Below are 144,179 nucleotides of genomic sequence, written 5' to 3' on the forward strand. Positions count from 1 at the left end.
CAAAATCTATTAGCATTGCCAACTTGTCTAAGTGTGGACACTTACTGTTTCCACACTTGAGTGTGAAACATGGATGAGGTGCTTCTTTGTGTGATTCCTTTACAAGGCTAACGTTTTGAATAACATTTACCACTAAGCGCAAACGTTGCAGCATAGTAATGAAAAGGTTAAGGCTGACAAGGTTGTTATGACTCTAAGAATTTAACGCATCGCTTGTAAGAGCATTGTGTTGAATTAGACTCTTTAGCCTAATTCGCGCTTAAGTTACTTCAGGAGCTATCATAGTTGATAGCTTATTCTCTCCTTCTTGTGGATAGTAGAATTAATTGCAAGTAACTATGAAGCGAGAAATAGAGATGGCAACAGGAGTATCGTCATCTTTCAACTAGATGTATTAAAGTGTATGGAGAATAAAATTGACTTGAAGGTGCAGGGGATTAGCACTTACTAGTTAAATTTGCGACTTAGGCGCAGTTGATATCTCCATGACATCCTTTTTATGATCTAGTGAATATGACTTAGTCGTGAGTCATTACCTAGTTGGGCCTAAACCTTTAAAACTTGTCTTCGAGAACTCACACATTAAGATGATTGGAATTAGTTTATGACATTGGTCATGAACCAGTGGCTTATTATACTTAATCACATTAATGAGATGATGACATGATGGTTTGAGTAGGCCTTCTCGGGCCCACTCGCTTATGACATCCTGCTCTCATGTGAATGTGTAACTTTGTTCGCAATGGGTGCGCACAAGTAAGTAGGAAAGCCGCAGAAGGTCATTTGTTTTGGCGCATTTAGTCCACTATGATATTTTGTGACTAGATATGTGTGAGGGTACAATAGCTAAGCCTCAATCTCAACACATTTATAGATTACGATACGCATCTGAGTCAAGACTATTTGATCTCCCATAAGTCAAAAGTTTTGAGATGATTTTTGACATTGCACATATGAGGTCGAGATCAATTAGATAAGAGTTTTTTGTGCTTTTAGTTTTGACCAAGGTGGCGAGTATCTATTTGAGTTATTTTTTCAGAAAAACTCTGTGAAGAGAGATGGATGCTTAGAACATTGATTATTCCTAGTACTCAACAACACACTGGTGTAGTAGAGATAAGGAATTAAATATTGTTAATGTTAGGTAGATAATGGCGCAAAATGTTTCCCAATTGGGAATTGCACTAGTTTGTTGCCTATATCCCTAACTAAGTGCCCTCCATATCAGTTTTTACACTCCATTTTGAGTAATGGGTTAGCAGAGAGCCATCTATGGGCGATCTGTAACCATTAAGCAGCTTATCTTTATTCTACTTCTCATAAGATTGCGAAGTTAAGACCTAGGGTTCTATAGCGCATTATTGTATGCTGTCTTGTAAACACAAAGGGTCGTGTGGCGCATTATTGTATGCGGTCATGCAAACCCTCCGGGTCATGTGCATATAGGTAAGCAGCTTTGTGGTAGTGTAACTAAGTCACATAAAGTTTTATTAGTAAAGGTGACGTGAATAGAGTTTTCGGAACTCTATAAGATGGAGAATTCCAAGCATAGCGCTCTATGTAGCCTAGTTGAGAATGGAAAGAAATTTCCAATATCCTAGGGACAGTGGGAGCGATGTGTCTACTAATGGATTACTCCATTAGAGCAGAATACTCTACATTTTTAGTTGCGTGGTAGCAAATGTGAAAATTTTCCACGTCATCACTGGGTGATTGAGAGGGAAACATTCATGATTGCTCCGCAAGATGATAAAGAGCCTAGGATAATGCCTAAGGCTCTAGTCCCCTATTTTTTGAAAGTGGATCAATGCTGCGCAGTTTAAGACAAAGTCTTTGAGGATTAACCTTTTTTTATAATTTGGTTGACTTTCCATTATGACGCAAAACTGTTATAAAGTTATGCGTAATTTGGATAGTCATTTTTGAGGCATAAGGCTCGCTAGATACCGAATGGTCGCACCATTGAGGAAAGTGTAGACCATGAGAAGACTTCCTCCTGGGGAGTGAGGTTATTTTGACTTAGGCTATAATTGACATAAGTTCGGAACATTGATTTGTGGACATTGTGACCCGATTTCTCATTAGAGAATTGGATAAGTAGATCCGTAGGGATTTACCTTCTGCTTTTATGGTAAAAAGTTAGGAGCGCAAAAAGGTTGCTAGTTCCAATAAATCTTTTACAGCCTAAAGCAGTTATCCAAACAGTGGTTCTTAGATTTCGTCAAGCCATGATAGGGCAACGATGATCGATGAAGACCACTGAGGCATGATCAATGGTCCAAAAGAAGTTTTTCCTTACTTAGTCATTATGAGCCAGGAATTTATAAGGTTGTCGCCACCTAGGGTGGGCAGTCCTCCATTTTAGATATGATGGACATGGGTGATGTAATTCATATGCTCGGATGTACGATCCTTAGGGATTGTTTTAAGAAAATTCTCGGTCTGTCTTCGATGACTTACATAGAGAATATCTTAGAATGATTCTAGATGCAAAATTGCAAATCCATTGACTTACCTATCGGTAAAAGCCAGAGCCTTAGCTATTGAGTGAATCCTCAGATTATCTTTGGGAGAAACAGATGACCTATATTCCTTGATTTTTTCTTTGTTGTGGGAGCCTAAAGTACGCTATGTGGGCGTATTCGGCATGATAAGTTTTATCTTTGATAAATGGTTAACTGAGTTGTTTAGACATTGACCTTGCTCATTAGACTGTGGATAAAATGCTTTATTAGAAGCATATTAATTTGCTCCTTGTAAAATTCAATGCGCTAGTTGGGCGCATCTGCGCTAGTTGGGCGCATTAAGAATGAACGCAAATTGGTCACCAAAAATATCTTTAGAGAGGTTATTGCGCAAGAGGTAGTGATCTTAAATCATTTCATGTGAGGCACATGGTGGATTCCGTTGTATATACTTATCGCAAGAGGTGCTGATAAGGCTTATGTTTGGAATCTATAATTGCGCAAGCTGTGGTCAATTTTTTTTTAAATCGATCACTTATTTTGAGATGATGGGATGTTGACACTATTATGGTTTGTGTCATAATGATTAGCAAATGATGATGTCAGCAGGCAAGATTGGCTCACTCACACGAGCAATCGCCCTTGGCGCTTGGGAGCGAGCAAGGATGAGACTGGTGGTTTATTTTTATTCGGAGCCAAGAGAGGCTTAAATCATCCACTATGTATGTCGCCTTGGTTATAACCAAGATGAGGTCGTGTTAAGGACCAAACATGGATGTTAGTACCCACTTTCCATGTTGTGCCTGTTATGATTAGCCAGATTCGAGATCTCATTTGACGCCTAGAAGGCGAGCAAATAGAGAATTCGGGTTAGGCGCTAGAAAGCGACTAGACTAATATCTGTACGGTGTATCGAGTATGACGTCACTCTTTATGGAAGAGTTACTCCACCGTAACATATATTCATACTATATGTGCTTAGCGACCGAGTAATGAGGTGAGAGAATGGATCCCTGCTTCCTCACTGTGTGAGTCTTACGAGTCATTATTGATATGACTTTCATTTATGTACCCTTTTGTGACTTTTGACTATGTCATAAGGTAAGGGGTTGATGTTCTGCTACTTTGGTATGTTGCCTGCGGTCATGCATGATTCGGCCTTAAGGGACATCACTGGGAAAGCGGTCAATCCGAAACTAAATGGCATGAGTGCAAAGGGAAGATCATCTAGTATTACACCACTGTTGTATATTCACTGCCGGCAACTCACATCGCTCTGTATGAGAGGCGAATTGAGTGTGAATATATTGCAAGAATTGAGAGGGTCAAACATGCTCTTTTTGAGGGATTAGAGATGTTTTTTGGACCGGTGTAATTAGATGGGTCTGGGGTATATGAGACACTATTTCTTTTCTTTTTGGGTTGATGTCTCTATGCTGGCTCATTTTGAGTTTCTAGTATAGAGCTCCCACATGCAGGTGTTCTCAGCAGTCGCACGGTGCAGTGGCTAGTATGAGATTGTTCGTTTTTGGGGAGATTGAGATAGAGATGTGGCAGTGTCATGCCAACTCATGTGCGAGTGGGAGATGTTAGTAATGGGCGCCCATGTGGCATGACCATTAAAATTTGATTTTGAATCCTTATCCAAATAGGTTTTGATTTTGAAATCAAACCTATTTAGGATAACCACTCTTGAAACAGACGTTATCAGTTTGAACTGATATAGATAGATATAATATATTAGATATTATCTGTATCTTAACTGATATGGATAGATATTATAATATATTAAATATTTGTTATATGGTTATGGGTAATCCAAGAGAAACAACGTTGAGTCTGTTTCAACCCATATTCTGACTCTCTCCCAAGAAACAACGATCAAAGTCATTTTGCACTGTGGTTTGTGTGGGTGATATTCACCATTGTAATATCACCCCACTGCTGGGATTGATTGATCTGATTCTGGAAGCACGTGATTTATCCACGAGGTTCAATCATCAAAAGGTATGATCTGATGATTTTATTCCGCTGCATGTTTTGTGTTTTGATTTACAATTCTATTTCCACACACGTTTTGCTCTCTATGTACACATTTAATGAGATAAATTTTTATTATAATTTTATCATAAAACAAAATGGCTATAATGGACATCAATACACACTAAATATTAAAAACTAGTTCTCTCTATACACATCTTTTAGGAACAATAATTCTCAATGCATATTTTTTGGAAAAACGAAAAAACTAAAACCCTCTATCTTTTTCTCACTTCCTCCATTGCTATATTCTATTGTCCTTCATTATTTGCCATAAAATCCTTTGATATTTTTCTCCATTTTTCACTCCCTAAGCTTGTTTAAGTTCATAGTTCATTACTTCTATCATTTTTCCATTCAAACCCACCATCATTCTTGATTTTTGTGGTTTCCTCCATCAGTTGGAACCATAGAAGGTCAAAGAACCCATCTTCACCAAGAATTCTTGTGAAGTTTTATGCTTCTGAAAATTCTTCGATTCAGGGTGTCACGACCCTAACCCGCCTCTAGAGGTTAGAGAGATGACTGACCAATAATCATAAATTATCGAAGGCCTATCCCGACAATCACAAAATATTTAATATAACGGGGCTTGAAGTGGAAGCATTCTAGCAATAATAAATAGCTGGAGTGCTCGCGGTTCAGTTGTAGCCAGGGAACCTTCAATGTACCATCCGTCCGCCGAATTGGCAGATTAAAAAAAATCAATCCGCATTTGTCTGTCGGATTACAGATTGACAGATAGATGCGAATCGGTTTGACGGTTTAAACTTTTACAAATTTTGAACATAATACAACAACTTGTCATATTTTTTTTTTGGATAACAATCTAACTCAACATAATCAAAAGATTATTAAGTAAAATTGTCAAATACCAATAATAAATACATATAAGAAAACCATGCATTATTAAAACTATTTCTTTTTTTTTTAATTAAAAAACTATTTAATTTATTTTTTAGAAAAATGACAAAATTAAGCCTTATATTTTTCATATAAAAATATCAAATATCAATACTTGCCATTTGATAAAAGGATTTCCAAATTAAAAACCTAACAAAATATCTAAACTTTTTTTCAATTGAAAATACAAACAGAATATATAAACAAATTGAGAATACAAAGTCTTACAAATTACAAGAGATGCTCGCGGTTTGGTGATTCGGTTGCAGCCAAAGGAATATCAAATCTGTCATCCGTCCAAAACTAAGCAGATTGGAAAAAATCAATCCATAACCATCTGCTTATCATCATCCATCCGTCCACAATGCTGCAGAATTGGTTCAGTTCGGTTGGTTTAGACATATCGAAATATCCACTGAACACTCTTAATAAATAATCCATTAAGCAGTGTGTAAATGATATGAAAGGAACATACAACCATTACATTACATGGAACTTATATAAATTACATTAAGTACAAAAGTTATGACTTAGCAAAAACTTTAACAAAAGACAAAAACATAAGCCTCGACTCAGCGACACATCTTTGAAGGCCCTTAAAGGGTTCACTCCAATGCAAACTCTAAGGTTACTCCTCATGTTGCTCACTTACATACATATAAGGAAATGGGATAAGCTAAATCCCAATGAATAACATCAAAGTAAAGTGGGTAATGAATGAGTTCCAAACATTCTTTAAAATAATCATAACATACTCAAATGACATTTTCAGAAATAAACAATAAACTTTTATTAAAACATTCATAAAGTAAACACAGATTATGTGGTACATCAAATAGAGTAAAACAAAATGACCTCTTCGGGTCTAGAACAGAACAGAGCAACCATGATAGGTTGGAAACAAAATGAAGATCTTCGCGGTCAAGGCATATGCACGTCCCCCCCAAGGTTAGGACTCATTAAAGATGCCACAATAGATTAACAAAAGGGAATACTCATTTATTCAGAACAAAATATAATTTTCTTAGAACAATTCATTTCATAGCATTTTCAAAATTACATATACAAAAATAACTTTACTAAGATATTACTCACTGTTGGCTTGGTTCCGGTAATACTCCTTGTAGGTCTGACCTATATAACACACAACATCGATAAAGCAAAAGCAATCAATTGGACTTAACTTCCTTCTTCTATTCAGTTTAATTATTAAGGTTCCGTTTGGTAACACTTACATTTTCAGTTTTCTGTTTATATTTACAAAGATTTTAAAAACTCAACTAAAAACTTGTTTGGTAAAATTTTTGATTTATAAATCAGTGGTCTCAGTTTATAAATTTGGCCAAAAAATGAAAACACAAAAAATGTGTTTCCATTTTGAGTTTTTAGTTTCTTTTTTTTATCACCCAACATTAGCCACCACCCGCCACCATTTTTCCGCCACCACCACCCACCACCCACCCTCCACCACCACCTGCCACCACCACTCACCACTCACCTGCTGCCACCAGCCACCACCACCCACCACTCACCTGTCACCCACTCACTACCACCACCCACCCCTCGCCGCCACCACCATCCACATGTCATCCACCCACCACCTGCCACTACCATTCACTGCCCGCCACCACCACCCGCCACTTACTTGCCACCATCACTCACCACCCACCTGCCACCACCATTCACCACCTGCCACTACCAGCCACCTGTCACCCACCCGCCACCACCACCCACCACCCACCTGCCACCACCACCCATCACTTACCACCACTACCACCATCCACTCGTTACCACTTACCACCTGCCACTGTCACCCACCCACCCACCCACCACCACCACCACCACCTGCCACCCACCTGCCACCACCACCCACCACCTACCATCACCACCACCACCACCACCACCACCACCCACTCGCTACCACCTACCACTCGCCACCGCCACCGTCACCGTCACCCACCCACCCACCACCCGCCACCACCCGCCATCCGCCATCCGCCACCCACTTACTACTACCATCCACCACCCGCCACCACCCATCACCCGCTACCGTCACCCACCCGCCACCACCCACTACCACCCGCCATCCGCCACCCACCCGCCACCACCACCACCACCATCACCACCCACTCGCTGCCACCCACCACCGGCACCCACCCACCCACCACCACCACCACTCGCCATCGTCCACTCACCACCCACTACCCGCCACCTACCCGCCACCCACCTGCCACCACCACTGTAGACGTCCCCGAACGCCCCGGGAGGAACGAGCTCCCGTTCTGTTCATTTGGGGTCACTACAGCTCATGACTCTCAAATTGTCACGGTTCTAAGTCTGAACCAAAGAGTCCAAATCCGGCAAATCATTTTGAGAAAACAGATTTTTGAAAGAAGTGCCAAACATGGACTGCTTTGCCAGATACAGAGTTGCCACCTAAATATTTTATTTTGGAGAAATTTAGGAAACCCTGACTCGATGCCAAAGGCCACGTGTCCGTCATCACCAAAGTTGCCTCGGCTCGGGAACTTGGGTACGATTGGGAAAGGTCACTTCGTGAGCACCCCCGCTCGCCCGATCAAAGATCGGCCTCTACTAACCGTGATATCTATTTTTGAAAACTTTGTATGTTCTTATTCCGGTTATTAGCCTAGGTTACTATGTGATGCACGCAGCATATAAGTATAGACTGGGTCGCCTGAATTGGAACAAAACATTTCATGCTTGTTTATTTGAAAGATGGTTTGCTACTCGCAAGTAGGCTTAAAATGCAGATTTTGCCACCCGCAGGTGGGCTTAGAAAAGATGTTTTTGCCACTATCTAGTGGGCTTAAAACAAACAATTGATGATTTATTCCAATTTAAACAACCCAACCTTCACCCACAGGCATTCAGGCAAATATATCACATAAGCAATTAGCCTCATGGTAAGCATGCTATTCATGGCAGTCACTCACACGCATGCAAGGATGCTAAAGCATAAAACTCACCGAGTACTCCAAGCCAAAACAAAAACTCATTAGAAATCATGCATGAATCCTAAGTATACAGAGATGCCTAATGCAACACATGCAAAAATGCAACTATAGCAGGCTCGGCTATTCTAAACATGGCATATGGAATGCTACAGCTAACATGTATTCAACTTTGAAATTGAAATACAATGCAGTCAGTATGATGCGCCGAGCCCGGTGCATGCAAAACAAATGAATGATGCAAACATGCTGTCATACTGTATGCTAATTGAAATATACCCTAATCTAACCATCATAAGTAGGTAAATAAAAGGGAAGAAAGACGTGGGGTTGGAAGACATATATCACACTCACGCACACTTATTACAATTATGCCCTCGCGTAGAGGGTCTGAATAAATATACAGTCCCAAATAAAAGAATATTACAGTCCAAATAATATAGTCCAAATAATGTACAAATTCCTAATTAATTAACAAATTAACTAAGAAAATAAATAAGCTGGCATGCAAGCCAGGGACTGCCTTGATTCCGATGAATGATACATGTCTGGGCTGCCTTGCGCGGAAATCCACTGGGATGCCCCAATTAGCCTCTGTTTACACCTTTTCTTGAAATGCGCGCCAAACTCCAAAAAGTTGTTGATTCTTCATTTTGCTGCAACAGAGAGCAGGAAAGGGGCATGGCAATGTATTTTCACAGATATATGCATGTCTCGATCCTCGTGCCACCAATCACGCATATCGATGCATGATGGCAGAGGAGTCGAAATGTGCAATTCAATATAGAATGAATGCACGTGTAAACACAACAAGAACCTAACTCCATCATGGGTAATCCGGAGTGTTGGTGACTGGGAATTGAGACACGTTCCGTCACTCGGAGTACGAAACGCACCTCGTTTCCTATGCCCGGGCTAACTCCTATCCCGGACACGATGCAATATGCATGATATGCATGAAATGCAACTAAGATACAATCCTAACATACACAATGTTATGGAATGACCTACACGCTGCACGAGGTAATACACAACCGAGCATACACAATGTTATAGATGAAATGGCATACGCAATGCAATAATGGGCTTACACCAACATGAGAGAGCCTCAGCCACACTCACATAGGAGGCCATTGGATGACAACAAGACAACTCGAAATGCGTGCACGCGTGTACGCAAACCGAGAACCGACCCTCAGGCACCGAAATGCCACTCTAATGAGACATGGCAAAGACATGGAATATGACATGCAAACATGCAAAAATCAGTAGCAAAATGAAGGGGAAAACAGCCCCGAAATAAGGCAAAATGACACCCGATGCATGGAATCTCTCTCGAAACATGAATTTTGGCGCATGAAATGGCCTATAGCTATGCAATGCATGCATAATTTGAAAATGGGATGAAAAGACAGAAGCAAGGAAGCCCCTAGACAAGCATTTTTACAGTTCAAAGCATGGCCAAACAGCAAGCACAGGTATGGAAAAACTAGCATGCGAAAATAGCCCTAAATATGAGATAAAGAAACAACTCACAGCTTCTGACCTCAAACAGATTAGGGCCCTTCAACAAAGTTGAAGAGGGTCCCAAAATATGATCTTTTACAGTTTATGGCAAACCACAAAAACCAGCACAGGTATGGCTAAACTCTCATGCAAGAAATGGGCCAAAAGATGGCCAAAGAAGCAAGTAGTGGTTTCTGGCCTTAAAAAGAAAGGGGCCCTTCAACAATGTTGAAGAGGGGCCAAAAATAAAGCATTTTACAGTTGATGGCCGGACCCAAAACAGTATGCAAATATGTCCAAAATGCTATGCAAAAATGAGGCCCAAAAGAGAGATATAACATGAAGTGTATAAAAGAAGCCTCAAACCATGAAAGGCCCTTAATGAAACATAAAGAATGGACCAAAATAAGACTATTTTCAGTTCTGTAAAAAGACCAAAAATAGAAGTACAATGGGCTGCCAAATCATGCAATGAAAGGGGACCAAAGAGGGATATAACATGAAGTGTATAAAAGATGCCTCAAACCATGAAAGGCACTTAATGAAACATGAAGAATAGGAAAAAATAAGACTATTTTCAGTTATGTAAAAAGACCAAAAACAGAAGTACAATGGGCTGCCAAATCATGCAAGAAAAGGGGACCAAAGAGGGATATAACATGAAGTGTATAAAAGATGCCTCAAACCATGAAAGGCCCTTAATGAAACATGAATAATGGGCCAAAATAAGACTATTTTCAGTTCTGTAAAATGGCCAAAAACAGAAGCACAAGGGGCTGCCAAGTCATGCAAAAATGGAGACCAAATAAGAGATATAACAACAAGTGGCACATGGAGGTCCCAAACAGTGATGAGTCCTTCTTTAATGTTGAAGAGGGGATCAAAATAATCCTATTTACAGTTTACATCATGCTCCAAAAAAGATCACACATAGGCCAAAAATGGCATGCAAGATTATGGCATATAAGAGGGATAATGAAGCAAGTGCAATATGGGGACCTCAAACAGTGTTGAACCCCAAATTAAATAAGAAAATGAGCTCAAAAAAAGACCACTTTCAGTTAGGGCCGGAGCTCAAAACAGCAAGCATATATGGTTTAGAAATAATACAAAAATGAGCTCAAAAGAGGGGAAATAGGACTTATCCTTGAAGACAAGTCTTGGATGCTTCTTGGCTTGAGTTTGCAGCACCCTTAGGCCTAGGAGAACACCCTCAAACTTATGGAGTGGAGTAGTGGTGGTGATGCTAGGTGGTGATGAAGAAAAGGTGGTAGAACTTGGTTGTTTTTCTTTGAAAGAGATAGATGGAGGGAGATATGGATACAAGTCTTGAAGCCAAAAATTTCCCAACCCTTGGACCAAAGCTGGAGGCCAGTTATATGGACCAAGGAGAGGGAGGGCAAGGAGGGAAAGAGTGGGGAAAAAAGGACCAACTTTTCCCCACAAGCTGTCCCCCGGATACAGATATTTTTGGGGGAAAACAGCTATACAGCTGTAAAGTACACACTGTAAGGATTATGGCCGGCCAGGTTTTGGAGCTGCAGGTGGCCGGCCGGCCGGCTACCTCCTATGGCCGACCGGCCAGGGGTCAAAAGGGTCAAGGTGAATTAATGGCTGGCCACCACAGATAGGTGTCCTCCCAAGTGTCCTCAACACAACCCTGTGGTTCAAAATTGGAAACAGTGAAACAGGAGGGAGAATAGGCCATTTTTAGGAAGGGTTCAAAAGGGTCAGGTGGAATTACTGGCCGGCCACCAACTTTTAGGATCCTCCCATGTGTGTACATCCAAAATATGTGGTTAAAAGTTCAAGAAAATGGCCCAAGGGTGTTCAACATTGGCTCGGAAGTGAGAAAAACGGGCGTCAGAGGGCGCCGGAGGATATATAACTGGTTGCTGAAACAATTGCTGGCCTCCCACCCTTCTACGGCCTTCTTGGTGATGAAACAGAGGTACCTGCCAAAAATGAACGAAAACCAATGCAAAACGAATGTTCGGGGGCCATAACGCGCAGTTCGGGGCCCCGAAAACTGCCTGTTAAGCACCGAAAGTGGCATTCGACCACGAAGTGGGTCTCTCAGACCTCAGTGTCCCTCAAAAGGGAGTAAATAAGATGCATGCCAAAAACCGGAGTGATAGGAGATGGTTAAGCGGTCCCGAACCGAGGCACACGGCCTGACGGCTCCAAAAACCGGGAACCGGGCTCCGAAATGGACAAAATGGCCTACAGCCACAAAATGTAGCCCACGGCCACTGAGAGATGGTCTACGGGACCTCTCCCTCCCCTCAGGAAAAGAAACAGAGAAAATTGAGTCTGGTTCGCAAACCGAGGCAAGGCACAGAAGAGGGTTCGGAAATCCGGAGGCAGGGCTCACGGCCGCGACTCTGAGACTTCTGAACGAGCACGATATGCAACATCACCAAGCGCTCAATCGGTGACGTCTAAGTCTCAAGGTCGGTCAAAAATGGGGTGTCTACAGTTGCCCCTCTTTGACAAAACTCGGAAGTCACAAGTGACGGGAGTGAATGTCAAAGCCTAGAGACGACCCATTTTTGACAAGGCCGAAGACTTAGACAAACGTACAAGATAAACAGAGATGTGCCCGCAGGCATGCCCGCAGGCAAGGGGGCAAAATGCAAAGCGATATGCGCAGAGCCGGAGGTAACTCAATGATCATGCAAATGCAGCAAGTTGTAATGAAGCAAGTGTTCGCAAACAGATGCAACAGTTTTAAGCAAGAATGCAAAGCAACAACTACATTTCATGCAGTTAAGAATGCAGAGAATTATTCAATCCTTGCCACGTCTCACACGGAGAAGATACGATACCTGTGCGATTCGTCTGGTCGCACCAGCCTCGAATGAACCGTACATACAATATCGTGCCTGCAAAAGAGAGAAATTCAACAAACACAATATGCTAACAACATATATTCAATGTGATTTCGAAAGTTTGACACACGCAGTGCCGGCGAGTGAACGCATTATGATGCGAGAAAGGAACGTGCGTGACAACGCATGCTCAAGCACAGAGGTATGGCAATATCAAGAAATGTGCATAATAATGCAAGTATGCTCACGAGAATGCAAGTTACGTGCATGATAGTGCAAAAGCGAGCATAAATCAAGATGCCCGTTTGTTACGAAATAACGAGCAAGGAAACGCGTATTTCGGCGAAGGCGACTTGATCACGGCCTCCGATTCAACTTCCTGGAAAGGCTACAACACATTCAAAAGGATACATCTTGATTTCGATGAATAATGATGAGACACATGTCAGAACTTGAAGCTGAAGTTCCGGCGGAGCAATTTCGTGACCGGAAGTGCACTTTTCTTGACCTTTTTCAGGTCCCGGGAACTCCAATCTTCCTCAAAATTTGCAAAGAGCTAGGTGAGCATGTGGGAAACATGGCCGGCTAGTTATTTTCCCAAGGAGAGGTGGCCGGCTAGTTTTTCAAAAAGTGAACAGCTGGCCGGCTAGAAAAGGTGGCCGGCCGGCCACCTGCCCAAATCCGTGGGTAATTTGGTCTTTTCCCTTTCTTCTATATATATCCTCTCACCCATACATTCGGAGCTCATAACTTCAGCTGAGAGATCTTCTCCTCTTGCTTCCCAAACCATTTTTTTCTTCAGATCCGGGCTTTATACGCGTTTTCCAACACCCCACGCAAGTTGTTTTCGCGAAAACATTCAGTTTCAAGCACTTTGAAGCGATTAAATTTTGGTTTCGGGGTTTCTTTTCTCATTTCCGCCACTTAAGGTGAGTTTGTCTCAATATTTGGAAGATTTTCCCGGGAGTTGACTTTTGTTGACTTTTTCATTTCCCGAGAGTTGACTTTTGTTGACTTTTTCCAATTTTGGCTCATTTTTGCTCCTTTTGCAGATTTGTTGAAATGGCGGGTAATTTTCCTCATAGTAGAGGCTCTCCAGGTACCGGGGATGATTTTGATGTCATGACTTTGCCTCCGAGGGTTCGACCCTTTATTCCCGAGAGGTACGCCCCGCCGGCGCACGTTCTTCCCCGGGCCACTTTTCGTCACTTTACTGATTTTGATGATCGAGCACCCGGAGATCTACTTCTGTGAGAGCCAGAGCATCACCTCTCCTATGAGGCACGAGAGGTATTTACTTTATTTTCTGCATTTTTCGTGCATTTTGTGCCTTTGCCATGCTAGAACACACGGTTTAACTTATGACATAGTCCTTTGTTTGCATCTTGAACATGTAGCTTAAACACTTGAATTTCTGAACACTCGGCTCATTAATTGATTGCGAACGCACGGTACACATTAGTTAAGAAGTGAACACACGGCTCAAACACTGATTTGTCGAACACACAGCCCGAATTTGAAGGTGACCACACAGCACACACTAACTAAGAGTAGAACGCGCAGCCCAAACTCTGATTTTCTGAACACGCAGCCCAGATTGATGGTGAACACACAGCCCACATTGATAGAGAGCAGAACACACAGCCCTAAACTTTGATTTTCTGAACACGCAGCCCAGATTGATGGTGAACACACAGCCCACATTGATAGAGAGTAGAACACGCAGCCCTAAACTCTGATTTTCTGAACACGCAGCCCAGATTGATGGTGAACACACAGCCCACATTGATTGAGAGTAGAACACGCAGCCCTAGTTGAAGGTGAACACACAACCCACACTGATTGAGAGTAGAACACACAGCCCAAACTCTGATTTTCTGAACACGCAGCCCAAATTGATGGTGAACACATAGCCCACATTGATTGAGAGTAGAACACACAGCCCTAGTTGAAGGTGAACACACAGCCCACACTGATTGAGAGTAGAACACACAGCCCAAACTCTGATTTTCTAAACACGCAGCCCAGATTGATGGTGAACACACAGCCCACACTGATAGAGAGTAGAACACACAGCCTTAAACTCTGATTTTCTGAACATGCAGCCCAGATTGATGGTGAACACACAGCCCACACTGATTGAGAGTAGAACACGCAGCCCTAGTTGAAGGTGAACACACAGCCCACACTGATTGAGAGTAGAACACACAGCCCAAACTCTGATTTTCTGAACACGGAGCCCAGATTGATGGTGAACACACAGCCCTAAACTCTGATTTTCTGAACACGCAGCCCGGATTGATGGTGAACACACAGCCCACATTGATAGAGAGTAGAACACAGCCCTAAACTCTGATTTTCTGAACACGCAGCCCAGATTGATGGTGAACACACAGCCCACATTGATTGAGAGTAGAACACGCAGCCCTAGTTGAAGGTGAACACACAGCCCACACTGATTGAGAGTAGAACACACAGCCCAAAGTCTGATTTTCTGAACACGCAGCCCAGATTGATGGTGAACACACAGCTCACATTGATTGAGAGTAGAACACACAGCCCTAGTTGAAGGTGAACACACAGCCCACACTGATTGAGAGTAGAACACACAGCCCAAACTCTAATTTTCTGAACACGCAGCCCAGATTGATGGTGAACACACAGCCCACACTGATAGAGAGTAGAACACACAGCCCTAAACTCTGATTTTCTGAACACGCAACCCAGATTGATGGTGAACACACAGCCCACACTGATTGAGAGTAGAACACGCAGCCCTAGTTGAAGGTGAACACACAGTCCACACTGATTGAGAGTAGAACACACAGCCCAAACTCTGATTTTCTGAACACGCAGCCCAGATTGATGGTGAACACACAGCCCACATTGATTGAGAGTAGAACACACAGCCCCTAACTCCGATTTTCTAAACACACAGTCTAAGTTGATGGTGAACACACAGCCCACAGTTTTTAAAAGTTGAACACGCAGCTCTAATCATTTCATTGGCACACAGCTCATTCATTTTTATACTGACACATGTACTCATTCTGAATGCAGGTTGGTTCTCGCAATGTGCGGGGATATGGCTCCACCGCCGCCAGAGATTGGTATACTGAGCTCCCAGAGGCTGTCTGGGATTTAGTAGATCTGGCAGGGTTCGGGACCTTCTGCATGGGATTATCGCGTTGTCCTGCCAGGAGGACACTGATGGCAGCCCTGGTGGAGAGATGGTGGGACACCACCAACTCCTTTCATTTCTCTGCCACTGGGGATCTGACTATGACCCCGCTAGATTTTGCTGTGTTGACCGGCCTGGACATAGGAGGTTGGTCCATTCCTTATGACGAGGACATGGGCGAGTGGGAGGCCGCCTGGATACATTTGCTAGGGGCCCGCGCCGCCTGTTGACAGGGCTTCTGGGAGAGTCCGGTACACTTGGTTCTCTTCCCATTTTCGGAGGGCGGAAATGGAGCCCGGGACTCCTGAGGAGACAGAGCAGTATGCCCGCGGTTTTCTTATGTTCCTCTTCGAGACTACTCTGTTCGCCGATAGAGGGAACACGGTTGGGCTGTACCTGTTGAGCGCTCTGGTCGACCTATCACAGGTCAGTCGATACGACTGGGGTGGCGCCAGCCTGGCTACCCTTTACTGTTATATGAGCGCGACCTCCCGCGGGCAGGGAGATTTACTTGGCGGTTATTGGAGAGCTTGGGAGGTACTTTCTGTCCTCTTGATTTACATTTTTGCTCCTCATTACTTGTACATTGCACACAACGCACTTCACAGTCTGTATTTTGCCTTTAGCACTTTGTATTTACATTCTGCATTGCTTTTCTCAGTTATGGGTCTATGTCTATTTCTCGACGTTAGCCCCAGAGTTGGAGGTGGCAGGGCCCCTCATGACCCCATACTCACTGGTGTTCGAGGGCCAGCACCGGCCGAGACCCCGAGAGACTCTTCTTCATCTGCGGCAGTATTTTGACACTGTGCGCCCATCGGAGGTACTTCAGAACTCTTAGTCCCTTCCCTTTTCATCTTTGATTTGCCACGCATATTCTCTATTTCTGATTGGTTTATGCACTTGTTATCCGCAGATCACATGGCAGCCCTGGGCACCCTTGGGTGATGGTCTCCAATTTCAGTATCCCGGAGGATCGGGTACCTCCCAGTACAGGCTCCTGCTTGAAGGACCTGTTGGTAGAGCATGGTTTCTGGGGGAACGCTTTTTACGTCAGGTATGGGGGTACCTTTCTCAGGACCCTCCCGCAGTGTCCCCAGTCAGTATGCGGACCGCTGATAGGTTCTCTTCCCAGGAGGTAGTCAGTGCTATGCTGGGTACTGATGCTCTGTTACATCTCGAGGAGGGGGACTATGCCACTTACCGTCATACATACCTGATGCCTCCACTGACGGGAGTTCGCACCCCGATGACGAGGTCTGCTGGTATGCCATCCTCTAGCCAGGCTCGGGCTCGGGCTGCAGACGCCCCTTCCACCAGCAGGGCTGGTACATCTAGAGGTGGGGGTGGACCGGTTCCCCCGATTCCTCTGACTCTTTCTCATCCTGGGTGGCCGGATATGCCGACTGAGCTGATGGGGTGGCAGTTAGGGGCTACCTCTCCGACTCCGATCCCGATTGAGCCTCCGATGCCCGGTCATCGATATGCCATTGATCCCGACTCACCGCTGGTATGTTCTGCTGCTTTTCATCTATCATTCAAATGCTTTAGACATTCCTTTATTCGTTGATGATTTGAGCTTGTATTTGCAGCCACCCAGAGAGTATGTGGAGGAGGTGGTCGGATTGGTAGCCTCACTCGAGGGCATGGTCTTGCGGAGGGAGGCACAGTTATCTATCATGGGCTTTCAGGTACCCTTCAGTTTTCTGGCATTTATCATACTTCTGATGACATGCTGATTTCTACTGCATTGGTAGGCTATTTGCGTAGAGCACATCTGACACACACCCCACTTGTACACTGTGCTTACATGCACCCACTCCATGTAGTTTTTGCTTGCATCTGCATCTGATGTACATGTTTGGACTAATGTATTGAACTCTTTGACTTTCAGATGCCTCCTGTATATGCTCAGCCGTAGGCCGGGCCACCTGGGCCTTCTTGGGGAGCTGGGCCATCTGGGCCTTTTCAGGGAGCTGGGCCATCCAGGCCTTCTCAGGGAGCTGGGCTATCCAGGCCTTTCCGAGGAGCTCGAGGAGGGTCCTCTCGCAAACGCAGGGCACATGTTGTAGAGGCGGAGCCCGATGAGGAGGAGGAGGAGGAGGTTACCGACCGTCAGTCAGAGACATCTGCTGAGGAGGGGGACTCCGGTCTTGGTTCCGGGAGCGGAGGCGAGGCTGAAGGGGATCCTGAGGACGATAGCTCCGACCCGGATGATGATGATGGTGCAGAGGTTGTCCCGCAGAAGAGGATGAGGAGTGCTTCTCATTCCCGCTCCCGAGGGCATTGATGCTGCTGTTTCCTGTTTTATTTTCCTTTTTGCTAGTAGTTTGTAACACTTTGCATATTGTTAGGCAGTTTTATTTTTTGTAAACCTTATACCTTTGCTTGTTATAAAACATGATGGAATGAAACAGCTTTTGAAAAGGTGTTTGTATTTTAGACTTTTAGCATCGTATCGCATCATTTTATTTTGCACAAAAATGAAATTGAATGGGAATGTGCATTGTGTAATCACCAAGTCAGGTAGTGAACCGACGCAACAAACTAAGCAACCCAACTTACTAAGATATAACAGAACCCTAGCAAGTTTACAACTCGATAAACAAAATGCAATAATGTTGACAATTCGATAAACAAGACTTAAACAAAAAGCTTAAACAAAGAGTAACAACTCAAAAACATGAAATACGACTGCTCGACAAACAACTCGATAAGCAAAACAACAACTCGATAAGCAAAACAACAACTCGATAAACAAAACAACAACTCGATAAACAAAACTTAACAAAGTGAAGTGTACTTCGGACGATCTGGGCACCGGAACGCATCCGAAACAGAGGGGAATAGAGGCTTTTGACATGTCCGTTGCACGGAAATGCTTGAAACTTTCCCTTAGAGGGTAAAACAGGGCCAGAGGCACACACTGGAGCATGGCCGGCCACTTTTTGGAGCCGGCCGGCCAGTTTTTTGTGTTGGAAAGGAGAAATGTGGCCGGCCAGCTAGAAAAGGTGGCCGGCCGGCCATCTATGCCTGCAACCGTCCAATTTTTGACACGTGTCCTCCTGAATAGTGTTATTCCCTCTATAAAAGCCTTAGCTCCATGCTTTGATTCAATTCATCTTAGTTTTGCACAAAGATGGAGGCGTGTCTCGCAGAAAATCTCATATCTTGGATCTCTTCTCTAGATGGCTCGGAAAAGCTGAATTTCCGGGGTTTCGGCCTAAATGCACTATTCACGCTGAGCCGCACTCCGCTACATCTCCCTTTCCTCCATGCCGCAGCGAGGTTTTGGAACCCAGTGACGCACGTCTTTAGCTTCGGCGGCCAAGAGGTATGTCCCACTTTCGAAGATTTTTAGGTTTTGATGGAGTCTGAATGCTCTGAAGAGATCTTGCCCCAGCTCCGCTTTGGCCATGCCTAGACTTTAGGGTGGATGTGTGGGCTCACGGCGCATGATGCTCGATCTCTGATCTGTAATGGGGAACTGGATATCCTTGGTTTGATCCATCGCTTTTCCGACGCCGGTGACCGCAGCAACCACTATTGGCAAGGTTTCCGGCAACACGCCCTTTGCTTGTGCTTGCTGTCTCACTTTCTGCTTTCCTCGGGCTTCGGCGGAGCTAGCATTCGTCTGATTGAAGTTGCCCAAGGCTTGAGAGAAGGAAAGAGCTGTATCGCCATGACCTTGGCCGAGATGCTGATGGGCTTGGATTCTGTCTATCGCTGGGAGACGACTAGGTTTGCTGGGAGTCCACTGCTACTGCAAGTAATGTTTCCCACCCAACCATATGTATTTGCTCACATCACTCGACCCTCAGGCTCGGTTTTTCTCACAAAACCCTCGTCTTACTTTTCTCTCATCGTACATCTCTCTATTCTTTGTTCTCTCATTTTTCATCCCTCCCCAGGTATGGTTAATGGACAAGTTGCAGGTTATGGACTCTTGCCCAGCCTACTCGGCTCGAGGCTATTTCTTTCGGCAGCGCCTAGTCAATGCCCCTGATGAAGGGTGGTGGTTTGACTGGATGTGCAATTTATCCGCAGATCGCATTGCTTGGCGTTGTCCTTGGGTCAACCTCCCGGCAATGAGCTATAGCATGTCCCGGCTGATCGGGATCCAGTTGATTGGTCTAACCCATTGTGTATTCTACTTTCCGTTTCGGTTCCTGCGCCAGTTCGGTCATGATCAGATCTGCCCACCAGAGGGGATTGAGTACCCAGCTGCTTTCCAGGTCCGAGGTGCACAGCTTGCCTGGTATGCCATAGCATGGAGGACTAGAGAGCTCCTGGCTCCTGCTCCCACTTTCAATTGCACTTTGTCTGACGAGTGCTTGGATTGGATCAACGAGGAGGCATAGGTTGGGCCTAGCTTGGCGTCAGAGGCTTCGACCAGCTCTGGGAGGGTGCGCAGAGATACTTGACTCGACTATGCCCCGAATTTATTGCTTTATTAGTACTTTCAAGTTTTCTTTATGAATGTAATGAAAAAGCAACTTCGATTGTATGCAAGAGCAGGAGAACTCTACTTTGAAATCAATGAAATTGAAAGTTGTGGTACTGAAAATTTTTCGCTTTGGTCCAAAAATTGTCTTAGTTGTAAAAAGATTAATTTGAACAAAGTCAACTTTTATTAAAACTTTTCAAAACCATTTTCGATATGGATCAGAACTGGACATGCCGAAGATCCGTCACTGAGATGCACAACCCCGGATCCCTGCAACTGGAAAGTTGCCCCTAGTTTGAAGAGTACCGCGGCATTGCATGGCAACGGAAAGTTGCCCCTAGTCTGAATCGTGTTGCACCGTCGCGGCAACGGAAAGTTGCCCCTAGTCTGAATAGCACTGTACCGGAGATTGCGATAAATGCTGATGGATAAAGATAACCGAGATGGTCAAAATGGACAAAGTTGATCGAGGAAGAGTTTATGGCTGAACTTCAAGGTGAAGTTGCCTACGTATCCCAAAGATGGGAATCAAGCCTTACATAGTTCAGGCTTAGGTTCACTCGGGTATTTTCACTCTCCTTTTACGCTCTAACTTTTGCCAAGGCCGCCCTTTGCGGGTTTTCAGCCTTGCAAGCTCAGTTTTTATATTTTCTAATTTTTTGTGCTCCAACTTTTGCCTAGGTCGCCCTTTCAGGTTTTCGGCCTAGCGAGCCTCTCAAGGGTAATATTTTTTCAACTTGTCCATGTTGATCGGTTGGGAAAACTCTAGGCCATCTAGATCCATCAGAACCACAGCTTCGCCTGACTAGATAGCTTTGATGATGTAAGGACCAGTCCAATTGGGTTTGAACTTGCCCCTTGGGTCGTGGATGAGAGCTCGGTTGTCCTTGAGTACCAAATCTCCTTCTTTTAGATTCCTGGACTTAACCTTCTTGTTGAAAGCCCGGGCAATTCTGCGTTGATAGCCTTGAATGTGGTACAATGCTTTCAGTCTTCTTTCGTCAAACAGCATGAGTTCCTCAAATCTGCTCTGCTGCCAATCTGCCTCGGCTATTTGACACTCAGCCAATACTCGTAATAACGGAACCTCAATCTCGATGGGTAGAATAGCCTCCATTCCATAAACCAATGAATACAGAGTCGCTCCGGTAGAAGGTCTAATTGAAGTCCTGTAGCCCCACAGAGCAAACGGCAGCTTATCTGGCCAATCCCGGTAGGTTTCCACCATCTTCTGCAGTATGTGTTTGATATTCTTGTTGGCGGCCTCGACCGCTCCGTTGGTTTGCGGCCGGTATGTAGATGACTTATGGAAAGCTACGTTGTATTTCTCCAACAAGTCTATCACTTCTTTCTTGAAGTGGGAACCATTATCTGAAATTATCTCGTTTGGGACCCCATAGCGACAAATGATGTTGTTTCTGATAAATTTTACAACGCGTGACGCCTTCAACACCGCATATGATTGAGCCTAGACCCATTTCGTGAAATAATCTATCGCAACCAGGATGAACTCATGCCCATTTGACCCCTTCGGAGTGACAGCCCCGATCACATCGATTCCCCAAACTGAAAATGGCCATGGCGAAGTCATGTTGTACAGCTTCGACGGCGGGATGTTCACGCGGTTTGCATGAATTTGACACTTGTGGCATCGCCGAACAAAACTAATACAATCCTCCTCCATGGTGGACCAGTAATAACCCTGTCTGAGGATCTTTCGTGCTAGCATTACTCCGTTCATATGTGCACCGCATTCTCCTCCATGGATGGCCTCCATCAGGCGCTTTGACTCTTCGGCTTCAACACACAGCTTGTGCATTCCCAGATGACCTCTCTTATACAGTTTACCCCCACAGATGATGAACTGGACGGCCATTCTTCTAATTACCCTTTTATCCTTGGCATTTACCCCTGGCGGTTATGCTTCATTTTCTAAGAAATTCCAAATGTCATAATACCAGGGGTTTTCGTCCTGAACCTCATCTATAGCAGCAATCGACTCATAGGCTGGCGCAAATTTCTGATCAATGACGACTGGACGCATCCGGATTCCAAATGGGATGTCTATCATGGAAGATAGAGTTGCTAGAGAATCTGCGAACCTGTTGTTCTCTCTCGGAAGATGAGCGAAGTTTAGCTTCTCAAACCGAGGAATTAACAAATCCAAGGTTTGGTGGTACATCATCATCTTTTCTTCCTTGACTTTCCAGTCTCCGTTTGCTTGAGAAACAACAAGGTTCGAATCCCCGATGACGTCCAAACGTCTTGCCCCTAGTTCCAAGGCCGCTTCTAGGCCGGCAATGCACGCCTCGTATTCTGCTTCATTGTTCGAGACTTCGAACCGGAGTTTGAAGGCTAAAGGGATACGGGAATTGTCGGGTGCTATCAGCAACACTCCTATCCCATACCCGTACTGATTTGATGCTCCGTCAAAGTACATCGTCCAATATTCGTCGTCGATGTGCAAAATGGCTTCATCTGGGAATAGGTACTCAAATGCTTCATCCCCCTCAACCGGGTGGTCGGCAAGGAACTCCGCTACTGCTCTTCCTTTGACTGACTTGCGTGTGACATATTTCAGATCGAATTCGGAGAGCAACAGCAGCCAACGAGCTAGCCTACCCGTAAGTGCTGGTTTCTCGAAAAGGTACTTGATGGGATCCAATCGTGAAACCAACATTACGGAGTGAGCTAACAGGTAGTGCCGCAGCTTCCTGGTAGCCCATACCAAAGCTAAGCAAGCCTTCTCAAACGGAGTGTAGCGGGTCTCGTAGTCCAACATCTTCTTACTCAGATAGTAGATGGCCCTCTCCACCTTATCCTCCGATTCTTGTGCGAGCATGCAGCCCATTGTAGTCTCAGTCACCGAAAGGTACAAAATCAACAGTTTCCCCGGCTCTGGCGGCGACAATACGGTGGGTTCTGAAGATATTCTTTGATTTGTTCAAACGCAGCTTGGCATCGGCCGTCCCATTGGAACTTCTTGCCTTTCTTCAGGAGACCAAAAAGTGGTTCACAAGTCAATGTTAATTTAGAGATAAACCGTCTTATGAATTGCACTTTACCCAGAAAGCCTCGCACCTCCTTTTCAGTCCTTGGTGGTGGCATTTCTAAGATGGCCTTGATCTTTGAAGGGTCGACCTCGATGCCCCTTTGTGTAATCAGAAACCCAAGCATTTTTCCCGCTGTAACACCGAAAGTACATTTCTGAGGATTTAGCCGCAACCGGAATTCCCTGATCCTTTGAAAGAACTTTTGCAAGGCGGTGTAGTGGCCCTCTCTTTCCTTGGACTTGACAATCATGTCGTCCACATACACCTCAACCTCTTTGTGGATCATGTCGTGTAATATCGTGGTCGCGGCCCGTTGATAAGTAGCTCCGGCATTCTTCAACCCAAATGGCATTACTTTGTAGTAGTAAGTCCCCCACGGGGTGGTGAATGCAGTCTTTTCTCTGTCTTCTGGTGCCATCGCTACCTGATTGTACCCTGAGAAGCCATCCATGAATGAGAGCAAAGCATGCCCTGCTGTGAAGTCCACCAATTCATCAATATGCGGTAAGGGAAAGTCGTCCTTCGGACTAGCTCTGTTCAAATCCCTAAAATCTACACATACCCGGATCCTGCCATCCTTCTTCGGCACTGGAACAATATTGGCCAACCAAGTCGGGTATTCGGATACCTGCAGGAAGCCTGCATCGATTTGCTTGGTGACCTCTTCTTTGATTTTGAGAGCCCAGTCGGGGCGGATCCTTCGGAGTTTCTGTTTAACAGGTCGGGCTTCGGGGTCAAGGGGGATCCGGTGCTGTACAATCTCAGGATCGATCCCAGGCATGTCTTCGTAGGACCACACGAAAACATCTTTGAAATCTTTTAATAAAGCGACTAAGCCCTCGCGTTCCTCCGAAGACAGCGTGGACCTGATCTGGACCAGCCACGGGTCCTCCTCAGTACCAATGTTCACGGTAATGATTTCATCTGTTAAGGGTTTGACAAATCTCTCCTGTTCCTGCTCAATTAAACGTTGCAAAACCGGAGGGATTTCGTCCTCGTCGTTTTCATCAAAATTTTGAAAGTCTGAATTTATGCAATAAATTAAGGGCACATAAAAGTACTCAGAAACCATAGTTACTTGATTCTCATTAAGCTCATCCAAATCGTCCAAATTCTCGGTTACAACAGACTCAAATGAGAAAGAAAAAGACGACCTGGACACAACTGTGGCATCCGGGTTATTATCCCCAGGATTACCAGACTCAAACTCAGTCGAGCTGGAACTTGATTCCGACTCACAAGACTCGGTGGAATCAGATTCCGGCTCACTACCTGACCCGGTGTCGCTGGACAAAAATCCCTCCTCGTACTGCCAAGTGAGAGAGGGTGCGATAGATGCATCCAAGATAGTCGCTGGAAAGCCTGCAGCTGTTTCATCTCCAATCATGGAAACCGAGGAGTCATCCCCCAAGCACTTTTGGTCGATCGAAGGATCTGAAAGTAGACATGCCAGTGCTACCCCCATCTCAAGTTCGGTGCTCTCAGAATCCACTGCTCTACACTGCTTAACCTCAGTTGGTGGGTCTGTCTGCGCTTCGGCAACGTCATCCCCAGATAATTGCAAGTCGAAGAAGATCTCGAAACCAGGCACGCGCTTCCTCTCCACGTTCAGCCATGGCTCTGGGAAGCCGCAAAAAGGAAAGTCTTTCCCCTCCCGGACGAAACGTCCGTTTAGGGTACCCTAGATGGGCCTATGCATTAACTCAAAAGGCTTCCCAGCCTTCTTTGCTCTGGCTCTTCCGGCCATCTCTTTTCCCTTCCTCACCAGTCCTCTTTGGTGGGCAGATAACCCAATCCAAAGGTGTGAGGGTTGTATGGCACTTCGGCCAATGCTGCGACGCCTTTCCGGCCGCTTCTTCCCAATCCCATTCCGGGGATGTGTTGTAGCTTGTTCATGAGGTAAACAGATTGAGCACTGACGTACACCCCCTCATTCACAGCCATTACATTCTGTACTACTCGAGCCTCAGCCAAAGTGAACCCCGATAAGAACATATCCTCGGTGCCATGCTCGATTTCTAAGACAGGCGTAGACACTTCTGGCGGCGGATGGATTGACGAATTCCCAAAAACAATTGCTACCCCCTTCCCGTGAGGGTATTTCAGCATCTGATGTAGGGTGGAAGAGACTGCCTTGACCTGGTGCAACCACGGTCGCCCCAAAAGTAAGTTAAAGGTTGCGGGAACGTCCAAGACATGAAATTCAATGCTGTGTTGTCCTGGACCAACCTTGGTTTGAATTCTGACAGTCCCCATCACTTCCCTGCTGGTATTATCGTATGCTCTGATTACTTGAGTGGTCGGGACGAAGTCCGCGGGCTTCAACCCGATTGCATACGCTGTTCTGGTCGGGCAGACATTAATAGCAGACCCGGTATCCACAAGTACCACCGGTATCCACTTATCTCTACATTCCACGGAAATGTAGAGGGGTTTGTTATGATTTATGCCCTCAGGCGGTAGTTCCTTGTCCGAAAAGGTTAATGCCGGGGAACCTCCTCCCGGAAAAACCAGCCTGACCAGCTGTTCAGGGGTGGTATCTATGGAGAGTTTGGACTTGTCCATAGCAGATAGGACAGCTTGCCTGTGTACTCTTGATGCCATAAACAGTCCCCAGATGGAGATGTCTGCTTGTATCTTCTTTAACTGTTTCAGCACAGCTTCCTCTTCAATCTACTTCTCCTTCTGTTTCTCTGCTTCTCTATCCTTCCCGGATGCCTCGGGTTGGTCTAGGTGCGGGGGCTTGAAGTACCGCCCGTTTCTCGTCATGTGATTCACCTCAACGAGGTACCAAGTGTCATCCGGTTGGCCACTTTCCCAGTCTTCATCCGTGTGGGCAAGACATAAGTCGTCGTCTTCCCACCACATTCCACTGGCGTCCAAAAGGCACCTGTCTGGCTCTGGCATATTTGTACTCACAGTACTTTCAGTCTGTATGCCCACAGCATCCTCCGTTCTTGTGCCCGCAGCACTTTCGATCCCTTCATGGACCTTAGCTTTCCCGGTTCTCTCAGAACCCTTCTGTTCAACCTGGGTTAGTGTAGCTTGTTGTTCAGCCTTTCTTGCATCCACCATGCTTTCGTTCAGAGCGAAATTCTTCGCACCGGCGCTCTCCGGCAATATAACTTGACTTCCGGCCCTTCTGGCCACAGCTGATTCTCTTGCCCCTGCCGGGCCCTATTCTGGTTGGGATTCTCCCATCACATCTGGTTGATCGTCGAGCCATCCAGTGGCCTCTGCCGATTCCTCATAGTCGAACCAGTTGATTGCTGCATCCCCTGGTTCTTGGTCATCAAAAAATTGCAGGTTGGCAAAGTCCTCCTTTATAGCTGTCAGATCATCTGCCCCTTGCCCAGATCCATCCCCCCGGATCATACACAATTCTCCCGTCTCCGGCAATTCTACACCCATCCCAATCTGGCTTGTTGATAAGATGTACTCGCTTGGATCATAAGCTCCCCCAGCAAAACTCTGTCCAGTCCCAGATTCAACAACCCCACTCTCTCCTGAAGTCTGCCCTTCCCCATCTTCGATGGCCACCACCGTTGGCTCTGGTTGGGTTGTGAAGATGTCCAACATGCACAAAAAGTCAGTGCAGTCGGGGAGGAACACCTCCGGCTTGGGTAGGTGGGTGGGAGTAATATAGATGCTAGGATCGTAAGACACGACCCCAGTCTGGATAAAATTGATTCTATTGGGAGGGGGAGCTTGGTTATGCGGTGGGAGAGGATTGGTTGTGACATTGGGTTTGTCGGGAGGCGCAATCACCTGCTTGTCAATAAGATCCTGGATCTCATGACGCAATCTGAAACAACGGTCGGTGTCGTGACCGTGTTGTTGGTGATACGCGCAGTATTTTGCTGGGTCATGAGAGGGAGGGAGTGGATTCGGTAGTGGCCTCGGCTCCAGGGGCTTCAAATGCTTTTTCCTGATCAATACCCCTAGAGCTTTGGATAGGGGCATGTATAATGGGGTGAAGGTTCTTTGGCCTCTGGGGGTGTATTTGGAGGTTTGAGTATTGCTTTCGGACGCACCGGAGAAGGGTGTGGCAGCCATGGGCTTTGGAAGGGGAGGGGGGATGGTGGTGACCATACTGACTTCCGAGGCTCTTGTATTTGCAGCGCCACTCGGGCCCGCATTGTTGTTACGGTTGAAAGTCCTCCTCGGTTTCTCCTTATCGTGGTCAAACAGACCTTGTTTCATTGCATCTTCGATTTGCACCCCCATCTCGTGTAAATCTGAGAAAGTAGGAAAGGGGATTACAATCATTCTCTGCATCAACTTTGGGTGGAGATTGCGCACAATCATCCGGATTTGGTCCTTATCCGTGGGCCTTAGAGTCATCATTGACGCCTTTGCTCTCCATCGGATTACAAAGTCCGAGAAAGTTTCCTTGGGCTCTTGCCTTGTCGTTTCAAGATCACGAGTTGTAATCTCGATCTGAGTGTTGTATGAGTATTACGCGACAAAGGCCTCAGCCATTTCATCCCAATTCTTCTTCACTTCATCCTCTAACTTTGCGTACCAGTGGGCGGCCACACCCGACAGGGTTCGGCCGAATAATGAAAGCTTCTGTGGTCGCGTTAGGCCCATTGGCCGCAAGATGTCTGAGAACAGTCGGAGATGGACCATGGGGTCCCCGGACCCGTCAAAGCGGTTAATTTGAGGCATTTTGAACCTATCGGGCAATGTTACGGCCACGTCAGTATATCCGTCCTCGATATCCGGGATAGCCTTGACCCCCTGGGATTTCTTGAAGAGCTTCTCAAGTTTGCTCAATTTCAGAGCTGTATGATCAATCTCGAACTCGAAGGGAGAGTCCGGATGATTGGGTGTATGGGTCTTGGACAGTTGTGGTGGAAGCGGGGGCGGAGCTGGTCCCGTTGGAAGATTTGTGTCCTCTGGTAGGTTCTGGAGATTTGGCACAGTGTTCTGGGTGTTTGGCGGAGCGTTCTGAACAATAGGTGTTTGCTCGGGTAATGGAGCCCCTGTCGGAGGAGGAATTTGGTGTGAAGCAGATGCCGCATTCTGCTGTTGCAGTCTGGTGATTAGTTCGGCCTGTTGGGCCATGATCGCGGCCTGCTGTTTGGAGAACTCCGCTTGACGGGCGGCATCCTCATGCATCTATCTCATGCTCTCCTGCATCTGGGGCATTAGGGCCTCCATCCCTGATGTATTTTGCTGATCCATCTGACTAACTGGTATGTCTATTTCTATAGCAGTAATTGAGACCTCAGTCCTATAGTCCTCTGATGAGGTAACCCACTGCTCTGACAACCTCTGTTTTGACACACTGCGCTTTCTCGGCTTTCTTCTGACAACGGGGGGTAGAGAATGGAACACTGGCTGTCCGTCGATTAGATCATCAGATCGATTGAGTCGACGACCTCGTGTCCAAAGTGCTTGGGGAATGTCTGCTGGGTTGGAAGCAATTGTGCTAGAACTGCCCTAGCAAAAGATAAATAAAGCGAAAAGGAAATAAATAAACAGATAAACGGACAGCATAACAGCTTAAAATAAATGCATGACACACAGCCTGGCATAACAACACACAGTCGATAAGCTGAATACACACTGTCCTCAAACACTGGTTATTATCCCTGAATCACTGTTCCCAAAGGCTGAATCTGATACCCGCAGATAACTGATTCTTAAATGCTAACTGATGCCCGCAGGCCTGATACCCACAATACTGAACTGACGCCCGCAGGCCTGATGCCCAAACTCATACACTGATACATGCATTCCTGTAGAGACGCACTCTAAAGCACATAACAGATAAGTTAGAGCCAAAACACCCCTATGTTGGGGTAGGGTTTCCCTGTCCTATTTTGTCAGGAGCTAGGGTTTCACTACGCACGCAGCGGTTTCAAACAACCTATAAACGGGTAAGCAACCTGTCCTAGTTTGGAATGGTCACTATGGATCCGAATATGCACTAGGTCGAATGGTCAAAGAGGGTGCCCCGGTAAAACCGGGGTTTGTGTTCCCATACTGGCAGAGCCCACAACCGGTCAGCCTTATGGTCATGCCTTGACAAGACAAGCCTCCGGCAAACCGTTCAGGAATAGCAGATGGCAAACACGGTGTCCTAGGCGCACCAATGCAAATGCAATGCAAAGAAACACACAAGTGTAGTAAAAAACAGATATCATGAGTTCGAGTCAAGTTCTCTAAATCCCCAGCAGAGTCGCCAGAAACTGTAGACGTCCCCGAACGCCCCGGGAGGAACGAGCTCCCGTTCTGTTCATTTGGGGTCACTACAGCTCAGGACTCTCAAATTGTCACGGTTCTAAGTCTGAACCAAAGAGTCCAAATTCGGAAAATCGTTTTGAGAAAACAGATTTTTGAAAGAAGTGCCAAACATGGACTGCTTTGCCAGATACAGAGTCGCCACCTAAATATTTTATTTTGGGGAAATTTAGGAAACCCTGACTCGATGCCAAAGGCCACGTGTCCGTCATCACCAAAGTTGCCTCGGCTCGGGAACTTGGGTACGATTGGGAAAGGTCACTTCGTGAGCACCCCCGCTCGCCCGATCAAAGATCGGCCTCTACTAACCGTGATATCTATTTTTGAAAACTTTGTGTGTTCTTATTCCGGTTATTAGCCTAGGTTACTATGTGATGCACGCAGCATATAAGTATAGACTGGGTCGCCTGAATTGGAACAAAACATTTTATGCTTGTTTATTTGAAAGATGGTTTGCTACTCGTAAGTAGGCTTAAAATGCAGATTTTGCCACCCGCAGATGGGCTTAGAAAAGATGTTTTTGCCACTATCTAGTGGGCTTAAAACAAACAATTGATGATTTATTCCAATTTAAACAACCCAACCTTCACCCACAGGCATTCAGGCAGATATATCACATAAGCAATTAGCCTCATGGTAAGCATGCTATTCATGGCAGTCACTCACACGCATGCAAGGATGCTAAAGCATAAAACTCACCGAGTACTCCAAGCCAAAAAAAAAACTCATTAGAAATCATGCATGAATCCTAAGTATACAGAGATGCCTAATGCAACACATGCAAAAATGCAACTATAGCAGGCTCGGCTATTCTAAACATGGCATATGGAATGCTACAGCTAACATGTATTCAACTTTGAAATTGAAATACAATGCAGTTAGTATGATGCGCCAAGCCCGGTGCATGCAAAACAAATGAATGATGCAAACATGCTGTCATACTGTATGCTAATTGAAATATGCCCTAATCTAACCATCATAAGTAGGTAAATAAAAGGGAAGAAAGACGTGGGGTTAGAAGACATACATCACACTCACGCACACTTATTACAATTATGCCCTCGTGCAGAGGGTCCGAATAAATATACAGTCCCGAATAAAAGAATATTACAGTCCAAATAATATAGTCCAAGTAATGTACAAATTCCTAATTAATTAACAAATTAACTAAGAAAATAAATAAACTGGCATGCAAGCTAGGGACTGCCTTGATTCCGATGAATGATGCATGTCTGGGCTGCCTTGCGCGGAAATCCATTAGGATGCCCCAATTAGCCTCTGTTTACACCTTTTCTTAAAATGCGCGCCAAACTCCAAAAAGTTGTTGATTCTTCATTTTGCTGCAACAGAGAGCAGGAAAGGGGCATGACAATGTATTTTCACAGATATATGCATGCCTCGATCCTCGTGCCACCAATCACGCATATCGATGCATGATGGCAGAGGAGTCGAAATGTGCAACTCAATATAGAATGAATGAACGTGTAAACACAACAAGAACCTAACTCCATCATGGGTAATCCGGAGTGTCGGTGACTGGGAATTGAGACACGTTCCGTCACTCGGAGTATGAAATGCACCTCGTTTCCCGTGCCCGGGCTAACTCCTATCCCGGATACGATGCAATATGCATGATATGCATGAAATGTAACTAAGATACAATCCTAACATACACAATGTTATGGAATGGCATACACGTTGCACGAGGTAATACACAACCAAGCATACACAATGTTATGGATGAAATGGCATACGCAATGCAATAATGGGCTTACACCAACATGAGAGAGCCTCAGCCACACTCACATAGGAGGCCATTAGATGACAACAAGACAACTCGAAATGCGTGCACGCGTGTACGCAAACCGAGAACAGATCCTCAGGCACCGAAATGCCACTCTAATGAGACATGGCAAAGACATGGAATATGACATGCAAACATGCAAAAATCAGTAGCAAAATGAAGGGGAAAACAGCCCCGAAATAAGGCGAAATGACACCCGATACATGGAATCTCTCCCGAAACATGAATTTTGGCGCATGAAATGGCCTATAGCTATGCAATGCATGCATAATTTGAAAATGGGATGAAAAGACAGAAGCAAGGCAGCCCCTAGACAAGCATTTTTACAGTTCAAAGCATGACCAAACAGCAAGCACAGGTATGGCAAAACTAGCATGCGAAAATAGCCCTAAATATGAGATAAAGAAACAACTCACAGCTTCTGACCTCAAACAGATTAGGGACCTTCAACAAAGTTGAAGAGGGGCCCAAAATATGATCTTTTACAGTTTATGGAAAACCACAAAAACCAGCACAGGTATGGCTAAACTCTCATGCAAGAAATGGGCCAAAAGATGGCCAAAGAAGCAAGTAGTGGTTGCTGGACTTAAAAACAAAGGGGCCCTTCAACAATGTTGAAGAGGGGCCAAAAATAAAGCATTTTACAGTTGATGTCCAGACCCAAAACAGTATGCAAATATGTCCAAAATGCTATGCAAAAATGAGGCCCAAAAGAGAGATATAACATGAAGTGTATAAAAGAAGCCTCAAAACATGAAAGGCCCTTAATGAAACATGAAGAATGGACAAAAATAAGACTATTTTCAGTTCTGTAAAAAGACCAAAAATAGAAGTACAATGGGCTGCCAAATCATGCAAGAAAAGGGGACCAGAGAGGGATATAGCATGAAGTATATAAAAGATGCCTCAAACCATAAATGGCCCTTAATGAAACATGAAGAATGGGCCAAAATAAGACTATTTTCAGTTCTGTAAAAAGACCAAAAACAGAAGTACAATGGGCTGCCAAGTCATGCAAGAAAAGGGGACCAAAGAGGGATATAACATGAAGTGTATAAAAGATGCCTCAAACCATGAAAGGCCCTTAATGAAACATGAAGAATGGGCCAAAATAAGACTATTTTCAGTTATGTAAAATGACCAAAAATAGAAGCACAAGGGGCTGCCAAGTCATGCAAAAATGGGGACCAAATAAGAGATATAACAACAAGTGGTACATGGAGGTCCCAAACAGTGATGAGCCCTTCTTCAATGTTGAAGAGGGGCTCAAAATAAGCCTATTTACAGTTTACATCATGCTCCAAAACAGATCACACATAGGCCAAAAATAGCATGCAAGATTATGGCATATAAGAGGGATAATGAAGCAAGTACAATATGGGGACCTCAAACAGTGTTGAACCCTTAATGAAATAAGAAAATGAGCTCAAAAAAATTCCACTTTCAGTTAGGGCCGGAGCTCAAAACAGCAAGCATATATGGCTTAGAAATAATACAAAAATGAGCTCAAAAGAGGGGAAATAGGACTTACCCTTGAAGACAAGTCTTGGATGCTTCTTGGCTTGAGTTTGCAGCACCCTTAGGCCTAGGAGAACACCCTCAAACTTATGGAGTGGAGTAGTGGTGGTGATGCTAGGTGGTGATGAAGAAAATGTGGTAGAACTTGGTTGTTTTTCTTTGAAAGAGATAGATGGAGGGAGATATGGATACAAGTCTTGAAGCCAAAAATTTCCCAACCCTTGGACCAAAGCTGGAGGCCAGTTATATGGACCAAGGAGAGGGAGGGCAAGGAGGGAAAGAATGGGGAAAAAAGGACCAACTTTTCCCCACAAGCTGTCCCCCGGATACAGATATTTTTGGAGAAAACAGCTATACAGCTGTAAAGTACACACTGTAAGGATTATGGCCGGCCAGGTTTTGGAGTTGCAGGTGGCCGGCCGGCTACCTCCCATGGCCGGCCGGTCAGGGGTCAAAAGGGTCAAGGTGAATTAATGGCCGGCCACCACAGATAGGTGTCCTCCCAGGTGTCCTCAACACAACCCTGTGGTTCAAAATTGGAAACAGTGAAACAGGAGAGAGAATAGGCCATTTTTAGGAAGGGTTCAAAAGGGTCAGGTGGAATTACTGGCCGGCCACCAACTTTTAGGATCCTCCCATGTGTGTACATCACAAATATGTGGTTAAAAGTTCAAGAAAATGGCCCAAGGGTGTTCAACATTGGCTCGGAAGTGAGAAAAACGGGCGTCGGATGGCGCCGGAGGATATATAACTGGTTGCTGAAACAATTGCTGGCCTCCCATCCTTCTACGGCCTTCCTGGTGATGAAACAGAGGTACCTGCCAAAAATGAACGAAAGCCGATGCAAAACGAATGTTCGGGGGCCATAACGCGCAGTTCGGGGCCCCGAAAACTACCTGTTAAGCACCGAAAGTGGCATTCGACCACGAAGTGGGTCTCTCAGACCTCAGTGTCCCTCAAAAGGGAGTAAATAAGATGCATGCCAAAAACCGGAGTGATAGGAGATGGTTAAGCGGTCCCAAACCGAGGCACACGGCCTGACGGCTCCGAAAACCGGGAACCGGGCTCCGAAATGGACAAAATGACCTACAGCCACAAAATGTAGCCCACGGCCACTGAGAGATGGTCTACGGGACCTCTCCCTCCCCTCAGGAAAAGAAACAGAGAAAACCGAGTCTGGTTCGCAAACCGAGGCAAGGCACAGAAGAGGGTTCGGAAATCCGGAGGCAGGGCTCACGGCCGCGACTCTGAGACTTCTGAACGAGCACGATATGCAACATCACCAAGCGCTCAATCGGTGACGTCTAAGTCTCAAGGTCGGTCAAAAATGGGGTGTCTACAACCACCCACCACCCGCCACCCGCCACCACCACCTCCCACTCACTACCACCCACCACCGGCCACCGTCACCCACCCACCCACCACCACCATCCACCGTCACCCACCCACCCACCACCACCATCCACCCGCCATCACCCACCATCACCAGCTACCCACCACCCGCCACCACCACCTCCCACTCACTACCACCCACCACCCGCCACTGTCACCCACCCACCCACCACCACCACCAGCTACCCACCACCCACCGTCACCACTTTTCACCACCGTCTTCCGCCGCCACTTGCCACCACTTGCAATTTCTCACTCTTTTTTATATTTTTAAAATTTTTTAAACATTTTGTCAATTACCAAACGCGTTTGTAGTTTATGTTTTTTTAAAAATAAACAAAAAATAAACAAAAATCAGTTTATAAAATTTTTGTAAATATAAACTGAAAACGTAAACGTTACGAAACACACCCTAAGCTCCTCACTTAGAGGTTTCTAAGCCATCTTAATATTCAATTTCTGATTCAAAACAAAGTTTCCTAACAGATATATCACACACAAATAACGTAAACACAATTGAAAATTTCTATAATTTAAATGAATGCAAAAATGATATGCATAGCTTGGTTATCATCCAGGGACACCCCGTGATCGAGCTTACATGGGCAGAGAGATGACGAATCGAATGGAGCAAGTAGTTGAAAAGTAAGGTCATGAAAGGAGGTGATATTAAACATGAATTCAGGGCAGAGATTGTGATTTTAAGAACCCTAAAAATGAGTGTACCAAATCGAATGGAGCAAGTAGTTGAATCGAGATTTGCGAGTGATGAATGATGATGATAACGACTTCAATCAACTGTACAAAGGTAGAGAGAGGGAGAGGGAGAGGGAGAGGGAGAGGGAGTAAACAAATAATGCTATAGAAAGAGGTTCAGAGATCATGCATTTTTTATTGAAGAGAAACACGGTGGATTTGGATCAAATCCTGAAAAAGGAGAATAGAATGATGTGATTTGTGTACAAATTATGGTTAAGGTTATAATGGGAACATTTAGTGTGTGGGATAAGAATAATAATATATAATTAAATTTATAAATATGTGAACTGAGTATGATGTGTATAGAAACTAAAAGGTGTGGAAATAGAATTTTTCCTAATCCGTAGATGTGAGTTACATTCATGCCCTTCGTTGTATAGATAGTAATTTGACATCCCACAAACCTTTGCAAAAATTTCCTAAATAAATGGGAAAAATACCATTCAAAGAAAATTTTGAAAAATTATTACACATTAGTAAAAAAATTTATAATATTTACCATCTTTTTGTAACTTTTTTTAACACCACTAAAGTGTGATTTCCCCTAAATAAAACTGCAGTGCAATGCTGGCCCTAGAATACCCGCCAAGTGTGCCGAGCCAAAAAAAGAAATAACACCTTGGTCGGTTTTAATTTTCTCAATTTAATTTTTTAGAAATTGCGTTTGCTGTTTTTCATATTTTTTTTTAGTGAATATTTTTAAAAATTTTAAGTAATTTTTTACTTTTTTAGAAGTACTCTACTTAGATGTATCTAAAAAAAAAATATTTATAAAAAATATTTTAAAATATCAATAAATACACAAGAATACAAAAATATACTGAATTTTTGTTTTTTTTTTTTTTTGTATTTTTGATATTTAGTAAATTTTTTAATTTTTTTTTACAAATATTATACTTTTTAAGTATATTTATGTTAGGCGTATCTGAATTTTTTTTAAAAAAATCCTTATAATATTAAAAAAATTCAATAAAAACAAAAAAATACATAAAATAAAAAATATCACTTTGTTTGGTTCCCATTTTTTAAAAACAGTTTTCAAAAAATTCTACACTCTTATTTTTCGTGTTTTTTTATTTTTACTGAATTTTTTAAATATTTTATGCAAATTTTTTACTTTTTAGACATACCTAACATAAATACACCTAAAAAGTAAAAAAAATCTTTTAAAAATTCACTAAATACCAAAAATACAAAAAAAATACAAGAATTTAGTACATTTTTTTGTATTTTTATGTATTTCTTAATTTTTTAAAATATTTTTTCACAATTTTTTTACTTTTTAGACACATCTAAGTAAGGTGCATCTAAAAAAGTAAAAAAAAATGTTTAAAATTTTAAAAATATTCACTAAAAATAAAAAAATACGAAAATCAAAAAACTCAATTTTCAAAAAACTTAATCTAAAAAACTCAAACCAAACACGGTGATTAATTTTTAAAAAAGTGAATTCAAAAAATTACAATCAAATAAGGTGTAATTGCAAAGGGGTTTGTTTGCAAACAAAAAACAAGAGTAAAATGCTATTAATCTGCCTTTTTACATTTTTTACCCCATCTTGCAATTCTTCAACCCTACGATGTGAATCTGCCTACACACGCATTGGCCTGGAAATGTGCCTACCTCTACCCTAAGTTATGTACTTTCTTAGAACAATTCAAATTTGCAAGCTAAAATTGTGCGTTAAATGATAAAATGTGTGATTCATTTTTGTGCATAAATATTTGTTAATTAACTGAGTAAATGAGTATTTCTAATAGAGATTAGTAGTATTTATAATATACGAAATTGTAATAAGACAATCAAAGTTCAATAGAGATATAAGTCATAGGGAAGATTAACCCAACAATTAACTTAAGAAAGAATCCCATAATAATTATCAATCTTTACATTTAATAAAGATCGAAATTCTGACCTTCCACATATAATTTGTGTGAGTGATTTTCCGATCACACTGCCCAACTCAGTATTCAGCTGGAGAACACTGGCAGAATAGATGACACCTGGCTAAATTGCAACAGAAAAAGAAGATTCCAGCGGTGGTTCGTCCACCCGGGGGCACTCTGACGATCAAGTCAGTATATCTCTCAAAGATAATCAATAGTACTAAACTCACTATTCAGAATATAAATTGCGTACCTTAGACCCACGGGGTGCCTCTCTTTTATAGCTAACTCAATCATTGTCCCAACAGGAGCCTAGCTCTAATAGACTTAGGATTACTATTAATCTTGGACCCCGAGTAGGATTGGGATAAACTCCGTAAGAGTCTTATCATTTCCCAACTGTAGTCTTCCCCCTTTCTAGGACTCTTGTGCCTTATCCGCTTATCTCGGATTCCGATACCTTCGGAGGAAACCTCGGCCTCGCTGAGATAACCTCGGCGTCATGACCATGACACGTCCCACCTCGGCAGACACGTCGGCGTCACCTTCGCCACGTGTTGGTACTCAAAAAATATATCCCTACAACTACCCCATAGGTTCTATTACCTCGGCATTCTGAGGTGATGGAACCTATATCAGTACCTCATGCTAATTCATTGGCTTAATCCGAGATCATCATCGTAGGCCGATATGTCTTCTTAAAGATCAAGAATTCCAAGAGCTCCTTCACGCGTATGAGCTGTCATACATAACAACTCAACCGTTTAGCCACGTGTTTTCTCCTTACTGGATCGTACTCCGGACGCGCTTATAAGTCGTTTCGCGCCTATAAGTCGTTTCGCGCCTACATACGCCGTCTGACGCATTCGCTATTCCAGGCGCATTAATTGCCTTCTTTTTCCACCGCTTCAAGTTTTTGACAAAACTTGTTTCCCCTTTTCATTTTTTTCACTTTACATCGTCTTCATTCCGAACTTTTTCTCTCTCTAGCTTCCTCTAATCCTCAATTTTTTCAAGCTCTGAAGCTCTGCAATCGTTACCGTTCACCTCTTCCGGCATGGTTCTTGCCAATCTGTTCTACCGCCGCCGTTTTTCTGACTTCGGCGATCTCAAGCATCGGCTTCTTTTCTCTAGTAAGTCACAATTCCTCTTGGTTTTCAGTTCTTGTAGTGTTCCATGAAATTTTGCTTCATCATTAGTTGCCATTGCTGTTTTATTCGAATATTTGGTTCGCGAATCATGTATCTGAACATGTTTATTTCATAATTTTGCTCTTTGTCCATGTCTTGAACACTCGCACTGTTCACATACCTGTTGGTTTCTGCCACTATTCTTGGCCTGATACACTTATGCAAACTTTTTGTCTTGATTTCTTGATGTCTTCATCACCATTCTTGTTTCTGAAACGGATCCCTGTTTTTCTGTTTTCCAGATTTGTTCCTTCAATCTTCATCTCCATAGCTTTAGGTTTGGGATTTGTTTGTAGAACCCACAATTTCTAGGAAAAACTGAAACGAATTCCTTCTAGATCCATACAAACCCTTATCATAGCATATTTGTAGATTTTTAGCTGAGGTCCTTTAAACCCTCCAAAAATACTTCTTCCTGAAATCCAATATCTCCATTTAAGCCGACGTCATGGGTATGTGGGAACATAAGGTAAACACCCCGGAAAAATTAGGGTACTTTAGGCAGGAGTTCGAAATCCCGGCTGACGTTCATCTGAGGTTGGCTGGGGAGGATGACTCTATCATGCCCGATGAAAACCTCATGCCTTTCCCAGTGGTTGCATTTATTGAGTGTGGACTTAGGTTTCCACTTGACCCTTTTTTTCCGTCAAATCCTTCATTTCTATAAGTTGAACCCAATGCAACTTGCCATCAACTCTTACCGAGTTATTAACGGTACCATAGCTTTAGCAAACAAGAGAATGCTAGGGTTACTCTTGCCGACTTCCAGTTCTGTTATACCATGTGTCGCCTGAAATCAGAAAAATGCCACATCTATTACCTTAAGCCGAGGTCCACGGAATACAAAATTGTTGCCGACCTCCCTGACTCCAACAAAGGAGCGGGTGATGATTACTTCATCGTTTCGGGTAATTGGGAGTTTCAGCCAAACGATGATCTCCATCTTTATCCCTTAAGTCGAACAGTTTTCGGGGAAGGAGCTGGTAAGGGCCATCCTTCACAAGTTTTCTTGCTTTCTTGCATAAAGTTTGTGACGCCCCAAATATTTTTTTTTTTAAACGTCATAAGATTTAAATAACGATAACTTGCTAGATAAAGTATTAACTACTAATCAGGAACTTTTAAGTTCTTACATAGTCAAAGTCCAACAACAAAATAAAACTACAAGTTCACACAGAACGTCACAACATAGTTAAATCCTAATACAAGGGATAACAGGATTTTATTTTGATAAAATCTTGACTCTAAGTCAGCCAAGGTTCGATATTGGCAGCAGCTCCAATTTCAGCCTCAGTCCTTTCTTCGATATAATCCGGCATGAAACCCCAGGGCAACAAAATATATGCCATGAGTTTTGCAACACAGTAAGAAAACGTAACCAACCTACCATTCTTTTTAAGAGAAAAATAATAAGATTATAAACATGAGATAACAATATAATTGTACACATAAATTACAACCATTAGAATAATTTCAGTAATTTTAATAAATTAGGTGACACTCGAAATCTCACTAAAGAGATTTAACTTACCAACCACTAAGTATGGCAACGGTTAATTTGAAACCCTCCCTTGGTCAAATATTTAAGTGTTACTAACCGTAACTACCAGTGATGCCCACGTCCGGAGTTATATACCCAAGTAGTGGCATCCGTGGTCTGCCCCAAGGAAACGGTCTGTCAGGGGTAAGTAACCTCCCTGTGTGCCACCTGCATATCCACCCTTATTCCAAAACCGAATACCGAAAAGGGTTCAAATAAGTCCCGTGCCACCTTAGAGTTTCGCAACACAATGTACGTGAGAATTCTCAAAACCATGGCTCACCCTGAACAACCGGTATTGACCGTCAACCCTTAATTTCGTACACTCTTTAAAACCAATACTCACCCTAAACAGCTGGTATTAACCGTCAATTGTTAACTTTATATATACCATTATTCATTTAGATTAATTCATAGATCAAACCCATAATCTAAAAATTTATCATAAAACTAGACTTCTCAAGTCTCATCTTTTAGTTAGAAATTACCATATTTGGCTTAGTATAGGATTTTGAATAAATTTTTAAATACATAGTAAAATCTGTCTCACAGTTTCAAATTTAGTTAAAAATTTGTATAAATTCGTAGGAAGCTCAAAAATTATTTTCAAAAACTTTTGAATAAACTAGACATCATTATCAACAACTTTGTAGAAGAAATCATCTTGAAATTTTGAGTATAAAATTATCTAAAAATTCGGGTAACATGCTGGCAGATTCAAAATAGATTATTCTCAACACAGTTTCAGATTTAGTTAAAAATTTGTATAAATTCGTAGAAAGCTCGAAAATTGTTACCAAAATTCTTAGATGAACTAGAAATCATTATCAACAACTTTGTAGAAGAAATCATCTCGAAATTTTGAGTATAAAATTGTCTAAAACTTCAGGCAAACATGCTGGCAGATTCAAAATAGATTATTTTCAACACAATTTCAGATTTTTGTTAAAAATTTGTATAAATTCGTAGAAAGCTCAAAAATTGTTATCAAAATTCCTGGATGAGCTAGACATCATTATCAACAACTTTGTAAAAGAAATCATCTCGAAATTTTGAGTATAAAATTGTCTAAAAATTCAGGCAAACATGCTGGCAGATTCAATACAGATTATTTTTAACACAGTTTAGACAATGTATCATATGTATACAATCTGAAAATTTCAATTATGTAAAAAAAAATGAGAGGATTGAGAGGGTTTTCTTACTTAGTTATAGGGTTGAAACGGAATAATGAAATGGTAGGAAAAATATGCAACCTCAACCTCCTCCTCCTCTTCCACAAGAATTCCTTCTATTTGGATGTATATGGTTTATACTTATCCCAGAAAATATGAAATTTCCGTGCATGCTACTAGGTGCATTATATAGACTCTCTTCGTGGCTAGCTCTCTCTCTCTCCCTCTTTCTCACACATTCTTTTCATTAATAAAACCATTCCCTTTCTCTAAGTTCTAAGAATTAGGCTTTCTCTAATTTCTTTGCTCACTTTCTCCAAATTCTATGGCTTTCCCTAAATCCTAAGAAAGATAATGGTTTATGGTTCCCATATCACCATGCAAACAGCCACGAATTTTTTTTATTTTATTTTATTTATTTATTTTTTTATAACAATAATTATTGAACATCCATAACATTTTTATTCTTAATAAGGTCTTTGTTAGTGATAGAATTTGGTTAATTTAAAACTAATTTTTTTTTGTACTATTATATATTTTAGGTAGATTCTGAATACAATTAATTAATTAATTAATTAATTAATTTTCTTTTAAGAATAATTTAAATATGGGTTTTCACAAAGTTTTCAACATTCTTGCTCTAATGTCTATGCTTCTTTCTGTTTTGCAGTTCTTCCTCAGCCACCAAAGGGCTTCTGTCAGTCTTTCTTTCCCAGCAAAGACTTAAAGAAACTACTGAATTTACCAGTTCACAAGCGGAAAGCCCCTCTGCTTCTCAACTTTGTCCCTACTTACAAGTCAGCTCTCCTCGACGTCCCAAAAAAGAAGAAGAAAAGCCTTTCTCCACCATCTACCACAACTCCACAAGCCGCGTCCACATCCCGGACAGACCAAGGATCAACCTCTGATCTAGCTGAGCAACCTTCAACCTCGGTTCCATACTTGATTCCACCATCTCAACGAAAACATCGTCGACGACTTGTTCTTGCTACTAAGATGGGCCGCCAAAAACCGGTTGCTAAAGATCTCTTAGCCAGCATTCCTTCTGACGTTGACGCTCAGCCAATACAATCCCAGCCTCCTTCAAATCCAAAATGAATCAAAAAGGCTCAGTCAAAGGCAAAGGTGCCTCAGATCGATTCTGAGGATACCTTGCCTATTTCCAAACTGGCTCCAAGTGAGAAAACTGCCTCTGTCCCTGCGAAGAGGTCCGCTGAAACACTTCCTTCCGAATCTACCAAATCCAAAATACCGAGGTCATCTTCTGCAATGACCTCGGGGTCTAAAAAGCTTGGTACCCCTTGGGCCCCCGTAATCACTCTGGAAGATGAGCCTGTTATGGCTAGTGATAGTGCCGATGACATCAATGTCGGCATTGCCCTTAGTACTATTATACTTCTTTCAGGCGATCTGGAGCGAAACGCCAAGTTCAGCGAGTATGAGAACTACGCTCTGATGCTTCAGCACTCTGTTCAGGTAAGTGTTTTTGCTTGGTACTTTTTCTTTCTTTCTCCTCATTTCATACTTAGAATGTTTTCTAATACTTCTGTTTTCTTTTAGGCCATCCAGTATGCCCGCTATTTCTCAATGCAATATTTTGAGAACCGTGAGAAGCTAGCCGAGAAGAAGAGGGAGATCTCCAACCTTCAAAAAACCAACAAAAACTTGCAATCCAAGATGAAGACCCTGGAGGATCAGGCCGAGGTCGCTGTTAAGCAAAAGACGATGAGGAGAAGGATGGTGCTGCTGAGGCGATAAACAAAGTCCTTCAAGCCCAACTGAAAAAGGCCGAGGATAAAGTGGCCCAGGCCCAAAAAGAGCTTCAAGATGCCTTGGCCACCAAAGAGGCCGAAATCAAGGACGCCGACGAGAAGGCGTATGCCCAGGGCATGGCCGATGTCATGGAGGCCTATGAAAAACAAGTCAAGTAAGCATGCAACAAGGGTTTCTCTCTTGGTTAGATGACTTTGCTGAAGAAACTTGATGTCCCTGAGGACTCCTCCTTGAGGAACGCCGGTGCCATTCCCCTGCCATTCCCTTCAACTCCACCTCCCAGTCAATCTGACAACGAATCTGATTCTGAGGATGAGGTGGAGGAGGAAATTTTAGTGAGGAAATCAAAAGAGACTACTAGGACCAAGTCCCCTTCTCTGAATGAGCAAATCCTGGACTTGACTCAAGATGAGGATGGTGAAGAGGTCCCAAAAGATGCTGCGGCTGAGAAGACATCGGTCGTCGTTCCCCTTGCCGACAAGAGCCTGGATGAAACTCTTGCAGAAATTGACACCGAGCTCGCGGCGGATAAGGCTGCTGAGATATCTTCCCAACAATCATCTGAACTTCAAACTCAACCAACTGCTACTTCTGAGGAGTCTTAGCCTTATGTTTTTCCCTTCTTTTCCTGTACTTTGTTTTTCTTTTTTGAAGTATTGTAAACTTCTCCACATTATCGATGCGTTTTTAATACAACAACTCTTTTGCTTTTGAATACTTGCATGCTTGCTTTGTATGCCTCCATACTCGGCATTTTTTTTGCATATCTATAATATATACTTTAATCCTCGTGCAATCTTCTCGGGGTGACACACCTCGGTTATACAAACTGATGTTTTACCTCGGCAAGTACCCAAGTATTTTTCTTGGCATAACCTTAGTTTCACCTTGTAAATTTTTTCATAAAATTTCAACAAGTGTTTAACCTTGACTTTAACTTTAACTTGTAAATTGTCCACAAATTTCAACAAGTGTTTAAGCAATGATTTCGGTTTAATTTCAACTTGTAAATTGTCCACAAATTTCAACAAGTGTTAAACAATGATTTCGGTTTAACTTTAACTTGTAAATTGTCCACAAATTTCAACAAGTGTTAAACAATGATTTCGCCTTTCTGTGCCCCCTCATGTGAACCTAAGTTCTACTTTGATTCTCATTATTCATGTATTCTAGAGACAATCTCAAGTATCTTGAAAAGAAAACCAAGCTGAATCTTTATTTATTTACTTCGGCAAATGACAAAAGAACAAAGGAATTCTAATGATAGAAAAATTTCAAATTATAAGTATTTCAAGGCCTTGGCAACTCTTTGACCTCATTATCTTCAAGCCGATAAGCCCTATTAGCTAGTACCGAGATTATTCTGTAGGGTCCTTCCTAATTTGGGCCAAGCTTCCCCTCTCTGGGATCCTTTTTGTTGCAGACGACTTTTCTCAAGACCAGGTCACCGACTTGGAATTCCCTTGGGTTATCCCTCTTGTTATAAGCTCTGACAAGCTGCTGCTGGTACACTACGAGCTAAATCGCAGCTTTCTCCCTTCGTTCTTCTAGAAGATCCAGATCTCGGGCTAAGAGTACATCATTAGTTTCGTTCTCTACTCCCTTGGTTCTGATTCTTGGGATGCCGACCTCCAGCGGAATAACTGCTTCTGTGCCATAAGCCATGACAAAGGGGGATTCCCTTGTTGATCTTCTCGGCGTAGTCCGATATGCCCAGAGCACATTGGGCAGCTCATCCACCCACTTTTCTTTTGCTGCCTGTAGCCTCTTTTTTATCCCGTCCAGAATTACTTTGTTAGATGCTTCTGCTTGTCCATTGCTTTGGGGAAAGCTTGGTGTTGAAAAGTAGTTCTTGATCTTGAATTTTGCACAGAAGCTCTTAATTAGCTTATTGTCAAATTGTGTTCCATTGTCTGTAACTATTGCTCTTGGAATCCCAAATCTGGTGATGATATTTTTCCAAATGAATTTCTTTACATCCACATCTCGGATGTTGGCAAAGGGTTCAGCTTCTATCCACTTAGTGAAGTAATCAGTTGCTACCGGCAAGTACTTCCTTTGCCCAGTTGCTTGGGGTAGTTGCCCAATGAGATCCATGTCCCATTGGGCAAATGGCCAAGGACTGGATACAGGGTTCAGGTCTGCTGCTGGTTGGTGTATCAGTGGTGTGAATCTCTGGTACTTTTCACATTTCTTCACATATGCTTCTGCATCCTTCTGCATGTATGGCCACCAATACCCCTAGGTAATGGCCCTATGGGCGAGTGATCTGCCCCCGGCATGGCTTCCACAAATTCCTGCATGAATTTCATAGAAAAAATCTTCAACTTGTAAAGGATGTACGCACCTTAAAAGGGGTCCAGTGAAGGACCTTCTGTAGAGATACCCCTCTGCTGTCAGACTGAATCTTGCCGACTTCAATCTGATCTTGTGTGCCTCTTTGTGATTATCTGGCAGCTTCCCTTCTTTCAAGAATGAAACAATTGTGTCCATCCAGCTTGGTCCCATGTCTACGCACATTGCTTCATGTTCTGTGGACAGTGGCTCGACGCTCGTGCCCGACAAATAGTTGATCATTATTGTCCTTGCTTTTCCAGGTTGTACTGCACTAGCTAGGTAGGCCAATGCATCGGCGTGGCTGTTATCATCTCGGCTAACCTGAAGTAGTCGGCAGTTCTGAAACAAGGCTACCAGCCTGATGACCTCCTTTGCGTAGGCCAACATCCGTTCATCTCAGGCAGCAAACTCGCCCGTTGTCTGGTTGACAATGAGCTGGGAGTCGCAGAAGACTATTACCTCGTCTACCTCTGCTGCTACTGCCAGCTTCAGTCCTGCAATCAATGCTTCATACTCTGCTTCGTTGTTTAAGGCTTTGAACCCCAAACGAATGGACTGTTCCACTATCTGTCCATCTAGAGATATCAGCACTACTCTTGCCCCCGCTCCCTATCGGTTTGAACTCCCATCAACGAGTAGTCGAAAGGAGTCATCGATGTAAATGCTGCAGGGTCTGAGTTTTTCTCTTTTCTTTGTTCTTTCGCCTTTGGCTGAGTTTCTCCTTGCTTGGTTGGACATCGTTCATCCTGGCTCGACGGAGCCCGATGTTCGAGGGATTCTGGGGTGAACTCGGCCACGAAGTCGGCTAGAACCTAGCTTTTGATTGCTGTCCTTGGCCTGTACTCCAGGTCATACCGGCCTAGGGTGACTGCCTACCTGGCTATTCTTCCTGTCAGGTCTCCTTGTTGCAGTAAGGACTTCAAGGGGTGTTCTGTTAGCACCACAATTTTATGGGCCTAGAAGTAATGGTTCAACTTCTTTGAAGCCATTACCAAAGCCAGTGCCAATTTTTCTAAGGGTAGATACCTCGTTTTTACATCGGCCAGGGTTTTGCTTACATAGTAAACAACCTTTTGTTCCCTTTTGTCTTCTCGAACTACTACTGCGCTCACTGCGTGTTCTGAAACCACTAAGTACAGGAATAGCTCCTCCCAAGGTTCTGGATTTGAAAGAACTGGAGCTGTGGTCAAGCACTTCTTCAGGTCGGCCAAAGCGGCTTCGTATTCTTCGGTCCACAGGAAGTTTGTGGCTTTCTTTACTAAGTTGAAGAAATGTCTGCACTTGTCTGAGTTTCTGTTGATGAACCTATTCAGGGCTGCGACCCTTCCAGTTAGCATTTGCACCTGTTTTGCCAACGTCGGGCTCTTCAAATCCAGTATGGCCTTGATCTGATCTGGGCTGGCCTCTATGCCCCTTCTAGTCACCAGGTATCCCAAAAACTTACCAGATCCTACTCTAAATGTACACTTTGCTGCATTGAGTCGGAGCCGATATGTCTTAAGGATGTCGAAGACTGCTTTCAGGTCGGCCAGATGACCTTCAGGTTCCTTGGTTTTCACGACCATGTCGTCGATGTAGACTTCCACCGTTTTGCCAATTAGATGTTTGAACATCTTGGTTACCAACCTTTGGTAAGTCGCTCTTGCGTTTTTCAACCCGAAAGGCATCACTCTGTAGCAGTACAGTCCTTTGGGGGTGATAAACGCAGTATTCTCTTCATCTAGAGGGTACATGGCTATCTGATGGTACCCCCTGTATACATCCAGGAAGCTCATCCTCCCATGCCCTGAAGTGGCGTCTACTAGTTGGTCAATCTTGGGTAAAGGAAAGCTGTCTTTGGGATAGACTTTGTTTAAACTGGTAAAGTCTACACAGACCCTCCATTTACCATTCTTCTTTTTCACCACTACTGTGTTTGATAGCCATGTCAGGTAATTTACCTCTCGAATGGCCCTGGCCTCAAGAAGTCTGTCTACTTCTTCTTCCACTGCTTCGACGTGTACTATCATCGGTCTTCTTGCTCATTGAATTACAGGTTTGGCCGACCTGTCAACGTTTAGTTTATGGCAAGTGACCTCGGGGTCAATGCTTGGCATTTCGTAAGGTGTCCACGCGAACACCTCAATGTTTGCTCTAAAAAAAGCTTCCAACTCCTTTTCCTCTTCTTCGGCTAAGCCCGAGCCGAGAAGAAAGAAGCGTTCTTCATCCCCTTCCTAGACGAGGATTTTCTTCAATGCTTCTTCACTTTTCTAGGCCGGCTCCTTGCCGACATCTTCTAAGACCTCCGCATCCTCGTCTTCGATCTCTTCCTTTTCTGATTCTCGAATGCTACAGATGGATTTCATTGCTGCCATGGAGTAATTTTTTGCCTGCAGCTGATCTCCTCTGACCTCTTCAATCCCATGCTCTGTTAGGAACCACAATAGTTGATGCAATGTTGAGGGAACAGCCCCCATTGCATGTAACCATGGCCTTCCCAAGATGATGTTGTAAGGGGAGGGTGTGTCGATTACAGTGAACTCTGTTGTTACCTTTTTGGTGCCCGCCTGCACCTCCAAGCTGGTTGTTCCCAGTGGCCATGTCGGCGTTCCATTGAACCTGACCATTGGGCTATTGCATTGCTCCATATCGTCTAGGTGAAGGCCAAGCTCCTTGTAACATCGAACATACATGATGTCGCAAGAGCTGCCTTGGTCAATCAGGATGCGTTTTGCTTGGCACTCCCCAACTTGGAGGGATACTACCAAGGCATCATTACGCGGATGCTGTATCATCTCAAGGCCGGCTTTTGAAAAGGACACTACTGGTCCTTGGCGCTCCTTTGCCCGATGTCTCTTCTCCCCAACTTGGTAGACATGTTGCAGGTGCTTCACCTTCTGGGTCTCCCCCTAATTTCATTCTCGATGACCTTCGAGTGAATCACATTGACTACCTGAGGTCCTCCTGCCTGAGGTTGTGGTGCTGGGAAAGGCGGAGCTTCTGGCGTCTGAGGCAATCTTGTCTGTTCTTTCCTTGTCCTGGCTTCATCGATGAGGTCTCTCAGATGGCCTTGCCTCACTAGTTCTTCCAAGTGTGTTTTCAAGGCTCTACAACCCTAAGTCGTGCGCCCATCTTCATTGTGGTAAGCACAATGTCTGCCGACGTTCCTTCCCATAAACTCTCCTGGTGCCTTCGCTGGTGTTCTGAAATAGGGTTGGTTCTGAATTCGGTCCAGGACTTTGGGAATCGAGATTCGGAACACAGTTGTTACTGCCTATGTGGCCGTCAGTTCTGTTTCTTGTTTGCTTGATCCATTGTTACCTCGGCCTCGTTTCGGCAGGCCGTTTCCTTTCTCTTGTTTTATCTTCTTAGTCCCCGACTTGTCTTCTTCGACTCTGGCATACTTCTCGATTCTCGCCATGAGCTCTTCCATATTTTTTGGCAATATCTTTGCCAAAGACTTTTGTAGTGGACAATTGTCTTTTAGGCCGTTCTTGAAGAATACGACCGCCACCTCTTGATTGTATTCGGGTATTCGGTTGAACACCTAATAGTATTTTTTTGTATAGGCCCTAAGGCCTTTATCCTTACTGATCTTCAGAGCCATCAATGCGTCTACTCTTAATGGCTGTAGCTTGTTTGTCACGAACCTGGCCACAAACATCTCGGCCAGGCCTTCCCAAGTCTTCACACTTCCCTTCGGTAGTTTGTGGAACCAATCTGATGCAATCTCCCTGAACGATGAAGGGAACACTTTGCAGAGCAACGGTTCGTTCCCACTATACAATGCCATTGAGTTCAAATATAGTCTAACGTGGAAGTTGGGGTCTGACTTACCATCGTATATTTGAAACCTCGGCATATTGAATCTTTTCGGTGCCTCAAACCTGTCCAATTCTACTGAGAATGGTGTCCTCAGCTTATCTGGGGAGGTTACCTCGGTGTCGGCATTTTGTTGCTTCCTCTTGAGGTAATCTCTTAAGTCCTCCTTCGTCCGCCTAGGAGCTCGGCTATCTCCTGCTTTCAGTCTTTTTGGTGCGCTACTTTCAGCTTCGTGGTGAGTCCTTTTCAACCCTTCTCCATGAGTTATGTCGAAGCACAGTGCCTGCCCCTGAACATTTCGATGTCCTTTGGAGTCTGCCTCCTTTGTGCGATGCGTCCTCTGTGATTTTTCTCTTTTTGACTCTCTTCGTTCGACTTCCCTAGAAGGTCGGTGAGAGTATCTTTCGCTCCCGTTGTGCTGAGAGGCTATGGAGATTGTTTTCTGCCCTCCCTTCTAGGCATTGGCCGCTGGAATCGGCGTGTCCTGCAGCGAGAACGGTGGCTGCATGACGTTATTTTGCATCATGAAATTGACGACCGACTGCAGGTCTGCCAATTTGTTTGCCATCTCTTTTACCTCTTCGTCCCTTCGTAGGCACCTATCCTTCCAAACCTAGAGGTCGTCCTCGTTGTAGTATCCACTTCGATCTGGTTTCTTTGGTGCGTCGCTAGTCTGGCCGACGTCTTTCACTCCGTGATTCTGGTCACGAGTTTTTACGTTGTATTCGTCTCCTGTGATATCAAGGTCAATAGGTCTCTCACTCCCAGCAGGAGTGTCGTCCCTAATTTTTTCCTTCTGTCCGTTACTGGCCATCTATTCTCCTTTCTTTCCCACAGACGGCGCCAAATTGTGTGAGTGATTTTCCGATCACACTGCCCAACTCAGTATTCAGCTGGAGAACACTGGCAGAATAGATGACACCGGGCTAACCTGCAACAGAAAAAGAAGATTCCAGCGGTGGTTTGTCCACCCGGGGGCACTCCGACGATCAAGTCAGTATATTTCTCAAAGATAATCAATAGTGTTAAACTCACTATTCAGAATATAAATTGCGTACCTTAGACCCACGGGGGTGCCTCTCTTTTATAGCTAACTCAATTCATGTCCCAACAGGAGCCTAGCTCTAATGGTCTTAGGATTACTATTAATCTTGGACTCCGAGTAGGATTGGGATAAACTCCCTAAGAGTCTTATCATTTCCCAACTGTAGTCTTCCCCCTTTCCAGGACTCTTGTGCCTTATCCGCTTATCTCGGATTCTGATATCTTCGGAGGTAACCTCAGTCTCGCTGAGATAACCTTGGCGTCATGACCAGGACACGTGCCACCTCGGCTGATACGTCGGCGTCACCTTAGCCACGTGTTGGTACTCAGAAAATATATCCCCGCATAATTGTATAGGGTGACTAACTGAACTAGTTCAATTAGTTCATGTAAACGCTATATTTGGATTAGAAATTTAAAAAGAAAAATGAAAATGAGGAAAAAAATTAACTTGTATTTCATTCGAATTTCATTTTCTTTTCTTTTTTTTGTAGTTTTATAAATTACAAATGATAACACAACCAAATCCTATAATATTCTCACGAAAAGTATATGACTTAATTTGAGAACTTGGTTAAAAGTCAAAAATTAGTTTTTAACATATTTTGAATTATATCACCTATTTACTTTTTTATATGTTTTTTTAAAAAAAATTAAAAAATTAATTTTTAACCAACTTTTTAAAACAACTAATAAAGTGGATGATTGGTGAGTCACAAGACTCAGTTTATGAAGCCGGTTTTCAAGTTATCATTGTGTGGAAAACAAAGATGGGTTAAATGGGACTTACCTTAGCATGTTCCATATCTTTGTTTTCAACAATGTGAACACATATCCTTACTTACATTTTTTTGCTACTACACTCATAAAGTTTAATCGAGTATATTATGGTGTTTGAGATTTGCTTTTTTAGTGACCTTTTTATCGGTTTATTTTTATTTTTAGTGAACTTTTAATCCCAAAAAAAAAAAAATTCAAAATTTTAGATTTTTAAATTATACTCATGAGACGAACCGAAATTTTTTATAAAAAAAAAGTTCAAAAATTTCAAAGAAAATCTAGAATTTTTTTTTTTTTGTAGATTTTTCTACACAGAACGGGCTAGGAAAGTAATTTTTTAACATAATTTTTAAAAATGTCACTAAAGACCAACAAAAAAAAAAATGAAAAAAAAAGGGTTACTTATTTGGAAGTTCCCAAATAGGTGTGTTAGATCCACATAAAGCTAAAAATTATGTAGATCTTAAAAATAAATTGAACATGTTTCTTAAAAAAAATGAGGCATTTTCAAATTTTTTATTTTATTTTATTTTATTTTTATGAATACAATTCGTCAAATAGATTTCTATGTTAATTTCTATTTTTTTTTTAAATAATAGAATAAAAAACAAAAATAATAGCAAATGCGCATAAATTTCAATGGGTTGTTGCAAAATTCAGATTTGTTTGAATTCAAACTTAATTGATGATACAGTTTCATTTTCCTTAAAAGAAAGAAATGCCAAAATTGTTCTCCTTAAGCCAAACATGCAGTGAGCTTATTTTTTTGATAAATAATTGCAAGTTTTATGGAATGATGCATGTTTCCACGTGGAAGGGTCATTAAGACTATTGACTTTATGTATAAAAGAATATTAGTTGCTTTAGCATATAGCTGGATGAGTTAGCAGAGGTAAGTGAATTTGTAAAATTTGTAGGATAAAAGATTTGGAGTATTTTATAAAAAAATGAAAGGAATAGGAAGCAACCAATATTGGACCCCCCTTGCGTACCGGAGGTCAAGGACACCGGCGGCCAGTGAATATAAGCGGAGTTACCGTAGTCGTGCACCTTTTAAAGCAGCGGATGTTCGTCGATGGTATGTTCAGAATATTCTCCGATATATTAAGAAGACTAGGAGGGGAGTAAGGAAGTTGTGGCTGTACGATGAACAATTAAGGGACGTTAAATTTGATAATAAAGGTGTGGCGACATTGCTTAATGGTATTGTGCTGAGTAATAAGAGATGTGACTCCCAATCAGACAAGATCGTATTTAAGGGTATAAAATTAATTGTGAATGTTCAATTGGGACAAGATGCTAAAGACGAAGCTGTGGTTCACCACGTTTTGTTTTTCGTCATAACTGATAATAGTCCATTAGATTCCGCCTCCACACCTGACAAGATATTTATTGGAGTTGGCGAGGGTAATCTTGAGACCTGGATTGTTGATCCTAAACAGTCCAACCGGTTTCGGATGCTAAAGAAAATGAGATTCAAACTCGTTGGTGGCAAGGACAAAGAGTACGTTCGTAACGGGATAGAAGTTGGTGACCAGTTCTTCCCAGTTGATGTTTAGACGGACTACAAAGAAACGCTGTTGGGAAATATTGGAAGTATTCAGAAGGGTGCCAAATATTTAGTGGTTGTTACTGTTAGTGGAAAAGAATACAAAATTACTTTAAGGAGTCAAATGTACTTTAAGACTATTTAGAATTATAATTTATGTTTTTTAATTTGTAATGTTCAGGTTTTGAATGGAGGTAGACGATATAAAAATTGGTGTTGTTGAAGGTGTTTCAGCAAGTAATTTTAGTTGTATTGAACTTGCATTGCCTAATTTATTTTCTCAATTGAGGTTAAGATATAAACAAAAAAGTATTAAGGTTGATAAAATATTCGCCCCTCGAAATGTTTTTAATTGGGGGTATTTTGTGACGTAATCGGTGGGACATCTTTCTTTGTAGAGTGCAAATAATTATTCCTCCGTTTTTGCTTCTGGAAGTATTCCCCTCCAAAGTTTATCTCTGTTTTTCGAAGGACTTTTCCCCTTTGATGAAAATTCTCCCCATTTGACGAACTCGCCCCCTTTTTGTATATACTGTCGACTTGCTGTTGGTGAGTGGAGTTTTTCTATATTTGGATGATAGATTCTGCCGTTGGTTCTATTGAGATCGAAAAATCTCGGGTTGGAGGTTTGGATCTTCTTCGTGCATTGAACCATGGCATGAAGGTGAAGGAAAAATTATTTTGCACCTTGAATAAAAAAATTATATGTGTTTGGTTTTGAAGTTTTTAAAAATAGTTTTTGAATTTTCAATTCAATTTTTTTATAAAAAAAGTAAGCTTTTTAAATTTTTTTTAATTTTTTTTTTTCAATAAAGAATGAATAAAAGACTTCTTGTCCAAGGATCTAGCAAGAAAGAAAAAAAATATATATATTTAGGCCATGTTTGATTCATAAGATTAATAGTGAAAATATTAATAATTCCATCAAATTAATATGGTATTCACTATCCAACTGGATTAGTAGGATAAATTATCTATTGTTCATTGTTTGATTTGCATTGGATAAGAAAACATATAAATGTATGATTACAATTATATTTATTTTCTTTTCTAATCTTACCCTCCATCAATATTTCTTCACAATCTTTACTTTATCAAAATTTGTTCATAAATATGATTTTGAAAAAAAATTATAAATAAATAAATAACTAAAAGCAAAATAAAAATACAAAATACAAATGCCATGTTTGGTTTGTTTTTTTATTTTTTTTAAATATAAACTAATTTGATAAAATAAAGATCAAAAAATATTTTTAAATTTTTTAAATTATTTTTAGCCTTCTAAAATATAAAATTATATAAAAATAATAAAGTGCCGTTTGGTAACACTTACGTTTTAGTTTATATTTATAAAAATTTAAAAAACTAAAATAAAAACTTGTTTGATAAATTTTTAATTTATAAATCAATGGTTTCAGTTTATAAAATTGGCCAAAAAATGTAAACTCAAAAAATGAGTTTACGTTTTGAGTTTTCAATTTTTTTTTTTTTACCACCCAACACTAGCCACCACTCGCCACCACCGCCACCACCACCACCTGCCACCACCACCCACCACCCGCCACCATCACCTGCCTGCCACCCACCCGCTACCACCCACTACCATCCATCGTCTACCACTTACTCGCCACCACCACCCACCTGCTACCACCATCCACCGCCCGCTACCACCTGCCATCCACCCGGCACCACCACCCTCCACCACCACCACCACCACCCACCGCCTGCCACCACCACCACCCACTCGCTACCACCCGCCACCGTCACCTACCCATCCACCCACCCACCACCACCACCCGCCATCTGCCACCCACACCCACCACTACCCACCACCACCACCCACTCGCTACCACCCACCACCTGCCACCACCACCCGCCACCACCACCACCACCACCTACCCGCTACCACCCACCATCATCCGCCATCCGCCACCCACCACTCGCCACCACCTACCACCCGCCACCGTCACCCACCCACCCGCCACCACCCACCCACCCACGCGCCACCACCCACAACCACCCGCCATCCGCCACCCACCTGCCACCACCACCAACCAGCTGCCACCACTACCCACTCGCTATCATTTTCTACCACCGTCTTCCGCCACCACCATCCGCCATCATTTTCCACTACCGTCTTCTGCCACCACCACTCGCCACCACTTGCTATTTCTCACTCTTTTTTATATTTTTTAATTTTTTTTAAACATTTTGTCTAAACCAAACGTGTTTGTAGTTTATGTTTTTTTAAAAACAAAAACTAGTTTATAAGATTTTTGTAAATATAAACTGAAAACGTAAACGTTACCAAACAGGTCCTAAGTGTTTTAATTTTTAGTTAAGGGCAAAAGAGTTTATTTTATTTTATTTCTAAGCTCAGGATATATAATTCTACACCTACCCCATTACTAATAATTCTATAAATTTGTTTAATAATTCTGAAACAAAATTTCAAAACAAATATAGGATTATTGAGCCCACAAATTAATAATCTCAATCCCATACTCTAATCCTATCAATCAAACATGCCCTTAAAGGCTTAACTAAATAATAACCCAATTGTCCAATGGTCTTTCAAAAGTAAAAGAACGGCTAGAATAAATATATAAGAAAAATGGATGCTAATTGTGGAGACATAATTTTTGAATGACAACACGTGGTCGAAGTGACACTGAAGTGTCAGCCGAGGTGTCACGTGTCTTGGTCATGATACCGAGATGATTTTTGAATGACAACACGTGGCCGAGGTGACACTGAAGTGTCAGCCGAGGTGTCACGTGTCTTGGTCATGACACCGAGATGATCTCGGATAGGCCGAGATTATCTGCGAAGAAATCGAAATCCGAGATAAGCGGATAAGGGACAAGAGTCCTAGAATGAGAGAGGACTTCAGTTTGGGTAAATATAAGACTCTTAGAGAGTTTATCCCACTCCTACTAGGAGTCCAAGATTAGCAGTAATCCTAAATCCATTGAAGCTAGGCTTCTATTTGGATTAGGTTTGTGTTGGCTATAAAAGAGAGGCACCCTCATGGGTCTAAGGTATGCTTTTTATGCTTTAAATAGTGAGTTAAACACTTTTACTATCTGTGAGAGATAACTGACTTGATTGTCGAAGTGCCCCCGGGTGGACGAACCACTGCGGGATTCTATCTTTCTGTGACAGATTGTTCGGACTTAATCTATTCTGTCGGTGTTCTCCAACTGAATGATTAATTGGCAGTATGGTCAAAAATTGACACACACTAATTAAAAAACTTTACAATATAAAAAAGTCATATTTATGTATAAAAGGACCAACTTTAAAATTTTGCCTAAAACTTCAAAATGTGTTGCGTCGTCCTAGTTGAAGCACTTTATAGAAGGTCGTAATATAAGTGAATTATGCATGTAAATTACCCACCATTGTGGTTGCAACAAAATCAAGGAATTAGAGAGGTTTTATTTTTAAGTTTTATTTTTTGAAGGTTTTTGCTACTATAAGAGGTCTTTTTATAGTCCCGTTTGGTAGAATTGTGCAAAAATGATTATAGATTATAGTTTAATCGATTATAGCTTATAACTGTGAACATAAGCTGGTAACCTGTTTGGTGCAGTTGTGAGATTATGAATTTAAGTAATAGAGTAATGTTTGGTAAATAAGCTATAAAATACCTTTTAACTATGTAATTGTCATTTTTGCCCTTATGAATAAAAATTGTTATTTTTTCATTTTCTTCAGTTTTAATTTTTTTTAAAAATTATTTCATTAATGAAAGTTAATATAATTAGTATCAATTAATATAAAAATTGATACATTTCATTACAACAATTGTTATTTCATTTTTTTTAATTTCATTTAATAAAATTTATTTCATTTTTTTATTATTTCATTTTTTTTTCATTAATATCAATTAGCAACAAATTTTATTATTATTATTTATTGCAATACGAAAGAATTTTATACCGATATAAAATTCTTTTACTAGAAGTTATTTAATTGAAAATTTGTTATTTTAATACCAATTAATATTCAATATAAAAATTGTTATTTTATATATATATATATATATATATTTCATGTTATTTAATACCAATTAATATTCATGTTCTAATTTATATTAATGTTGTGATTTTTTTACATATTATTTGTTATTTAATATATATATATATATTTCATTATATATTATTTGGTATTTTTAATATAAAAATTATTTTATTGTGATTTAATATAAAAATTGCTATTATATATATATATATATATTTTATATTAATGTTGGGTACAGGCCGAAGATGGCTCGCCGTCGCCGTTGATGACCTAGCCACCATTGAAACAACGTCAGAGATGTGCGCGCGTGTGCGCGCGAAAGAGAGAGAGAGCTCTGGTTTTCCGACCAGATCGCGACCCTCTGGTTAGGTTTCAGATCGCGATGGCGGCGGTGAATGAGAGAGTTTCAAATTGTGTGTGTGTGTGTGTGAGAGAGAGAGAGAGAGAGAGAGAGATCTCACAAAAAGAGAGAGAACTCTGGTTTGCATCCACCGGAAATCACTCTCGTCTGAAATCTCTGTCGAAAATTGCCTCTCTCTCTCTCTAAAGTGAGCAATGAACAGTATTTTGTGAAATGGGATTTAAATAGTTGGGTTTTTGGTAATAGTTGGATATTGACGAGTGCATTTAAGTAATGTTAGCCCCCATCACACCAGCTGCACACTTAAGTCGAAATTTTAAGCACCCCCTGACCAACTTTTGAGATAAGTTGAAAAATAGTTTGATTTAAGGTATAAGCTGATTAACTTAAGCTGTACCAAACACAATATTTTAACTTAAATTAAGTTAAAAGCTGAAATAAGCAGCTTATAAGCCCTACCAAACAGGCCCTATATGTGGCTCAATAAGAGTAATAAAATGTTGAATAAATAAAAAGTAATAAAAGTCAATTTAGCAAGTTTCACCCTTTGTGTAAATTTAGTTCAAAGCTCTTAGTAGAGATGCACTAGCCAAACCATGATTGACCAAAAGTTATGCTTGAATTCCTGGGCTTAACCTAATTTTTTGGTGCTAAAAAAACAAAACAAGACAAGAGAGCTCGAGCTAAAATATATACATATTATTTGGGGCTTAAGCTCAAAGCCAATGGGTCAGCCCTTTGTTGAAGGTTTGGGCCTACCCGTTTACTAGCCGATCAATCCCAAAGAAAAAAAAATGCACAAAATACAACTGCCATAAACTTATCAAAGGCCCACTACTTTCTTTCATTGTCTTTTTTAAGTGTCTTTCGCGAAATTAAATATTCGCAGTGTACTCGATTAATAATGGGGAGTTTAAACCATATCTAATCCTAAAATAAAATATTTGTACTAATTAATTCTATATATTTTTAATTATTATCAATTTTTTTAATATATAAATTTAAAAATACTGTTACATTCTATCACTGCTGGACTTTCGTCAGACGGTCATCGGAGACTCGTCAGAATGTTCAACATCATCAAGAAGTTCGTTAGAGTATTGCAGGAAGTTCGCAGGAATATTGCCGGAGTGTTCACAACGTCACTGAAAATCGTCGCAATGTCCAGAATGTTCCTGGACGTTAAGAAAATCATTGAACATTCACCGAAATGTTTAGAATATTGCTGGAAAAAAAAAAAAAAAAGCAATGAAGAAATTGTAGTGAAAAAATATAACAAAACGTGCTAAATATTAATAACTTCAAAAAAAAAAAACAAAAAATCATAACAACAAACAACAACAACGGGAAAAATATATATTATTTTTAAATTTTTGTAGGGTTTAAGTAAATAATTTTCAATATTGATCAAACTGAAAAGCAAGTTTTGAAATTGTAAAATGTTACAGTTTCAAAGTATGATTTTATTAAGCATTTCTTTTTATTAATCAAACTGAAAAACATGTTATGAAACTATAAAATTTTACAGTTTTAAAGAATGCTATGAAATTGTAAAATTCAGAACCAAAAAAACTGAAATTGTAAAATTTTACAGTTTTTATCGCTTGTAACTAAAACTCAAAAATAATTTGTTCAGAATTTGAATTTTTTTCATTAAAACTGGAAAATAAAAGTGTGTAACAGAAAAAATGTAAAAAAATTGAGAGATCAAAAGAGAGAAATATATATATAAAGAATATTGTACTCCGACAACTATTTTTGATTTAGATTAGTTTATTCTCATGCAGATCTACTCAGATCTGAGTAGATTTACATAAGATTTGAATAGATCTACTGGTCTTCTTCGCTGTAAACTTGTCTCATTTGCCGTCAATGAGAGTGAAGTAAAGAATCGGTGATCGGCGGTTGCCAGTGAACCTCAATCAATGGTGGCCGTCGGTCGTTGGCGACTATATGTTAGAAAGAGAAAGAAAAAAAAGTAAGATGTGATTGCTAATCGCCGAAAAGGAAGAGAAAGAGATAGAAAAGAATGAATGCACAAAGAAGAATGAAAATACGCAATAGACTTTTGAGAGTATTCAAAAAATTGTGGGACTAAGGCCTCGTTTGGAAACATGTTATTTTAGTAACTTTTTGATTTTTTAGCTAAAATATGAGGTAAAAAAAATTTATATGGTTGGAATAATTTTTTGATTTTTTACAAAAAGGTATATAAAAAGTAGAGAGAAATTTTTTTTTTTGACATATTAATATAAGTTATAAATTTTTTAATTTTTTAAAATAAATTTTAAACTTCTAAATTAAAATTATTACTTTTTAAACGAAGCGGAAATAGACTTTTCTTTTTTTAAGTAGGACTTACATGCAATTTGTCCTATTTTAAAAAAGAGAGGAAAGAAGAATGAGGAGATAAATTTGTAATTTTATAAGATATATAAGTGCTATTATTTTAGATTCTTTCTCAAATTATAATTTAATTAATTTATTTTTATTTTTGTCTGGATGCCATTTTTATGCAAGTAGGAAAATGTTTGGTAGCTCAAATTTTTGTGGCTTAAATGGCTCAAATCTGTCAAAACAACGTCGTTTTACACTCAAAATTTGTCAAAACGACGTCGTTTTGACAGATTTGAGCCATTTGAGTCACAAAAATTTGAGCTACCTAGCATTGTCGATGCAAGTATCCAAAAAATACATGTCGAGCCAAAATTTATTAAAAAGTGAACAAGAGTATACTGGTGTGTTCAACTTCAGAACCTCATACTTTTTCAGCATATCTGGCCACTGAAATTGTTCACATCCGACACGTCAGAAAATAGAAAATCCACAAAATATTTAAACACTAAATAATATAAATTTCTAAGGTAGGAAAACGATTGGCTGAGAGTGCGAACTCCGTATTGAGGTACACATTCTGAGAGTCGCCAGTGCCGCCTGGAAGAAATGAAGCCCCACCACACTCACCGAGGCTTCACCTCCAGACCACCACCAGCACTACATCTATACCCCACTCACCGCCGCCTCTGTGTTTCACCGGAAATCGATCTCCGGCCACGAATCTCGCCGGAAAACCATCGTTCAAGGCATGTTTCAGCCAAGAAGCGACGCCGCATCACTCTCAACATCCGCCATATTGCCGAAAATTCCGGCGAATTTAGCCGGAGTTCGACTACGGGAAGGCGTGATGTGCTGGTCACGCCGTTCCTGGCAATCGGTGCTTGTTTTTTGAGGTCAGCGGTGGCGAGAGCGGATGAGAAGACGCCGGAGAGTGGTGCTGCCACACCCCCGCCCGAGACGGTGACGGCCACGACGGCTCCTCCGGTGGCGAAGGTTGAGGAGGAGGCTATAAGTTCGAGAGTTTATGATGCGACGGTGATCGGAGAGCCGATGGCGGTGGGGAAGGATAAGAGGAAGGTTTGGGATAAGTTGATGAATGCTAGGGTTGTGTATTTAGGTGAAGCTGAACAAGTTCCGATTGGTGATGATAAGGTATTGGAGCTTGAGATTGCGAAGAATTTGAGAAAGAGGTGTTTGGAGGCTGAACGTCCGTTGTCTTTGGCTTTGGAAGCTTTTCCTTGTAATTTACAGGAACAGCTCAACCAATACATGGATAAAAGGTTGTTTTTCTCACCAAACACTCTGTTAATCTTTGTTATGATTGTGCTATTGATCAGTTGTTATTGCTTTGTCATGAAAAAATCATATCTGAAATTTATATGTTTTAATCAAGACTGTAGATAGCAGTGGTTGGGAGTCAGGAATTTAATATAGGGCACCCATTAATCTCAAATTTTTTTTTCTCCAATCAATAACAATAACATAATAATAATTTTTCGAACTAATATTAAACATTAAAAATTAATGGGGCACTTTGGGAATAGGCTAAAAAAGCCAGTTTTTTGGTTTTTTAGCAAAAAAAAGTTAGCTTTTTTACCCAAAATAACTCAGTTTTTTTGCCAAAAAACGTACCAAAAAAGTCAAAAAATAAAAAAGTCAGCTTTTTACCAACTTCCCAAAACACCACAATATTCATTACAAAATGTTTTTAATTTTAAACTGTTACAATTGATTCCGACTAGTTTTCATCTTTTGAAATTAAAAAATTTAAATTTAGCACAAATCACAACAAATCAAATTTTCTAATTTTAGCACAAATTATAACAAATCAAAATTCTTAATTTAAATTTTAATCACTGCAAATTGATATTTTTAATTTTAGCACAAATCAAATTTCTAATTTTAGCACAAACGACAAAAAACTAAAATCCCTAATTTTAACATAAATCACCACTAATTAATATTCATAATTTTAGCGTGTCAAAATCTCTTATTTTAACATAAATAATAGCAAATAATTTTTTTTTACAAATCAAAATTTAACAAATAACTATAAATTAATACTCATAATTTTTATTTAAAAATAAAAAATAAGAAATAAAATTACCTATAAACAATGAAGAGAAGATACCAAGGTTGTGGTGTGGTCCCAAATCTGTGTTGTGTGATCTTAATCGGTGAATCACGAGTCGGTAAATTGCAAAGCAACAAAGGGAGACAAAGAAAACAAAGAAAATACGAAGACAGTTAACAAGTACTGTGAATAAATAAAAAAATAAAGAATTTCATACACTTTTAGGGTTTTAACCTTGCTGTAATTGGAGTTGTGTGTACTCACAAAAAAAAAAAGTTGTGTGTCAGTGTTTGGTTGGGATTGGAATTCAAAAAAAAAAAAAACGTGGGTGCGTGTAGTGTGTCAGTGTGTTTGGGTAAATTGGGAGAGCTGTGTATTATATATAGGAGGGGCACTGTGTGTAAACAAGACTCCACTAAAAAAAAATAAAAAAAAATTGAAAAGTCAGGGGGCATGTGACCCCCCTCGCCCCTATGTCCCTCCCCCACTGGTAGATAGATTGTTGGTTCAGATGATTTGATGGCTTGAAAGATATATTCAGAAAATTACCAGCATGAGTGTATTCAATTGAGAGGATTCTAATTAACTTTGGCTGCCTTAGGGTCATTTTCTTCTTTTCTTCCTTTTGATTAAAGTTGAATAGGCTACGACATTGCCCAAAGGTGATTAATGACATTTTTGAATTTCTGGCTTTCGATTTCTTAATGCTGTGTTTGGTTTCATGCATATGGGTTGGAATTAGGAAAGAGAAAGAGAAAAAGTAGGTGTAATTTGAATGAAATATAACTACATTTCACACACCTTTTCTCTTTCTCTTTTCAAATTCCTACACAAATCCATCAACCAAACACAGCCTAAATGTTTGCTTAATTGCGCATCTTTTATGAAAGCTGGATTTTAAAGTGGGAAACATGTTTATGTAATACTCCTAGTTTTAATTTGACATTGACTTGTTTTAACATGTACTGAATTGATCATGCCATAAGGAATGAAGTTTGTAATGCCATGTTAAGAGGGACAAGTCTAAATCCAAATAGGTGAAGTGTCAAGATGATACGCTTCTTTGACTCAAATATGTTGAAATTCCTGTAGAAAACTTCTGTTATACCCAATTTGAATCAATGTACAATGCATTTGGAGCCAATTCTAATTAGTTGGAGACATCCTTTAATTGATAGTTTATATAAATATAATCTTTATGCAGTTGTACCAATGCATTTCATATGAAGTGCTTTTAGAATGGGGCACAAGGTTTTAAAAAGCGGCCGCAACTGTTACGTAACACCGTTAAGTAACGGTTGTTGTGATTACCGCCACCCGTTACGGCCGCTTTTGCAGTGTGATTGAGATTCACAGATGTGTCGGTCGTAGCGGCTGCCGTAGCAGTCGTAACGGTGTCATAACAGCCGTAATAGCTTGTTACGCACCATTACGTAACAGTTCCGAATTGTTTCTTTCGAAAAAACACAAAAAAAAAAGCCTGAAAATAGGGGAAGAGAGATAGAGAGAAGAGGGAAGATAAAGAGAGAAGATGAAAGAGCAAGAGATAAAGAGAGAGAAGAGAAAAAATGAAGAACATGTTATTGATTTGTTGAACCTGTAAGACTTATGCTATTCTATTCAGCTGCTATCACTTAACCATTTTGTTTGTATGTGTCCATCTATATATTGTTTGAAAATAATAATAATAAGTGTGGTCATTATCTATTTGGCTTGGTTAAAATATGTATATATATATATATTTAGGCTCTTATTTATTCTCTTACTTTTGTCATTGTTTATCTTATATATAATAGTTAGTGATTAATTTTTTGTATAATATAAAGTCATTAATTATTAAAATAAAATGTAAAAAACTCAGTTTATAGTGATTTAAAAATATAAAACATATTGGATCATACTTAAAAATTTACAAAAATTGATCAATATTTATTTTAAACCCAATAAATATGATCATGGAAAAAAAAAATGTGTATCGGTAAGTTTTTTTCAAATTGTGTGAAAAATAAAAAAATTCACGGTTTCGGTTACCGCAACTGTTACACTATGGCCTTTACACCTCGCAACCGCAATTGCATCACCGTTACCGTTACGGCGACCGCAACCACTTTTCAGAACCTTGGGCACGTTGGATTTTCTGAAGACATTTTTCATTATTTGGTCCTGAATCCTATAACACTATCCCGGACAAGTTCAAGTTTAACTTGACACTCAGCGAATGGCCACAATCTTTTCATGCCATTGCATTTGGTACCCAAAAATTGGCAGCGAGGCCACTTTGCATAGAAAATGAGTGTTTATACCATAGGGTTTACATGTCCTTAATCGTTGGCTTGAGTTTATTTCAACAAGGGATTGCTATTATAGTTTGATTCACTATTTTAAGATCTTTTCAAGCCCATGCATGTGATGAAGGATTAAGAGTACATAATTTGAAAGAAACAATTGAGCATCCTTCTAATTAGTATGTACTGGAGTATATTAGAATTTTATTTGAGTTTTTGAGAGAGTTTTTAAATTCCTCAGGTTCTTAACATATCCATGCTTCCTTTGAGGTTTTCAAGCTAGCATTTTCTTACCCTCACACTGTCTACCACCCAGTTGGGTTTTAACTTATCTGCAAGCCTCAGAATTTTCAATGCTTTAGGATGGAAATGTTTCTGATTTCCAATAGGTCTAATCAGTCATTCTGTTGTGGATTATGGAACTAATCAGTAGAGAGTTGTTTTGATCCTTTGTTTTTCCTTTGTTTTTTAAAAGTAATTTTGTTTTATTTATTTGGTTTTCTTGAGGTTCCCCTTCTCGAGTAAGATGCGTAGTTTGTTGTAGATATTCTTGTTTAAGATTTGGATAAAGCAGGCTTCTTATGATAGTGCATTATCTCATATTTCTGTGCCGCTTATGGTAAAGCCTTCTTTACTTGATTGCAGAATTGATGGAGAAACCCTAAAGTCTTTTGCATCACATTGGCCACCTCAACGCTGGCAGGAATATGAGCCACTCTTAACTTACTGTCGTGATAATGGGGTTGGCCTTGTTGCTTGTGGTACTCCACTTGAGGTGATTATGCATTTCCTTTGAAGCTGTGTTTGATATATTGCCATGTATCTTTATGGTTAGAACTAGTACTAGTGGATAATAGATATAGAACAAAGAAATAAACTAGAATCGATGGAATAAGGGAGCTTGAATTGATATATCAAATATTCAAGTCTAACCTCTATATCAACTTACAAGTATGCACCTTTAATGCCAATGTTAAGTTGGAGATAACAATCATAAGGAACACGCTACCTTTTCTATCATTTATGCTAAAACATTTTTATTGGCAAAGTGTTCTGGTAACCATGACAGTTGCACCTTGTCATAACTGATGATGCTGTTATCCAGTGAAATATTTTCTAAGAAAAGTTATCACATTTATATAATGAAGTTAAATAATTTAATCGTCTAAACTTCTGCAGTTTTGCTATTTTTATATATATTTTGATTTGGTAGATTTTTATGAGGATTTTATTATTTGCTATTAAGACAAATCTCTATCTAACATAAAGGAGTAAACCTTTTTATCTTTTTTTATGGTTGAAGAGTTACCAGTTATTCCTATATTCTGAAATTTTCTTCTATTAATTAGTCAACTTGCATAAGAGTCTTTGTAGTGCATATAGAGAATTTCATCCTAATCATGATATAACTATTTGCCTAGGTCTTGAGGACTGTTCAAGCTGAAGGTATTCGTGGTCTTTCTAAAGCTGACCGTAAAATTTATGCTCCTCCAGCTGGTTCAGGATTCATTTCAGGCTTTACTTCTATCTCGCGCAGATCATCGGCTGATATTAACTTTCCTAACCAGTCTGCTTCTTTTGGGCCAAGTTCATATCTATCTGCACAAGCAAGAGTAGTGGAGGAATACACAGTGTCCGAGGTCATCTTACGAGCGATGTCAAATGGAAGAGCCACTGGTATGCTAGTAGTGGTTACTGGTGCAAGCCATGTTACATATGGGTCAAGTGGGACTGGGCTACCAGCAAGAATTTCAAGGAAGATACCAAAGAAAAATCAAGTTGTTATCTTACTTGACCCGGAAAGGCAATACATAAGAAGGGAGGGAGAAGTTCCTGTTGCTGATTTCTTATGGTATTCTGCTGCCAGACCCTGCAGTAGGAATTGTTTTGATCGTGCTGAAATTGCCCGAGTGATGAATGCAGCTGGCAGGAGGAGAGATGGCCTACCCCAAGTAAGTTGTTTTTGAGAGTCTTCTTTGAGATAGCATAGCTTATATGTGTACTTTGACCCACTATCTGCACAACCGATGTGATTGATTTTAATGATCATATGGTTTTTAGGGGCACTTTTTCTGGATACAATGGGGGTGTTTGGGAAGAAAAAAAATAGCCTAGTTTAGGCTAAAAATCACAAAAAGACAAAATAGACTAAAATAGCTAATAAGACAAAATATCACATCAAACCCATAATCATTTCACTTTTTCTCTCACAAACATCACATCCAACCACAAAAAAAATCCAATCATCTTCCCAAACACAAAAATTTTAGCCTACTAAAATAGCCAAAAACTAAAATAGCCTACTAAAATAGCCACTTCCCAAACGAGGCCAATATGAATATCAAGCAAATAGTGGTATTAATATCCTTGAATAAACCATGTAACTTTTTCAAGATCTCTCTTTATCTTATTCTTCTTGGTGTCGTATTCTTTCTTCTTCTTCCCTTTTTGTTTTCTTCTCTCCAATTGATCTCTTTTGACGTAATGTTCTTTGAGAATATAATTAACATTAAAGAGACCCCATCTCAGTTCCCAAGTCTCATTTTCTCCAATCTGACTTCCTTTGATTCACAGTGAACCTTTATGGAAAGGATTTTGGTTATTCTCTGAGTCATTTTAGAGGCATCTTATATGATGTGAATTGTGAGTTGTACAGCTTTTGGAGTATTAATAATTTGGTGTAACGAAGTATTCCTATTATGTGTAAATTATGAACTGATTTTGCCTAGATTCTCAACTTTATAAATTCAATCATGTCTAATTGCCACAGTAAGAAATTTTTTTAGTGCATTCCACATAGCCTTGTCGATGATTCTTGGCTCTTACTAGCATAATTGTTGCAAAAATTCTACATCAAAATCACTTTAATCAACATTTTGATGTTCCTTACATTACATGTATTACATTGCCATGATAATTTCTTGATGTAGTTCAAAGTAAGGAATTATGGCCTTTAGGTTTAGATATAACATGTCTTGGGACTTGAGCCTAGAGTGTGATGATTTGAACTAGCGAGAAAAAGTTATTTTATTTTTTTAAATCTGGCAAGAGAAAGAATGACGATCAACAGATATGTCTGAATTGGCTATCAAAGCTGTAACAATTACTTGATTGAAAACAACGGTTTTATGAATTAAGGGAATAACATTTTTCTTTATTGAAAGGAAAAATGTCTTGGAACTAAATAGAGATGAAATTATTATTAATAATATGTTAATGGTTTTCTTTTTTTGCAAAAAGAAGGTTCAATGTAATGTTGGCATATCATATAGCCTAATCTTCCAGAACAATATTTTATGCCATTACTGAAGGTGAAATTGGTAAGGGAGTTGTTATATGATGGACTGAATATTTTGATGTGTTCTTATCAGGACCTTCAAAAAGGACTTGATCTTGGTGTGGTATCCCCGGAAGTCCTGCAGAATTTTTTTGATCTGGAGCAATATCCTTTTATTTCAGAACTCACTCATCAATTCCAGGTATGCTTCGTTTTGGCAATTACTTTTGTGTGTGATTTAAAGGTTGTTGAGCTTAAACCTATTCCATCTTTTATCTTAGTCAGTTTACAATATGTGCATGTGGAACCCTCACTATTCACTTATCTACTTGGTGATTAAACAATAGATAAAATACAGTTGACTAGGGACTCAAAGTTGAGCATCAAACGCCTTGATGTTGCAGGGATTCAGGGAGAGATTATTGGCAGATCCCAAATTTTTACATAGACTAGCTATAGAAGAAGCTATATCAATTACAACTACTCTCTTAGCACAGTATGAGAGGCGTAAAGAAAATTTCTTTGAAGAGCTTGACTATGTTATTACGGATACTGTCAGGGGATCAGTTGTTGATTTTTTCACTGTATGGCTTCCTGCTCCAACCTTGTCTTTCCTTTCAATTGGAGATACGATAGATACACCAGACAGCGTGGAAACATTAAAGGGCTTACTTGGTTCCATACCTGATAATGCATTTCAAAAGAATATTGCTGGGAAGGACTGGAATGTGAATCATAGAGTTGCATCAGTACTTTTTGGTGGTTTGAAGCTTGCTGGTGTTGGATTTATTTCCAGTATTGGCACTGCGGTTGCCTCAAATATTTTGTATGCAGTACGCAAATTACTGAATCCAGCACTTGACACCAAACAACGGATTAAAAGATCACCAATACTTAAAACAGCAGTTGTGTATGGGGGCTTTTTGGGAACTTCAGCAAATCTCCGGTATCAGGTAAGTGCAAGTAGCATTAGCTACAATTCTTTTCTTTTCCTTCTTCTTCTTCTTCTTTTTTTTTTTTTTTTTTTTTTTTTTCAATGCTATTTTTCCCTGAAGCCATTTATGATTTCTATATTCTATTTCTTGTTTTCTCAGTAAAAGGTGCCGAAGGTAGATTTAATTAGTATTGACTATTGACAGCATGGTTATGGCATCCAAAACATTATGGGTTTCTGTTCTCTTGGACATGAATGCATCCACTGAAAATGGTCCTACTTAAAGAATATGTTCTTAGAATTGACCAAAGGGGATGATCCTAATCAATAAGTAATCAGTCAAGAAAAAAGTTTGATAGGTTGACTTGCTAGGATGCATATGATTAATATTTTGTCCTTGTATTATCAGTGGTCATAGACTTATAAATAATGGATCCTTGAATATTTTTATAGAAAACACTGTTTGATCATTATAAAAGAACAGATATAAGGGCAACACTTCTGATTAATTTAACTCTTTGATCCTATGTTAATTGTGATATCATTACCACTCAAGAGATTTATCCTGGATTTAAATTTGATGATCTGTCAAACAAACATTTGGAATTAAAACAATCAACATATAGCTAACTCTTCGCATGGAATGTTTACAAATAATGTTTTTCTTTTCCCTCCCTTTTTTTTGTCTACTTATTTCTGACTTCAAGTCACTCTATCAGTTACTTCGAGCACACCCCTTCATTTAGTTCATCTCTCCCCCATTTTAACTATTAAGCTCGTAATCTCCACCAAAGCACCTGTTAACTTATTGCTAATATCATCCATCTAAGCCATAATCTGCGTGTATACTTTACCTAGTGTTGTCAAAGTCCTATAGTGCTCAAGCTAGAATTTCAAATTGATGCTTTCTTATTAATCGAATAAGCACTGAAACATGAGTTATTAAACAGTGCCAGTGGACATCACTCTATAATGAAAGAGTATATTTCTATTTATTTATTGTCAACAACAAAATAAATTCTACCTGAGAAAGTGCCAACTGAGCACAACAAATATACAACCAAACAAAAAGAAGACACAAATATCACTATTTTCTTACTCTCTTAATCCTTAGTAAATGTTTGGTATTAACATCAGAATAAATTTTAATGCAGGTTATTGCTGGAATAGTGGAGCACAGAATTTCTGATCAATTTGCCTCTCAAACATTACTTGTAAATATGCTATCTTTTTTTGTTCGGACTGTCAACTCCTATTGGGGAACCCAGGTTAGATACATCTTATTTTACTTCAACTTCTGGGTTTTGTCTCATTGATTTTTTATTTTTATTTTTTTATAATTTACTGAGAATGATCAGACGAATTTACAATATAGCTATATCCTCATTATTTTGAGAATTTTGTATACTTTGGTTGTCTTGTCAATGGATAAGGCAAGGCCATTACCTATTGTTGGTTGCGTTAATACGTGGAGCTGGAAGGAGGTGGGCTGTGTACAAACCTAATCCCTAGCATTATTTGTTTTAGTGTTGCCTTGTCATTGCATTTGCTCAAATCATGTAGTCAAGGTGAACGTTGTGGGTATCCCTTACACCATCATGTGTTGTGCACATGTGGATGATGACACATATCAGCTCAAAGACACACGTGTTAGTCTTCTAGGGACACGTTGTTGGGTGATGCCTTTGGAAGGCTTGCTGAACCTTAAATGTTAGTCTTAAACTGGAGCTTTCACCACACCCCAGTTCCTTGCCGTAGTTAAATTGCACGACTCAAAAGACTTCATTTGACTTGCTGACATGGATGTTTCACGACTCCAGTTTCGCCTTGCCTCGCCTCGCCTCGCCTCGCCTTGCCTTTGCCAATGTGTTCGCCGCGCCATCCCTAGTACATAAGTTAAGAGGTAGGACTTAGGTGTGCTGAAGTCTTCAGCTAAGTGGGTGTTTGGGAAGTGGGTTTTTAAGTGGGTTTTTTTTAGTTGCAGGATATTATTGGATAAAAAAATTTTGGTATTTGGGAAGATAATTAGATTTTTTTGTGGTTGGATGTGATGTTTGTGAGAGAAAAAGTGAAATGATTATGGAGTTGGATGCGATATTTTGTTTGGATTTGTTTTTTTTTAGTTTTGTAAAAACTTTGTCTTTTAGTGGAAAAAATAAAAAAAAACCCAAAACCAAATCTTGCCAAACACGCCTAAGTCACTGCGGGACTCTGGGTCTTGTGGTTTGGTGGCTAGAGATTGAGGTATCACTCAGCGTGATGCCCCGCAGGCGTCACTGCCTTGGGCCAAGCTTATTGAGAGAGAGACTGCCCCACTGAATTTTTGTATAGTGTTTCGAGGACTAAGGAAAATCCTCATGAAATGATATGTTCTAACACATGAAATATTCCAGCATAATTCTGCAATATTCAGAAAGTCTGTTACAGGAAACGTGACATACTTTCTATAAATTGGAGGTGGTGCCCTCCTTACATCCCGATGATTCTACAAACTTTAGAGAGGTTTCTGAGCTCTGTATTATGTGCCTTGGTTGCATCATGCTGCTTCTGTGTCTCTCTCTTGTTGGGCTGCTCTGTATCTCACCTGAACATCCCCTTTTTCATCGGCATATGTAATGTTTGGGTCCACTCTCCTTTGAACCCCTGACCCTCGGTCAATACTACCTTCAATCATAATATATGTACCCTACAAAAAGAGAAGGTTGCTAAAATTTATTGTACTGTTAGTAGACAACTATTTGGAATGTGTAACTTTATCTTTGACATCGGTGTTATTGTTGCATGGGTGGGGCTGAATGAGGTGATATTTATTTTGCAATCTGGTGTCTGTTCGTGCTTCCACTAATGCAATCAAATTAGTTTTGTTGTTTAATATTAGTCTCTGAAATTTTTGCAGCAATGGGTCGATTTAGCGCGGTTTACAGGACTGCAAGCTACGAAGAGCGAACCACCCTCTTTCCAGACTCCAGATTCTCCAAATCAAGCTGCACTGGAATGCAACGCTCCAGAAGAGGCCGCTATTGATGAAATCAAGAATCAGTGAGGTCATAATTCTTCTTCATTTGTTAGTTTTTGAAGCTTCCAATACAACTGTTATACATCAATCCAAGTTTCCAACCTACAAGTGTTTTTCTGGGATGACAAAATTGTACATTCAAAGTCGACGGGGCAGGACTAGATCAAGCAAATTAGAATCATTCTTTTGGAGGTTAGGTTGGGAATAATTGATTTAATTGTTGTCTAGATTTTAAGTACAATCATGTATTTTAGATGTGTAAATCAGATTTTGGTTTGATCTATAGTAGTATGATAGAATCATGAATTTTACACTTAAATCCGTAGAAAGATAAAAATAAACCAAGACAACACGAATCAAATGATCATTATTACACTTTTATGAGCATCGCTTCATCAGACATTCCGATCCAGCTCCTCATTCATCCTATCTTCTAGCTTATGTTTAACTTTCTCAAGACCGACTTCTAGGTTCTTCGGCTGTGTCATGATTCGTCATTTCAACATTTAGTCTCTCGAATAAAATTATCCACATACAGCATGATTTTCAATAAACAAACCAATTGTTCAGAACATAAGAAGCAGGTCCTTTCCTCTTGCTGGGCAAACTTATTATGGATGAATAATCCGCTAAACAGATCAAAACTGTCTATTATTGTGCTTTCTTTCTGCAGATAATTAATTACATGTTTGTATGTTTAATTATTGTATCCAACACAAAAAAAAAAAAAAAAGAAAAAAAGAAAAAAAGAAAAAAAAAGAAGTGTATAAAAAATGGACATTTAAATTGCATTTACCAATTGTAGCAAAGAGCAAATAATTGTTTGTATTTATTTTTGTCTCTTTATATTTACTTTTAGGTAGACTTTTCAAAAAGCCTATGACTAGGCTTGCATAAAGAGTTAAAAATTTTGCAACTTTTGGACGTAAAGTCTTGTAAAGTTAGATATGTTAGATATGGAATTAGATAGACATTAAGTTATATTTTGTTTGTATTCACCCCTTGTAAGTCTATATATTGGCCTTTATGCCAACATAATAATGTATGCAAATTCTCTCCATATTCTCTCCATCTTTGAGCTTCCTTCTTTGTCTCTAATTTCTCTACCTTAATTCCAGAACTCCACTATAATTTCATAATAAAAATAGTAAAAAGCTCATTTCTTTTTTAGTTTTGTAATTGGTATCAGAGCTTGGTGAAGAGCTTTTGAAAGCAAGATCAAGCTATGTAAGTATTTCTATCTACGTATAGATTTTTGATATATATATAAGTTTGTATGGTTTGTTTTATGTTATAAAAAAAAAAAAAAATTAAATTAAAAATTTCGTCTAAGTTTTTTGTGTATCTTTTGTATTTTATATCTTCATAATTATTTGTTTCATTTATAGTTGTTGTAAAACCTATATGCTTAGTGTATGTCAAAGCCCATATACTCGTTAAGATCTTTTGACTATTGGCCATAATTAAGCCTTTAAGATCATAAAAAGAGGTTTTAGGCACTAGATAATACACTAGGAGGGTCTTAGGTATCAACAACAATCTAAAATGACAATTAATTCTGATGATATAATATGCTTTGGAAATACAAAAAATAATGTTAATAATAAATATGATCATAGTTTGCATATTACTAAAGAATCTGCAAATATAAATAGTGTGTTCTACTTTAAATAATATTACTGATATTATGTGTTCTTGGTTTTCTAAATTAGATAAAAATCAAAAAATAAATCAAAATTATCTAGAGACTAAAGTTGAGTCTATAGAATCTAAAATAGACAATTTGGGTTCTATAATAAATATTGATTTAAATAAAGAAGCAAAAAAACTAAATAAACAAATTGGTGACAAAATTAGAAACTATATCCTTCATAAACAATGATGGAATGAATAGTCCAGGAGATTGTTACATCCTTAGGCTATTTTATGGTACAGAAGATATTATGGTACTTCAAACCAATAACTATAATAAAACTGAATATGAAAATATTGTTGAAATATTGGATTATTGGAGAAAATTATATAAAGACCCAGACTTAAGTATTGATGAAAGAAATAGGCTACTAGATCAGATAAGAGAAATTTATCTAGAAAATGAAGCCCTTTTACAACACTTTAATTATGATATTAATATGTTAACTAATGATGATGACAGCCAATCATCCTCATCTGAAGAAACAATAGATCAAGACATTTTATTGGAAATAAATAAAGAGAAAAAAAAGGCAGAAGAGCCAATTGATCTCGAATTATTTGGCACATGGGGAGATGGAGAAAATTTTGATTTTATTCAGACAAATGAAGTTAAAAATGATACTAACATTGGAAGTACTTCCAATCCTACACCTAAGTCTGAAAGTTCTTGGTGTCGATAGATGTGGACTCGATCTCCATTTCCGACAACAACCGGTCAAACAATGAAGTTTTAAAGCCAATGGACTGTATATATGTATATGTATTTCCCTGTAGTTTGCTCATGAGCGACTAAAATTGGTAGAACATTGCAATAACTGCCAATTGTGTGGGTCAGAAATTGACTTCTAGCAGCCAGTCTATCATGCTCTTCACAGGACATTTCCAGCAGTTTGCAACCCTGGAAACATATGAAAAAAGGCAAATCCCACTTAAACATTATAAATAAAGCATCAGGACCTCTCTGTTCTTTTCTTTTCTTTTCTTTTCTTTTTTTGGGCACAAAGTTTGCAGAAATTATAGGTAGAATGATAGATAAACCAGAGATATCATCTCCAATTGGGTGAGTAAGCGTCATCTTGTTATAAAGAAAAAAAGAAATATACAACAAAGCTCAAGACACATGTCACATGTGCTAAGGACACACATTGACAACGACAAGAAAAAACCTGCCAAGCTGATAAATACTACAAGCTCGAGGGGCTAGACCAATTGAACAAAAAAACATTTGAATTTTTGTCAGCCACATCACATTGTTCAAGAAAGCTTGAGTTTGCGAATCTTTTCGTTAATTTTTAATTTTTGGATTTTCATACAAGTCATCACACTAATCTGTGTCTAATACTAACCTTTGCCCTCGTTTGGCATGCAACACTTTTATTTTAAAAGTTAAAAAGTTATTAAAAAAATTAAAAAATTTATAATTTATATCAAAAAATCAAAAATTTTATTTTCTTTCTATTTTTTGTATATTTTTTAAAAAAAATTAAAAAATTATTCCAAACAGATTAATTTTTTTTTATCTTATATTTTAGTTAAAAAAATTAAAAAATTACTAAAATAATATGTTTCCAAACGAGGCCTAGTTTCAAAAATTTGAAGGAAACTGGAGCAAACAGCATGATCCCTTATTGAGACCCTGTCGTATACAAAAGTGAAGGTCTTTCCAGCCATCTTTCCCACTCTCTGGTCCAAACATGGGGTGAGTGAGTGCACAGCACATCCGATTCCGGGGGCCGTACCTGCCAAAAACACATACATATTCAGCACATACACGAACATGATGTGTTTTTACTAAATTCATGTCATTTTGAAACAAATTTTTCTAAAAACGTTGTTTTGAATTTATTTTTCAAAAATCGAATTGTTTTGAGATTGAGTTTACAAAACATAAACGTAAGTCACATATATATCTATATAATAAAGCAGAACGATTTTTGAAAATATATAAAATGTATTAGAGATACATTTGTTTTGAATGGCTGAGATCAACCCTAAGAATATATTAACAGTGCAAATCAATGTGATTCCCGCTCAAACATCTCTCCCTCAGCCTTCCACCTACCCACGTCTCTCTCTCCCTTTATGTACTTCTTCTTTCCTCTTCATACAGACGTTGCTCGCTCTTCCCCTTACAACGCACCCTCATCACTTGGCTCGCAAGGTTAGATGTCCTCGATTTCTGTCTCTCCCCTTCTCTCTCTGTTTCGATTTCTGCCTCTTCCATTCTCTCTCTATTTCGATTTCTGATCTTTTTTTTTGTTTACATCTGTTCGACGCTTTCATGCCTCATTTTTTGGGCATCACACACGTGATCTGTATTCAATTGTTTAGGTGGCTTCAAGGTTTTGAAAATCGAACTCGCACTCGCAACCCTTCCTCTCGTTGCTCTCGAACTCGGCTAGCAAGGTAATATCGATTTATGCTTCTCCTCTTCTCTCTCTGTTTCAATTTCTAATATTTCTTTTTGTTTACATCTGTTCCACGCTTTGGTGCCTCATTTTTTGGGCATCACACACATTTTTATCTCCCTAGATCGTTTGATTCATGGTGTAACGATCTGTAACCCTCGCACTCGCAACCCTCCATCTCGCTGCTCTCGAACTCTCTCTCATTCAAAGTAAAGAACCCTAATCATGAGTGAACTAAAACCTTAATTTCACTTAATTTTAAAGAATCCTTGATTGCTACTAAATGTTTGATTGCTAATGAATAGAGTTTATTGATTTTATGATTTTTATCTCCCTAGATCATTTGATTCATGGTGTAGTGATCTGTAACCCTCGCACTCACAACCCTCCCTCTTGCTGCTCTCGAACTCTCTCTCTCTCTGTCGGGTGAAGGAGATTCCAAGATTCAAAGTGAAGAACTCTAATCGTGAGCAAACTAAAGCCTTAATTTCACTTAATTTTGAAGAATCCTTCACTGCTACTAAATTTTTGAATAGAGTTTATTGATTCTATCTTATTTTTTGAATCCATAAGTGTATCTCTCTATCTAAGACCAAAAATGACTTTGGCTAGAAACTCCCACAGCTTCTGTGATAGATTGGGGTAAATAATATAATGATTTCTTAATGGCGGTTATCACTTGGCTGGTGATGCTTTTGAGTTTGTTTCATGGTTGCTCATGGTTGTTCTGATTCAAAAAATAGTATAATGATTTTGTTTTTGATAGGTTGGGGTAAATAGTATAACGACTTCTTAATGATAATGTTTTTTTTTTTTTTTTTTCCAGTCAAATTCTCAACCTTAGAGCTTTCTTTGTTTTTTTAGAAAACTTGTGTTAGAATGTTTGGTGCCGCTTTTCCCAATAACTTATGAGATTTTGCTTAATTCTGTTGTATGTGTATTTTTTTAATTTTGTTTTGTTGGGAAAGAGTTGTTCGATGCTTCGATTGTTCTCTCACCTTCCCAGGCGAGGTCAGTCTCTCTCTCTCTCTCTCTCCCTCTCTCATGCAACCAAACTTGAGGCTTCAAGGTTTGATTCTTTATCTAGGTTTAAACTGGGTTTATTGTACACAGATAGATTATGTAATAACCCGACCTCGTACATGTTTTCTGATATACTTGCAGTCCCTTTATTCTGCGCATTTAAATGCTTATTGTGAAATTTCATGAGAAATTAAGTTTAATTAAGTGGACCCTATGATTATAGATCCATAACTGTTTAATAAGAAAACATATCTGTCACAATTAAAATGTTTGGATCAGAAATTGAGAGCCTTAGAGGCTTAATAGTTTGGAATTGATTTGACAATTGAGATCAACATAATTTTTAAGTCATAATAAGCATTTTTGTGAAAATTTGATTTGGAATGATTAAACTGATTAAATTCCGTCCTTATTCACTTTATATATATATATATATATATTTGTTCCCTAGACATTTGACTTAGAATCTTGGAACTCAAATATCTTCTCAAGAGGGTTAGGAAGGAGAATTAGGGAGGAAGAGGAAAAAATCCTTCTAGGAAGAAATTGGAAAATTAAAAAAAAGGGTTTATAGAAACTTTAAAGCTCAAGGTATGTAGATTTTACCTCAATTAACTCCTCTCTTGAAAATGGATGGGAATTCCTTGATGTTGAGTGATGTAGAGTTGTGATGGAATTCTTGTATGTGTGTGTTGGATGGTTAGTATGATAATTTTATCATTTATTTATTTTGATTCAACTTGAGTTATCTAGCAAGAAGTTATATATTCTAATTTTTCAATCTTTAAGCTTGAATTTATTTATGTGAATAGGTGGTGATATATTTATGTGTGTGTGGGTGTGTGTGCTTATGTGGGTGAGTGTGGGTGTGTGTGCTTATGTGGGTGATGGAAATACTTTGGAATTGAATATGATTGTGAGTTTAAGGTTAATGATCTAAATTATAGTTAGATTAATATGTGTTTGTGAGTTCCCTTTACATGATTATTAAACCTTATTTTAGCAATTAATGGATCTATATTGAGCCTCAAGGATACTCACCAAAAGTGGAATTTTGCTGGAATTTCGAACTGCACATTGTGCAGAATCGCCGCACGTGCGGGGTTCATGGCCGCACGTGCGGGAAGCCTTGCCGCACGTGCGGGGCTCACAGCCGCACGTGCGGCCCATGCTGCAAAATTTTGTCTGCTCCGTTTTACGTGCTTCACCCTCTAGTATTTTTGAAATTTGTGTTTGATGCTCTTCAGATGCGTGTAAATTCGTTCGAAGTAAAATGAAGCAGGAAATGAATTAAGAAAGAAAAAGAACTAATGTATAAGTTGTGCATATGTGTAGGTCATACCCCGGGAGGGACAAGCGCCCCGTTATAGCACTGTGAGTAGTACAACAATTGTACATTTATTTACCGTAAATAGTTCTGGCTATTAATACTCTGTACTTCGGGTAATTATGTCAATATTTATGTTCATTAGGAACCGATGTGAACTTATGCATATGAACTATTAATCTTGTAGAATTGGTTGACGGGAAGAAATTGTGAATGGTTATACCCCTATCAATGAAATGATGCATTTACTTTCTGTTCATCGTTAACGTTATTGTTCCGTTATTATGGGACAACTATGTCAACTTATGATAGACCATGGGAAAATCTAAAAGCATTATTGAACGATATGTTTTGTTTATTGTTAATAATGAATACTAACATTCTGTTATCTGGAAGTTAACTATATTGATTCATGACGAACAAATGGAACGTATGTGCACTATGGAACTACTGTATCTACGTATCTCTGGAATCGTTCAATCTGTAAATGTGCTTACCTTTTGCTAATAATTCTCAGCTACGTTCTGTTAATCTGTTAAACTTAAATTAACTATGTTAACTCATGTAAGTGATGGATAGAATGTGTGTACTTTCATATGACCTTGGAACTCTATATGACTTTGAATAGTCTGCTCTAATGATTTCTGGTATAGAACAAAGTGCTGTACGGAACTAAGTGCTACAGTGTGAGTCACCTCTAGAATCCATACGAGCCACCTCTTGAGTCCATACATATGTGAAAGTTATGAGGCCTATGGTCGTTCTGTGAAAGTTATGAGGCCTATGGCCATTCTGTGAACTGAGGCCTATGGCCGTTCTGTGAAAGTTATGAGGCCTATGGCCGTTCTGTGACCTATGTGAGGCCTATGGCCAATCTGTGACATCTGGGCCTATGGCCATTCTGTATGATTTGTTAGTATGAAACAAAGTGTTGCACGGAACTAAGTGTTGCTAGGCGAGTCACCTCTAGAATCCGTGCGAGCCACCTCTTGAGTTCATACATGCATGAAAAGGGCTTAATGCCATTCTATTCAAGGGCTTAATGCCACTCTGTTCAAGAACTTAAAGCCATTCTGAAAATAGTTACAGAATAAAGTTAACTATATGTCCTCTGCCCTTAGACATGTACATTGTAATTCAAGTTAAATGTTAAATTGTTACGTACTACTATTCACTGAGCTTGACTCACTTTATGTTATGTTTGTTTCTGTAGGCACTCCACTTGGAGGTCAGTCTTAACCCATGGCATCCATTCCTCTTTTGTCAACCTCAGAGGGTCCAGGCACTTATATGAAGGCAGTTTATTTTATGGGGTTTTGCTAAGCTTTTGGTTTTGTACCCTGAATGTCTGTTTAAGGTTGAAGTGTATATAATTCCTTTACCTTTCAATGTTTTGTTATACACCCAATCTTGAGGGCTGGGTCTGTATATATATATATAAATATATGTACATAGCTAAATTCTTTAATGCACGTCACTGTATGTTTATCCGCCTTATGTTTTGTTTGTGATCCTGGCATGATAGTGGTCGCTCAATGGATATAATTCTTTTATTATATTACTTTATGTTGGTAAATGCTTCCGTTCAAACCCCATATATCTTGTATATCAGGTTAAGTGTCCAATCCTGAATAGGTCATGCCCAAACTTTTAGGGGCGAGTTTGGGGTGTGATAGATTATAACATATACATCCATCCAAATTCCAACATATTTAACAACTTTTATCATTAAAAACAAAAAGCAAAATGGGATAAAAGTTAACCTTTGAGTTCTGGAAGAGGCACAATCTCCAAATAATCATTAAAGAGGAAAAAAAAAAAAAAATTCCCAACTATGTGAAGGATGGTGATTTAGAATGATTATTTTTTGATAAACTATTTTGGTTTGAGAATGATTAAGTTGCTAAACTTTGATATAGTTTTTGGTCTTATAGGTGATGAGAATGCTAATGTTTTTGGATAGATATATTTGAACAATAATAGATTGTGGTGTTGTTGCTGTTTGAGGAAGCTGTTAAAGGAACTCATTGTTGTCGATCTGTAAGCATTTAAGCCATATTTTGTTCATAATCTATTACTTTCATTCGTTGTGTAAGCGAATAGTGGTGTTGCAATAATCATGACTTTAGTCTTGAAGAATAGCAGTCTAAATTTTTATGTGTACTATTTTGGGCTACTGAGGCACTAAATGTTGATTTGTGTCTCTTCCCCACAGAAACTCTTTCCAATCTTTCTTCTCCTTTTCAGTAAGGCACTAAATGTTGGCAATGTACCATATTTTCTTAATATATAGATTTTCTTAATCCATTAGAAATTATAGCAGCGTGCTTGCAGCTAGATATTCATTACAACAAAATTGACTTTTTACGGCTTGCAATGCATGCCGTAAAAACTCTTTCACGGCATGCACACAAATGCTTTTATATGACATGCCGTGGAAAGTTGAGCGTCATTTACGGCATGCAGGTAAAGTTGTAAAAAGTAACAAATTAAACATTAATGATATACTTTGTATGTCGTATATAACTTTTTACGACATTTTTATCATGTCATAAATCATCATACTTTCCATGACATAATTTTGCATGCCATAAAAGATTATTTTTAATATATTTATGACATACTTTGTATGCCGTATATAGTATTTTATGACATTTTCTTGCATGTCATAAATCATCACACTTTTCACGACATAATTTTGTATGCTGTAAAAGGTCATTTTTAATATATTTATGACATGCCTTGTATGCCGTATATAATCTTCTACGACATTTTCTTACATGCCATAAATCATTATACTTTTCACGGCATAATTTTGCATGCCGTAGAAAGTTATTTTTAATATAATATATATATATATATATATATATATAGGAACATGACCTTGCCTAACCGTATGTAGACAATAGCTTATAAAATGCAACCTGTTACAAACCAAGCAGAAGCAACAACTATGAAGTAAGCAAAAAAATCTAATATCCATACACTAAACAACCTGCATACTAACTTTTATCCTCAACTTCTATCATATCAAACTGATAACAACCTCAAACATACAAATCAAAAAAAGTATCCAAATCATAAGATTCACTAATCTCTAAAATACGACTTTAAACATCCAAAAAGTATAACTACAAATTGTAAATCAATTAGTCCAATATTTCGTCCAAAAGAATGAATTGACTAGGCCATGAAACTGTATTTCCTATTGCATCTTGAAGATCATGCATCTCATGAGTAGAACGAAACAACGGCACGTTGATTGTTACGTGGTTCACCCATACTTTCGAACACAAAGGTCCAAGAATTGCATGATGCACCTTTGACTTGGGATCCCTTGATGCAATTTGGCCTTCTTCAACCACCAAGTTTGACCCCTCCCAATGCAACAACTTACATTTGACATTTGCTAAGCTTGACACACCATTACTTTGATCCTACAAAAATTAAGAGTATATTAGCATACTGCATAACATTCATCCCATTTACGAAGTATTAGTTCAACAAAGGAAATGAAAGTGTCAAAAAGCTTCAACGAGAACTCACTTACATATGTCATCAATGTCAGAAAAGAAAATTTCAACCTGATGAATACATATTTTGAGGTGGTCACACTTATGAGTCTACTCAACCTGATGAATTTGTAAAACCAAATGGACATTCTAATTCAAGTAGATCTCTAATAAGTTGGAAATAGTGAGAAATGAAGAGAAAGAGAACTTTAATTTTATTTTATAAGTTTCATTTCTCACCAAAAGTAGTGAGATTTGGCAAGAAACAAGCTCTGATTGCTTGTGTATCTTCTAGAATACCGAGATTGTTCATTAAAATGCACTAAAAGAAAAGAAACATCACCCATATCCCTATATCACATTTTGCTCTTTTACTCATCCACACATGATAGCGAGAAAACACGATAATTTCTTTTCTTTTCTTTTACAATCATTTCTTTTTCTTTTTCTTCTAACCCCACAATCCAAGCGGAAGGTAAATTTTGCCAAGAAACAAAAAGTGGGCGGAAAATCACTATCATCAGGTGTTGGCTTAGAGCTAAACTGTTACTGTTGGACCACATTATAGCCCTAAAAATATGACAAGGCTCAAAAAAAGGATCTTAGGCCAGACAAAGGCTATTCAACCACCACATAAACATTACCATCCAAGGAATAATTAAGACACATTTGAATGTCCGAAAAAATATGAATTGGATCACTTTAGGATTGGCTCATTAACAAATTAGATAAGTACATGTGTTGCACTATAAGGATGACAACTAAAAAATTGATTAATTTATTTTCTTTGTGAGAATTTAAATTAGTTCATTTCTTTTAAACGTAGAATTACTTAAATATAAAATTGAGAGATACAAAATCTCTTTTGTTCAACATGACAACAAAATGAGGGATAGGGGTGGTTTAATCACCACAGTTCAGGTGTTGTAAAGAGTGAGTGGGATGGGCTTGATGCAAGGCTTTGGACCCCACCCCACCGCACCCCACCCACACACATCGATCCTTCTTGGCAAAGCAAATGCAATGCTAAGGGTACCATCCAGTGTTCACACCATGTGATGTAGACCCCAAGAACAACCCCACGTCGTGGAAAAGGTACCATCCAGTGTTCACATGACCCTTTTTTTTTTAATTTTTATTTCAACTACAGTGTTCGCACTATTGTAGAATTATTTTAATACAGGTATCTAATGCACTCCTTTGGCACATAATAGGTATCTAATGCACTCTATGAGACCGTTAGCTTGTGGTGGTACTGGGAGCAGCTGCAAGAAATAGAGGACCGAGTATATCTTTGGATTGTATTCAACACATCACCTTTCATTTCTTTTAAGTGTTTTGAGAATCAAACACCTCATATTTACATGAAACTATTATAATACTTTGTTTTTCTCTACCGGTACTCCTGACATTTACCTTGATGAAATTCCGACTACAGATTCTGCTTATATGCTAGTTCCAATAGTAAACCCCACAAATATCAACAAAACCCTAAAAGAACTCTATCAACCAAGAATTATTTCAATTGACAATTATTTTTTGTACCATGAGAGAAACAGTGAGCTAAATCCAATGAAAACGCCATATCAAGTTGACATGCTTTATGTTGACCAAAAAAAAAGAAGAAAAAACGAAAAGTTGTCATGCTTTGAAATTAGTAAATCTGCCAGACCACAAAACTTGGTTATTCTAATGAGTGGAGAATATGCAGCAGTGCTTATTTGGCTTGAAGCTCAATCTCCAGCAAATCAACAATGCAGTTTATAATTTCATTACTACAAGACCAGTAGTAAACTGCAAAATGGACTTTGAAGAAAGAAAAAAAAGGCACTTCTAAAAACAACATAACTTACCATATCTAAACCAGTTGGAAGGTTTACAATTGAAGAACCACCACATTTAGATAATTTCATAGCTTCAATGCTTTCAGTAACATAACCAACTTCATTCACCTAAAAAACCATAAAAATGCTTCATTAAGCATATAGCTACCACATAATTCCAGCAATTAAAGACATGAAAAGTAGATAAAAATGTTTTGAAAATACTATTTTCACTCACTGAAGTTGGAAGGTTGTCATGAGGAGTAGATTGGAGTAGATTGGAGCTTCTTTGGGAGGGATTGGTACCCTACAATCAAAGATAAACATGCAAGTGATTTAAATATAAAATAGCAAATTAAAGACAAACAAATTATGTGCCATGACATTATATTATCATGTTTAGCTTTTCCTCTTACATCATTTTGCCTTCTTTCTTTGATAAGCATGGCTCTTATCTCATCGAGTTGTTGTTCTAAGTCCAGCAACTTGCTTTCAAGTTTTCTCACGTGCTCATTTTGGTGTACTTGTGCATCAACCTTAGATGGTAATGCCCCAAATCCTAGCCCTCGTACACTCCCACGATTAGATCAACAACAATAAACCTGAGTCGTTGCAGAGAAAAACAAATATCAATATCAGCCACCTCTGAACATTGATTTCTGTTTGTGAACAAAAGCTAAATACAAAATCTAAACACAATGTTTGTGAACCAAAAATGGGAATTTTTTCCCTTGGGCAGATGGTTCAACCTAAGAATATAAATGCATCAGCTCATGGTAATACTATTTCATTTATCAAAAATACAAGATCTAATTATATACTCATGCGTCTCATTCTCATTTCCCTAAATAGCATACTGAAAGCTTATTAGACATTAAAAATTAAAACATTACGAGAAATTATAAGAGACACATTTCCTAATGATAAGCACAAGACAATCCATCCATACGTCACAAACGGTATGGCCAATATAAAATTTTAAAAACCACAAATTTCAAATCAAACATCAATACATACAACTTTACAAGCCAAACAATAATTCTTTATAAGCCAAACAATAAATTCTTGATAATATTGATTTCAAAGACAGCACAATATTCACCTTACAAGTATATCCACTCATATTAACTTCAAAGAAAATAGCTAGTGAAATTATATAAAAAGGAAAAAATAAAAAGAACGACAAGTAAAGGAGAACTAGTCAAGCCCAATAAGCATTCAGTTATATGAAAATCAAATGTTCCTACTTCTCATTAATCATGCAACACTTCCACACCCTCACAATCCATCCTCACGTAGTGTTCATCTTCATCATTAGTATTTGCACCAAGTCTAGATGCATATAAAGGTGCAGATGGCACATAGGCATCTTCATCATACATATCCAAATCACGAAAGCCTCTTGAAGGTGCTTTAAGTACAACTTCCCAACTAGATGTATCATTATCCCTCAAATACACATGTACTAGACTTTCTACTATGCCCTCAAGAACTACAAACATGGTGGACACAAAGCCCTTGCAGTAATAGTTTGCATACCAAGTGGTTATTCTTTCCTAAGCATTCATCAAATCACAATGCTGACTTCCATCCAACCCAGATTATATTATTTGCATTTAAATAGCAATTACATCAGTATAGGGGGAGAGAAATTCACTAGCAACAACAATCAACAGAGAAGGATTTGATATTTGATCTCACAAACTCCTCAAATCAAGTTCACTTTATGCCATGGAACCAAAGCAATACATTACCATTTTTAATTAGGTTATTCTAGCAAAATTCCACAAAACAAACAAACAGCCTCAAAATTTAAGGATAAAGTTAACACCATATCAACCAGGCATAATCATCCATTAATGAACTGCATAGACTATAAAACCTAATAAGATTGCTAATTCAGTGGATATTGTGGGATTGAAATTGACTGAACACATAATATGCAGCAGCTTCACTGTAAACTACATCTCAACATTGTCTCAGTAGAGAATATAGAGGTAGAATGTCAAATTCAAGCACCTGCTATTCACCCAAGTCTGTGTGGATAACTGAATAATCACTTAACATTTAAACAAAATGACAGCAGGAGAAGATTTTTATATCTTCATCTCAGTTAAAAGATAAAATACCAAATCCTGTTATTTTTTTGGTATTCAAGCATACTAGAATATGTAATATCATAATAATGGTAGAAATAGATTCATTTTTGTTTTGACATTCTATACAAAAATCCCATAACAAGTCTAAGGGGCAAAACTCTGTTCTAGGCATATTTTATCAACTCTTTTCCATTTGTCTTTGTTGCAAATTTCAATTTAAGTAGAAAATTTCATACATTCCATATAGGGGGTTGGGTAAAATTTCATGTAATTCAGTACACAGAATAGAATACACAAGAGAACATCTGTGACAAAAAAAAAAAAGAGTCAAAAATAAAAAAAAAACAAAAATTTTTTTTGTCATTCCAAAGCTAAAAAGTCAAAAAAGCCAAACAAGAATACTAAACGACTAAAAAAGTTTTAAGTTAAAATAGTAAAAAAAAGTCAAAAAAATCAACTAAAAAAGTCATTGTCAAACGAGCACTTACTTCAAAAAGATTATTGAAAGGTTGCTCGGTTTTAATTTTAAGATTTTAAAATTAAATAAAATGTAATCTGAACAACAAATTATTAAAAAAAAAAATAGCACATGATGTATATCACTTTAATAAGTTCAAGATGTTAAAAGTAGAACAACAATCTGTGCAGTTGTTGCCAAGTCTTACAAGTTAAATCCAAAATATTGACAGCTTTGGTGTGTTACAGCTATACCATTAAGTGACAAAACATCAGAAAAATTGGGGTATGCCACATGATATGGGTTCTTATTCTAAAATTCAGGCTAAGAAGAAGATAAGAGGATACAAGAATATTACACGATGATATATCTTCTGTTAACCTAGTCAATATAGTAAAAACTAAAAAGTAATAACTAAGCAAAGTTGAATGCCACATTCAGGGTATTTGTGTTCTCTTATTCCATCAGTTCTTCCTACTATGAGTGTGTCTAGACTCAGATTACTTTCTTTTTCATTTCACATAAATGAATGGACTTTGGAAACAGAGAAAGGTAAGGTGGAATCAGAGAAGCATGATAAAAAAGATCTTTGCTAGAGGAGTGGTTTTTGTTCCTCATAAGCCAAACCCCATATTCAACTAAGAGCAGAAACAAGTAGAGTTTACTGACTGTAAAAAGATAAATAAATCTATATTGCATCTTAAAAAGGAATAAAAGATGATGAAGATGATATGGCAACTAGTCATTGCAAAGCGATTTCACACACACCAAGAATGAAAACTGAAATTACTACATAAAGTAAAACAATTACACTCCAAAACCTTTCATATATTTATTGTTTTGGATAAATAAATCATAGTTCAAAACCCATTGATTTTGCCATCAGAGAAAAGAAAACCAATGATACACCACAAGGAAAGCAACTAATAAAATAAAGGAATAAGTCTGTGTACTTGCACAACGTATTCAAACATATAAAGCTTGCAATAGACTTTACAACACTTACGAATAAGACGATCTTCAAAGGTGTCCTGGTTATATGACCCTTTGAATTTTAAATAAAACCAGAAGGAAAGCAAACATTTGGAACCAATCATTGTGAATGAATACAAGGACTAAATAAGAGGTCTTCCTTGTGAAGTGTTGAACTCTTAGATTTTGGAAACGAGTTATATGTGATGACTAAAAAGAAAACTGTTTTTGAAAATTTTAAATTAGTTTGTCTTACTGACTTTTAAAATTTTTAATCCAATGATACAGATGTGTAGAGCCTGAGATGTTGAAATCAAGCCAGCCACTTTGGTAAGATGTACAAATAAACAGAGCTCTTACAGTGTTGCTTCAGAAAGCAGAGGTCAACTTTTGTTCATAAGCTCCTGTCTCTCTATGAATCCTTGCTGCTTGAGATCATAAAGTTGAAATAAAACTGCAAGGGAGAAAAATTTAGGTTAATTGAATAGAAATCAAATCAAAATCAAAATCAAAATCAAAAATCAAAACCCTAGAAATCAAAATCAAAACTCTAGAAATCAAATCAAAATCAAAGAGAGGTGAGAGAGGAGAAACTGAATTAATCGAATAAAGGATGCAATCCTAGGCTCTCACCAAATTAATCCAAGGCTCTCACCGAATTAATCCAAGGCTCGGAATTAGAATCAAATGCCAAGCTCGGAATCAATCGATTGGTGCTCGTGTAACTAACATCATCGGAGGGGCAGTGGCTGGTGGTGGTTGCTGGTGGCTGGGGCTGGTCGCTGGTGGTGCTGGTTGTCGCTGGAGAGAAAGGAGAGAGAAGGAGAAGAAAGAGAGAGCGAGAGAGAGAGAATAAATGTGTGAGCTAATAGATTGCTACAAATTTGCTCGAAAAAAAAACCTGGGATGCAAAAAAATTGTGTAATTTTAACAATATTAATAAATAAAAAAAATTTGGAGTAGAAAATTTTAGAAAAAAAGACTTAAGTGTAAGTTTATAAATTATTTTTGTATTAAAAAACATCTAGATTATAAATAAAAATTTGAAATTTATAAATATTTAACGTCTATAATTTTTTACGGCATTGTAGACGTCCCCGAGGGACCCCGCTACAGTTCGAACTCGATTTTGTTTGTCACGGTTCTTAATCTTGAACCAAAGAGTCCAAATCTGGCAAATCGTTTTGAGAAACGGATTTTTTTGAAAAGAAGTGCCAAACATGGACTGCTTTGCCAGATATAAAGTCGCCACCTAAATATTTTAAAATGGGGGAATTTAGGAAACCCTGACTTGGTGCCGAAGGCCACATGTCCGTCATCACCGGAGTTGTCTCGGCTCGGGAGCTAGGGTACGATTGGGGAAGGTCAGCTATGAGCACCCTCTCTCGCCCGATCCGAAGATCGGCCTCTACTAACCATGATATCCGTTTTTGAAAACATTATGTGTTCTTATTCCATTTGTTAGCCTAGAATTACTATGTTATGCACACAGCAAATAAGTATAGACTAGATTGCCTAATTTGGAAAGAAACATTGCATATCCGCTTGTTTTGGAAAATGTTTTGGAATTTGCTACTCGCAAGTAGGCTAAAATACGGATTTCAACGAGTTTTTCCAACTCAAACAATCTAACCTTCATCCGCAGGCATTCAAACAGTTTATCATATAAGCATCTAGCCACATGGTAAGCATACTGTCATGTTGACATTCACACGCATGCGAGATGCTAAAGCATAAAACACTTACATCGTACTCCAAGCCAAAACAATAAACTGGTTAGCAAACATGCGTGATCCTAGTTCATGTTAAATTGACTAATGCAGCACATACAGGATGCAATTAGATAGGCTCGGCTAACCTAAGCATAGCATGTGAAATGCTACAACTATCACGTATTCAATTTGAAATTGAAGTACAAATGCAGTTAGAATGATGTGCCGAGCCTGGTGCATGCAAGGCAAATGTATGAATGCACGCATACATTGCATAAGGTATGCTAATTTTAAAGATGCCCTAATCTACCATCAAAAGCGGGTAAATAAAAGGGAAGAAAGACGTGGGGTTGGAAGACATACACCCACTCACGCACATTTATTACACAATTGCCCTCACTCAGAGGGTACAAATAAATATTATAGTCCGGATAACAAATACATTAATTATTACAGAATTTCTAATTAATTAATAGAAAGAATGCAAAAAAAAAGGAGAAAGGTGGCCACAGCCTCCGCCTCGGGATGCGCGAATGATGCATGCTCGAAATTTGGCTCGCCCGGAAAGCCCGTACCATACCACTGCCGCCTCTGTTTATACTGCCCTCTCTCTCTGAAAATTGCCAAAATCCTAGGACAGGTTCCCTGCATGCTGCAGAATACCACCGGCTGGAGGAAATTCCCACCGGCCAAACATAATTTCCATTGGCTGTTGTTGGAGTTATCGGCCATTCACACAATGCCGGTCGGCATTGAATTCTGCCGGTCGGCAGAAGATTCCTACAGATGCCAGTTTTGACAGCAACAGAAGACAGACAGTACATGGCATGGGATTTCAGGCACATGTGAGCACGGTCATGTTTCCCATCATGCTTTGAACTCAGGGAAGCATGGCCCTCGATCCTCGAGCCATCAATGGTGCATGATAGCCCAAGAGATCAAGTTTGCCGCTTGATGTAAAAATGCATGTAATCACACAAATGAGGACCAAGACCCTATCATACCGAAGTCAAGGGCCCCGGTGACCGAGAGTCAAGGCGCATTACATCACTTATAGTATGAATGCTCCTTGACCCTCACACTTGGTTTGACACCCCAAACCAAGTAATGCAATGCATGTTATGCAAACATGACTCAAAGATACAACATGTGATTGAAATGCAAGGCATGCCAAGTGTCATGCAACTAATATGGCATGTATGCAATGCTAGGCATGCAAGATGCAAATGCAATGTAAACATGGACAACCTAAGCAATAGGATCAACATATTACACCACTTGATGAAGCAATCATGCAATGGACATGAGACAAGCATGCAAAGGGGCCTTAAACCATAAAGGGGGCAGACCTTGATCCACCCCAAAACAGTGGCCGGAAGTGCCTAAAAGGGTGGACAAATACTCATGCCAACAAGCAAGCCAATGGTCCTAAGGTTAAGGCACAAAAAGGGGGCACTTCACTCCCACCAACATGACCACTCATGGCATGAATTGGACAAACCAAAACAGAAATTTAACATGCAAAAATGGACTCCAAAACCCATTAATATGGCAGTTAAAATGACCCCAAAGAGATGTATGCACCGAAGCTCATTTCTAGGCATAAGAGGGCACACCCTCAAGGCATGAAAGAGGTCACACATGCACACATATAAACAAGATTTATGGACTGAAATGTGGTCCTAAATGATGCCAAATCATGAGGATGGTCAAAGCTACGCATGCTAGAGGTTAATATGCTCAAAGCTTACAAGCCAAAACACAAAGAGGTGACACCAAACAAGGCAAGCATGACTGAAACAAATGGCCAACAGACCTTAAGCATGGTAGAATAATGCTAACACCTTCATGGAACTAAGCCAACACATGCAAGAATCATGGCCTAAACACAAGATGCATTTCTAGGCCAAATAGGGGAATGTAAAGCAAGTAAGTTAAGCATGCAAAAGGGCACAAATCCGACCAAAAACAGAGATTACATATGACCTAAAAACACCCAAAAACCTCTGAAAAAGGGCTAAAACCAATCAAGCATGCATGTCACCCTTTAAGCCAAAATGCAAGGAAATAAGACAATGAAGGGAGAGGGGTGTCCCTCCCCTATGCAAGACTTCAAACCACCCTCCTCACCACTGAAAATCCACTGGTTTTCAGTGGTGAGAAGACCAAAACACTTAAGCAAACAAGGCCTTAACAAAGAGGCAACAAAAAGGCCAAATAAGGCCTAAGAGGGTGAGTTTGAACTCAAACCACAAAGGACCCTTAATGAAAGTTCTTAAGCATGAAAATATAAGCCTTTTTTATGTTATGCACAAAAACTAAATCAGCAAGCAAGATAGGTAAAAGACTAGTGCAAGTTTGGGAAAACTAAAGTAAAATGCTCACCCTTGAAGCACACCTCAAGAACAGCCAATGCAGCCCTCCTCTTTTGATAAAAAACAGCCCAAAAACTCAAGAATCAACGCTCAAAGTCCCTCAATCTCGGAGCAAGGTGTAATAGTGTGTGTATTAGTGCAAAAGTAAGGTAAAATCACACTTTTAGGCCAAGAAACACACACAAGGGAGGAGAGAGAGGGAAATATAGAGAGAGGGTGTATCTATATGTGTAAGCTCTGGTTTTGCCTTCAAAGTCTCTAACCTAGAACAAAGAGAAGAGCTCTCCTCTTATAGAAGTCCCTCTTGCAAAGCTTACACAACAAGCTTGCTTAGAGGGAAATCCCTCCATACACGTGTATGGAGGGAAGCAGAGTTGGTGCCAGCTATCACAGCTGGCACAAAATATCTACATAAAGTAGATGAACAGTAGTCGGCTACTCAAAATTGTCATTTTGACAAAATTTAGTGCCGACCGGCAAAATAGATTGCCGACGGCAACAAAACACAGCCGGTGGCCTGTGGCCATGGCCGGTGATGTGTGGGGATGCCTCATAAGGCATTCCCTCCCCCTCGAAGGCAAAACACAAGTGTTTGGTGCAAAACCAGACACTAAACGGTCGAGTTCGGAGATCCTGAGGCAAGGCGCGTAGTCGAGACCTCCGGGAACTCCAAACGAACACAAACAAGGATGATCACCGGGTGTTTAAACGGTGACGTCCAAGTCTTAAGGATGGTCAAAAATGGGGTGTCTACAGTTGCCCCTCTTTGACAGAACTCGAAAGTCATAACAATGACGGGAGTGAATGTCAAAGCCCAGAGATGACCCATTTTTGACAAGGCCGAAGACTTAGACAATGCACAAGGCCAAACATAACTTATGATCATGCAAAGAACGCTGTAACGAAGCACACATGCGACAATTTTAAGCTAGCATACACCGAACTACACTACAATGCAGAAGGGATGTAAGAGAATTATGTAATTCTCAATACGTCTCACTCGGAGGATACAATACCTGTGCGGCTCGTCTGGTTGCACCAGCCTCAAATGAACCGTACATACAATATCGTGCCTGCAAAGAAAACAAACTTAACAGGTACAATGTCGTTAACAACATGCATAATAGTGTACTCGAAATGCGTGACAACGCAAAGCAAATGGGGAGCATAACAATGCTGTGAAGGTACAGATATGTAAGTGGAGCGTGCGGTCTACGCATGCAATGAATTTGATCACAAGCATGCGGTCTACGCAAGCAATACATGCGGTCTACGCAGGTAATGGAATTGAACAATTATGCGGTCTACGCAAGCAAAACATGCGGTCTACACAGGTAATGAAATTGAACAATTATGCGGTCTACGCGAGCAATACATGCGGTCTACGCGGGTAATGGATTTGAACAATTATGCGGTCTACGCAAACAATACATGCGGTCTACGCAAGTAATGAAATTGAACAATTATGCGGTCTACGCAAGCAAAACATGCGGTCTACGCAAGTAAAGAAATTGAACAATCATGCCGTCTACGCAAGCAAAACATGCGGTCTACGCAGGTAATGAAATTTGAACAATCATGCGGTCTACGCAAACAAAACATGCGGTCTACGCAAGCAAAACATGCGGTCTACGCAAGTAATGAAATTTGAACAATCATGCGGTCAGCGCAAGCAAAACATGCGGTCTACGCAGGTAATGAAATTGAACAATCATACGGTCTACACAAGCAAAACATGCGGTCTACGCAAGTAATGTAATTAACATGCGGTCTACGCAAGTAATGAAATTGATTACAAACATGCGGTCTACGCAGGTAGTGTATTTAACATGCGGTCTACGCAAGTAATGAAATTGATTATAAACATGCGGTCTACGCAGGTAATGTAATTAACATGCGGTCTACGCAAGCAAAGAAAGTGATTACAAACATGCGGTCTACGCAGGTAATGTATTTAACAGAAACTTGAACATATGTGAGTGAGAACATATCATTCATAATGCAGGGATGTAAAACACTGTAACACAGCGTAATTGAAGCGATTTGTGGGAATCCTCAAGACATGAAAAGGATACGGGAAGGAACGTTCTTCGTACGTATCGAGCATCATTGGCAGAAGTTGTGGCCTGAGGTCGACTCGAAGGTCCATGTTTCAAAAGTGTGCTTCCCCGCAGGGTCTCAAGTAATGAAGGTGCCAAACCATGCCGTTGACCCGAGCAAAGGCATAGAAGGTGTGTTGACCGCAATGGGAGTTTTGCTGGTATCCATTCCGACACTTGGCTACCCTGTCATTCTATGTTTTACTTTCCTTTTTACTGGTAGTTTAAGCACATTGCACTGCCTTGGGCAGGTTTTATTCTTTCTCAAAATTACACATTTTGAAAAGCACGCGACGGGAATGAAACAACCATTTTGTTCAAAAGATGTTGTATTTGTAAACTTTCTATGCATCGCATCGCAAGGTATCACACCACAATGTGAACGAATTTGAACTTATTCTGAACACGGAGTATTTGCATCGTAATAATCAGGTAGTGAACCGACTTACAACTCGATAAGCAAATGTACAAAGGCATGATATGACCAAACAAGTGTGAGTACAACTCGATAAACAAATCAAAAACTCAAAGAGAGTGAAATACAACTCGATAAGCACATGTACAATAACCCGACAAGCAGACAGGCGTGACTTCGCAAGAATCGATCACCGGGGGAGGGATCGGAGGTGGTGGAGTTCCCCAATCCCTAGAATAAACAGCTCAGGGAACCAGGAGGAAGCCCATCGGCCAGGGGTAGAGGCCATCGGCCACAAGGAATGGCCATCGGCCAGAAATTCGTTCGGTCGGCAACAGTTAATGGCCGGTCGGCATAATATTTGGCCGGCCGGCTATTAATGAGGGGAATCACCAAGATGTTGACACCTGTCCTCCACCCAACCTTATCTCCTACAAAAGACCCCAACTTCGTAGTTTTTCTCAATTCCACACTGATTTGCTCTGATGGAAGAGTTTCTTGCCCAAAATCTCACAGCTTGGATTGCTAGCTTGGATGGCTCGGAAAAGTTGAATTTCCGGGGTTTCGGCATAAATGCACTATTCACTCTGGGTCGTACCCCGCTGCACCTCCCGTTTCTCCACACCGTGGCAAGGTTTTGGAATCCGGTGACGCATGTCTTCAGCTTCGCTGGGCAAGAGATATGTCCTACCTTTGAAGATTTTCGAGCCTTAATGGAGTCCGAGCGCGACGAGGAGCTCCTACCCCAACTTAATTTTGGCCATGCCCAATCCTTAGGCCGAATGTGTGGACTCAGCATGCGTGACGCTCGGTCTCTGATTTGTGACAGGATGCTGGACATTCCGAGTTTGACCGATCGGTTTTCTGATGCTGGTGATCGCAACAACCATCACTGGCAAGGCTTCTGGCGACATGCCCTCTGTTTGTGCATGCTATCTCATTTTCTATTCGTCTCAGGCTCTGGAGGGTCTAGTGTCCGGCTGATTGAGGTTGCCCAAGGCTTGAAGGAGGGCAAGAGCTGTATCGCCATGACTTTGGCTGAGACGTTGATGGGCTTAGACGCCTTTTATCATCGTGAGACGACCAGGTTAGCAGGGAGTCCACTACTACTACAGGTAATGTTTCCCACCCAATCTCGTATATGTATTTGCTCACATCACTCGGTCCTCAAGCTCGGTCTTTTCTCACAAAGCCCTATTCTCACTTTTCTCTCCTCGTACATCTCTCTATTCTTTGCTCTCTCATTTTTCATCCCTCCCCCAGGTATGGTTGATGGACAAACTGCAGGTTGTGGACTCTTGCCTAGCATATTCAGCTCGCGGCTACTTCTTCCGGCACCGTCTAGTCAATGCCTTGGATGAGGGATGGTGGTTCGCTTGGATGTGCCGCTTGTTCGCAGACCGTATTGCTTGGCGGTGTCCTTGGCTGAGCCTTCCGGCAATGAGTTACAATATGCCCCGGCAGACTGGGATTCAATTGGTTGGTCTCACTCACTGTGTATTCTACTTCCCATTCCGGATTCGACGTCAATTTGGCCATGATCAGACTTGCCCGCCAGAGGGGATAGAGTATCATGCTGCATTCCCAGCCCGAGGCGCACAGCTTGCTTGGCAGGCCACCGCGTGGAGGATGAGAGAACTCCTGGCCCCCGCCCTTACTTTCAGTTGCACCTTGTCTGACGAGTGCGTGGATTGGCTCAATGAAGAGGCACAGATTGGGCCCAGCTTGGCATCAGAGGCTTCGACCAGCTCTGGGAGGGGGCGCAGGAGCACCTGACTTGACTATGCCCCAGATTTATTGCTTTATTAGTACTTTCAAGTTTTCTTTATGAATGTAATAAAAAGCAACTTCGATTGTATGCAAGAGCAGGAGAACTCTGTTTTGAAATCAATGAAATTGAAGGTTGTGGTACTGAAAATTTTCCGCTTTGGTCCAAAAATGGTCAAAGTTGTAAAAAGATTATTTGAACAAAGTCAGCTTTTATTAAAACTTCTCAAAATCATTTTCGATGTGGATCAGAACTAGACACGCCTGAGATCTGTCACTGAGATGCACAACCCCAGATCCCTGCAACTGGAAAGTTGCCCCTAGTCTGAAGAGTACCGCAGCACTGCACTGCGACGGAAAGTTGCCCCTAGTCTGAAGAGCACTGCGCTGGAGGTTCCAATGGATGCTGATAGAAAAAGATGACCGAGATGATCAAATGGACAAAGTTGATCAGGGAAGTGTTATGGCTGAACTTCAGGATGAAGTTGCCTACGTATCCCAAAGATGGGAATCAAGCCTTACGTAGTTCAGGCTTAGGTTCACTCGGGTATTTTCACTCTCCTTTTGCGCTCTAACTTTTGCCAAAGCCGCCCTTTGCGGGTTTTCAGCCTTGCGAGCTCAGTTTTTATATTTTCCAATTTTTTTGTGCTCTAACTTTTGCCTAGGTTGCCCTTTCGGGTTTTCGGCCTAGCGAGCCTCTCAAGGGCAATATTTCTTCAACTTGTCCATGTTGATCGGTTGGGAAAATTCCAGGCCATCTAGGTCCATCAGAACCACAACTCCGCCTGACCAGATAGCTTTGATGATGTAGGGACCGGTCCAATTGTGTCTGAACTTGCCCCTTGGGTCGTGGATGGGAGCCCGGTTATCCTTGAGCACCAAATCCCCTTCCTTTAGATTTCTGGACTTAACCTTCTTGTTGAAAGCTCGGGCAATTCTGCGCTGATAACTTTGAACGTGGTACAGTGCTTTTAGTCTTCTCTCGTCAAAGAGCATGAGTTCCTCAAACCTGCTCTGCTGCCAATCTGCTTCGGCTATTTGACACTCAGCCAATACCCGTAAGGACGGAACCTCAATTTCGATAGGTAGAACGACCTCCATTCCATAAACTAATGAATACGGAGTCGCTCCGGTAGAAGTTCTAATTGAAGTCCTGTAGCCCCACAGAGCAAACGGCAACTTATCTGGCCAATCCCGGTAGGTTTCCACTATCTTCCGCAGTATATGCTTGATGTTCTTGTTGGCGGCCTCAACTGCTCCGTTGGTTTGTGGCCGGTATGTGGATGACTTATGAAAAGCCACGTTATATTTCTCCAACAAGTCAATCACTTCCTTCTTGAAGTGGGAACCGTTATCTGAAATAATCTCGTTTGGCACCCCGTAGCGACAGATAATAATCTCGTTTGGCACCCCGTAGCGACAGATGATGTTGTTTCTGATGAACTTTGTGACGTGCGACGCCTTCAACACCGCGTATGATTGGGCCTCGACCCACTTCGTGAAATAATCTATCGCTACCAGGATAAACTCATGCCCATTTGATCCCTTCGGGGTAACAGCTCCGATCACATCAATTCCCCAAACTGAAAATGGCCATGGGGACGTCATGTTGTACAGCTTTGACGGTGGGATGTTCACACGGTTTGCATGGATCTGGCATTTGTGGCATCGCCGAACAAAACCGATACAATCCTCTTCCATGGTAGACCAGTAGTAGCCCTGTTTGAGGATCTTTCTGGCCAACATTACTCCATTCATGTATGCACCGCACTCCCCTCCATGGATGGCCTCCATCAGGCGCTTCGATTCTTCAGCTTCTACACAGAGCTTATGCATTCCCAGATGACCTCTCTTATGCAGTTTACCCCCGCAGATGATGAACTGAACAACTATTCTTCTGATTGCCCTTCTATCCTTGGCATTTGCCCCTGGCGGATACGCCTCCTTTTCCAAGAAGTTCCAAATGTCGTAATACCAGGGGTTGTCGTCCTGAGCTTCATCTATGGTAACGATCAATTCGTACGCCGGCAAAAACTTCTGGTCAATAATGACTGGACGCATCCGGACCCCGGACGGGATGTCTATCATGGAAGATAGAGTTGCTAGTGAATCTGCGAACCTGTTGTTCTCTCTTACTAGGTGGGTGAAATTTAGCTTCTCAAACCGAGGAATTAACAAATCCAAGGTTTGGTGGTAAATTATCATCCTTTCCTCTTTGACTTTCCAGTCTCCTTTTGCTTGGGATACAACAAGGTTCGAGTCCCCAATGACGTCCAGCCGTCTTGCCCCTAGTTCTAGGGCTGCTTCTAGGCCAGCAATACATGCCTCATATTCTGCTTCATTATTCGAGACTTTGAACCGGAGCTTGAATGCTAAAGGGATACGGGAATCGTCCGGCGCTATCAGCAACACTCCTATCCCATACCCGTACTGGTTTGACGCTCCGTCGAAGTACATCGTCCAAGTTTCATCTTCGATGTGCAGAATGGCTTCATCTGGGAATAGGTACTCAACCGCTTCATCCCCTTCAACCGGGTGGTCGGCAAGGAACTCCGCTACTGCTCTTCCTTTTACTGACTTGCGTGTTACATACTTCAGATCAAATTCAGAGAGCAACAGCAGCCAACGAGCTAGCCTACTCGTAAGTGCCGGTTTCTCGAAAAGATATTTGATGGGATCCAAGCGTGAAACCAACATTACAGAGTGAGCTAACAAGTAGTGCCGCAGCTTCCTGGTAGCCCATACCAAGGCCAAACAAGCCTTCTCCAGTGGAGTGTAGCGGGTCTCGTAAGCCAGCATCTTCTTGCTCAGATAGTAGATGGCCCTTTCCACTTTGTCTTCTGACTCTTGTGCGAGCATGCAGCCCATGGTAGTCTCAGTTACTGAAAGGTACAATATCAACGGTCTCCCCGGCTCTGGTGGTGACAACACGGGCGGGTTCTGTAAATATTCTTTGATCTGTTCAAAAGCTGCTTGACATCGGCCGTCCCATTGGAACTTTTTTCCTTTTTTCAGGAGACCAAAAAGTGGTTCACAAGTCAAGGTTAATTTTGAGATAAACCGTCTTATGAATTGCACTTTACCTAGAAAGCCTCGCACCTCCTTTTCAGTCATTGGTGGTGGCATTTCCAAGATGGCCTTGATTTTGGAAGGGTCGACCTCGATGCCCCTTTGTGTAATCAGAAACCCTAGTATTTTCCCCGCTGTAACACCGAATGTACACTTTTGGGGATTCAACCGCAGCCGAAACTCTCTGATCCTTTGAAAAAACTTTTGTAAGGTAGTGTAGTGGCCCTCTCTTTCTTTGGACTTGACAATCATGTCGTCCACGTACACCTCGACCTCTTTATGGATCATATCATGCAATATTGTGGTTGCTGCCCGTTGATAAGTAGCTCCAGCGTTCTTCAACCCAAATGGCATCACTCTGTAGCAATATGTACCCCACGGGGTAGTGAATGCAGTCTTCACCCGGTCTTCGGGTGCCATTACTATCTGATTATAGCCTGAGAAGCCATCCATAAACGAAAGCAAGGCGTGTCCTGCCGTGAAATCTACCAATTCATCAATGTGTGGCAAGGGAAAGTCATCCTTTGGACTGGCCCTGTTCAAATCTCTAAAGTCTACACATACCCGAATTCTGCCATCATTCTTCGGTACCGGAACAATATTGACCAACCAAGTCGGGTATTCGGATACCAGCAGGAAGCCTGCATCGATTTGCTTGGTGACCTCTTCCTTGATCTTAATGGCCCAATCAGGACGGATCCTTCTGAGTTTCTGCTTGACAGGTCGGGCCTCGGGATCAAGAGGGATCCGGTGCTGTACAATTTTAGGATCGATTCTAGGCATGTCTTCGTAGGACCACACGAAAACATCTTTGAAATCTTTTAATAAAGCGACTAAGCGCTCGCGTTCCTCCGAAGACAACGTGGACCCGATCTGGACCAGCCGCGGGTCCTTCTCAGTACCAACATTCACGGTAGTGATTTCATCCATTAAGGGTTTAACAAATCTTTCCTGCTCTTGATCAATTAACCGTTGCAAAACTAGGGGAATTTCTTCCTCGTCGTTTTCATCAAAATTTTGAAAATCCTGGTTTAAGCAATAAATCAAAGGCACAGAAAAATACTCAGAAACCACATTCACGTCGTTCTCATTAAATACTTCCAAGCCGTCTGATTCTTCTGTTACAACAGACTCAAAAGAGAAAGAAAATGACGACCTAGACAGGACTGTGGCATCTGGGTTATCACCCCCAGGAATACCGGACTCAGACTCAGTCGAGCTGGAACCTGATTCCGACTCACAGGACTTGGTGGAATCAGATTCCGGCTCACTACCTGACCTGGTGCTGCTGGACAAAAATCCCTCTTCATGTTGCCAGACGCGAGAGGGTGCGATGGATGCATCCAAAATAGTTGCTGGTAGGCTCGCAGCCGTTTCGTTCCCGATCACGCATATCGAGGAGCTATCCCCCAAGCACTTCTGTTTGATCGGAGGATCTGAGAGTAGACATGCCAGTGCTATCCCCATTTCATTCTCAACGTCCTCAGACTGCTCTTCCTTACTCTGTTCAGTCTCAACCTGCAGATCTGCCCGCCCTTCGGCGATGTCATTCTCAAGTAGCTACAGGTCAAAGAAAATCTCAAAACCCGGCACGCGCTTCTTCTCCGCGTTTAGCCATGGTTCTAGGAAGCCACAAAACGAAAAGTCCTCCCCCTCCCGGACGAAGCGTCCGTTTAGGGTACCCTGAATGGGCCTATGCATCAACTCGAAAGGCTTCCCAGCCTTCTTTGCTCTGGCTCTTCCGACCACTTCCTTTCCTTTCCTTATCCAGTCCTCTTTGGTGGGTAGATAACCCAATCCAAAGGTTTGAGGGTTGTGTGGCACTTCGGCCAATGCTGCGACGCCCTTCCGGCCGCTCTTGCCCAATCCTATCCCGGGGATGTGTTGGAGCTTGTTCATGAGATAGACTGCCTGAGCACTGACATATACCCCTTCACTAGCAACCATGATGTCCTGTACAACCCGAGCCTCAGCCAAGGTAAAACCCGATATGAACACATCTTCCATACCGTGCTCAATTTCTAGAACAGGCGTAGATACTTCTGGCGGCGGATGAATCGATGAATTTCGGAAAACGATGGCTACTCCCTTCCCATAGGGGTATTTCACCACTTGATGTAGGGTGGAGGAGACTGCCTTTGCCTGATGCAGCCACGGCCGCCCTAAAAGCAGGTTGAAAGTTGCAGGAACCTCCAAGACATGGAAATCTATCTCATGCTGTCCCGGCCCAACCTTTGTTTGAATTTTAACTGTTCCCATTACTTCCCGGCTTGTGTTGTCATTCGCCCGAATCACCTGGGCCGTCGGCACAAAATCCGCGATTTTCAAACCGATCGCATAGGCTGTCCTTGCTGGGCAGACGTTGATGGCGGACCCCGTGTCGACAAGCACCACAGGTATCCATTTATCTCTACACTCCACAGAGATGTAGAGTGGCTTGTTATAGTTCGCACCCTCAGGTGGCAATTCTTTGTCAGAAAAGGTCAATGCCGGGGAACTTCCTCCCGAAAAAACTAGGCCCACCAGCTGTTCGGGCGTGGTGTCTATAGAAAGCTTGGCTTTGTCCATGGCTGAAAGGACAGCCTGTCTATGTACTCGAGAAGCCATAAGCAGCCCCCAGATGGAGATGTCTGCTTGTATCTTCTTCAATTGTCTCAATACGGCCGCATCCTCGAGTTGCTTTTCCTTTTGCTTCTCTGCCTCCTTATCTTTCCCTGACGCCTCTGGTTGATCCAGGTGTGGAGGCTTGAAGTACCGTCCACTCCTAGTCATGTGATCGACTTCGCCGATATACCAGGTATCATCTGGTTGGTTACCTCCCCAATCCTCGTCTGTGTGGGCAAGACATAGATCATCGTCTTCCCACCACATGCCATCTGCAGCTGACAAGCACCTGTCCAGTTCTGGCATGACTGTTCCGATACTTGCAGTACCTTCTATTCCTATGCTCGCAGCATTCTCCATTTCTGTACTTGCGGCGGTCTCAACCCCCATATGGGCTTTTGCCTTCCTGATTCTCTCGGAATCTTCGAATCTTTCCCGTTCTGACTGTGTCAATGCAGTAGACTGTTCAATAATCCCTGTACTCAAAATGCTCCATTCCCGAGCGAAACTCTCGACACCGGCACTCTCCGGCGATGTACTCTGTTCTTCGACCCTCCCGTCTGTTACTAACATTCCTGCCCCTGCCGGGCCTTGTTCTGACTGAAACTCTCCTACCACATCTGGCTGATCGTCCAACCATCCCGTGGCCTCTATCGATTCCTCATAATCGAACCAGTTGACGGCTGAGTCTTCTGGGTTTTGGTTACTGTAAAACTGGAACTTGGCAAGATCCTCTTCCACAGTTGTCAAATCATCCGTTCCCTGTCCTGGACTATCCCCTTGGATTGCACACAGCTCTCCTCCCGCTGGAAATTCCACATCTGGTCTGTTCTGGCCCATCGGTGAAATGTAGTCACTCGGACTATAAGCATTCCCAACATCACTCCTAGACTCCGCAGACTCTGGCTCGACAACCCCCTTCTCTTTTGGAGTCTTCTCTCTCCTGCTCTCGATGGTCACCACCACTGGCTTGGGTTGGGTTATGGAGACGTCCATCATGCACAAATCGGTGCAATCAGGAAGGAAAACCTCCGGCTTAGGTAGGTAGAAGGGTGTGATATAGATACTAGGATCGTAGGACACGACCCCAGTATGGATGAAATTGATTCTTTTGGGTGGTGGAGCTTGGTTATGTGTGGGGAGAGGATTTGTAGTAACATTGGGTTTCTCAGGAGGTAAAATCACCCCGTTATCAATGAGATCTTGAATCTCATGACGTAATCGAAAGCACAGGTCGGTGTCGTGACCGTGCTGTTGATGAAATGCACAATACTTGGCTGGATTGTAGGCAGCGGGGAGTCTTTCCGGTAAGCGCCGCGGCTCTAGGGGCTTCAGATGCCCTTTTCTGATCAAAACCCCCAAAGCTTTGGACAGGGGCATATAAAGCGGAGCGAAGGTTCTGGTATTTTTGGGAGGGTATTTGGCTGTTTGTGGGTTACTTCTGGACGCACCGGAGAATGGTGTGGCTGCCATAGTTCTCGGGGAAGGGTTGGTGGTGACCATACTCACTTCGGAGGTCCTGGTAGTTGTAGCGCCACTCGGGCCTGCATTAGTATTACGATTGAAAGTTCTGCGGGGTTGCTCCCGGTCATTATCAATCAAGCCTTGTTTTAAGGCATCCTCGATCTGCACCCCCATTTCATGCAGATCAGAAAAGATAGGGAATGGGAGTACAATCATCTTTTGCATTAGCTTCAGCTGAAGATTGCGCACAATCATCCGAATCTGGTCTTTGTCCGTGGGTCTTAAGGTCATCATCGAAGCCTTAGCCCGCCATCTGGTTACGAATTCTGAGAAGCTCTCCTTGGGTTCTTGCCTCGTTGTCTCGAGATCCCGGGTCGTGATCTCGATTTGTGTATTATATGAGTACTGCAGGATGAAGGCCTCAGCCATCTCGTCCCAACTTCTCTTGACGTCATCCTCTAATTTGGCATACCATGTGGCCGCTACACCCGACAGGGTCCGGCCAAATAAAGACAGCTTCTGCAGTCTAGTGAGGCCCATTGGCCTTAGGACGTCTGAAAATAGTCGCAGGTGCACCATGGGATCCCCAGATCCGTCAAAACGATCAATTTGTGGCATCTTAAACCGATCTGGCAGCGTCACGGCTGCGTCAGTGTATCCGTCTCCAATGTCCGGAATGGACTTCACACCTTGAGATTTCTTGAACAGCTTTTCAAGCTTGCACATTTTTAATGCCACGGGGTCCACCTTGGACTCGAAGGGAGAATCCGATTGATTGATAGGAGTGGGTGCCTTGGATAGTTGAGGCAGAATCGGGGGTGGAGCCGGCCCCGTTGGGATGTCTGTATCTTCTTGGACATTCCGGGCATTTGGCGTCTCTTCGGGTATCGGAACCCTTAGTGGGGGAGGGACTTACTGTGAAGCTGACGCCCCAGTTTGCTGCTGCAATCTCACGATTAACTCCGCTTGCTCACTCATAACTGTGGCTTGTTGTTTGGCGAATTCTGCCTGTCGGGCAGCATCCTGCTGCATCACTTTCATGCTTTCTTGGAGTTGGCGCACCATCTCTTCTAAACTAGCCATGCTGTTCTGTTCTGACTGAATTGTCGGTATATGTTCCCTTTCTGCGGGTGAAACAGGATCCTGATCCCTACGGTACACAGGTGGGGTAGATGAAGCACTTTGTACTGACTGTTGAACTGATGCCCTCTGCCTAGTTGTCCTCCGTCTGGTAACCGGGGGTAGAGAGTGGTACACTGGTTGTCCGTCTACCAGATCCTCAGATCGATGGAGCCGACGACCTCTAATCCAGAGTGCTTGGGGAATATCTACCGGGTTGGAAGCAATGATGCTAAACTACCTAGCAAAAAGATAAATAAAGCAGTAAATAAACTAACAATCGGACAGCACAACGGCATAAAATAAACACATACAACGCACAGTTGGGTATCCATAATACACAGTTGGTAAGCCGAACATACTGTTCCTCAACACTGATCACTGTTCCCCAAAATCTCTGTTCCCAAAACTGAACCTGATACCCGCAGATAACTGATTCTCATAAACTGGTACTGATGCCCTCAGGCCTAATACTCAATCTTGCAAACTGATATGCACGTTCCTGTAGAGCAACACTCTAAAAGCACATAGCAAGTAAAGAGAGCCAAAACACCCCTATGTTGGGGTAGGGTTTCCCTGTCCTATTTTGTCAGGAGCTAGGGTTTCACTATGCACGCAGCAGTTTTCAAACAACCTAACATCGGGTAAGCAGCCTGTCCTAACTTGGAATGGTCACTATGGATCCGAATATGCACTAGGTCGAATGGTCGAAAAGGGTGCCCCGGTAAAACCGGGGTTTGTGTTCCCATACTGTCAGAGCCCATAACCGGTCAGCTTTATGGTCATGCCTTGACAAGACAAGCCTCCGGCAAACCGTTCAGGAATGGCAGACGGCAAACACTGTGTTCCTAGGCGCACCAATGCAAATGCAATGCAAAGAGACACATAAATGAAATCAAAAATAGGATATCACGAGTTCGAGTCAAGCTCTCTAAATCCCCAGCAGAGTTGCCAGAAACTGTAGATGTCCCCGAGGGACCCCGCTACAGTTCGGACTCGATTTTGTTTGTTACGGTTCTTAATCTTGAACCAAAGAGTCCAAATCTGGCAAATCGTTTTGAGAAACAGATTTTTTTGAAAAGAAGTGCCAAACATGGACTGCTTTGCCAGATACAGAGTCACCACCTAAATATTTTAAAATGGGGGAATTTAGGAAACCCTGACTCGGTGCCGAAGGCCACATGTCCGTCATCACCGGAGTTGTCTCGGCTCGGGAGCTAGGGTACGATTGGGGAAGGTCAGCTATGAGCACCCCCTCTCGCCCGATCCGAAGATCGGCCTCTACTAACCGTGATATCCGTTTTTGAAAACAGTATGTGTTCTTATTCCATTTGTTAGAATAGAATTACTATGCTATGCGCACAATAAATAAGTATAGACTAGATTGCCTAATTTGGAAAGAAACATTGCATATCCGCTTGTTTTGGAAAATGTTTTGGAATTTGCTACTCGCAAGTAGGCTAAAATACGGATTTCAACGAGTTTTTCCAACTCAAACAATCCAACCTTCATCCGCAGGCATTCAAACAGTTTATCATATAAGCATCTAGCCACATGGTAAGCATACTGTCATGTTGACATTCACACGCATGCGAGATGCTAAAGCATAAAATACTTACATCGTACTCCAAGCCAAAACAATAAACTGGTTAGCAAACATGCGTGATCCTAGTTCATGTTAAATTGACTAATGCAGCACATACAGGATGCAATTAGATAGGCTCGGCTAACCTAAGCATAGCATGTGAAATGCTACAACTATCACGTATTCAATTTGAAATTGAAGTACAAATGCAGTTAGAATGATGTGCCGAGCCTGGTGCATGCAAGGCAAATGTATGAATGCACGCATACATTGCATAAGGTATGCTAATTTTAAAGATGCCCTAATCTACCATCAAAAGCGGGTAAATAAAAGGGAAGAAAGACGTGGGGTTGGAAGACATACACCCACTCACGCACACTTATTACACAATTGCCCTCACCCAGAGGGTACAAATAAATATTATAGTCCGGATAACAAATACATTAATTATTACAGAATTTCTAATTAATTAATAGAAAGAATGCAAAAAAAAAGGAGAAAGGTGGCCACAGCCTCCGCCTCGGGATGCGCGAATGATGCATGCTCGAAATTTGGCTCGCCCGGAAAGCCCGTACCATACCACTGCCGCCTCTGTTTATACTGCCCTCTCTCTCTGAAAATTGCCAAAATCCTAGGACAGGTTCCCTGCATGCTGCAGAATACCACCGGCTGGAGGAAATTCCCACCGGCCAAACATAATTTCCATTGGCTGTTGTTGGAGTTATCGGCCATTCACACAATGCCGGTCGGCATTGAATTCTGCCGGTCGGCAGAAGATTCCTGCTGATGCCAGTTTTGACAGCAACAGAAGACAGACAGTACATGGCATGGGATTTCAGGCACATGTGAGCACGGTCATGTTTCCCATCATGCTTTGAACTCAGGGAAGCATGGCCCTCGATCCTCGAGCCATCAATGGTGCATGATAGCCCAAGAGATCAAGTTTGCCGCTTGATGTAAAAATGCATGTAATCACACAAATAAGGACCAAGACCCTATCATATCGAAGTCAAGGGCCCCGGTGACCGAGAGTCAAGGCGCATTACATCACTTATAGTATGAATGCTCCTTGACCCTCACACTTGGTTTGACACCCCAAACCAAGTAATGCAATGCATGTTATGCAAACATGACTCAAAGATACAACATGTGATTGAAATGCAAGGCATGCCAAGTGTCATGCAACTAATATGGCATGTATGCAATGCTAGGCATGCAAGATGCAAATGCAATGTAAACATGGACAACCTAAGCAATAGGATCAACATATTACACCACTTGATGAAGCAATCATGCAATGGACATGAGGCAAGCATGCAAAGGGGCCTTAAACCATAAAGGGGGCAGACCTTGATCCACCCCAAAACAGTGGCCGGAAGTGCCTAAAAGGGTGGACAAATACTCATGCCAACAAGCAAGCCAATGGTCCTAAGGTTAAGGCACAAAAAGGGGGCACTTCACTCCCACCAACATGACCACTCATGGCATGAATTGGACAAACCAAAACAGAAATTTAACATGCAAAAATGGACTCCAAAACCCATTAATATGGCAGTTAAAATGACCCCAAAGAGATGTATGCACCGAAGCTCATTTCTAGGCATAAGAGGGCACACCCTCAAGGCATGAAAGAGGTCACACATGCACACATATAAACAAGATTTATGGACTGAAATGTGGTCCTAAATGATGCCAAATCATGAGGATGGTCAAAGCTACACATGCTAGAGGTCAATATGCTCAAAGCTTACAAGCCAAAACACAAAGAGGTGACACCAAACAAGGCAAGCATGACTGAAACAAATGGCCAACAGACCTTAAGCATGGTAGAATAATGCTAACACCTTCATGGAACTAAGCCAACACATGCAAGAATCATGGCCTAAACACAAGATGCATTTCTAGGCCAAATAGGGGAATGTAAAGCAAGTAAGTTAAGCATGCAAAAGGGCACAAATCCGACCAAAAACAGAGATTACATATGACCTAAAAACACCCAAAAACCTCTGAAAAAGAGCCAAAACCAATCAAGCATGCATGTCACCCTTTAAGCCAAAATGCAAGGAAATAAGACAATGAAGGGAGAGGGGTGTCCCTCCCCTATGCAAGACTTCAAACCACCCTCACCACTGAAAATCCACTGGTTTTCAGTGGTGAGAAGACCAAAACACTTATGCAAACAAGGCCTTAACAAAGAGGCAACAAAAAGGCCAAATAAGGCCTAAGAGGGTGAGTTTGAACTCAAACCACAAAGGACCCTTAATGAAAGTTCTTAAGCATGAAAATATAAGCCTTTTTTATGTTATGCACAAAAACTAAATCAGCAAGCAAGATAGGTAAAAGACTAGTGCAAGTTTGGGAAAACTAAAGTAAAATGCTCACCCTTGAAGCACACCTCAAGAACAGCCAATGCAACCCTCCTCTTTTGATCAAAAACAGCCCAAAAACTCAAGAATCAACGCTCAAAGTCCCTCAATCTCGGAGCAAGGTGTAATAGTGTGCGTATTAGTGCAAAAGTAAGGTAAAATCACACTTTTAGGCCAAGAAACACACACAAGGGAGGAGAAGGAGGGAAATATAGAGAGAGGGTGTATCTATATGTGTAAGCTCTGGTTTTGCCTTCAAAGTCTCTAACCTAGAACAAAGAGAAGAGCTCTCCTCTTATAGAAGTCCCTCTTGCAAAGCTTACACAACAGGCTTGCTTAGAGGGAAATCCCTCCATACACGTGTATGGAGGGAAGCAGAGTTGGTGTCTGCTATCACAGCTGGCACAAAATATCTACATAAAGTAGATGAACAGTAGTCGGCTACTCAAAATTGCCATTTTGACAAAATTTAGTGCCGACCGGCAAAATAGATTGCCGACGGTAACAAAACACAGCCGGTGGCCTGTGGCCATGGCCGGTGATGTGTGGGGATGCCTCACAAGGCATTCCCTCCCCCTCGAAGGCAAAACACAAGTGTTTGGTGCAAAACCAGACACTAAACGGTCGAGTTCGGAGATCCTGAGGCAAGGCGCGTAGTCAAGACTTCCGGGAACTCCAAACGAACACAAACAAGGATGATCACCGGGTGTTTAAACGGTGACGTCCAAGTCTTAAGGACAGTCAAAAATGAGGTGTCTACAGGCATACTTTTGTATGTCATAAAAAAATCGGATTGAATTTTTTTTTAAGAAGTTTTCACGACATTCATTAGCATGTCGTGTAAAGTTATAATATTTTACAACATGAAATGTATGTCGTCTTAAGTGAAAATATTTTACGACATATTTTTATAAGTCGTGAAAACATATATTTTTTACGGCATATTTTTGTATGCCATAAATATATGAATTAACGACTTACATGATATGTATGCTGTTATTGACAAAACATTAACGGCTTGCAAAAAAAAAAATGTCGTAGAATGTACCAACTACGACATGCATTTAATGTATGCCGTAAACATAATGCCGTAAATAGTGACTTTTGTTGTAGTGATTAATGGTGGCATGCAACAAAGGACACTGATTTATGTTGTGAATTAAAGTAGTTTTTATTGATTTTATTATTATATCGATTATTCGCATTTTAGGTTTGATGTTGTGGTTATATCTTCAGAGGTTGCCAACTATGTGAAGGATGATGATTTAGAATAAGTGTTTTTTGATAAACTATTTTGGTTCGAGAATGATTAAGGTGCTAAACTTTGATATAGTTTTTGGTCTTATAGGTGATGAGAACGCTAATGTTTTTGGATAGATACCTTTGAACAATAATAGATTGTGTGCTGTTTGAGGAAGCTGTTAAAAGAACTCATTGTTGTCGATCTGTAAGCATTTAAGCCCTATTATGTTCATAGTCTATTACTTTCATTCGTTGTGTAAGCTAATAATGGTGTTGCAATAATCATGACTTTAGTCTTGAAGAATAGCAGTCTGAATTTTTATATGTACTATTTTGGGCTACTAAGGCACTAAATGTTGATCTGTGTCTCTTTCTCACAAAAGCTCTTTCCAATCTTTCTTCTCCTTTTCAGTAAGGCACTAAATGTTGGCAATGGACCATATTTTCCTAATATATATATTTTCTTAATCCATTAGAAATTATAGCAGTGTGCTTGCAGCTAGATATTGATGGTGGCATGCAACAAAGGACACTGATTTATGTTATGAATTAAAGTAAATTTATTGATTTTATTATTATATAGATTATTCCCATTTTAGGTTTGATGCTGTGGTTGTATCTTCAGAGGTACTTTGCCAACTATGTGAAGGATGATGATTTAGAATAAGTGTTTTTTGATATACTATTTTGGTTCGAGAATGATTAAGTTGCTAAACTTTGATATAGTTTTCGGTCTTATAGGTGATGAGAATGCTAATGTTTTTTGATAGAAACATTTGAACAATAAAAGATTGTGGTGCTGCTGCTGTTTGAGAAAGCTGTTAAAGGAACTCATTGTTCTCGATCTATAAGCATTGAAGCCCTATTCTGTTCATAGTCTATTACTTTCATTTGTTGTGTAAGCTAATAGTGGCGTTGCAATAATCATGACTTTAGTCTTGAGGAATAGCGGTTTGAATTTTTATGTGTACTATTTTGGGCTACTGAGATACTAAATGTTGATCTGTGTCTCTTCCCCACAGAAACTCTGTCCAATTGTTCTTCTTCTTTTCGGTAAGGCACTAAATGTTGGTAATGGACCATATTTTATTATTATTTTATTTTCTCAATGCATTAGAAATTATAATAGTGTGCTTGCAACTAGATATTGATAGTGGCATGCAACAAAGGACACCTATTCATGTTATGAGTTAAAGTACTTTTTATTGATTTTATTAATATAGATTATTCCCATTTTAGGTTTAATGCTGTGGTTATATCTTCAGAGGTACTTTGCCAACTATGTGAAGGATGATGATTAAGAATGAGTGTTTTTTGATAAACTATTTTGGTTCAAGAATGATTAAGTTGCTAAACTTTGATATAGTTTTTGGTCTTATAGGTGATGAGTAGTTGGTTGGACCATATCTCCTTTACGTTCTGTAGTCCACAGAGCTCCAAGTTCTCCAAGTTAGGAAATGTAACCTGTAGACATTGTGAAAAGGGAGTTCATTCTGCTGTCACATTGTGAAACTTAATTATGTCTACTTCACAGTTAGAACCTGTAGAGTTCAATGTTTATAATTTTTTTTCTTGCTCTTGTATTTTGATTTACAATATTGGTGAACATTATAAATCTTATATATTTGTTTCTTAATTTGCATTAAGATTAGGGGGAGTTGTTATTTTATTTGAGTTTTGTAGAGCATGTAATACAAGCAAAATTGTTACAGGTTCTTTAACAAGAAAAATATTTCAATATATTTTTATAATTGCATTTTGATCTTAATATTATTTACACTGTGCCTTTAGGCACGGGCATGCGCTAGTATATATATATGTTAAATAATATTTATAAAACATGACTAAAGGTTTGAAGGCATGTTTCAAAAAAAAAAAAAAAAAAAAAAATCAAATCATGCTTCGTTATAAGACCCCTTTTTTGGATTAATGATTTTCTACTAAAAAATTAATTATAGTCAATATAAATTTAAAAAAAAAAATACATCAAACAAATTAATATTTTTCAGCATTATTTTTAATTGTTGATTTATTTTTAATCAATAAATTAGTTTAAGGTAACTACTAAAGGAAGCCTTAATTTAGCCTTGTTTGGTTATCTCTGTTTTTCTAAAAATTTATTTATTTTTTTGTATTTTTTTATTTCTTTATTTTTAGTGAATTTTTTAATATTTTACGTAATTTTTTTTTAAAATACATTTGAACAGTTTCATTAAATACAAAAAATGTAAAAATTTAGTACATTTCATATTTATTTATTTTTTTAAATTTATATAAATTTTATACTTATATCAAAATTAAGAAATTTAAAAAGTAAAAAAGATTTCTAAAATTATAAAAATATAAATTAAAAACTCATAAAATTATTTTTGAAACTCCAAATCAAACATGACTATAGAAAATTTATTTAGAAATGCCACATTTGGGTGATAAACTCCACAAAGATGGGTACATATAGCACCAAATAATAATCAAACAAACTAAGGTGGTTGCGGTTCGATTTTGGACGATTTGTGAATCGATTTGGACCCGCCTGTATGTATGCAGTTTGGGAAAAATTCAACCCGCAATCGCCCGCAGTGCGGGTTGCGGTTTGTGCGGATAAGGTTCGCGGATGTGCGGGCAATTTACGAATTGGATTTTTTTCTTTAAAAATTTATTTTGGAGTTTTTTTTTTTTCATTTTGTAAATATTTATTTTGGGTCCTTTTCCCCCTATCTTCTAAAATGCTCTAACATTAATAATTAATGAATTAAAACTTATAAAATTAAAAACACAACAAAATCAATTTCTAACACAACAAATCATTCAAAATCTTAAACTTTTAAATCAAATAATAAACTAACACAAGCACATCTTTCGAAATTCTAAATTAGATCATCAAATCTCATTCACTATCTACCACCCAACAATATAATTAAAGTAAAATCATTTAAAATTCTAAATTTACCTAAAAGTAATTCTTCACTAACTTTTACATTCATTCAAAATGCAATAATAAAATAACAATGGTCTAGGTTTATAAAAATAAAAAAAATAAAAAATAAAAAGAAGTCTAAGTGCGGACGGATTCTTGCGGGTGCAGGTTAAACCTGCAACTCGCCTGCAACCTGCAATCATGCCATATTTCAAATCGCATCCGCTCATATTGCATCTACGAAACCACCTATTTATATGCGGATCAATTCGGATTGAATGGGTTGTGTGATTCAGCTAATCCTATGCTCGACTCTAAAACAAACACATAATTCAATTTCTATATGATTAAATGGGCATAATTGCATACATTCAACAGAACTTGTTTAGGGTGTTCTTTAACCGAGAGTACATCAACAAACGGTGCTACCCGATTCAAACGGTTGAACGGTATCGATTTCACGTCCTCCAACAGAGACAAAATTGATGTACAAAGCAATATCACATCGTTATCTGCCTCGAGAAATCGATCCATGTCCCTACGAAATTCAGAACCAAGCATGTAATCATAATGAATAAAGATTGGTAGCTCGAATTGAACTTGTCCAAATGACCTGAATTTTCATTTGCTGATCAACCATTTGGATGATCACTTGGATGACCATTCAGGCAACCAGTGAAATACTTGTCTATCACGATTATTACCTTGTCGACTGCAACTGTCAGCCTTATTGCTGGACGATCGACTAGTCGATTGACAAGACAAAATTTGAGTCATTTGGGACAAGATGAAATTCGAACTACTAATCATGATTCAATCATAATAATAATGAAACATTATGATATATATACCTTATAATTAAAGAAAAAAAAAAGAAAGATATAATTTCATATATTTTTTTGTTCATAATTTAAAAAAATATCGTAATAAAAAATAATACAAAGTATAATTAAAAAATTTATGAATCACAACTAAAGTAATATCATAATTAAAAAAAAAAAAATTGATCATAACCTATGAAATATGGGTACTTCAAAAAACATATCGTACTCGTATCGGGTACTTACCAGCGTATGGTACATCGTATGATACTTCTACATAAGTACTGGGTACACAAAACACGTACCCAAATTTTTTCTTCTTAATTTTTGGTGTGCCCAGATGTACCTAATATATATCCAAGCCGTACCGTACCTCAGTTGAAACAATTTTTTCTTCTACTACAGAGATAAAACTTCTTTCACTAGACTTCTTTTTTATTTTTAGTTTTATGGTTAGCATGATTTTAAAATTAAACTACGGTTTGTGAGTTATTTAATATATTAACATTTAATTTTGATTTACACATTTAATTTTGGCATTTGATGTTAATTATAGATTGAAACTTAACAAATTAAACCATTTAATTAATTTTTGCATTACTCTAAATTAAAAATAAATATTTTTTACAAGCGTACCAAGCCGAAGTCGTACCCGTACCCTACTTTTTTTTTAATTTTATCGTATCAACGTACCCATATTTTACTAGTACTTGTACCCGTACCCATGCTTTATAAATCATAACTAAAGAAACAAATGATATATTTAGGAGTGCATATGGTACACCTTTTGAAGAGTGTGTAGGTTAGAATTTCCCTAATAATAATAATAATCTATGAGGCGAAGAAAAGATGTGTGTGTATATTATTATTACTAGTAGAATGAGATTCCCAATTGGAGAGAGATGTGGGAGTGATCTGAACGAGAAGTAACAGTGATGGAGTGGCCTTTTTTGAGAATGGTTTTTGACAAGAACTATGCGAATGGGCCGAAGCCTATTATGCCTATCTTCATAGTTCTTGAAGAAGAAGAAAAAGTTGTAGACATGGTGTTTGTTTGTATGGCAGAGAGAGAGAGAGAGAGAGAGAGAGGGATGGATTGATTGATAATATTTGACAGCGTGTGGCGTGCGTTTTTGCTTCGCTTTTGGACGGGCTTTGTGGGTTGACGATCCTTGGATTGTGATCCTCTTTATTTTATATTTATAATGGAATGATTACATTAAATCATGGGGAAATTACAAAAAAAAAACCCCAGAGCTTAGCGCCTTTTTCAAATTAAACCCCAGATTTCCAATTTTGACAATTTGTACCCTACCATTCCACCCGTGTTGCAATCCGATCTCCCCGTCCATCTCCGTCTCTATTAGTTAACGGAAGACTGATTTGGGCATCAAAATTGTCCTAATCTTCACGATTTAGGGCAAAAGACACCCCTCCATTGCGATTTATAGCTCCATGCAACCCACTTGGTGATTCAACCCGCGATTGAAGTCACGCATCGAAGGAAGACAAAAATTTCATAGTTGATTTTCCAAAAAGCTTTGGACTCTGAGACAGAGGTAAGAAATGGGTTCGTTTTTTTGTTGTTTTATACGAGTGTTCACCTTTCTTTTTTCTCCATTGTTGACTTTCTTTTTGTCTCTATTTTTGACCTTCTTTTTCTCTCCATTGTTGGCTTTGTTTTTGTCTGCATTGCTGATCTTCTTTTTCTCTCCATAGTCATGCAAAATGTTTTCTATTCCATCAATGTGAAAGACAAAAATGAGTGAAGGTAATAGTTGAGGTGGGAACAATTAGGGTGAATTGACTCGTTGCAACTATGGGTTAAAAGTGAAGATCAAAACTTCGTGGGATCATGCTAATCCTGCTAGGAGGTTTTTAGGTTGTCCTAATTATGGAGTAAGTGTATACAGTTTTCCAGTAAAGTCAGTTAGCAATTTTTTAGTATTTATAGAAAATTGAGAATAAAGTAATATGCTCAATTTGAAGAAGATAACAACTGTATGGAAGATTCAGCCAAAAATAATTGCTCATTTGTTTATGTTTGATTGCAATTATAGAAAAATAAGGCTTGTGGTTTCTTTTCTTGGTACGATCCACCCACATGTGATCATGGTAGACAAGTGTTGCTGAAGTTGGTGGATAAGAAGGCAACACTAGAAGAATTTGTCAATGAGGTTGCACAATTAGAGGATGCTGTTCAACGTTATTGTGCACGACAGAAGTGGCTTGTCATTGCCTTGATTGCTACATTGCTTATGAATGGCCAGTTTGTACTCCAAAATAGTGTTTAGGCTTGCTATATAATTGATGGCTGGGTATATTACTTCCAAAATGTGTTTTGTAATTGCAATGCTTTTGTTGAACAATGGCAATGTCAATTGTGTTTGGTTTAAAATGGTAAAATGGTTTGTTATCAATTGCAATTGCAATTGCAATGTTTTTGTTTTGTAATAGGGAAATGCTCTATGCATTGCTTTTGTTTTGTAATGGTCAAATGTAAATAAAATGTTTGGTTTGAAATGGTTTATGAAATGTTTTTGTTTTGTAATTGCAATACTTTTGTTATCAATTAGTGAAATGGTTTTGTTTTGTAATAGTGAAATGGTTTGGATGTGTTTGTCCCTAGCTTCAGCATGTTGTCCCTACATTCATGTACAATGATAATAACCATAAAAGTATGGTCAAAATTGATAACCATACAAGCATATGAAACCTGGTTTGACATAAGCATAACAACCACAATAAAGCAAGCATAAGAACTTGTTATTTTTATGAATGAACTTAGAACATAATTCAAGCCAACCAAACGTTGGGGTTTCAATCGTTCAACCATTGAAGGATAATAACTATACAACCATTGTTCAAGGTTTCATAACCCATATGTACAACATAATTGTTCCAAAAGCCTATTTTAATTACAAAAGTGGTGAGTAAGGGAAGACAAACCATGAACATTCCAAAAGCTCCATAAACATTCCAAAAACCCTATTTTAATTACAAAAGTGTTCAAAACCACTTGTTCACACTGCACTAGCTGCCCATTGCTTGCTTGTTGCCAATGTCTATTGCTGCTGATCTTGTCATCTTCCTTAGTTGCCCTTTAGTTGATTCTTCAACACCACTTATTGTTGTTGGCCTTTTCCTAGATTGACAATCATCAGCTTGTGCTTAGCTGTTCCCCTCTTCCCCAAATAATGCAGTTGTCTTAAAGCCCATGAATGTCTGCAAAAGAAGTTTGTAATTAGTAACATGTATTATTTATTACTAACATAATGTTTATTTACTTTCATTCAATGGAATACTTACACTACTATTGGATTTCCCAGAAGGTCCACTTTTCTTTCCTTTCACTGGACCTTTGCAAGTCATTTGATTGTGACCATAACAATCACATTTAGAGCATTTTAGGATAGACTGCCTCCTCTGCAACTTGTATGGATTCTTAGGTTCATCTGTGTCCTTAACTCTATGTCTAGAAGGCCTACCAGTTGGTCTTTTAAGCTTAGGAGATAGAAGAGGGTCACACCCTATTTTAGGCCACAGATCTAGCCCATTCATTGGATTAATCAATGCCTCATAAGTCCTCAAAAATGTTTTCTTCTTGAAATATGAATGAACATAATCTTCAACCCTTTCCTTTTGAAAAAATATAGCAACTACCCCATGGGGACAGGGGATTCCAGTGAGGTCCCACTTAAAGCATGTGCATGTTATATTCTCTAAGTCCACTACATACCCATCCCCTCCATGTCTTACTTCAAACTCAGCACCTCCTAACCATGTAGGTATCCATACTCTGGACTTCAGCTTTCTCTTTTCAACTTTGCATTGTATCTTTCCACAAATGGGCCCTTTGTACTAGGGGTGAGCAGCAGATATATCAATCCGCCAAAACTGACCGAACCGAATCGATCCGCCGCATTTTGGATGGTTGCGTGATGACGAGTGTAACGCCCTCAAAAAAATAAATAAAACCCATCTCACTAGACATGCATTGATACAAAGAAACCAACCACCTTTCCATTTAAATCAGAACAGTTCTTACAAAAGTATTACATGTTAACAACAAAAGCAAATGGCGTACGGGCTTACAGCTTTCCAAGTTAACACTTGGTTACAAAAAGAAGAGCGCTAACTCAATACATATTAAGCCCTTGGCTTGTATTTACATGTAATACATCAAAAGGAAATAAACAAAACAATTGTCTACCTCTAGCCTCCCAAGCTATGTCCTTGGAGGTGGCATGCTACCTGTACCTGAAAATGATGTCCCATAAAGGGTGAGCCACAGCCCAGTAGAAAAACACTAAACCAGCCATGAACAATGACTAAAAGATTAGCAGTTGATAGATGGTCAACACAGATACATCTACATATATCACATTTCGATCTCATGACATTAAGTCCATGTTACATTTCATTTCTCATTTCTTTTTCAACTTTGAGTTTGAAAACAAGGCTCAAAACTTAGCCAAATAACTTGGTGAGAATAAGACTCATCTTAAAACATTTTCGAAATTCATGGTGGATACACATTTTGATGCTGTATCAATAACACATAAGTCACTTCCATACTATACGAGCGATACACATTTTGGTGCTGTATCAACATAACATAGAAACACTTCTATACTTCACAATTGATAACGATATACATTTTAGTGCTATATCAAATCAAAACAAACACTTCAAATTCGCAGCCTGATACACATTGTAGTGCTGTATCACTGTCACAAGATTCGGTTTAGAGGTTCAGCCCCTTTCTTCCAATAAACCGTGGAGTACAGCCCCTTTCTCCTCCCACACAATACAATGTATATAAACAATTATCATATACAAATTAAATCAATCAATACACATTTGAGTGCTGTATTGTACCAACTACCATATTCAATGGCTTACTCAATTGATTGGTTTTTGTTTGCCTAATCATCATGCATTGTCTACAACAATCAAGACTATCCTCCACCGATAGCCCAAAGCAGTTATTTCTATACTGAAAATAAATGCACCAAATGGATATGTAATCAACATTTTAACGTTCTCAATTTAATTCTTCTTTTCTTCAAATTAATTGTACCAATTAATTTATCAATGTAATTAGAGCATTTCTCATAATTAGCATCACAACCCTAAGGTTTCATTTTCACCAATAAACCAATATTGATCCCATTTCTCTATGCCAAACATGCATGTAAGTTTATATAAGCAAAACCCCAACTTTTGTAGAATTTACACAAAGGCCCAAACTTTTTCAAAATTACCCAACAACCCCCAACTTATCAAAATACTAAAATTCAAAGACAAAACTCATGAGAAGGAGTAGGATATCCCTACCTCGAAGTTAGAGCTCAAACGGAGAAGGAGAAGAAAGTGAAAATGCTCCAAACACTATGATTCTCGGATCAACACGAAGCCCTTGACGATCAACACACTTTTTACAAAGGCCGGAGGATAGAGAGACACTCTAACTAGATCAAACCCTAGAGAGAAGGGAGTTTCTAGAGAGAGGAGCTCTCAAAATAGCTTTTTAGAAAGTAAGAGAGAGAGAGAGAATGTAAAAAGTGATTTTAAAATGCCCAGCTGCCAACTGATATACGACATTCCCGCTCGAGTGGAGAACACAGCGCTCGAGCGTCAAGAACAAAAAACTAGGTATGCTTGAGCACAAGAAGGCTTGCTCAAGCGCCAAGACACAAGAATAAAGTACATCCGCTCGAGCGCGAAAACCAGTCCGCTCGAGCGTAGATTTCCCCCTCCCAGAACTTACACCAAAAAGTACTACTTGCTCGAGCGCCACAGCACCCGCTCGAGCGCTACCGCTCGAGCGTAAAGAAACCCGCTCGAGCGTAAAAATCACACCTGCAGAAGTTTTGCAGGGACACGAAAAACTAGGAGTGTGCAATCTCCGCTCGAGCGCAACAAGGCCCGCTCGAGCGGAACGACCAAAAACCTGGCAACAAGATTTCAGTCCAAGGTTCAACCCACCTGTTCGAAACAAGCCCAACACATCCTATAACTCAAACAAATGGAATTAAATGGCGACAACAAGATAGATACAACTACCAACTCCACGGAACCGAGTCCGGAATACAACAGAATAGTAAAGGGACAACCGGGATCGCTATAACCTCCCCCCCTTAAAGAATTTCGTCCCCGAAATTAAATACAAGTTTTTCAAAAACAAGATTTTCTCAATTCCCAACATTATCAAAATGCGAATTTTTAACAACTGGTCATTACCGGTCATCTCATCTCTTTTCAAGAGGCAGTTTACAACATTTTCCATAAAATGCATTATAGTTATGCATTCCTTGAAATTCCACAAATTTCAATACTACATTCCACGATTCTATATCATATTTAGTATTCATGATATATTTCCATTTCTACAATACATTCAACATTTCCAATGTTACATTAAACTTCCATTTTGAGGCAAGTTTCAAAGTACTTCCATTAAATCAAAACATAAACCATGTTTTACAACTTAAGATATATTCAATACTCTTAAGGTTCAATAATATCACAAAATTACCAAAGCATGGTTACACATCAACAAACAAGTCCGGATATTTCTCGCGACTTCCAACTCACGCTCCCAAGTGGCTTCCTCCACTCCATGATGTTTCCACAAGACTTTTACCAAGGGAATGGTCTTGCCTCGCAAGACTTGATCCCTCCTATCCAAGACCCAAATCGGTCTCTCTTTATACGAGGCATCCTCATCAACTTCTAAGTCGGTCCAATCCAATACATGCGATGGATCTGGCTCATACTTCCGAAGCATACTCACATGAAACACGTCATGCACTCCGAACAACTGCGGCGGCAAAGCTAAACGATAGGCAACCTCGCCAATCCTCTCAAGGATCTCAAAAGGACCGATAAACCGAGGGGATAACTTCCCACTCTTTCCAAACCTCATCAAACCTTGCCTAGGTGATATTTTCAAGAAGACATGATCACCTACCTCAAACGCCAAAGGCCTCCTCCTACGGTCGGCATAACTCTTTTGGCGGCTCTGGGCTATAACAAGCCTCCTACGGATAAGTTCAACTTTCTCCGTCGTCTCCCTAACCAACTCCGGACCCAACAAAGGTGCATCACCCACCTCGGCCGAACACACTGGAGACCTACACGGTCGGCCATACAAGGCCTCAAACGGTGCCATACCGATGCTAGACTGGAAACTGTTGTTGTAGGCAAACTCCACCAAGGGCAAGTGCCTCTCCCACGTCCCACTAAAGTCAAGGACACAACCTCGAAGCATATCCTCAAGGATCTGAATAGTACGCTCAGACTGCCCGTCAGTCTGAGGATGATAAGCCGTACTAAAGGTCAACTTAGTGCCCAAGGCACTCTGCAAACTCTGCCACAACCTAGCAGTAAAACGAGGATCTCTATCTGAGACGATCGTCACTGGGATCCCGTGCAATCTCACTATGTCCCGAATATACAAGTCGGCAAGATGATCTACCGAATCTCTCACGTGCATAGGAATAAAATGCGCCGACTTAGTCAACCGGTCTACAACCACCCAAATGGCATCACTATCCCGCTGAGTCCTCGGAAGACCTACAACGAAGTCCATAGTGAGATGCTCCCACTTCCACTCGGCAATAGGCAAGGGTTGCAACAAACCCGCTGGCCTCTGATGTTCGGCCTTCACTTGCTGGCAAGTAAGGCACTTCGGTACGAAAACAGCCACATCTCTCTTCATACCCCACCACCAAAACTGGCGACCCAAATCCCGATACATCTTAGTGCCTCCCCACCGCAAGGCGTGAATGATGGAACTCTCGGAGTACTTCCTCTCGGCAAGACTCCGGCACAAACAAACGGTCTCGGTATCTCACACTCTGGTCGGGATACACCGTCAAACCCTTCTCAACTTTCCCACTGGAGATCTTCTCTCAGAAGGACTCTACCTCAAGGTCACCTCTCTATGCCTCTAATACTCGGGTCACAAGTGTAGGCTGTGCAACAACAGAAAACAAGGCCGCAGCCTCAACAGATTTGCCCAGTAGCAAATCGAACTCGCCAAGTGCACCCAACATCTCCCATTCCCGGATGGCTATACAAGCTACATCACTAATGGATTTCCTACTAAGGGCATTGGCCACAACATTGGCCTTTCCCGGGTGACAGTGCAATTCAAAATCATAGTCCTCCATGAACTCCATCCATCTCCACTGCCTCAAATTCAAGTCCCTCTGTGTAAACAGATATCTCAAACTCTTGTGGTCCGAGAACACCTCGAACCTCTCACCATAAAGGTAATGCCTCAAAATCTTCAAGGCAAAGATCACTGCTGCTAACTCTAGGTCGTATGTAGGGTAATTCTTCTCGTGTATTTTTAACTGACGTGAGCCATAAGCTACCACTTTCCCCTCTTGCATCAACACACAACCCAAACCCTCTCGTGAGGCATCACAATAAACTGCATAACCCAACCCTCTCTCCGGAATAATCAAGACCGGAGCGGTGGTCAATCTAACTTTCAACTCTTGGAACGACTTTTCGCAAGTCTCACTCTATACAAATTTGACTCCCTTCCGAGTCAACCTAGTCAACGGCAAAGCTAACCTGGAGAAATCCTTTACAAACAGGCGGTAATACCCAGCTAATCCCAGAAAACTGCGGATCTAAAAAATGCTCTTAGGTTGTGCCCAATCTTGCACTGCCTCTACCTTGGATGTATTAACAGACACCCCTTCCCCGGATACCACATGGCCTAAGAATTTGACCTCTCCTAGCCAGAACTCACACTTCCCAAACTTGGCATACAGTCTATGGGCTCTAAGCAACTCAAGCACCACTCTCAAGTGTTCCTCGTGCTCCTCCTCAGAAGGTGAATAGATAAGAATGTCGTCTATGAAAACGACTACAAACCGATCTAAGAATTCCTAGAAGATCCGGTTCATCAAGTCCATAAAGACTGTCGATGCATTGGTAAGCCCGAATGGCATCACCAGAAACTCATAATGGCCATACCGCGTACGGAATGCCGTCTTCGGAATATCCTCCTCCCTGACCCTCAACTGGTGGTAACCCGATCTCAAGTCTATCTTAGAGAAACAACGGAAACCCTTCAACTGGTCAAACAGATCATCTATACGGGGCATAGGGTACTTATTCTTGACTGTAGCCCGATTCAACTTCCGGTAGTCTATACACAGTCTTAAGGCACCATCTTTTTTTTTAGCAAAGAGGGCCGGTGCTCCCCACGGCGAAACACTAGGGCGAACAAAACCCTTATCTAGCAATTCCTGGAGCTGAATCTTCAACTCACTCAACTCGGCTGGGGCAAAACGATAAGGTGCCATAGAAATTGGCGCTGTGCCGGGCACTAAATCAATAGAGAACTCTATCTCTCGGTGAGGTGGCAAACTAATGAGATCCTCGGGAAAAACATCCGAATACTCACAAACCACCCTCGGCAATACAATCTGGGTCTCATCACACTCACCACTCAAAACGCTAGCAAGTAGACCACTAAGCTCACTTCGCCTTCGCGGATCATACATCGGTGGCAACACACTACCAACCCGATCCCCCAAGAAATGGAAACACTCCCTGCTCAAGGTACAAACTGTGACCCTCTGGCGGTAGCAATCAATAACAGCCCGGTATGACGATAGCCAGTCCATACCCAAAACAACATCAAAACCTTTCATGGGCATGACAACAAAAAGGAAAAGGAAGCCTATGGTCGGCGACCTCTATATCACAACTCCTAACACCTTGTTTCAAGATCAACTCACCACCAATCGGCGATACTACACATATAGGAGATGCTAACTGTGCCAACTCCAATTCCAAAACAGATGCAAATGCAGCAGATACAAAAGAATGAGATGCACCCGTATCAATCAATACACTAGCAACCGAGTTGTAAAACAGAAAGGTACCTCTCACCACTGATGGAGCCGGCATTAGGTCCTGCGCGGTAACAGCATACACGCGCCCTGTAGGCCCCTGATCCAACTGCTCACCCCTCGGAGCAAACGACTGCTGCACAGACTGGGACGATGAAGCCCCCTGATTGGCCCTCGAGGCCTGCACAGACTGAGCTGGCTGAAAACCCTGCGTCTGCCTAGAACCAGACGCGCCCGAAGTGGCACTCAACTGTGGGCAAAACCTCTTCAGGTGCCCAGGCTGACCACACTGATAACAAGACAAGGACTGACCCCTGTCCTGACTCTGGCTCTGCGGTCTAGCTGAAGAAGAAGCAGCTCTCTGACCTTCTTCCCTCTGTGGGCAAACTGAAGCCTTGTGGCCCAACTGACTGCACTTGTAACAGGTGAACTCCCCCTGATTACCTCTCCCCGAGCCTACACTCGGCACCAGAAAGGTCGATCTAGCAACACCACCCTGAGACTGCTGAGGGTTAGCACCCCTCTGTCTCCTGCCATCACCCTGACCATCTTGGCTCCTCTTGGAGCCTCTTTGTCCCTCCTCTTCCTACATCATGATCTCCATATGGGCTGCAACATCAACCAAGCGCCCATAATCTCGGATCATCGAACCTCTAACCCTCATCTTGAGGCTGCGCCTCAACCTCTTCTCGAACTCAATATAGCGGCGTTCCTCGGACACCACAAATTTAGGTGCGAACCTGGACAAGCTAGTGAAAGCAGCCTCATACTCGGCTACTGAAGAACTCAACTGCAAAAGCTGGCAGAACTGGTCTCTCAGCTTCTCCCTGACTGCTGGAGATAAATACTTCTCCTGAAAAGCCTCCACAAAAGCCTCCCACGTGCCAGCAATACGGCCCCTCATGTATTTCCACCACTGACCCGCACCCCCTTTAAGCTGGAAGGATGCCAAGGTCACTTTCAACGCTCCGTCCTCGATGCCAAGCATCTCGAACGTCTTACTCATCTGCTCTAACCACTCATTAGCCTTCAATGGCTCCTTCGGATCCCCAATAAACTCGTCCGGGTTAGACCGGAAGAACTCCCTTTTCAAGAAGGAAGGCCTTGCCTCAACAACCTGGGCCTGAACTGGAGCCTGAACTGGATTCTCAGCTCGAAAAATACCCACAGACTCCCTCAAAGCGTCGGCTATCCCTCGGGCTAAAGCGCCCATAGCCTCCTGACCTGCTGGCTCGGCCACATTGGCCTGGCCAACCCCCTCCTGCTGTGCCGGAATATCACCCGGTAAAGGCATCTCCCACCTACCACGTCTGCCACGTCTACCACGTCCTCGTCCTGACATCCTAATAAAGGTAACGAAGAACGTCAGCACATTCATAAGTGTGCCAAAACTAAACACTCGCGTCCTAATACATGGACAACTGTAATTCACTCCACGTAAGCACATAAACACATAAGCACTTACGAATTTCATTTCCAGATGATGATAGTCCTGAGGCGTTACTAGAGTTCCGGTTAGAAACAGCATTGATCAAGTGCTTTTTCAACAAGACTCACAGAAACCCAAGGATCCAATCAACATCCTAGAAACTAAATCCCATACCCAAGTAGTCACATAAACATGTTATCAAATAAACATATAATGTCACACATAAGTCTCTAACAAGCGAGATAAACCCATTGTGAAACTAATCACTTCCCATGTACCCAAAGTATTCGAACCTGGTACGCTCTGATACCAAGTTGTAACGCCCTCAAAAAAATAAATAAAACCCATCTCACTAGACATGCATTGATACAAAGAAACCAACCACCTTTCCATTTAAATCAGAACAGTTCTTACAAAAGTATTACATGTTAACAACAAAAGCAAATGCCCTACAGGCTTACAGCTTTCCAAGTTAACACTTGGTTACAAAAAGAAGAGCGCTAACTCAATACATATTAAGCCCTTGGCTTGTATTTACATGTAATACATCAAAAGGAAATAAACAAAACAATTGTCTACCTCTAGCCTCCCAAGCTATGTCCTTGGAGGTGGCATGCTACCTGTACCTGAAAATGATGTCCCATAAAGGGTGAGCCATAGCCCAGTAGAAAAACACTAAACCAGCCATGAACAATGACTAAAAGATTAGCAGTTGATAGATGGTCAACACAGATACATCTACATATATCATATTTCGATCTCATGACATTAAGTCCATGTTACATTTCATTTCTCATTTCTTTTTCAACTTTGAGTTTGAAAACAAGGCTCAAAACTTAGCCAAATAACTTGGTGAGAATAAGACTCATCTTAAAACATTTTCGAAATTCATGGTGGATACACATTTTGATGCTGTATTAATAACACATAAGTCACTTCCATACTATACAAGCGATACACATTTTGGTGCTGTATCAACATAATATAGATACACTTCTATACTTCACAATTGATAACGATATACATTTTAGTGCTATATCAAATCAAAACAAACACTTCAAATTCGCAGTCTGATACACATTGTAATGATGTATCACTGTCACAAGAAAACACTTCTAATTCGCAGCCTGATACACATTGTAGTGCTGTATCACTGTCACAAGATTCGGTTGAGAGGTTCAGCCCCTTTCTCCTCCCTCACAATACAATGTATATAAACAATTATCATATACAAATTAAATCAATCAATACACATTTGAGTGCTGTATTGTACCAACTACCATATTCAATGGCTTACTCAATTGATTAGTTTTAGTTTGCCTAATCATCATGCATTGTCTACAACAATCAAGACTATCCTCCACCGATAGCCCAAAACAGTTATTTATATACTGAAAATAAATGAACCAAATGGATATGTAATCAACATTTTAACGTTCTCAATTTAATTCTTCTTTTCTTCAAATTAATTGTACCAATTAATTTATCAATGTAATTAGAGCATTTCTCATAATTAACATCACAACCCTAAGGTTCCATTTTCACCAATAAACCAATATTGATCCCATTTCTCTATGCCAAACATGCATGTAAGTTTATATAAACAAAACCCCAACTTTTGTAGAATTTACACAAAGGCCCAAACTTTCTCAAAATTACCCAACAACCACCAACTTATCAAAATACTAAAATTCAAAGACAAAACTCATGAGAAGGAGTAGGATATCCCTACCTCGAAGTTAGAGCTCAAACGGAGAAGGAGAAGAAAGTGAAAATGCTCCAAACACTATGATTCTTGGATCAACACGAAGCCCTTGACGATCAACACACTTTTTACAAAGGCCGGAGGATAGAGAGACACTCTATCTAGATCAAACCCTAGAGAGAAGGGAGTTTCTAGAGAGAGGAGCTCTCAAAATAGCTTTTTAGAAAGTAAGAGAGAGAGAGAGAGAGAATGTAAAAAGTGATTTTAAAATGCCCAGCTGCCAACTGATAAACGACATTCCCGCTCGAGCGGAGAACACAACGCTCGAGCGTCAAGAACAAAAAACTAGGTACGCTCGAGCGTAAGAAGGCTCGCTCGAGCGCCAAGACACAAGAATAAAGTACATCCGCTCGAGCGCGAAAACCAGTCCGCTCGAGCGTAGATTTCCCCCTCCCAGAACTTACACCAAAAAGTACTACCCGCTCGAGCGCCACAGCACCCGCTCGAGCGCTACCGCTCGAGCGTAAAAATCACAGCTGCAGAAGTTTTGCAGGGACACGAAAAACTGGGATGTGCAATCTCCGCTCGAGCGCAACAAGGCCCGCTAGAGCGGAACGACCAAAAACCTGGCAACAAGATTTCAGTCCAAGGTTCAACCCACCTGTTCGAAACAAGCCCAACACATCCTATAACTCAAACAAATGGAATTAAAGGACGACAACAAGATAGATACAACTACCAACTCCACGGAACCGAGTCCGGAATACAACAGAACAATAAAGGGACAACTGGGATCGCTATAACGAGCGGACGGTTGCGGATTGATTTTCTCCAATCCGCCAATTTGGTGGACGAATGGCGGATTTGAGATTCCTTTGGCTGCAACCGAACTGCCAAACCGCGAACACCCCTAGTAATTTATAAGACTTTGTGTTTCAATTTGTTTAAATATTTTGTTTGTGTTTTCAATTGAAAAAGAGTTTAAATATTCTGTTGAAAAAAAGTTTTCAACTTGAATATATTTTTTGAATTGAAAAAAACAAACTTATTATTTATCTATATTTTTTGATTTTTAAATCTAACTCTAAAAATAATAAATAGAAAATATGATATATACTGGTTGGTTTTGTTTTCAAAAACATATATAGATGTAACAATACAGAGACATACAATCTCTACTACTACTTTGTTCATGGTTTTGGTAGTTTGAATCGTTTTTATATTTTAAGAACCACAGATTGTAATACTTTTTGTAGATAAATCATGCTGTGATTGTAATATGTGGATGAGGCATGCAGTGATTGTGATACTCTAAAGTTTCAAATTTTCAAATTTTGTTTCTTTGGATGAAGTATACAGTTATTGTAATACTTTTTAAAGTTATTGACTGTAATACTTTTTTTTTTTTTTTGAGGAAGTGCACAAGTTGAATTATGTTGAAAATTTATAAAATTTTAAACCGCTAATCCGATTTTCATTCATCTGCCAAACCGCCAATCTGCTCAATCCACATCCGTCGGATTGGCGGATGGATACGGATTGATTTTCTTCAATCCGCCAATATGGCGGACAGATGGCGGATTGGAGGTTCCGTGGCCGCAACCGACCCGCGCCATCCCTACTTTGTACTTCGGCATGCTATCCCTACATTTATGTATCCTCATCATCAAAGCCCTTCTAATCATCTCTATCATGGTAACGATGTGTTTGTCCCTAGCTTGTATATCACCCATAAGTTAAGCATTCAGAGATGTTATTAAGAAGCCTATTGGATTTGGTTCTTGGACTAAACCCATGCCTAGACCATTGGACTGGGTTCACTCTCATCATCCAGGCATATACCTTACTATTTACTCCCTACAGCTTAGTCATGTACCTCTCTCATTCAACCCTGGTATATGCTTTTGCTGCTTTCCAAACACAATCCTTCAACTCTTTCCCTTTAAACAACTTCTTGAAGTTTACATACAAATGTCTGAAACATAACCTGTGATTGGCTTCAGGGCATACCATTCTCAAGCTTGGAACAAGTCCTTGTAACAAAAATAGATAGCATAGCCAAACAATTAATTGACAACATTATTCTATGAATGACATAATGATAAGAGTATTTCAAAACATAAGGAATACATAAAAATATTTACCTTTTGTTGATCAGTCATAAATGTCCATCTATGTTCTTTAATTGGGCCAATATCTAGTAACAATTTGTGTAAAAACGAAGTCTAGCTCTCCTTACACTTTGCCTTAGCTACAGCATAAGCTATTGGATACATTTGATTGTTTTCATACCATCCAACAGCTGTAAATAACTACCATTGGCAAGGTCCTTTCAGAAAACAAGCATCCGACCCAATTAATGGTCTTACACTAGATAGAAACCCTCTCCTAATTGCACCAAGGCATATATACATTCTTTGAAACCTAGGTTTAACTTCCAATTGAGGCCTCTACACATTTGTGTCAACATTAGTACCCTCATTGATTCTTTTCAACTTAGCTGCATAATCCCATATCCTATTATATTGTTTAGCATTGGTTCCATCAATCTTCTAAATTGCTATCTTTTTGGCTCTATAAGGTTTCATTGTTGACACACTTACAACAAAATCCTCTTTGATAGTTTCCTGAAAATCATTCACTTTCAATGTTGGGGTGGTCCTAAATATCTTGACATATTTCTTTGCCAACCAAGAACTAGTAATTTGTCTTTTCTTGTAAGTTCTACAGCAAGAGTGTTTAGGTTGATATGTTTTTATCTGTAAATTGTTCTCACCAGTCATCTTGTGTGACGACCGGCCTTCTTTTTCCCTTTTCTTCTTTCTTTCTTCGCTTCATTCTCCTTTATTTTCGTTGGATTGAAATGTCCGAAAATGGTTTCCTAATTCTTGTTCTTTTCGGTGTTGAATTTCGGTCATTCCGGAGGGTGCGCGGGTGAGTCCGGGGTGCCGGGAGCGAGGCCGCACGTGCGAAGGAGGGCTGCTCGAGCGGTGAAGCTTGACACACAAAAAATTTCATTCTGAAAAGGGCCACACGAGTGGTCAAGGTGGGTCGCACGAGCGGTAGGGAAGGCCGCACGAGCGGCCAACTGGGCAGTCCGAGCCCTGTTTTTTTCCCTCTTTTTAATCCGAATGTATCTCACATTTTGCTCACTTCTCTCTCATTCTAAACCCTATTTTTCTCCTTCTTCTCTCTAGAAAACTCCCTCAAACATCTACAACACTTGGATTCTTGCAAATCTTGAGCCAAGATCATCAACATTTTCCTCTAATCTTGACGATTTAGGGCAAGAGCTTCACTTGGTGGGGTAGGAATCAAAGCTCTCTCTCATCTTGGAGTTAGGGTTTCATCTTTTCTCTCTTCATCAAGCTTGAGGTAGGGATTTCTTGAATTATATATACAAGTTTTGCCATAGTGATTTTGATTTTATAAGTGTTCTTGAGGTTTTGTGTTGATTTTGATTTTTTGTTCAAAATGTAGAGAGGGTTTTGAAAGAGGGTTTGTATCTCAATCTTTTACTATATTTTTGGGGGTTTTCCTCTATTAAACTCATGATGAATGATTTGATGGAGTTTCTCTTAGAAAATGAGGCAAGTTTGTTCTCAAATAAAAACCCTAGAAATTGGGGATTTTACAAAATAATGAAAATGTCTTTGAAATTATTTACTTTCTTTTATTAAGAGGATGTATCGGAGTAAGTTCCACCAAATGTTTAACATAATAGCAATATACTTGACATATGGGATATGAGATGGTATTTTAACATTGTTGCTAACACTTGAACTTGTAATGAGGTAAGATGATAATTGTTGAGCACCATGGGTTGTGAAAATTGAAATCTTGGAGGATGAAGTTTGAAAATTTCGTATAATCTCGTAATGTTATAAGATGGTAAGTTGTTGAGTGCCATCGATGACGTGAAAATGCTTAATCATAATGTAATGGGAAATGAAATGAAAGATGGCATGCTAGACATATTGAAAGTTTGGTCATGATGAATTATTTTTGAGGAATTGTTGTGGTGTGTCGAAGACACGACTATTGCGCGAAATGAGAAATTGTAACTATGTGTTGGAGACGTATGGGTACCTTGTGGAAGAACATGGTAAGGAGGAAATGAAAAAGTGATGTTGAGTATTGTTGTGGACATGTTTTGAATATAAAGGAATGCTATGAATTAGTAGTTATTGCATCATATTCTCAATTGTTTTATTGTCATTATTACACATCTTGACATGAATTGGAAAAGCATTTATTTTGAGGAAGATCATTGTAATGAGAACTAATGGAAATGTTTATGGGGTAAATACGGTGATAAGTCCGGATATGGGGTGTAGTTGAACTTGTTAAGTTGGCCTGAATGTCCTTAGTGAAAGACCAAAAAATCGCGCGGATAGGTGTCGAGCCTTCCAGTTAATACCGATAAAAATGATAGTTTGGTAGTACTCGTAGAGTCTACTTGCAGACACTAGCCTAGGGATTACCAGTGTCGTATTTACCACCCCTATTGATTTAAATATTGAAAATTTGAAATTGATGAGATTGCTAAATATTATTAAGAACATGGTGAATTTAAAATAGTGCATTGAATATTATTGAGAACATGATGATTTTGAAATAGTGCATTGAAATAAAATTTTCCTTCATTATTGGCACTTGCATGGCATTACATATGCATTTTTAACATTGAAGGAATTGGCATAACTGTATATACTTTGTGAGGAATCTCTACTGGGCTTTGTGCTCACCCCTATGGGATTTGGTGTAGGTAAAGATGTGGTGATCCCGCCAAGCTAAGGGCGTGGAAATGTTTTGAAGAAGAGTAGTTTAACTCTTATTTTGTTGTGATATTTTTTGTAAGCCAAGGGCTAATGTGTTTGGGTCCGAGAGACCAATATGTGTAACCGGGCTATTGCCTTGGAACTTGTAAGCCCTTGAGGGCCTTATTCGTTGTGATTTAAATGATTTCTTCTACATGCTATAGATTCATGTACTAGTGTCTAAATAAAGGTATAATAGCATGTGAGAATACTGTGGTAAATAATTGGAATTATGTAAATGAAATTGGTCAATATCTCATTTTGAAAGTGGGTTGATGTAATAGTTATGTGGGATTATTTTTGGGGCGTGACATCTTGGATGCATACAGTCTCCATTCACACTCAACACTACAATTCACTTGAATCTTCCATTTTTCACTTTTAGTAAATTTCACATCATATCCTCCTTTTACTGCATATTCCTTGACAACATCTTTGAACTCATTTGCGGTACTAAACAACATTCCTAGTTTGAATTCTATGTTCTGCATATCAACCTCAGGCCTAAATTCAGGGTACTTAGGCATGTTGTTATTATCCTCATCATCAGAGCCTGTAGGGGTAACCAATTCTTCTTTAGATGAATCTGCATCATTCACTTCGTACTCATGACCATCTTTAAGCCCTTCTTCATTGGCATTTCTCTCAACATTACTATCAAACATGATGTCATCAAGATCAGGATCATCATCATCACTACTATTTGAGAAATCCATGTATGATGGGTCATCATTGCCATCGCTATCAGTGTTTGAGTCCTCTTGACAGTGATCATTGTTGTAATTTCCATCATTTTTCACATCTTTCACAGGCACATCGGTAAGGAATAACACAGGATGAGCAATATCTACATTATATGATGCTCAATAAACAGCTCTAAGGTATTTGTATTTTCCAACAAAGAATACATTTCTCTAATATCATCATCATTAGCCAACACTCTTAACCCTAAGACCAAATTTTTGTTGGGAATCCTATAGAAAATATGTTTGCAATAAAAAACACCCAATTCCTTCAACATGCAACTAATCTCTAGGATAGATAATTTATCAATATCAACTGCATCAAATACATCCACATTACCCCCAAAATAACTCCTTTCATCATTCTCAATAAAATAGCCACTGTGATGTATCAAAACTTTAACAAAAGTTGCCATTACTGCATCCATACATAAACAAAACAATAATAACAATAACTATGTGTCTACTTGCAAAACAAAGCATATTAAAAAAAACAAAACCCTCATATAAAGCAACTTGGCTCACAATTCTCTATTTATGGAGACAAAATATGACAGAAAGGCAGTCACAGAAGACCCTACAAAAATAATGGAGACCTTGGGACCACAATGTATTCAGTGATACAGAGGCATGCATACAGTCGGAGACAAAAGCAATGTCACAAAGCAATAAACAATAAGTGTACACCGACAATGGAGAGAAAAACAATGTCATAAACGAATAATAAAAAAAGAAGGTCAACAATGGAGAAAAATGAAAGGGGAAAACTCATATAAAACAACAAAAAAACAAACCCATTTCTTACCTCTGTCTCAGAGTCCAAAGTTTTTTGGAAAATCAACTATGAAATTGCTGTCTTCCTTCGATGTGTGGCTTCAATCGCAGGTTGAATCACTAGGTGGGTTGCATGGAGCTGTAAATCACAATGGAGGGGTGTCTTTTGCCCTAAATCGTGAAGATTAGGGCAATTTTGGCGCCCAAATCAGTCTTCCGTTAACTAGTAGAGACGGAGATGGATGGGGGGATCGGATTGCAACATGGGTGGTGGGGTACAAATTGTCAAAATTGGAAACCTGGGGTTTAATTTGAAAAAGGTGCTAAACCCTGTGTTTTTTTTTTTTTTTTTTTTGTAATTTCCCCTTAAATCATTTAATGGTAAGTATAATAATTTTTTTAATTTAAAATAAAATAACAGTTTCTCTCCAGTCTAGAAACAATATTGTTAGGTCTTGGTGAGTCCTACTCTATGATCTAAATCGCTCAATATGTAAAATTCATCAAGTATATGCTTTCAACAAAAAATTACGTTGATCAAATTATATTTATATTTATGATTAAATATATAATGAAAATTTTCTATTACAAACATGTAATGGTCCCAAACCAAATCCGCTATCTATTCTATTTTACCAATTTGCGAGAGGAAGAAAATGTGACGAGAAATTAATTGAAATGTAAGTTAAAGTTTTTATATTATTTTTTAATATAAATCTCTTAATAAGTTTAAAATTTGAACACAATTTAAAAGATGGGTCAAAGAGCTTGGTGTAATATTATAAAGATTGATTTTAAATAACAGGTAAATAGAGAATTGGGATGAAGAATTTCAAACTAATTTGAAGCGATCCCTAATTGGACTTTCACAAATCATGAGTCGTATTTGTTTCTTGCATTGTTGTGATTACATGTATGGTTGGAGGATCGTTGTTACTTGGATTTGGATTGGAGAGTTATAACGTGACAATGTCATTGTTTTCAAAATTTCATCTCTAATGCATTCTTCATTATGCAGTATATTGAGAATTTTGAAATACAAAAATTTTAAAATATGATCATATGATTGAAAATTTATTGGAGAGGGGAAAAAAAAAATAGCATACAGCATAACATAACTAAGTCCCAAGCATTTTTGGACCGTGAACTTGATAGAGTTAAGGCTATGTGGACATATCTAGGTCCATGCCTCATGGCTCATTGGGGCTAGTCACATTGCTTATAGGTTGTGATCCGGTGGTCACGAAGGAGTACTAGTCAAGGGTGGGTGTTATAGACGATTTGGTCACATGCACGTTAGTCTCAACTTTTAGATAAGATAAATTTATTTGAGAAAATTATAAATCAATGGTAAAATTAATAAAATTTACCACTGAAATATTTATTTATTTTCAGACAAGCACTGAAGTGCAATTTTTCACAATTTATTTCAAGAGAAGAATTAAAAAGAGACTTGTGATACGTTTCTTCTATTCACCCAAAAAAGTGGTACGTTTCTTTATCTCATAAGAATGCTTGTCCATTTTTTATTTTTTATTTATTTTTTAAGATTAGTATATATACTTTTACTTTTTTTGGCCTGTACTCAACTCACTTATTTCTTTTTCTCACTACAGGAAATGCCACTTTTGGCGACCAAAATATTGGTCGCCAAAAGCCCCATTTTTGGTCGCCGAAACAATTAGCGACTAAAATATTTTGTCGCCAAACTAGTCGCCTATACGCTGTCGGCGATAGTATTGGCGACTAAAAAATTTTTGGTCGCTGAAAGTGAACGTTTTGGCTACTAAACTCTGGTTAGTCGGCAAAGGTTATCTTTTGGCGACTAAAATATTAGTCGCCAAAAGTGAACATTCGGCTACCAAACTCTGAGTAGTCGGGAAAGGGTATGTTTTGGCGACTAAATATTTAGTCGCCAAAAGTGTTGAAATAAAATAAGTTAAATTTTCAGCGACTAAAATTTTTTGTCGGGAATAAGTTTTAGTGACAACATTACTACATTTAGGGACTAAAGAATTTAGTCGCCAAAAATATTATTTTTCATTTTATTAAACTTTTGGCTACTAACCATTTAGTCACTAAAAGTTCTACCTTAGGCGTGGTGACTTTTGCCGACTAAAACTGTTCGTAGCCAAAAACCTATTAAGATTCATTTTTTTACTTTTTGCCACCAAAAGTTTTAGTCGCCAAATGATACCATTTTTTCCGTGACTAAAAAATTTAGTAGCCAATAGTTTATTTCTCTCATTCTCAAATTTTTTAGCTACTAATTATTTGGTGGCAAAAACGTTTTGGGTTATGTTTTTGCTACTAAATTATTAGTAGCCAAAACTTTTGATTACCTATTTGGCTACCAAAACATTTGGTGGCCAAATAATTTTATGTTTTTTTTAAAAAAAAAAAAAAAATTGTAAACAACCTGTATTCATTTATATTACATGTACCCTGTATAAATAATATAATCCATCAACACTAAAATATATTATCAACCATTAAAGCATTCAACATAATACATGAATAACCATGATTTAAATCACATACATAATACATGAATAACCAACGTCAATAATTTAAATTACAACCTGTAAACATAATACTTTCTATTACATTTGTAATTAATACAGCAATGATACACAAACACCAGAGAAAATCAGACCAGCCACCTACAACGAGGAAGATTAGTGATTTGAAGCAGCTTAATTACGTCCTATAACACCCAAAGCAAGAGAGATTTAGTCTTCTGTCCAGCTCTGCTCAACAATTTCACGCACCCTCCGGTTGTATTCACGCTTGTTCTCACAAAACAACAATGCTGCTTCTGAATTTGCAGGTGAGTTTGCATTTGGATCACAGAGCATTGACTGAAATGAGAAAAAGGGGAAACCTGCATTTGGGCTTGGGTTTGGGTTTGGATCACAGAGCAATGACTGCAATGAGAAAAATGGGAAAAATCAAAAAAACATCATACCTGAACTAGTGACCAGTAGCTTTGTGGAATCAAAACATTCCTAGAAGTTATATCTATTTGGTATGGTAGAGTCATGCTTGAACAATTGACAAACTGCTGAGTTTATTACATGCATTTGCCAGTTTTGCTCATTTATTTATTAGTAAAATGATTGCACAGTATGAATTTAATACACACCACGCATAAACACGTGCCCCAAGTTGTTATGTTATATCTATGAGCCTGTTAACAATTAATGAAAGGTTGGCTGCTATTTTGCCACACTAAATCCAAGGGATAGTATGCATGGAGTGGCCAACATGGGTTCAAACTATAAATGAAACTATAAATGAAAAAACACATCTGAGAATGTCGTTACTGAATTATTACTGAATTATTACCTTGCCATTAAGACTCTATTTACTGAATTATTACCTTGCCATGAATGTCGTTAGTCATTTGAGCATTAAGACTCTATTTACATTATCAATTATAACTCATTTCTCAATGATTAATTCAACAATTATGTTGATAGAATATATATAAAACCATCTAAATAATAGAAAACACCTATGAGAACCTTACAGAAAATAAACCTACTTTGCTGTCCACATCTCTATGGTTATCAATCATTTCATCCTCTGTTATTAATCTTTCTAATTTTATCACTTTACAGCAACAACTAACATCTATCAGATCCGAGTTTGGATAGAAAACAAATTAATACAGTTATTACATAACATAGGTTTAACTAACATAGGTTTTTGCATAGAGAAAAAAGAAAAAGAAATTAAGACACAAAGGTCATTAATCACAAATGCAAATGAAAGACAGGGGAAAAGAAATTAAGGAAAACCTGAACAGATGCAAATGAACTACAAATAATAATAATAACAATAATTGACTAACCATGAAAGAGATTATACAAAGCAATTCAAAATAACTATACCAATGCCATGACCCATGAGCATAACAATTCAGCGAAGTAAATACGTTTCAAAATAATGCAAATAACCATGGGGGCATAGCAACATAATGACAATCATAAATGCAAAAAATCCAAGAATATATGGAAACCTAAAAGCAGACTCTAAAAACATTAATTAAAACAAAAGACCAAGTTTGAAGCCATGCTCTCTCTCTCTCTCAATTAATCTATAACTAAGCTTGTTTAGTGTCCCAAATATTTGACATGAATTGTTTTACAATTTTAGTGAAGTTTATACCCATTAATCACGAATTGAATGTTGACTAATCATATTCTATAACGAATATACTTGAGAAATAAAGAAATAAAATTTCAAATCCAAATCGATTCATGTAGTAATTTTCCCAAATTCAAAAGAAGAACAAACTCACAAAATTAGGCATAATCATCACTTGAATGAATCATTCACAGCAGTTTGTTGTGAGAAGAGTAAAGCTGAAGCAAAACACATTTTAAAACACATTTTCAAAACACATTGTATATTCATATATTTAAAAATGTAATATGAAAACACATTTAAAGGTGATTTTTAGAATGATCTAAATAAGTGTACTTTTTGACTTTTTATGAAATATGAGGTGAGAATGAATTGAGTTTAAAATGATATAATAAAAAGATGATGTGACTTAAATAAAATAATAACTTTTTGACTTTTTAAAATTATGCCAAACATGCCTTAATACATTGGACATCCGTCATGATTGTAAGCTAATTTGCTGAATTAGTCAAATCCGATATTTTTCATGGTGATGACTCTTTATTTGTTTATTTCGGTAAATACTCCAACATCAAGCATTCTGCTTAAACAAAAGATAAACACAAGGCCACAATTATTGCTCCATTGATACTGAAAAAATCTGATACAATAGTAATGTCCAGGGTAGCTATAATATGCTTCATATATTTTAATTAAAAAACAGAAATCAACGAGATGTTGGCAAAAAGCTGAGAAATTTGGGAAAATGATTTACAATTGCTCACCAAACTATACTAAAACAGGGAAATTCACTGGATAATCAGGTTTGGGACCAAATTGAAGTTCTAAATGCAAATTTTTTATGTCAAACCCAAGTCATGAAAGTAACAGTAAAGCCACACCCAAAACAAAAAAAGGCAGTTGTGAAGGTGGTGATTGAACCAATTCAAGAAAATCAAGAAAGCAGAAACAAACACAGTTAACAAAGATCAAAGCACACCATCATATAACCTACATGATTTACATAATACACTATCATATAACACACATCATCTTAAAACTTCAGGCACAAAACCTGAGCTTGGAAAGCAATCCTGACAGTTTGTATCACATAACTAGAAGTCTACTAGCAGCTAATCCTCCGTTCTTTCAAAATACTTAATCATCCTGCCTAAACTTACCTACAAGTTCAGAAGTTAAAATAGGTCACTAAGCCAAGAACGTCTTACCTCTCAATTACCATCTTCACTAGCCTTCAAATAAAGAGACTCGCCCCCCTCACCACCATGTCCTCCTGAGCTCCCGCCACCTTGCCCTTCAGAAGATCCGATCTCTTGCTTTCCCCTTCCAGAAGCCTGCAAGCCTTCCCCAGTGGAGCCACGCCCAAAATCAGGAAACCCTCCAGCTCCGAGTGCCCCACCGGTGGTTCCAGAACTATTAGCCTCGCTTTGAAGCATGTGAAGTCCACTGCTTCCACCGGAACTCATGCCAAGCTGGCTGTGCAAGGCTTGCTGTTGTTGCAGTGCCGAGAACTGTTGTTGGCTGTAGAGCATAGAAGAACGTGCAGCCATGAGCGATTGGGGAGTCATCTGCTGAGCTTGTTGGTGTTGCTGCAAGTAGTGACCTCCTGGCTGCATAATGCCACTGGGAGGGAACTGTCCGACATTCAACAAAACACACATCAGGAATTTTCATTAAGTTTCAAACAGCTGTATGAATTTCCGTAACTAGCCTACTTCAGAACCAGTCAGATTTAGGACATTGTGAATCAGTAGAAACAAAAGGAAAATGCCAGTTTTGTAACATTTTTGTTTTCAAAATTTTGAAAACTACAAAGAAAGACATGTTTGCAGCTGTTTTCGTTTCCAAAAAAAAAGGAGGGGGAACAATCTGAAAGTTTTCCAAAATTTGAAACAAAAAGGTGTCTTCACCTGTTTTCAAAACAAGTTTCATTCCTTTCCAAATGACTCCTAAAGTAAGGGTAATAACTACGAGATAAAATCCAAGAAAGCAATATAAGTAGTGGATTGAAGACTTGCATGTAAGACAAATAAGGGGAAGTAATTCAATAAGATTTCAGATTATGAACTGTGAGAAGCATCAAGGTGGGTTCGATCTATCTACTACTTGATAAGATATTTTCCAGATCTAGACTGCACACAAATCAGGGGCAAATACCTAACCTCGAGCATGATATGCAGTGGTAGAGAGGGCAGGGCAGAAGGCACCACAAATTAGAATATCCAGACAAATACTTCCATCTGCATAAACTGGTCCAAGCACAAAACAATAGTATGAGCAACTAGCATAGGCATATATCTTAGTGACATTATGTTTCACCACATAAGAGAGGAAATCAAATATCAAGGAGCAATGAAAAGACACAAAGAAAGCAGGATTCTGTGCAACAAGCTCCAGTGGATATGGCACGAAGTGTAATAGAAGCATGCAAACTAATAAACCCCAAAAAAGTAATAGAAACTTATAAAGACAAGTATAAAGCAATGTTGGCAGTCCTAAGAGGAGTAAACAGTATTGAAGTTAATATTAGTGGCAGAGCATGACTTCTGAGGATGCAGTGGCAGAAACTTACACTTTCCATAACACAACACAATAATCTGCTACCCTCTCAATCAAGAAAGCAAAAGGATTTAATTACTTATGACAAATAGATTTTACGTGAAGCCTTCTATAAACATATCCATTACCTTCCCACTTCTCAACTTCAAGCACTTAAAGCAAACCAGGCTCAACAACCGCTTTAGTTCGCTCACATGGGAAGGATGATATACTGGAATTGGTAATTCTATATACCCAAAGTGACTTGAAAGGTAAACAAATGAACAAAACTTTAGCAATACTTCAATGTGTCCAGCGGTCATGACCATTCAAACTTCTCAATGTAATCAGAAAATAAATTGGATTAAAACATGAAAAATACCTTCGCATGTCCCGGGTTCCGCAGCACCACATGATTCACATTTTCCAAATTCAAGCGGCAAACTAAGGAACGGATTTGAAAGTTGACTAGCATGGCTTATAGGGAAATCACTATTGGATGATGTGCACTAACAAAAAAATAAATAAAAGGAATCATACCAACTTATTCAACCAGAATGGTCACAAGATCCAAAGTTGCACTTAATCAAATGCCAATTGTAGGACAATTTGTTCGGAAGGAGGTTTACATCCATCACAAGATCTAAATTTTGTCTCTGGAACAATATTAGGACTCAAATCTTCTAGGGCCCAATTTTTTTAATCTCATTTTATTTTTTAAAAACATATGTATGATGTACCAAATATGTCCAGCGTTCAAAAAAATGATGTACCAAAAACATATGTATGATGTACCAAAAAAATGAACAAAACTTTAGCAATACTTCAATGTGTCCAGCGGTCATGACCATTCAAACTTCTCAGTGTAATCAGAAAATAAAAAGGATTAAAACATGAAAAATACCTTCGCACAACATTAAAACATTAAAACATGACCATTGCATTCACACTAGCCATGTTTCTCAACCCACACAGTACAATTGAGTGAAGTCAAGCTAGTGAAGCACGAGTGAGTGGAAGTCAAGCTAGTGAAAAATTAAATCAATAAAGACGTCATTCTCCATCTACTTCCATTCATAGGGATAATATGCACCTCACATGGCCATTTTTTCAGCCCCCTAGCTTACATTGTATAGGATTAAGATTTGAACTAATACTACTAAGGGAAAATTACATATCAGTGGAAAGTTTACAAAATATTAACATATCAGTCAAATTCACTTTACAGCCATATATAACAACGTAACAGGCGAGACTGCAGTTTGAATGTTTTTAAGGATTGGATTTGGGATGGCCAAATTAATCCCAATACCCAGACTGGGCCAAACCTAGAGTGGCATATATTTCCTTAGTTTCCCTTAATCATCATTAGGTAAATCACACATTTTGTTCTTCTAATTCCTTTTAACATGAATCCCAAAAGTGGAAGGATGGTCAGAGAATATATGTATACATGCTCTTTTAACAAAGAAGAGGATGGTCAGAGAATTCTGGAACAAGTGCCTTGATTAGTTACGAGTGTTATCTCATGGTGCTTCAAAAGTGGAAGGACTTGACAGTGGTAGAGATGAACTTCTCTATAACCCTCTTTTTGGTATAAATAAGTGGTTTGCCGATAGGTAATCTGACAACTACAAACAGTTTGAAGATTCATTGGAGAGGTTGCACAAGTGGAAATATGATTCTCATGAGACTTTTATTGATAGAAACACTTTTTTTTATTTGAGCTTCAATAAAGAATTTTAATAAAAAAGCAAGAAGAAGGAAAGAGGACAAGAAGTCCTCGTATAAACAAAAAGATAAAAGTCAAAACAAATAGCACGAAACTCCTAGCACTAGGGATGTTATTGATAGAAACTCACTCTCTCTCTCTCTCTCTCTCTCTCTCTCTCTCTCACTGAGTCAGACTGATGATAAATTTAAATGAACCCTACCTAAAGGGCTCTCACTTATAAGAAAAACCCTTGACAACCTATGGCAAGGCTATCAGATTTGTGCTATCTGTGCAGCAGAATTGGCTATGAGACGTGATAGTTATGAGGGATTCTGACCCATAACTACGTGTAAATCCTAGTTGATTTTTTGGCTCCCAAAAGAAAAAAATGACCATTAAAAGATTATAAATAAAACATTAAAACATGACCATTCTTCTTTTTCTTCTTCTTTACATAATTGATGGATCAAATATAAAACATTAATTACGAGGAACAAAATATAAAAACATTGATGGATCAAATATTTAAGGGCAAATTACACTCACCTCACCTCCCTTAAGTTAGGGAAAATACAATTAGCCCTACACTTTTGACATAATTGCATTAGACTCCCTTAACAGTTAAGCCCTTTTTTATTAGTAATTCATTAGTCATATGAATAAAAAATGGAGAAAAAAAATAAAGCATACTTTTACAGTCAATTGAGGACACATGAAACACCACTTTAAATTAATGAGTTCTTGCATATTTATGCCACAAAACAACAGTTCATCAGGGAAAAAAAAGAAAAGTGAAGGATTTTTCAGTACTTAAAGTGCATGCCTTGGGCATATATCAATAGGCTAATTAGAGAAGGGTTATTGAGGGGCCTTGGGAAAATAAAAAAATTCAAAACTCTGTTCAGGCCTCCAACCTCCAATGCATATTTCTTTCTTAGTTCCAACTTCCAATGATTTTCCATCTTATTTTCATGTTATTTCCAGATAATTCAATTTTTTCCACATGGAATAAAATCTTTCCCTTTTTTCCAAAAACCAAGACAGTCCAAAGTATTTAAGTTTTCACTTCTATTTTGCTTTATTTTCCTCCAGTTTTTCTGGGGGTACACACGAAAATGAATAGTTGCAATAAGCTTTTTAACAATCAAACTAGTGTTATTGAATCTTTTACTTTTTATTTGAATCCCAATTGACATTTCAGGCTTTTAATTCAAATCTCATTGGCAATTCCTCAAAAACAATCAAGAATTCATCAACTTAGGCAAATGTATAAACTTCACCATATAAATGAAGGTACATGAGCTATGCATACAAACATGCAGAACATACATTGCAAATACAGAATTTTAAAACCTTAAACTAGAAATGAAATTAGAGAAAGAAGTATGACCACCTGGGTGACTTCTGTAGAGGTGACCCAAATGATTACAACAGCAGCAATCAGGAAGAAACGAGCCCTGTATCTCCAACCCATCACAAATCGAAGAACGACCCAGATATCAAAATTGCAAAATATACACGAAAATCAACAAATTTCGATGCGGGTTTCTGTCAGATTATCAGATCTTCGACGTAAGTCTTTGTTGTTTCACTTGTCACCAACACACCCAAAAAAAAAAAGACAAAAAAGAAAGAAAAAGGTTAGCTATAAGTTTACGAATCGATTCGATTAATTTCTGAAAGAGAAATAAATAAACAAAAGAACCAAGTTTGTATGTCATGAGAGATAAATAAATAAAACCTATATTTCTGAAAGAGAAATAAATAAACAAAATTAGGAAACAATGCACCAAACTCTGTATATCATGAGAGAAGAAGGCTTACCCAACGACGAAGGTATCGGCAAAGGTATCTGAGATGCCGCACCGCCACTGCTGCTGCAGCTGCTAGCCGTCGTCAATCGCTGCTCACCGTCGTCGCTCGTTGGCCGCCGTCGTCCCCCCTTGCCGCTGCTTGCAGTCGATAGAGAGAGAGAGATAGTATTTTGGGAATTTTTGAAATTGGGGATATTTTTGTTAAAGGGGTTGGGGAACAAAAGGGGGGAAAGAAAGGAGGGAATTAAAAAAGCGGGAAAACGAAAAAGAAAAAGAAGAGGAGAGCTAAGTCATTTTCTTTATTTTTTATTAAAATAATTTTTATTTTTATTTTTATTTTTATTTATTTTTTTGTAGTTAATGAAACTTTTTTTGTTTTTATTTATTTTTAGTTACTAAGGTTGAAATTCTATTTGTTTTATTTATATTTTAATGAAAAAAAATTATTATTATTTTTTTATTTGGTAGAAGTAGAGGTAATTTTTGGGGGATTTTTGAAATTGGGAATTTTTTGTTTAAGGGATTGGGGATTGATGATTTGAGATCATGAGAAATAAAAGGGGGAAAAGAAATGGGGGAATTAAAGAGCGGGAAAATAAATTTTTTTTGGTTAAAATAAATTCATTTTTTTGTAGTTGATGAATTTTTTTTTTATTTTTCATTTTTTTTAATTACTAAGGTTGAAAATTTATTTGTTTCATTTTTATTTTAATAAATTTTTTTTTTTATTTTGAAGAAGCAAGGGTAATATTTTAATAAAAAAAATTTTGTCTGCGGCTCATTTTTTTTTTTTTTTTTGTTACTAAAAACCAGAAACTAATTTTTTGTGGTAGAGAAATGGAGCAATAGTGAAGGTGGTGGATAAGAGGTGATGGTCGTGGTGGTGGCGGCGGTGGCGGCAAAGGAGATTAGTAGTGAAGTTGTGGTAGTGGTAGAGGAGATGGAGTGGCGATGGTGGAAGAGAGGTAATGGTAGTAGTAGTAGTGGTGGTAGTAGAGTAGTGGCGATAGTAGTAGTAGTGGTGGTAGTCGTAGAGGTGAAGTAGCGACAGTAGAAGTAATAGTGGTGGTGGAATGGTGTTTGCAGTAGTGGTGAAGGTGATAGCAGAGATGGGTGGTGACAGAGAGTGATAGACAGAGAGACACAGAGATGAGGGAGAGAGTGATAGACAGAGAGACACAAAGATAGAGAGAAGAGAGATGAGCGAGAGAGATAAAGAGAATAGAGATGAGCGAAAGAGACAGAGAGATAAATTTAAAAATAAGTCTTACAAATCAGATTTATTTACTCATAAGTCATAAGTGAATTTGTTTTACACACTTAGCCCTCGTTTTGATAATGAAATTTTTTTAAAACTTTTTAAATATATGTTTTGTGTCTGTAAAATGATTATTTCATTAGTACTAGTAATAATATTGAAAAATTTATTAAAATGATAAATAATTGGGATATTTTGTCTTTTATTTGTGAATTTTGATTTATTCTTAATTTATTAGTGTTATTGAAATATGATGATGTAAAAAGTATAAATAGTTTAATTGTACTTTTTAAAAGTATATGCATGTGAGAGGGCGAGGAAGAGATCGGTGAGAGGGTTTCACGAGCTCAGACTAGAGAGAGAGCGAGAGACAGACTGGGTGAGATTAGGGTTTTTTTTTTTTTTGCCGGGGGGGCGGGGGGAATGGGAAAAAAATAAAGGGGGGAGCGGGAATGGAAAAAAATAAAAGGTATTATATATTTTGTAGAAATAGGGGTAATATATATTTTAATGAAAAATATTTTCCATTAACATAAAAATTAATTTTCTGTAGTCAATGAAAAATAAAAAATAGACACAAAGAGAGAAAGAAAGAGAGAAGAGTGATAAGTGAGAGAGAGAGAGAGAGAGAAGAGTGAGAGAAACAAACAGACACAGAGAGAGAAAGAAAGAGAGAAGAGTGATAAGTGAGAGAGAGATAAAGAGAGAAAGAGATATATAGAGAGAGAGACAGAGAGACAGAGAGAGAAAGAGATAGAGAGAAACATATAGAAAAATAGAGAGAAACAAGAGATGAGAGAGATATATAGAAAGATAGCGAAAAGAGATGAACGAAAGAGAGAATAGAAAAATAGAGAGATAGAGAGAAGAGAGATGAGTGAGAGAGACAGAGAGAGAAAAAGAGAGATGAACGAGAGAAACAGAGAGAGAAAAGAGATGAGCGAGACAGAGAGAAGAGAGATGAGCGAGAGAGACATAGAAAGAAGACAAATGAGAGAGATAGAGAGAAGAAAGATGAACGGAAGACACATAGACAGATAGACAAACAGACAGAGAAAGAAGAGTGATGAGTAAAAGAGAGAAAGATAAGAGTGGTGGTAGTTGAATGGCATTTGCAGTAGTGGCAAATGTAGTAGAGAAGATGGGTGGTGAGAGAGAGATATGATTGAGAGACGAATAGAGAAAAGAGATAGAGAAAGAGACAGAGTGATGAGCGACAAAGAGACAGAGTGATGAGCGAGCAAGTGTGCCGTCGCAAATAGTTCCGTCTCATATACCCACTTTTCTTGTAGTGAGGAATGAGAAGGAGTTGTGTGTGAGAGTGAGATGAGAAACGGAGAAGGGTTAGGGCAAAATTTTGGGGGGAATCCCAATTTGAGAGGGAATTTCAAATTAAGATAAAAATTTTGTGAAAATATTTGCTGCTAATTTTTTTAGAGATGTGAAAAATAGATCAGGCTTGTTAAATTAATATTTTTTAATTTTATTTATTGTTTATACTTTTTACTTTATTGGAGTTTTATGACCCAGTTTGTGAAAAAAAAAATTACAAAATTTAGAAATATTTAGAAAGTATAAATTTAAAAATAAGTCTTACAAATCAGATTTATTTACTCATAAGTCAATTGTGAATTTTTTTTACACACTTAGCCCTCGTTTTGATAATGAAATTTTTTTAAAACATTTTAAATATATGTTTTGTGTCTGTAAAATGATTATTTCATTAGTACTGGTAATAATATTGAAAAATTTATTAAAATGATAAATAATTGGAATATTTTGTCTTTTATTTGTGAATTTTGATTTATTCTTAATTTATTAGTGTTATTGAAATATGATGATGTAAAAAGTATAAATAGTTTAATTGTACTTTTTAAACATAATAAATTTATTATTAAAAATTAAATTCATCAGACTGACCTGTAACTATGCCTTTAAATTTTTGCAATGTAAAACTATCGACAAA

General features: G+C 39.6%; 3 protein-coding genes and 1 pseudogene across 6 annotated transcripts; 1 reads left to right on the forward strand and 3 right to left on the reverse strand.

Annotated features, from left to right (window-relative positions):
* The first annotated feature begins 59,269 nt into the window (after positions 1-59,269).
* On the forward strand, positions 59,270-70,830 carry LOC114295106 (protein RETICULATA-RELATED 5, chloroplastic). The gene is made up of 7 exons (XM_028239299.2): positions 59,270-60,205; positions 63,930-64,059; positions 64,706-65,236; positions 66,656-66,763; positions 66,966-67,514; positions 68,650-68,763; positions 70,392-70,830. Exons 1-7 carry the CDS (start codon positions 59,532-59,534, stop codon positions 70,536-70,538), a joined length of 2,253 nt encoding a protein of 750 aa, XP_028095100.2. The 5' UTR covers positions 59,270-59,531; the 3' UTR covers positions 70,539-70,830.
* A 76-nt stretch (positions 70,831-70,906) lies between these two features.
* On the reverse strand, positions 70,907-112,427 carry LOC114295110 (arogenate dehydrogenase 2, chloroplastic-like; annotated as a pseudogene).
* On the reverse strand, positions 79,961-86,735 carry LOC114295108 (uncharacterized). Of its 2 annotated transcripts, none has more exons than XM_082877148.1 (6): positions 86,483-86,735; positions 86,188-86,281; positions 82,716-82,901; positions 82,538-82,606; positions 82,330-82,428; positions 79,961-80,401 (listed from the first exon to the last, which is right to left on the reverse strand). In XM_082877148.1, exons 3-6 carry the CDS (start codon positions 82,743-82,745, stop codon positions 80,114-80,116), a joined length of 486 nt encoding a protein of 161 aa, XP_082733274.1. In that variant the 5' UTR covers positions 82,746-82,901; positions 86,188-86,281; positions 86,483-86,735; the 3' UTR covers positions 79,961-80,113. The 2 variants fall into 2 exon arrangements, with proteins under 2 accessions (XP_082733274.1, XP_082733269.1); XM_082877143.1 differs by having other exon boundaries at positions 86,461-86,735.
* A 20,760-nt stretch (positions 112,428-133,187) lies between the features above and the next one.
* LOC145794796 (GRF-interacting factor 1-like) lies at positions 133,188-141,109 on the reverse strand. Of its 3 annotated transcripts, none has more exons than XM_082877152.1 (4): positions 140,966-141,109; positions 140,535-140,732; positions 136,098-136,523; positions 133,188-133,664 (listed from the first exon to the last, which is right to left on the reverse strand). In XM_082877152.1, the coding sequence occupies exons 2-3, from the start codon at positions 140,613-140,615 to the stop codon at positions 136,101-136,103; spliced, it is 504 nt and encodes a 167-aa protein (XP_082733278.1). In that variant the 5' UTR covers positions 140,616-140,732; positions 140,966-141,109; the 3' UTR covers positions 133,188-133,664; positions 136,098-136,100. The 3 variants fall into 3 exon arrangements, with proteins under 3 accessions (XP_082733278.1, XP_082733293.1, XP_082733287.1); XM_082877167.1 differs by lacking the exons at positions 140,535-140,732; positions 140,966-141,109 and adding exons at positions 137,052-137,138; positions 137,577-137,689; XM_082877161.1 differs by lacking the exons at positions 140,535-140,732; positions 140,966-141,109 and adding an exon at positions 137,052-137,462.
* Between the last annotated feature and the right edge of the window lie 3,070 nt (positions 141,110-144,179).

This window comes from Camellia sinensis, chromosome 1 (genome assembly GCF_055761805.1).
Source record: "Camellia sinensis isolate YWXY chromosome 1, ASM5576180v1, whole genome shotgun sequence".
In the NCBI taxonomy this organism is placed as follows: domain Eukaryota; kingdom Viridiplantae; phylum Streptophyta; class Magnoliopsida; order Ericales; family Theaceae; genus Camellia; species Camellia sinensis.

Coding starts and splice junctions, on each gene's coding strand:
- LOC114295106 (XM_028239299.2), top strand. CDS start 59,532: ATGAAGCCCCACCACACTCACCGAGGCTTCACCTCCAGACCACCACCA. Junction 60,206..63,929: donor AACCAATACATGGATAAAAG/GTTGTTTTTCTC, acceptor ACTTGATTGCAG/AATTGATGGAGAAACCCTAA. Junction 67,515..68,649: donor CAGCAAATCTCCGGTATCAG/GTAAGTGCAAGT, acceptor ATTTTAATGCAG/GTTATTGCTGGAATAGTGGA.
- LOC114295108 (XM_082877148.1), bottom strand. CDS start 82,745: ATGCTTATCAAAGAAAGAAGGCAAAATGAT. Junction 82,607..82,715: donor AAGAAAGAAGGCAAAATGAT/GTAAGAGGAAAA, acceptor CTTTGATTGTAG/GGTACCAATCCCTCCCAAAG. Junction 82,429..82,537: donor ATGACAACCTTCCAACTTCA/GTGAGTGAAAAT, acceptor ATGGTTTTTTAG/GTGAATGAAGTTGGTTATGT.
- LOC145794796 (XM_082877152.1), bottom strand. CDS start 140,615: ATGGGTTGGAGATACAGGGCTCGTTTCTTCCTGATTGCTGCTGTTGTA. Junction 136,524..140,534: donor CCTCTACAGAAGTCACCCAG/GTGGTCATACTT, acceptor AATGTCGGACAG/TTCCCTCCCAGTGGCATTAT.